The sequence below is a fragment of the Oncorhynchus nerka genome, linkage group LG1, assembly GCF_034236695.1.
Source record: "Oncorhynchus nerka isolate Pitt River linkage group LG1, Oner_Uvic_2.0, whole genome shotgun sequence".
Taxonomy (NCBI): Eukaryota; Metazoa; Chordata; class Actinopteri; order Salmoniformes; family Salmonidae; genus Oncorhynchus; species Oncorhynchus nerka.
In genome coordinates this window covers 27,654,926-27,799,104 of record NC_088396.1, presented here as the reverse complement: position 1 = coordinate 27,799,104, position 144,179 = coordinate 27,654,926, and the positions used below count along the sequence as shown (strand labels likewise).

At 43.0% G+C, this 144,179-nt stretch overlaps 2 protein-coding genes across 3 annotated transcripts; one reads left to right on the top strand and one right to left on the bottom strand.

Moving 5' to 3' along the window:
* The first annotated feature begins 61,657 nt into the window (after positions 1-61,657).
* Positions 61,658-109,959, top strand: LOC115128535 (rho GTPase-activating protein 20-like). The gene is given in 14 exon segments (XM_029658452.2): positions 61,658-62,042; positions 74,613-74,698; positions 91,320-91,490; positions 92,141-92,290; positions 93,791-93,832; positions 93,987-94,071; positions 94,158-94,302; positions 96,132-96,320; positions 99,019-99,374; positions 100,060-100,169; positions 100,682-100,865; positions 105,422-105,536; positions 106,700-107,389; positions 107,392-109,959. Coding segments are annotated over 14 exon segments (3,465 nt in total). The 5' UTR covers positions 61,658-61,865; the 3' UTR covers positions 108,357-109,959.
* Positions 109,960-114,084: 4,125 nt separating this feature from the next.
* Positions 114,085-142,495, bottom strand: LOC115131063 (adrenodoxin-like). Of its 2 annotated transcripts, XM_065017720.1 has the most exons (5): positions 142,200-142,495; positions 124,789-124,913; positions 119,871-120,000; positions 118,761-118,874; positions 114,085-114,546 (listed from the first exon to the last, which is right to left on the bottom strand). In XM_065017720.1, exons 1-5 carry the CDS (start codon positions 142,364-142,366, stop codon positions 114,309-114,311), a joined length of 774 nt encoding a protein of 257 aa, XP_064873792.1. In that variant the 5' UTR covers positions 142,367-142,495; the 3' UTR covers positions 114,085-114,308. The 2 variants fall into 2 exon arrangements, with proteins under 2 accessions (XP_064873792.1, XP_029518537.1); XM_029662677.2 differs by lacking the exon at positions 114,085-114,546 and having other exon boundaries at positions 117,458-118,874.
* Between the last annotated feature and the right edge of the window lie 1,684 nt (positions 142,496-144,179).

Here is a 144,179-nt window from a genome sequence, read left to right as displayed (position 1 = left end):
GATTTGGTTTGCAAAAAGCCATCAATGTAAGTGCATTTCCCACCAAAAGATGTCACCCCATTTGTAATATTTAAAAAAATAACTAAATCCAATGATATGGTGACTTTTTTTTTTTTTTCACGTTAGTTGACAAATCAACCAAATATAAATCAAAACTATACATTGAACTGATGTCTGTGCCCAGTGGGTCTGGGCCTCTTCACATGGCTCTGGGAAGATGTTCCCTTCAGGCACAGATGTAGGATCAACATATCTTCTCCCAATCATAATCTCAACCAGGGGGTCAGCTTCATCCTCGTGTCACATGGCTTTATAGATCCTCATGGCATGGTTTGTCTGTCTTGACTCTTGTTCAAGCTCATGGCTTATGAGCTTTGTGTGTATCATCACATGGACTCAGTGTTGTCAGAGTGTGAGACAGAGCTGCTGTGTGGTCCACTCCTGGGATATTATAGTGTGAATGGTTAGACTTTACTGTACACTGTGTCTGCCGTTATATGAAGAGAGCTCTAGTGTCTGTACGCTTTTGAGCAATTATGCAACCGACACAACAAATGTATCTCTAGGAAGAAAGTCACACACAGATGTGTCCGCAATGCACATGAGGATCACGCACATACACACACTATCAGAATTCTAGCTTGTCATCCTTGTCATTTGAAAAGCCATTGGGCCCTCCACTTTTCCTTAGATAGACTGCTTTTCTATTGTTTATGGATCTATGTATTCACTGAATCTGTCACTGAGAGTAGATCGACAGAGCAATGACATAGCTTCCATCTCTGCCACACATTACACACCTAAATTACAGGCGATGAGACGACACCTGCCAATCTCACACACACAATAAGTGCTGAAAACACCTGAGCTCTGTGCTGTAAAAACACTTGAAGATGTGACTTAGGTGATGAAACAAACACAATACACACACATGTTGGCCAGCTGGACAAAGTGCCAATCATACACTCACAGCCGTAAAACATATTTACACATGGAAATCCTGATGAGTCTTTTTTGACCATCCTTGAAGTATGTCAAATTCAAGGAAGGCATTGCCATTGGTTCCATGAATTTATCCATCATCGTAGTCAATCTGATTGGACGTTTGAAGATGGATCCCCGGCCTACTCTATCTATAGTCATGTCTGATTTAGGATAGAGAGGAGTCTTATCTACAGGAAAAAGGTTCCATGCCCTCTAATGAATAGCTTCCTGAGATATGGAGGAAGTCTCTTCAGCTCTAGTTAGGGAGAATGTTTGGCTCGAGCTCACAACTCTTACACCCGATCTTGAGCTTCAAAGGTATGCTATTGTATATAAAACCAACCATAATTCGGTGTTTTGTGGAAAAGGATATTAAAGATACTTTTTACTACGACAAATTGAGGTTCTGTTTGATGAAAAGCTCAATTTAAGACTGTAGTGGGTGTGTTCTCATATGTCAATCATTCTCTGTGTTCTTTTTATTCTGCCAAGGGCCTGTGCTGTTCTGACTAAGCTAGCTGCATGGCGAGCACAAGGTTTGGGTGCTTGAAAGCCTTGTTTGCTTGTTGATTTCTAAGGAATGACATCAATATTTGGTAGAGATGTATCTCATCTAGGTCATGGGTTCAACCAAGTGATAATTTGACTGGCGGCCCACACCCTTACAACCACCCTTTTGCCCATTGTTACCCCCTCAACCTGCTGGGGTACCCATGCCCTCTGCAGGCACTCCCTCTAGTCTCTCCCTCCCTCCCTTTTCCACCCTTCTTCACTGTTTTCTCCAGGCTTGCCCTCTCTGTCCCTATCTTGCCTCCTGTCTCTCTCTTCACTCTCTCCGATTGCTCTTCCCCAGTCACATTTCATATGGTCCCTTAAACGACCCTTTGACTGCCTAGCATTAGCATAACCACTAACCTCGCTAACAGTCCCATGGCCGTCCCCTCATGTTAAATCACTGAGAGTTAGCTCCTATCTCCCAGCTCTAGGCGCCACACTACTTCCTAATGAGAGAAGACACTGCTCTGGGTGACGCAAGGCTGCATTAGCACTCAACCAAACAGGGAGATGTGCACAGGCGTGCTCATACACACACACACTCAGACGCACTGACGCTGTTCTCTGTGTACTGTCTGATGAAGAGCTTGTCAAATCACGAGTTCTCTTGAGGGGTGGTTATGATGAAGATACCGCTAAATGTGGCTATTAGGCCACTTTTTGTCTCTTGTAATGTACTGGACTATATTAGCCAGATGTAAGCATAGACCAATCAGCCTAAACCCCTATATTTACACAATATAGGACTGTGTCTCTCCATCCAACTGGATTTTGGGTAATTTATACTGAACAAAAATACTTCAGTATTTCACATTACTGGGAATACAGATACCTTAAAAATATTCCAAAAACCAGTCAGTATCTGGTGTGACCACCATTCGCCTCATGCAGCACGACTCATCTCCTTCGCATAGAGTTGATCAGGCAGGTGATTGTGGCCTACGGAATGTTGTCCCACTCTTCAATGGCTGTGCGAAGTTGCTGGATATTGGCGGGAACTGTAACACGCTGTCGTACATGTCGATCCAGAGCATCCCAAATGTGCTCAATAAGTGACATGACTGGTGAGTATGCAGGCCACGGAAGAAGTGGGACATTTTCAGCTTCCAGGAATTGTGTACGGATCCTTGCGACATGGGCCCTTTTCTGCTAAAACATAAGGTGATGTCGGCAGATGAATGGCACAACGATGGGTTTCAGGATTTCATCACGGTGTCTCTGTGCATTCAAATTAAATGCAATAAAATGCAATTGTGTTTGTTGTCCGTAGCTTATGCCTGCCCATACCATAACCTCACTGCCACCATGGGGCACTCTGTTCACAACGTTGACATCAGCAAACCGGTCGCCCACACAACGCCATAAACGTGGTCTGCGGTTGTGAAGCCGGTTGGACGTACTGACAAATTCTCTAAAACAACATTGGATGTGGCTTATGGTAGAGAAATGAACATTCAAGTCTTTGGCAACAGCTCTTTTGGACATTCCTGCAGTCAGCATGCCAATTGCCCGCTCTCTCAACTTGAGACATCTGTGGCATTGTGTTGTGACAACTGCACATTTTAGTGGCCTTTTATTGTCCCCAGCACAAGGTGCACCTGTGTAATAATCATGCTGTTTAATCAGGTTATTGATATGCCACACCTGTCAGGTGGATGGATTCTCTTGGCAAAGGAGAAATGCTCACTAACAGGGATGTAAACAAATTTGTGCACAAAATTTGAGAGAACTAAGTATTTTGTGCGTATGGAACATTTCTGGGATCTTTTATTTCAGCTCATGAAACATGGGACTGACACTTTACATGTTGTGTTTATATTTCTGTTCAGTGTACATGTGGAACTAATCTCCCCACTCCAATGACCTCGTCCGTTGGAACCCACCACCATCTTGTAAAACAATCAGTTACCATGGATATATCGTGTTGAGCAGGATTTAATTAGCAGTGACTGGTTACAGCAGTGAAGGGCCAGGGAGAGTTCCAGTGAGATAGGACTGAAATTACATCATGCTCAAAAAATGATTTTATTGGTGTCGTGCAGCAGCTCAATCTGTGACAGCCATTAAGGCTTTTCTGTAATGGTTTACATGCTGTTGAAGAGTGTGCACGATATTTAGGATGAGAAAAATAAAGGTTGTCATTGACGTTTGGGTCTAGGCACAACATGACTGTGAACTGGGTTTTCTGGCTGTTTTAAGATATTGCACAAGAGTCAATAGAATAGTCAACTCAGAGTGAGAGATGAGAGGAATTAATATGCTTGCGTTCTATAGGCTCTTTCCTGTTAAACACGATGTCACACAAGTGGATCAGATTAGTATATTTAAAACGGTGGTGGAAAAAACACTTGCCCTATTTGCAGGAGAAGCTGAAAAAGTTGTATCAAATCCTACTTGCTGTTTCAGCTCTTAAGCTGGAGTCAGACTAAATATTTGAGCGTTGTGCATTTTTGTATCTTTTCTTTGTTTTACAGTGCGGAGTGTGGGCCACATGGGAATCCAGCCATACCGCCTGTGCCTGGCCCCAGCACTGCCTGGCTCTCCTCTCTGTGAATATAAGTCAATGGGGCTGGAGATTGCGCATGTTTTCAGACCAACCATAATATAAAAACATTGCCCCATTCACTTGATTCCTGTACGACCACATTCCAATGCTCAGAATTTCTTAATGCCCTCATTTCAACTTCAAGATTGGAGTTAAACCATCTATTAATTCAGATAGCATTTCCATACATATGTGGAATGTGCTTTCAACAAAAGAGGAAGTGGCAACGTGACTTATCGCCCATTGACTTAAATCCTCCATTGTTCTCATGGGCTTTGTCTAGAAGTATGTGTACAGTACTGTATGCTTCAGCAATGCAGAAATCAAGACCAGTTAACTTTTGAGGATATTGACACACAGAGGTGTTAGCTGTAGCTTTTGGTCTTTTGTTAAGAATGTACCGTGCCAGAAGAATAGCCCTGATGTTGATAGCTGGAGATTACGACATACCTGATCAACACAATAGGTATTCTAATCTCCCTAGTGGGTGTTTAATGATTAACTTTGGTTCTAAATGAAAATAAATGGATGTTTTTGAGTCTTAGGAGTGAGAGTTAGAAGTATGTGTACAGTAATGGGGACTTGGATGAGTTAGAAGTTAGATAAGATCTTGTTAAGGTGAATTGATGGAGAAACCATAACAGGATGTAGATTTTAACCAAGGGGAAGAATTTGACATGGCTATCTCTGTGACGCTAAAATTCCTGGTTCAGGCCCCATGTTAGGGCCTGATTAGTAGACCAGGACAGATTGTTTCCAAGCCTCAGTGCCAATGCCTAGACAGATGATTATTAACCAGGATAACTGGTGCTGGATACATGACCAGAACCAGGACCTCATCCAAAACTGCAACCTTCCTTAGAACTGAACAGTCCCCGTCATTGTCAGGACAATAGCCATTAACTAACAACGATTGACTAAGACAATAGTCTTTAACTAGAACAGACAATGCTATTGGGGGCTTGTCTTCCTGTGCTCCTCACATGGTACCATTTCCATAATCATGTTTTTAATCATTCTCTGGAAATTCAGTCTGCATGTGCTGAAGAAAAGAACCCCCCCAAAACACTGTTGACCTAGCTTGACTGGATCCAGAGTTTTATATGATGATCATTTTAACATCAAGGCTCCTCAGAATAGCATTTAAAATATTTAGAGGAATGGCAACACATTGCACACATGTAATTACAATTATTATTAAATGGGGATTGTGCCACGGGCACATAGTGATGATGCATACCTGTCTCTTTCATACTCCGGATATAGGGTGTTCATTTTTGTACTCAGTTTAGTAAGGAATTAGGTTATTTGTGTAACAGAAAGCAGGTATCCCTTTAGAGACTCCTCGTGTGTGCAGTAAACAGACCTGGCTACGGAGCAGAGCTGATCTGATGCTACAACAACCAGGGTCTTTAGTAGGTTCTCATGCACCCCCCATGCACGCACGCACACACACACACACCACTGGCCAATAGCGTGGCTGAGCACAGGTGCAGGACATCCATGCATTGGCGCCACGTTTCGCTTCCTGACTCAAACCTTCCCTCAGCAGCAGGTGCTGCACCACTACTCATCCAAATAATGCCCCCCCTCATCTTCTCTCCAGGCTCTAATTGATTACAGAATGAGTCTTGTATGTGTTTAGATGAGCTCACTGGAGAATGTCTGTAATGTTTCCAGAATGTTCTATCATCCTCCCCCTCAGCGCAGAACTCTGCCAATGCAGCATCGATGCTCCTAGCTTCCACAGACCAACATGGAGGACACATACGGTAGGCCTAGTCTCTGATAACAGGACTCGATTGATTAGTTTGGATTTTGCTTGCTTTTTTTGACCACACTCATTTTTAAATTAAGCAAAGTTACAGTATGGTTATGGTTCCAAGCATGTCTCCCAATATAGCATAGATTTTTTTTTAGGACCAAAGTAATCTTATCTTGTTGTTTACTAAACAAGAATATTCTGTACGGGTCTGTCTACATTTGTGATACCAAAACACGTAAGCCTGCGGCTGAAGTATGTTTACACTATGGTCAAGCTTTGGAACTGTGGAGTGAAGGACTAACGTGTGAAAATAGGTGTGATGAGAGAGGGATGAAATGTCAGGTTGACAGGTGGGAGTTGTGTGAAATGTGAATAAAGTGGAAATGAAAGAAGAGCGAGCACATAGGACAACACATGGGTTGGAAAGCAGCGTCGGTGATGTGTATATGAGGAAGAGTGGACGTGTGTTAATGAACACTGACAGCCTGTGAAAGTGCCTTAATGAAGACTTCACATATGGAGCCTCCTCAGCCCTGCCATAACGTATGTGTGCCTTATAGGATTACTGGGCTCAGCTGCTTAAAGAGAGCCATCTTTCATTACATTACACACTGATATACAGTGAGGGAAAAACTATTTGATCCCCTGCTGATTTTGTATGTTTGCCCACTGACAAAGAAATGATCAGTCTATAATTGTAATGGTAGGTTTATTTGAACAGTGAGAGACAGACAACAAAATCCAGAAAAACGCATGTCAAAAATGTTATAAATTTATTTGCATTTTAATGAGGGAAATAAGTATTTGACCCCTCTGCAAAACATGACTTAGTAATTGTTGGCAATCAGAGGTCAGACGTTTCTTGTAGTTGGCCACCAGGTTTGCACACATCTCAGGAGGGATTTTGTCCCACTCCTCTTTGCAGATCTTCTCCAAGTCATTAAGGTTTCGAGGCTAACGTTTGGAAACTCAAACCTTCAGCTCCCTCCACATATTTTCTATGGGATTAAGGTCTGGAGACTGGCTAGGCCACTCCAGGACAAAAAAATGTGCTTCCTCTTGAGCCACTCCTTTGTTGCCTTGGCCGTGTGTTTTGGGTCATTGTCATGCTGGAATACCCATCCACGACCCATTTTCAATGCCCTGGCTGAGGGAAGGAGGTTCTCACCCAAGATTTGACGGTACATGGCCCTGTCCATCGTCCCTTTGATGCGGTGAAGTTGTCCTGTCCCCTTAGCAGAAAAACACCCCCAAAGCATAATGTTTCCACCTCCATGTTTGACGGTAGGGATGGTGTTCTTGGGGTCATAGGCAGCATTCCTCCTCCTAACACGGCGAGGTGAGTTGATGCCAAAGAGCTCCATTCTCCATTCTGACCACAACACTTTCACCCAGTTGTCCTCTGAATCATTCAGATGTTCATTGGCAAACTTCAGACGGGCATATATATGTGCTTTCTTGATCAGGGGGACCTAGCTGGCGCTGCAGGATTTCAGTCCTTCACGGCGTAGTGTGTTACCAAATGTTTTCTTGGCGACTATGGTCCCAGCTGTCTTGAGATCATTGACAAGATCCTCCCGTGTAGTTCTGGGCTGATTCCTCACCGTTCTCATGATCATTGCAACTCCACGAGGTGAGATCTTGCATGGAGCCCCAGGCTGAGGGAGATTGACAGTTATTTTGTGTTTCTTCCATTTGCGAATAATCACACAAACTGTTGTCACCTTTTCACCAAGCTGCTTGGCGATGGTCTAGTAGCCCATTCCAGCATTGTGTAGGACTATAATCTTGTCCCTGACATCCTTGGAGAGCTCTCTGGCCTTGGCCATGGTGGAGAGTTTGGAATCTGATTGATTGCTTCTGTGGACAGGTGTCTTTTATACAGGTAACAAGCTAAGATTAGGAGCACTCCCTTTAGAAGTGTGCTCCTAATCTCAGCTCGTTACCTGTATAAAAGACACCTGGGAGCCAGAAATCTTTCTGATTTGAGAGGGGGTCAAATACTTATTTCCCTCATTAAAATGCAAATCAATTTATAACATTTTTGACATGTTTTTCTGGATTTTGTTGTTGTTATTCTGTCTCACTGTTCAAATAAACCTACCATTACAATTATAGACTGATAATTTCTTTGTCAGTGGGCAAACGTACAAAATCAGCAGGGGATCAAATACTTTTTTCCCTCACTGTATATATACACACACACACACACACAGGTCTATTTCAGGTTTAACACAGAGTGACATGCTGTAAACCTGACACACTGATGAATGTAAACTGAGTGTACAAAACATTAGGAACACGTGCTCTTCCTCTTCATTAGACTGACCAGGTGAATCCAAGTGAAAGCTATGATCCCTTATTGATGTCAACTATTAAATCCACTTCAATCAGTGTAGATGAAGTGGAGGACAATTGAGACATGGATTGTGTATGTGTGCCATTCAGATGGTGAATACGCAAGACAAGATTTCAGTGCCTTTGAAAGGGGTATGGTAGTAGGTGCCAGAAGCACCGGTTTCAGTGAGCCAAGAACTGCAACGCTGCTGGGTTTTTCATGCTCAAGTTTCCCATGTGTATCAAGAATGGTCCACCACCCAAAGGATACCCAGCCAACTTGACACAACTCTGGGAAGCATTGGAGTCAACATGGGCTAGCATCCCTGTGGAATACTTTCGACACCTTGTAGAGTCCATGCCCCGACAAATTCAGTCTATTCTCAGGGAAAAAGGGGGTGCAACTCAATATAAGGAAGGTGCTCCTAATGTTTTGTGCACTCTGTGTATAGCCCTGTGCACATAAGTTCTAGATGAACTTCAAACAGCTGTATTAGGGGAGATATGTACTGTATGAGAAGAATTAGGACTGTGAAATTGGTGCAGGTTGAATCTGAATGGACAGCGCAAGAGAGGGACAGAGAGAGAGAGATGGGATATACCATGGAAGTGCTTAGGGATACTTACAGAAATATTTAATATAATTCTTTGCTTAAGCCCTTAGATGGGTATCAGACCATTGAACAGTGATGGAAAAAGTACTCAATTGTTATACTTGAGCAAAAGTAAAGATACTTTTATACTTGAGTTATTTTTTATTAAAAAGGTATTTGGTTTTAAATATACTTAAGTATCGAAAGTAAAAGTATAAATCATTGCAAATTCCTTATATTAAGACAGCACAATTGTCTTGTTTTTTAAAATGTATTTACGGATAGCCAGGGGCACACTCCAACACTCAGATATAATTAACAAACAAAGCATTTGTGTTTAGTGAGTCCGTCAGATCAGAGACAGTAGGGATGACTAAGGATGTTCTCTTGATAAGTGCGTGAATTGGACCATTTTCCTGTCCTGCTAAGCATTTAAAATGTAAAGAGTACTTTTGGTTGTCAGGGAAAATGTATGGAGTAAAAAGTACATTAGTTTCTTTAGGAATGTAGTGAAGTAAATGTTGTCAAAAATATAAATAGTAAAGTAAAGTACAGATACTGAAAAAAACTACTTAAGTAGTACTTTAAAGTAATTTTTACTTAAAAGTACTTTACACCACTGCCATTGAATGACAGTTAGTGATGGGGTGAGAGGAGGCAGGGGAGACTGTTTGTTGTGGGAAGTAGAGGGGTGACCACACACACATTCTTTTTCTGTTTGACCTGGTTCAACCTTGTCTACATGACTCCAGGAATTCAGTGTTCTTCTCTTGCAGTCTTAGCTACTGTAGGTGGGCGTTTATTTTTTACCCCACACATTCAACTCAATGGGTTATCAATGTGCCAAGGAGCACATAGATGAGTCTGTAAATAGAACCAACCAGTCTCTGTTTAATTGTAAATAAAGAGAATAGCCCAACCCTGATGTTAATGGTTCATTCATAATGACAGCCATTTCCTTAATTGTTAAAAGACGTGACCAGTGCTGTCATTTTGTACACAGGTTGTGTGTGTGTGCATGCATGCATGCTGTGTGCGATGTGTTGTGTGTGTTTACTGGCTGATATGTTATGAAATTGTTGGCCTCCGCCCTTCAGTAAAGTAGTGTCCAGGGATCTTATTGGTAAACAGTAACTTGATGAAGACTTTGGAATCTAATTTAAATGAAGGAATATCATGTCATATAACATATTGCTTGATTTTAAAAAGAGCTGTAGAATCTGCTTAATATAAAATCACTATACCAGTCAACACTGGTTAATTAAGTGCCTAGGCCCGTTGGCAAATTTCTTGAAAGTGTGTTAAACATGACGTGATGGTAACATTGTTTAGTTGTGAGATTTTGTTTGCGTGACTCAGGTCCCTTCCTTCAGAGCGCCAACAAGTGTTGATGAAGTTGGTGGCTTTTTTTGGATTAAAGCAAGTGTGAAACATTACTGACCCAAATACGTAGTTGCCTTATCCGCCATCTGGAAGTGACAAACAAAACTCAGAACTCAAAGCACCTCTCTTCACTGACGGAGAACTTGTAGACGAGAGAATGTGTCCCTCTATGTTACAATGCCTTCAGAAACTATTCATATCCATTGACTTATTCCACATTTGATTGTTACAGCCTGAATTCAAAATGGATTCAATTGTTTGTTTTCTTCACCCATCTACACACAATACCCCATAATGACAAAGTGAAAATGTTTTTTTAGAAATGTTTGCTCATTTATTGAAAAATGAAATATATCAATATTTAATTTACATAAGTATTCACACCCCTTTGCTATGACACTCCAAATTGAGCTCCGGTGCATTCAATTTCATTTGATCATCCTTGACATGTTTCTACAACTTGATTGGAGTCCACCTGTGGCCAATTCAATTGTTTGGACATTTAGAAAGAAACACACCTGTCTATATAAGGTCCTACAGTTGACAGTGCTTGTCAGAGCAAAAACTATATCATGAAGTCCAACGAACTGTCCTTAGATCAGATCAAATAAAATGTTATTTGTCACATACACAAGGTTAGCAGATGTTAATGCGAGTGTAGCTAAATGCTTGTGCTTCTAGTTCTGAGAAAGAATTGTGATGAGGCATATACCTGAGGAAGGGTGTTGAAAGTGTTGAAAGTTTCCAAGAAGGACCTTGGTCAGGAAAGTTACCAAGAACCCAATGACCACTCTGACAGGAGTTCCTTGGTTGAGATGGGAGAACCCGCCAGAAGGACAACAGTCTCTTCATCACTTCACCAATCTGGGCTTTATGGGAGAGTGACCAAACGGAAGCCACTCCTGAAAAAGAGGTACATGACAGCACACCTGAAGTTTACAAAAAGGCAGATGGAAGACTGAGAGCATAAGGCAAAAGATTCTGTGGTCTGATGAGACAAAAATGTAACTCTTTGGCCCGAATGCAAAGTGCTATGTCTGGAGAAAGTCAGCCACAGCACATCACCCATCTAACACAACGTCTACTGTGAAGAATGGGTGGTGGCCGCATCATGCTATGGGGAGGCTTTTCAGCGGCAGGAACTGGGAGATTGGTAAGGGTAGAGGGAGCAATGAATGGAGACATACACTGGCAAATCCCTGATGAGAATCTGCTTCAGGACAATGACCCCAAGCATACAGCCAAACCAATGTTGAGATGGCTTCAGAATAAGAATGTGAAAGCCCCTGAGTGGCACAGCCAAAGCCCAGACTTGAATCCCATTGAAAATCTGTGGAAAGACTTGAAGATTGTTGTTCACCGCTGTTCCCTATTTTACTTAAGTTTGAGAACCTGAGCTCAATTTGGAGTGTCATAGCAAAGGGGTGTGAATACTAATGTAAATGCTATTTCTGTATTTAATTTTCAATAAATTTCTCAAATTTCTAAAAACATGTTTTCACTTTGTCAGTGTGTGTGTGTGTGTGTGTGTGTGTATAGACCTACGTGTCATAGATGTTTATAATGTACGTGCATATCTGATGACAGCTTCAGCCAGATCACGTTCATCTGTTTTTGTTTCCCTACTTTAAGAAATTTGCTGTTTGATAAGTGTTTGTTGTTTTCCAATTGCGAAGACTAGAACGAGGACAAGCATTTAACTAGTCACCATACGTTGGCTCTGTTTGTGGTGTCTATGGTTGTTTTCAAATAAAGTGTTAGAAAAATGGTTGATCGGTCAAAATGGGAAGTCTGAGGAACACTACAGTGTAAGACCGGACTCCACCGTCTCTCCACAATGCTCTCTGGCAGCCTCTGTAGACCAAGTATGCACCCTGTTTGCCGACCTTCAGGCCCACGTAACGGTTACATTATGGAAGAAACAAATCAGTCCTCTTTTAAAGTAAACTCCTATCCTCTTGTTTTCCCAGGATTCAAGACAAAAATCTCCTCTGTTATGAAAGGATGTCAGTTCATGTGGTATATACTGTAATGTAATCCAGTAGTTTCTAACCTAATCCTTTTTTTTATGACCTAATCTTGTGATTGCAATTGAGGTTTGGGAAAACAATCAACCTGGCTCCGGGTAGGAGATTACTAGAATACTTTAACTTAGAAACCCTGGGTCTCTCAACTTCTGACGTAGGTTATGCAAGTACAATCTGCTGTTAGATTATTCATATCTAGATAGTCTTACAGTACTTCATGAGGCACACGTTCCCTCTTGGGTGATTGTCACTCAGCAACAAACAACGTTTCTCAAGAATTCAAACCACAGAACTCCACTTTACCACTTCTTTAACACATTTCCACAATGTTCCTCTGACATTCATGCTTGACCGGAGGTTACTTTCATGTAGCGGCAGCAGCCAGGATCCCTGAGGGGATATTGTGGAGAGGAGACCGGTGGAGGTTAGCTCTATGTTACGCTTAAGCACCGCTAACTCCTAGCCGAGGGCTAGTTTCAGCCACAGAGTCGAGGCATTTAGAATGGATTTAGTTGAGGAAGGAAACGGCCCAGCTGATCTCCTTTCTGCCTCTCGCTCTGATGACCTGTACTGGTTGTGTAATGGGTGGATATACAGCTGATTGTATTTCCCACATATTTAGCTATGAGGGGTTTGGACGGGGAGGCTTTATGTAACTGCATAGAGAGAGGGCATAGGAGGATACACTGTCCCTTAATGGACCTTTGTTGCAGGCTACTGAAACTGGGAGAAAATTGGCAAGATCCCAATACACATACACTAACATGCACTAATACGCATGCACGTCACAAACACACACACACACACACATTTGTTTTACTATCCTTATGGGGGCTAAACAATTGATTCCCATTAAAAATCCTATTTTCCCTAATCCCTAGCCCAAATTATAATTGTAACCCTAACCCCTAATCCTAAAATAGCCTTTTTCCTTGTGGGGCCCGGCGAAATGTCAGAAAGTTCTATCCTTGTGGGGACTTCAGGTCCCCACAAGGATAGTAAAACCAAAAACACACACACAAACAAACCTATGCATATACATTGTGGCGGTGCCACAATTTGAGTTTGAGAGTTGAGAGGGCACACAGTAGGGGAGTCAGTCGCCATATGTTTTTAAACTCAGGCTGGGGGATGGTGGGGAAAGCGCCCTCTGTTCATCCCTTAGTGCCACTTCCTGCTGACCCACCATATAGTAGATACACAAATACTGCTGTAGGGAGGAATGCTGTTTATGTCATAGAGCTTCTGCAATATTTACTTACACAGGAGGACATATACAGCATCTGAAACAAGTACCAGTTAATTAAGGGAAGGCCATGGCTCTTGTAATGTAACTGCTTTGCGGCAGGGTAGCCTAGTGGTTAGAGCGTTGGACTAGCAGCCGAAAGGTTGCAAGTTCAAATCCCCGAGCTGACAAGGTACAAATCTTGAAGCAGTGAATAACACTTTCTTTAGCTAAACATGAGCAGTCATCATCATGACCATGTAAGCATGTGCCATCAGCATTATGTTGGCGCCATACAGCCACCCCCTAGATTGGACTCCGCTCGGTCATCAATTCTGCTGTGGCTTACCACCTTTGAATTATATGGTTGTTTGTCAGAGTATGTCATCCCCTTCCATTGCTTTCATATGGACTCAGAGGTTTGACTTACACTCTGTGTTTCTTTTAGTATTCACCTATGTATTTGTCCGTCGGTGGTGTCTTCACAACCCATTCTGTAAAACAATAACATCAGATGGCTAAGGCCATTACCCCATGAGGAGAAAGCATCTGTGTGTGTGTGTGTGTGTGATGTTGTTGAATGTGACTTGGATGTTACATAACAAAATGTCTTCCTTCATGCATAGGCAATGTTTTGCTTGAAACCACAGTTACGATTGTGTTTGGTCCCACCGTCACTTATCCTAATTACTGCAGTCATTTCTAACTTGCATCTCTGTGCTTTCTCCTCCTGCCTTCCTCTTAGCCAATCAGTGGGCTGTTTTTAGCTACCCTCTCAGCCAATCAACAAGCTGTTTTTGGAGTGGCCACATGTTGGGGTTTCCTGGAGGAGTTTGGGATTGTGGTTAACTTGATTGGTGCCTTCTGGATATATGTGACTATATATACCCTGCAACACACCCAAAATAAAGCCACATCAGAAATGCAGAGAAGAGAGCATACCACTGACACTTCCGAAACCCATCATACACAGAGGGAATTGCTTTATAAAAAGAACTTTGTGCCTCCTGATTTATACATATGTGTGTGGTAGTTTTATATATAATGTATAGCAACAGTAGCATGCTTGCTATAACCGAGAGCTCATATGCTGATGGAGACTTGGTATTTAACAAACTATCCAGGGACCCATCTAAATGAATTTGGTACACATTCAACCATTTATACTGAGGAGAGTGTGGGGTTAGCAGATGAGAGAAGGGGGGGGGCTATACATAACCATGGATATGTAGACTCTGTCTAGAGACATCATCATCAGCCACCATAAACAACAACATGGGGCTGAGTCTCTCCCTCTCCTGTACTGCCCCATCTTCCCTCCCTCCCCCTGGGTGAATTAGATCTGCTCTATTTCACCATGATACACACAGGTCTCCAGACCTCACTACCCTCCTCTCCTGCTCAGGGCTTCCCCATCTGGGGTCTACTATGCTGAGGGTAAGGGGACTGGATTCAGCCTGGGCTAGGTCTGGCTGGTCTGGGCTTTGCTGGACAAAAAGCTTTATAGTAGTTGAGGACTTTCCACCAGGACATCCCAATGATCCTACTACACTTCTTCTAATGGCATCTTCAAGGACCTCCTACAGAGTGACCTACAGAAATCAACTCAGCTACATGTTCAATGTAGTGCAAATATTTTCAAGGTTATTATGTGGATGCACTTCAGAGCGAGCATTACAGACAGGGATATTTTTGGAGTTTGGTAAAACAAGGTCCTGGTGCCACACATAGCTTAGTGGTGGGTTCGCTGCTAGTCCCAAAGGAATTCCTGGGCATTGCCCAACATCTGCCTGTTTCCAGATTTGTGGAGCTGTGGTTTTGATTGCCTGTGTGTTGGGTTTGGCTACTAGCGGGATAGGGTGAAGAAATCCTGCCTGATCTGCTCTCTGAGTCTGAGGCTCTCCTCGTGTGTGTGTGTGTGTGTGCGTGCATCCACAGACGTGGTTGAGAGGCCAACAGGTGTGGAGAAGGTTCCGTTCTTACCTTCATAAAGCTCATTTGGGAGCATTAAAACAGGAGCACGCAATTGTTACTCTTCAAAAGGGATAACAGCAATACCCTGAACATGGATGAAGTTGATGCTGTGAGGCAGATGGGTGGTGATAGAGCTGTAATGCTAGCTAGCTCTCACCACACTGACAGACAGCAAAATGAGAGAACACTGCTACCGAGGTGATGCTTTTATGACCATATATGGCAAAAGCCTCTGCTGCCTCGTCTAATAAAACAGATAGTGTTTGGATGAGCCGTTGCTTTTGGATCATCACACACATACACACACACTTTTGCAAAAGACAGATGTCCAAGGGTGCTATAGGGAATTTTGAATGTGTATCATTATTAATACATTATAATGAAGAAACCCAATGATGTGAGAACAGCCGTAAAATACAAATACCTCAAACTATAGTACATCACTGAAGAGCCATTTTCTATTAACCAGCATCCACAGCCTTTGTATCTATCAGTTTCAGACCACAGTGGGTACCTAGTTTACTACTGATATCCACAGTGTCTCTAGTCAAAACACAACTTTTCTATGTTCTGGGTAGTAGTCTGAATAACAGATTTATGACAGTAATTCAAGATGTTGCATGTTCCTTCGTAAGTGAGGAGTTCTATAGGCCTATGCCTTTTGAGAATAATTTACTGTGGATTAAGTATTTATTTGACCATGAGCATGCGAGTACCCCCTTTTCCACATCGAAATCATCAAAGAAACTGCTGGAATACATGCAGGTAAATCACATTATTCTTGAGTCTCGAGAGCAGCATGTAAATCTGTCATACAGAACAGACAGTGTTGAAGTAGGACATTACAGAATCATTATAATATATTTTCAGTTATGGCCTACATTTTTACCGTACATCAAGGTACCGTAAATGCGATGTATGGGAGGTTAGTGTGTTGAGGTATGTGCTGGCTGTTTAATCATCCTAAACATACACTATTGAGTTGCACCCCCTTTTGCCCTCAGAACAGCCTCAATGCGTTGGGGCATGGACTCTACAAGGTATCGAATGCTTTCCACAGTTGTGTCAAGTTGGCTGGATGTCCTTTGGGTGGTGGACTATTCTTGATAGACACGGAAAACTGTTGAGCATGGAAAAACCCAGCAGAGTTGCAGTTCTTGACACACTCAAACCGGTGTGCCTGGCACCTACTACCATACCCCGTTCAAAGGCACTTACATCTTTTGTCTTGTCCATTTACCCTCTGAATGGGTCACATACATAATCCATGCCTCAATTGTCTCAAGGCTTAAAAATCTGTCTCCTCCCCTTCATCTACACCAGGGATTCCCAAACTTTTTTGGCCCACAACCCCAACCATGTGAAAATCATTTTAATTGGGACTATGGCAGTCAATTGCAAAACATTCTTATATAAAAAAATTATGTACCCCCCTTTTCTCCCCAATTTCTCCCAATTTCTCCCCCTCATCGCTGCAACTCCCCAACGGGCTCGGCAGAGGCGAAGGTTGAGTCATGCGTCCTCCGAAACATGACCCGCCAAGCTGTGCTTAAGACTCACTTGCTTAACCTGGAATCCAGCTGCACCAATGTGTCGGAGGAAACACTGTTCAACTGACGACTGAAGTTAGCCTGCAGGCGCCCGGCCCGCCATAAGGAGTCGTTAGTGTGCAATGAGCCAAGTAAAGCCCCCCCGGCCAAACCCTCCCCTAACCCGGACTACGTTGGGCTAATTGTGAGCAGCCCATTGGGACTTCCAGTCACGGCCATTTGTGACACAGCCTGGGATCGAAACCCGGGCTGTAGTGCCTTAGACCACGGCGCCACTCAGGAGGCCATTTGAAAAACATTCTAACTGTATTTCTGATTGTATTCTCAATTCATCATCATATATTTTTAATGTGGGCCTATGACAATAAATTGCTAATTAGTCTGACATAACTTCGGGGGTGTGGTCGGCAGTGCGCACTGCAACTCTCCTGTCACATCCAACCTGGATAGATATTTGTTTTTGATGCAGTCGAGAACACGGAACCAGATTACCATGAGTTGTAATGCTCGGAGGGAGACGGCACAGTATTCCCTTTTGAATAAGGAACCAAAACTCCTCCATAGTGACCCATAAATGCGTTGTCTGCAGCATTCAGTCACATGACAGCTCAATCAGCTGTTCCATTTGACTTACTACTCATCTGTAGATTTAATTTTTGTACTTCCCCTGGATGCTTGCGTTCAGTTCGTGTCCCAAATGTGTCTGTTACATAGGCAAGGAGACACGTTTTATTTTCATTACACAGAAAGTCAACAAAGCCTGTTTTTTACATCCATTGCGAACGCGGAAAACATCTTTCCAACACTCCCCCTCGATAACCACCAAGCTTCGGTATTAAATAGAACAATGTCATGATCTGATCCCATATCTCCACATAGTTTTGCGAACAGGCGTGTGCAATGTAGTTTACAATCAAAGTTACCTAGTGCATATCTCTGAGTTCTGTGCTCAGCTCTTCTGCCGCCCGTTGCTCTCGGTGTATCTATTATAGCTCAGTCGGTGTATCATACAATGTGTTCACATGGCAGAGGGAGACACATTCATAACTAGAGTGCAGAGGCCTGCCCGCCGTCCGGTGATAGATGGAGCACCATCTGTGCAAAAGCCCACCATCCGATCCCATGGAATGTGTTTTTCGTCACTAAACAGTAGCCACGCAGCACACTGAACATCCCCTGTGCCGTGTCATGCTCGGGAATCGTGAGACAATATGTCCTCATGAATTGCATCCCCCGACATGTAGCCAACAAATGTCAATGCGTGGCATCTCAGCTCTCACAGCTAACGTACTTTTGGAGAGCATAAGCTGGGGAGTTTGAGTTGTTCAGTCAGTTTCCTCTTTATTGCTAGCTATAGCATAAATTCTTCGTTTCACAGTGTGATCTGAAGGTATTGATGTGAGTTTCTGCTGGCGCAGAAGAACATTGTTTTGACCATATCAATTGCGACTGGTAATATCAAAGTCTCTGCAATAATGTGTGGTTTCATAGTGTAACGGGCTCAGCCATTCACCTTGGGAATGATTCAAGTGCAACGGTCAAGGCCTTTTCCCATGATCGAAGAGCGCTCTCTGGTTGAATTTTAACTTTTAAATTTGAATAATTTTCATTTCGATTTTTAAGGTTAACCACATAATAATGATTTATAGTGTTATAATATTTATATTATAATATAAATATTTTTTTAAATATATATTTTTTTACCAGGATTTTGGAAATTCTACATCAGAGAGTGAAAGTATTTTTTGGCGGTAAACCATTACTCAACTTTGACACTGTGCAAACAAACCTGTTACCTCTATTTTCAAATAACACAAAATGTTCAATGTGATGAATTTGCTGCTACACGAACGATTCAAACAAATGTCTGGATTTTTAGTACAGTCATCTGAAAACTGTAAACACGTTTATTTCCATTCATGGCAAGTTTACTTCAGCCAGCCTGACAGAGTGCTGCTGTATAGGGGGGAATGGCTGGCAGTGATGTTTTGAAATAGGCCACAGCACAAGAAACGGTATTTCCAGAGTATTTCCCTGAACCAGAGAATCAGAGTGAGGGGCCATGCGAGGTGCTGGCAGGAAGAGGAGGATTGCAGTTGACAGAGAAGGATTGCTGGGCTGGCCCTCCAAGCAGAAATGAGTCATCATCAGCCTCATGCCTGGCTGGTTGGGCTTATGTGCCTCTGTCATAGAGAAACCTCTACACATACTGTACACAAATCAAATTTATTTATATAGCCCTTCGTACATCAGCTGATATCTCAAAGTGCTGTACAGAAACCCAGCCTAAAACCCCAAACAGCAAGCAATGCAGGTGTAGAAGCACGGTGGCTAGGAAAAACTCCCTAGAAAGGCCAAAACCTAGGAAGAAACCTAGAGAGGAACCAGGCTATGTGGGGTGGCCAGTCCTCTTCTGGCTGTGCCGGGTGGAGATTATAACAGAACATGGCCAAGATGTTCAAATGTTCATAAATGACCAGCATGGTTGAATAATAATAAGGCAGAACAGTTGAAACTGGAGCAGCAACACGGTCAGGTGGACTGGGGACAGCAAGGAGTCATCATGTCAGGTAGTCCTGGGGCATGGTCCTAGGGCTCAGGTCCTCCGAGAGAGAGAAAGAAAGAGAGAATTAGAGAGAGCATATGTGGGGTGGCCAGTCCTCTTCTGGCTGTGCCGGGTGGAGATTAAAACAGAACATGGCCAAGATGTTCAAATGTTCATAAATGACCAGCATGGTCGAATAATAACAAGGCAGAACAGTTGAAACTGGAGCAGCAGCATAGCCAGGTGGACTGGGGACAGCAAGGAGTCATCATGTCAGGTAGTCCTGGGGCATGGTCCTAGGGCTCAGGTCCTCCGAGAGAGAGAAAGAAAGAGAGAAGGAGAGAATTAGAGAACAGAACACCAAGATGTTCAGATTCACACAGGACACAAGGCAGAACAGGACAGGAGAAGTGGACTGGGGACAGCAGATATAACAAACTGACCCTAGCCCCCCGAACACATAAACTACTGCAGCATAAATACTGGAGGCTGAGATATAGGTGTAAATACAGGCTGAGACAGGATGTGGCCCCATCCGAGGACACCCCCGGACAGGGCCAAACAGGAAGGATATAACCCCACCCACTTTGCCAAAGCACAGCCCCCACACCACTAGAGGGATATCTTCAACCACCAACTTACCATCCTGAGACGAGGCTGAGTATAGCCCACAAAGATCTCCGCCATGGCACAACCCAAGGGGGGGCGCCAACCCAGACAGGATGACCACATCAGTGAATCAACCCACTCAGGTGACGCACCCCTTCCAGGGACGGCATGAGAGAGCCCCAGTAAGCCAGTGACTCAGCCCCTGTAGTAGGGTTAGAGGCAGAGAATCCCAGTGGAAAGAGGGGAACCGGCCAGGCAGAGACAGCAAGGGCGGTTCGTTGCTCCAGAGCCTTTCCGTTCACCTTCCCACTCCTGGGCCAGACTACACTCAATCATATGACCCACTGAAGAGATGAGTCTTCAGTAAGGACTTAAAGGTTGAGACCGAGTTTGCGTCTCTGACATGGGTAGGCAGACCGTTCCATAAAAATGGAGCTCTATAGGAGAAAGCCCTGCCTCCAGCTGTTTGCTTAGAAATTCTAGGGACAATTAGGAGGCCTGCATCTTGTGACCGTAGCGTACGTGTAGGTATGTACAGCAGGACCAAATCAGAGAGATAGGTAGGAGCAAGCCCATATAATGCTTTGTAGGTTAGCAGTAAAACCTTGAAATCAACCCTTGCTTTGACAGGAAGCCAGTGTAGAGAGGCTAGCACTGGAGTAATATGATCAATTTTTTTGGTACTAGTCAGGATTCTAGCAGCCGTATTTAGCACTAACTGAAGTTTATTTAGTGCTTTATACCTACTTCCGGGTTGGAGCGAGAAGTCGCATCCGCACTTCGGTCTGCAGGTAGTATAACTTTTCATTACATTTCATTATAGTACAACGGTTTGATTTGTCTAATCTTAGCAATTTCTTCTTAGCTAGCTACATAGCCGTCTTTGTATCAAAGATAATTGCGTAATTATCGTATTTCGTCGTCCTAACGTAGTCTACACTGCTATCTGCCCAGCAGCTAGCCAGCTAGCTAACGTCCACCGGCTACCGAATAGCAGCACTGTAGGAACTATTACCCTCAACTGAACGACTTGATTAGTGTAGTGTTAGCTAGCTACATAGTTGTCTTTGCTGTCTTCGTATCCAAGATAATTGTGTAGTTTAGAGTGTGTAGTTTTAGAGTGATTATCTTAATTTACCGAGGTTAGCTAGCCAGCTATTTGTCGTCCTTAACGCAGGAGACACTGCTAGCTAGCCAACAGCTAGCCAACGTCTACCGAATAGAACTCAACAACCCGGTCGCATTCCGCCTCGCTCCACAGGTAGTATCACATTTTCATTTAATTTCATTACAGTACAACGGTTTGATTTGTTGATCGTAGCTAGCTACATAGCTAGCTACATAGCCGTCACTGTATCAAAGATAATTGTGTAGTCTAGAGCGATTTTCTAGGTTAGCTAGCCAGCTATTGTCGTTCTTTTAACGCAACGTAACGTAATCAACACTGCTAGCTAGCCAGCTAGCCCCCGAATCAACAACGCAGCCACTGCCAGCTAGCCTACAAAGTCAACAACGCAGCCACTGCCAGCTAGCCTACTTCAGCAGTACTGCATAATTTTAATCATTTTAGTCAATAAGATTCTTGCTACGTAAGCTCAACTTTCTGAACATTCGAGACGTGTAGTCCACTTGTCATTCCAATCTCCTTTGCATTAGCGTAGCCTCTTCTGTAGCCTGTCAACTATGTGTCTGTCTATCCCTGTTCTCTCCTCTCTGCACAGACCATACAAACGCTCCACACCCGCGTGGGCCGCGCCACCCTAATCTGGTGGTCCCAGCGCGCACGACCCACGTGGAGTTCCAAGTCTCCGGTAGCCTCTGGAACTGCCGATCTGCGGCCAACAAGGCAGAGTTCATCTCAGCCTATGCCTCCCTCCAGTCCCTCGACTTCTTGGCACTGACGGAAACATGGATCACCACAGATAACACTGCTACTCCGACTGCTCTCTCTTCGTCCGCCCACGTGTTCTCGCACACCCCGAGAGCTTCTGGTCAGCGGGGTGGTGGCACCGGGATCCTCATCTCTCCCAAGTGGTCATTCTCTCTTTCTCCCCTTACCCATCTGTCTATCGCCTCCTTTGAATTCCATGCTGTCACAGTTACCAGCCCTTTCAAGCTTAACATCCTTATCATTTATCGCCCTCCAGGTTCCCTCGGAGAGTTCATCAATGAGCTTGATGCCTTGATAAGCTCCTTTCCTGAGGACGGCTCACCTCTCACAGTTCTAGGCGACTTTAACCTCCCCACGTCTACCCTTGACTCATTCCTCTCTGCCTCCTTCTTTCCACTCCTCTCCTCTTTGACCTCACCCTCTCACCTTCCCCCTACTCACAAGGCAGGCAATACGCTCGACCTCATCTTTACTAGATGCTGTTCTTCCACTAACCTCATTGCAACTCCCATCCAAGTCTCCGACCACTACCTTGTATCCTTTTCCCTCTCGCTCTCATCCAACACTTCCCACACTGCCCCTACTCGGATGGTATCGCGCCGTCCCAACCTTCGCTCTCTCTCCCCCGCTACTCTCTCCTCTTCCATCCTATCATCTCTTCCTCTGCTCAAACCTTCTCCAACCTATCTCCTGATTCTGCCTCCTCAACCCTCCTCTCCTCCCTTTCTGCATCCTTTGACTCTCTATGTCCCCTATCCTCCAGGCCGGCTCGGTCCTCCCCTCCCGCTCCGTGGCTCGACGACTCATTGCGAGCTCACAGAACAGGGCTCCGGGCAGCCGAGCGGAAATGGAGGAAAACTCGCCTCCCTGCGGACCTGGCATCCTTTCACTCCCTCCTCTCTACATTTTCCTCTTCTGTCTCTGCTGCTAAAGCCACTTTCTACCACTCTAAATTCCAAGCATCTGCCTCTAACCCTAGGAAGCTCTTTGCCACCTTCTCCTCCCTCCTGAATCCTCCTTCCCCCCCTCCCTCTCTGCAGATGACTTCGTCAACCATTTTGAAAAGAAGGTCGACGACATCCGATCCTCGTTTGCTAAGTCAAACGACACCGCTGGTTCTGCTCACACTGCCCTACCCTGTGCTCTGACCTCTTTCTCCCTCTCTCTCCAGATGAAATCTCGCGTCTTGTGACGGCCGGCCGCCCAACAACCTTCCCGCTTGACCCTATCCCCTCCTCTCTTCTCCAGACCATTTCCGGAGACCTTCTCCCTTACCTCACCTCGCTCATCAACTCATCCCTGACCGCTGGCTACGTCCCTTCTGTCTTCAAGAGAGCGAGAGTTGCACCCCTTCTGAAAAAACCTACACTCGATCCCTCCGATGTCAACAACTACAGACCAGTATCCCTTCTTTCTTTTCTCTCCAAAACTCTTGAACGTGCCGTCCTTGGCCAGCTCTCCCGCTATCTCTCTCAGAATGACCTTCTTGATCCAAATCAGTCAGGTTTCAAGACTAGTCATTCAACTGAGACTGCTCTTCTCTGTATCACGGAGGCGCTCCGCACTGCTAAAGCTAACTCTCTCTCCTCTGCTCGTCCTTCTAGACCTATCGGCTGCCTTCGATACTGTGAACCATCAGATCCTCCTCTCCACCCTCTCCGAGTTGGGCATCTCCGGCGCGGCCCACGCTTGGATTGCGTCCTACCTGACAGGTCGCTCCTACCAGGTGGCGTGGCAAGAATCTGTCTCCTCACCACGTGCTCACCACTGGTGTCCCCCAGGGCTCTGTTCTAGGCCCTCTCCTATTCTCGCTATACACCAAGTCACTTGGCTCTGTCATAACCTCACATGGTCTCTCCTATCATTGCTATGCAGACGACACACAATTAATCTTCTCCTTTCCCCTTCTGATGACCAGGTGGCGAATCGCATCTCTGCATGTCTGGCAGACATATCAGTGTGGATGACGGATCACCACCTCAAGCTGAACCTCGGCAAGACGGAGCTGCTCTTCCTCCCGGGGAAGGACTGCCCGTTCCATGATCTCGCCATCACGGTTGACAACTCCACTGTGTCCTCCTCCCAGAGCGCTAAGAACCTTGGCGTGATCCTGGACAACACCCTGTCGTTCTCAACTAACATCAAGGCGGTGGCCCTTTCCTGTAGGTTCATGCTCTACAACATCCGCAGAGTACGACCCTGCCTCACACAGGAAGCAGCGCAGGTCCTAATCCAGGCACTTGTCATCTCCCGTCTGGATTACTGCAACTCGCTGTTGGCTGGGCTCCCTGCTTGTGCCATTAAACCCCTACAACTCATCCAGAACGCCGCAGCCCGTCTGGTGTTCAACCTTCCCAAGTTCTCTCACGTCACCCCGCTCCTCCGCTCTCTCCACTGGCTTCCAGTTGAAGCTCGCATCCGCTACAAGACCATGGTGCTTGGATACGGAGCTGTGAGGGGAACGTCACCTCAGTACCTCCAGGCTCTGATCAGGCCCTACACCCAAACAAGGGCACTGCGTTCATCCACCTCTGGCCTGCTCGCCTCCCTACCACTGAGGAAGTACAGTTTCCGCTCAGCCCAGTCAAAACTGTTTGCTGCTCTGGCCCCCCAATGGTGGAACAAACTCCCTCACGACGCCAGGACAGCGGAGTCAATCACCACCTTCCGGAGACACCTGAAACCCCACCTCTTTAAGGAATACCTAGGATAGGATAAAGTAATCCTTCTCACCCCCCCTTAAAAGATTTAGATGCACTATTGTAAAGTGGCTGTTCCACTGGATGTCATAAGGTGAATGCACCAATTTGTAAGTCGCTCTGGATAAGAGCGTCTGCTAAATGACTTAAATGTAAATGTAAATCCGGGTAGCCGGAAAGTTGAGCATTGCAGTAGTCTAACCTAGAAGTGACAAAAGCATGGATTAATTTTTCTGTATAATTTTTGGACAGAAAGTTTCTGATTTTTGCAATATTACGTAGACTGAAAAAAGCTGTCCTCGAAATGGTCTTGATATGTTCTTCAAAAGAGAGATCAGGGTCCAGAGTAACGCCGAGGTCCTTCACAGTTTTATTTGAGACGACAGTCCAACCATTAAGATTAATTGTCAGATTCAACAGAAGATCTCTTTGTTTCTTGGGACCTAGAACAAGCATTTCTGTTTTGTCCGAGTTTAAAAGTACACACGCGCAATATTCCTCAAAGGGACTGGACCCGTCCTCTTTTCCTTATTTATGTTCTCTCTCCTCTCTCTCCTCTCTCTCTCTCATATATGACTTTGCTTCAACTATTTCAGGTCAATTGGGATCAAATTATTTCCCCAGTATCAGCAATATTGGGGTGAAAAACATATTCTGAACCATTTCTTCTGACATTTACTAGATGTTGTGAGGACAAACCATGTGTCTCTTGTCCACACTAAAGTATACTACTACCCAACTATCAGTTTGTTTCTGCAAAATATAAAACTAGCAATGTTATGTATCAGTATGTGTATGTTTAGGTAATTTCACCTTTGACATTTGGTCATTTAAAACATCACAATCACTCTGGGTTAGCCAGCTGATTTGATATTCTCCCCTACTGATTATTGATGGCTGCCCGCCTGGCTTTAGCATGCTAGGCTATTGTCTCCATTGCAGATGAATAGCCCTGAATAGTGTTTCGAGCCAGCCAAGTTAGCAGATGATGCCAATTCTCCCATTAGCACTGAAGCCAGAGAGCCTCTCTCACAAAAGGGGTTAATTTGCGGCATCATGGTGGCTGTTATAGATAGATTAGATTAACGAGACCCTGCATCATATGTCAGCCATGGAGAGGATTGAACCCAACAGAAATGCATCTACAGCCCCAGAATTAGGTCAGCAACACGCAAGCAGCATGCAGCTTAGGGAGAATATAAACGGATAATAAAATCATGATGGGGATAACTTTAGCATGCATAAAACCCAATATGGGTCAATGGAAACTGAGTCAGAGCAGGAGCATGGAGTCAGCTTCCAAAGGCCATGCGTGATTGGAGTTATTGGCTTATTGGCTACTGGCGAGATCAGACGCTAGGGTTTATAGTCTCTCTAAGATTCTTGGTAGTACATTTACATGCTGGATCGTGGAAAACTAAATGTGTTCTAATTTGTCATTTTATGTGATAGATTAGTGGTGTTCCTAACAATAATTTAACACAAATTACTGCTTGGGGACATCATGTATGTATGTTCTTAATAGATGCGTGAGAGGGAGTGCTGACAACAGAAGCAGATAACTAGATTATATGAATCAGTGTGATTACTGCCAGTGCCAGCCTGCTGCGTGCCCTGTACCAAACAATAGGCACAACAGTCAGTAGTCACGATTGCCTTTGTTTTTGTGCAGAACACCCCTCAAGATTACTCAGAAGACTAATGAGTGGGTAGATTATACACACTTTCTTTCTCGCTCTCTTCTCTCCTCACCTGCTCTTTTTCAAGGTTCCCTCAGGTCACTTGCCTGGTTAAAGAACGATTGAAGGATTGTTATGTTTCGTTCTTTTTTGTAGGTCACTAGCTTTACCAAAGCTGTGTCCGTACCCTTTCTATAGACTACAGCACTAAATCATAAGGTATTGTCAACCTATCTCTGCAGAGTATACAGACAACTGTTCAGTGTACTTGTTCTTTAATCAATTCTAAAGAGACATAGCACCACTGGCCTGTAGCTACATAAACATTTCATAACCCCACTACAGTTCTATAGCATAGCCAACTGATTGATGACATACCTTACTGGATGACTGCACCCCTGACTCCCTCCTCCTCTTCTCCCCACCCAATCACAACTCAGGAATGTTAACCTGGAGCGTTGTAGATGACGAATACCCAAGAGGTCAGGACACCTGTCATAGGGAATAGACGGCCCCATTGTTCCAACTGACCAATGGAAAGCCAGGGATATAAACTGGTGGAGTGTGTATGTATGGATGAAGTGTACATACATGAAGGCTTTTTGGTCACTGCATATATACTTTCAATGCCTAGCAACAGTGGTCCTCTTCTTCCTAAATTTGACTCTTTCTTGGCCCTTTGTTGAGTGTAATTTCGGTATATTGCCCTCACCCCCCCGCCCTCTCTAACATAATGAAGCTGTAGGTACTAAACACATTTTCTTAAGAGCAGGTAATGACTATTATGTTGTAAAAAAATAGGGGTCTCTGTGAAGAGGCCATAAGGAGATACACAGGTCAGACTGTTTGCTGAGGCACGTCAGAAGTGTGTGTGTGTGTGTGTGTGTGTGTGTGTGTGTGTGTGTGTGGGGAGACAATAATTTGGAATATTTGTCTAATTTTGACGTCCATATCAATATATTGTTGCATAGGGCGACAGACACAATAACATACCAGACACAATAACATGCCAGACACAATAACATACCAGACACAATAACATACCAAACACATACTGTTGAAGTCGGACGTTTACATACACCTTGGCCAAATACGTTTAAACTCGGTTTTTTGACAATTCCTGACATTTAATCCTAGTAAAATTTAAGGTCAGTTAGGATCAGCACTTTATTTTAAGAATGTGAAATGTCAGAATAGTAGTAGAGAGAATTATTTATTTCAGCTTTGATTTCTTTCATCACATTTCCAGTGGGTCAGAAGTTAACATGCACTCAATTAGTATTTGGTAGCACTGCCTTTAAATTGTTGAACTTGGGTCAAAAGTTTCAGGTAGCCTTCCACAAGCTTCCCACAATAAGTTGGGTGAATTTTGGCCCATTCTTCCTGACAGAGCTGGTGTAACCGAGTCAGGTTTGTATGCCTCCATGCTCTCACACGCTTTTTCAGTTCTGCCCACAAATTGTCTATAGGATTGAGGTCAGGGATTTATGATAGCCACTCCAATACCTTGACTTTGTTGTCCTTAAGCCATTTTGCCACAACTTTGGAAGTATGCTTGGGGTCATTGTCCATTTGGAAGACCCATTTGCGACCAAGCTTTAACTTCCTGACTGATGTCTTGAGATGTTGCTTCAATTTATTCACGTAATTTTCCTGCCTCATGAAGACATCTATTTTGTGAATTGCACCAGTCCCTCCTGCAGCAAAGCACCCCCACAACATGATGCTGCCACTCCCGTGCTTCACGGTTGGGAGGGTGTTCTTCGGCTTGCAAGCCTCCCCCTTTTTCCTATAAACATAATGATGGTCATTATGGCCAAACGGTTCTATTTTTGTATCATCAGACCAGAGGACATTTCTCCAAAATTACGATCTTTGTCCCCATGTGCAGTTGCAAACCGTAGTTTGGCTTTTTTATGGCGGTTTTGGAGCAGTGACTTTTTCCTTGCTGAGTTGCCTTCAGGTTATGTTTTACTGTGGATATAGATACTTTTGTATCTGTTTCCTCCAGCATCTTCAAACGGTCCTTTGCTGTTGTTCTGGGATTGATTTGTACTTTTCGCACCAAAGTACGTTCATCTCTAAGAGACAGAACGACAGAATCTCCTTCCTGAGTGGTATGACGGCTGCGTGGTCCCATGGTGTTTATACTTGCGTACTATTGTTTGTACAGATGAACGTGGTACTTTCAGGTGTTTGGAAATTGCTCTCAAGGATGAACCAGACTTGTGGAGGTCTACCATTTTTTTTCTGAGACCTTGGCTGATTTCTTTTAATTTTCCCATGACGTCAAGCAGAGAGGCACTGAGTTTGAAGGTAGGCCTTGAAATACATCCACAGGTACACCTCCAAATGACTCAAATTATGTCAATTAGCCTATCAGAAGCTTCTAAGCCATGACACAATTTTCTGGAATTTTCCAAGCTGTTTAAAGGCACAGTCAATTTAGTGTATGTTCTGACCCACTTGAAATGTGATGCTGTGAATTATAAGTGAAATAATCTGTCTGTAAACAATTGTTGGAAAAATGACTTGTCATGCACAAAGTAGATGTCCTAACCGACTTGCCAAAACTATAGTTTGTTAACAAGACATTTGTGGAGTGGTTGAAAAACGAGTTTTAATGACTCCAACCTAAGTGTATGTAAACTTCCTACTTCAACTGGAAGCCCATACCAACCTGTGTGTAACCCAGTAATGCACAAACACACAGCAGTGATAATATCTTGATCCCCCTGTGACTGAGTGATGAGTCCTGTCCTTTTGTCTGTCGTGTCCAGGCAGTGACTCACCTCACCTTTTTGTCTTTTATGTGACTCTACCTGTCTCCTGCCCTCTTCCAGTTCCTAGGCTGGGCATAATAACAACCAGACACCCATGAGCAGAGACTTACAGGCTAATGGTACTTACATGTAAACCACATGTCTTTATAAACTTTCCCTCAGCAGATTAACTCTGGCATGTCAAGAACATAGGTTATGTTATATTTACTGCCTGGATAGCAGACAAAAAAGTCATTGCTGGTTCCATATCAAAAGATTTATGATTTTTCCTTTCATTTCGCGGGGCCATAAAACTTCAGTGATGGATAAACACTTTTAGGAAGGAGACAGAGGGAGAGTGAAGAGTTCATCCTACAGATGGACATAAACAAGTTAGAGAGATGGATAGGGTGAGAGGTAGACGAAGGGAGATGGAGAGGGTGAGAGGGGAGAGTGGCAGACATAGGGAGTGAGAGGAGAGCTTTATAGCTTCAGACAGTTATGGAAGAAAGCCAACACAGCCCCCTTAAACCCTGAGCTTATAGAGTGAAAGATGATATTCAATAAATGTTTGTCCCCGAGAACAAGTCATTGGCAATAATTACAAGTTACAATGACGTACATACACAGATGCAATTACAATGACGTACATACACAGATGCACAAAGACTGACAGACATAGGGGAGGAAGTTTGAGTTTCTGAGTGAGAGATGAAGCAAGAAACAATAGATGTTAGCCTGGCTAGCAGCTTAGCTTGCTATTATGCATGCTGTGATAAAACAATTTCCCAAGTTAGGATTAATGAAGTAATACTCCACTCTCCTCTCTATTAGCAAGCTGCTAGTTCATATCCATAGGTTTCAACAGCAGCCAGAGACTCATTAACCCCTTGTAGCCCTGCCTGCTCCTCTCATTATGTGCTAATCAGGTTGGCTAGCCTAGTGCTATTCAAACAATCACCGTGTTGCCTGAGGACACGCTCTGTCTAACGGTCTAGCTCTCCTGCGGGAAAATAATTTGAATAGTTTTAAGTAAAAACACAGTGTTGTGGTGGGGTGACTGTGGGCCCTGGTTGGCCCAGACAAACAGATATCTAATTGGTTGTATTCTTACCTTCTCCCTTTAAACTCATTGTTAGCATGACTTGTCAGCTGACTGCTAGGGATTAATAAAGCTTCAGTGGGCCATGATCCCATTAGCAAAGAAGACCAGAGCAAAGGTTGTTGTTTTAAAATGTGGTGTGAAGGGCTGCTGGTGCTGCTACATTATGAGGCTGTTTAGATTGAGTTTTGTGTGCATGTGTGTGTAAGGATATTTTCTTTAACATAATTCCATGCATTTGGTGAAACTCTGTCCTAACTTAAGGTAGAGAAAATCCCCATCATGATAAATGACTACATAAACTACATAAATGTACTACATAAACAAATACATTGCCTCTTAGCGTGCTGATAGGAGTTCAATTCTTACATATACACACTCATTGCTTTCATAAACTATTGAAATTGGAGAACATAAACGTATGCATGTTGTGATAAGTTTTCTAACACTAATGGTACTTAATCAACAAAGTATACATAGAACTAAGTAGTCTCACGTTTCATCAAAATATGTCCGTCTTTCCCAGAGAGACCTTTTCTCTTGCAACATCTCTCTCAGAGAAGAGGTTAACTCATGCAAAGACTGACTGGTTAAGGCCAAGTGTTCGGTTATTTTTGACTAGTGTACTTTCAGTGATTTTAAATGTATGTATTGAGAAACTTTATGAACTGTGAATAATATTCAGATACTCAGGTGGTCTTGGCAAACTTTCCCTCCATGTTCATTGTGTAGTGTTCTCAGGGGGACCTTGGCTCTAGGGTTAGAAACCTTGGCTTCATTACCATATAATTACATAGTCATGTCAGTGTGTATGTTTGCATCATGACAACACACTAACAAAGGCCTGCTATCATAAATAGCTCTCATGTGTGACAGAATTACAGTATATCTCGAGCCAGCCTCTTTCTGTCAGCATATCTGACACTCAAGCTTGCATAAAGTGTGGCATGCAGCTCTTTCCCTCAGCCGAAACCTTCTGACATGTTGACCACACCAAAATAAATGTACACATATGTACATGTTATTCAATCATTGACACCCACACTGCTCACGCGCGTCAATGAGCGTCTGCGTAGCCAGGCGCTAAAATATAACTTAGTTCTATTTGTGACGCTTGACACGCTGTATGTCACGCCTCTCCCTCTTCCTCATTGTTTTTTAGGAGCGTATATCCACGTGGGTGATTGAAAGATGAACTGAGGTCCACACTCCAGTCCAGTTGGTGGTGGTAATGTACCTTAAAGTTGGTTGCCGACCGCCATATAAAGTCCAAGAAGAAGAAGAAGAAGAAGCCTGAAGGAGGAGAGATTCCTAGAAACTAACTTGGTTTACCCTTTTATCTGTGGATTAATTGTCGGAGTAGAGGACCTTGTGCATTTCAGGTAAAATAACGACCTAATGTTTATATCCCAGGACAAATTAGATAGCAACAGCAAGCTAGCTAGCTAAATTACCATACATGTTTAATGCTTTTCGACCTGTCCCCAAATTAATATAGTTGGTTAAGAGTTTGTTTTAATATTTCAACCTGCGTGTCCTGATCGCGTCTGGTGTGGGTGGACAAAATCAACATGCGCACGATGGTGCACGTGCGGTCTAGTCAGCATGTTAGCCATAAAATCCAAATGAGGCTGAACCCTGACACACATTTCCTAACTCCTGCCTAGGTCTGCAACAATTATCGTGTAACAGTGTAACTGACAATTATGGACATTGGGCCTCAGGACTACCTGACATGATGACTCCTTGCTGTCCCCAGTCCACCTGGCCGTGCTGCTGCTCCAGTTTCAACTGTTCTGCCTTATTATTATTCAACCATGCTGGTCATTTATGAACATTTGAACATCTTGGCCATGTTCTGTTATAATCTCCACCCGGCACAGCCAGAAGAGGACTGGCCACCCCTCATAGCCTGGTTCCTCTCTAGGTTTCTTCCTAGGTTTTGGCCTTTCTAGGGAGTTTTTCCTAGCCACCGTGCTTCTACACCTGCATTGCTTGCTGTTTGGGGTTTTAGGCTGGGTTTCTGTACAGCACTTTGAGATATCAGCTGATGTACGAAGGGCTATATAAATACATTTGATTTGATTTTGATTTGATTTGGACAATAACCATATGTTAATTTTAGGGTGCAGAGCAAAGGAGAGAGAGAAGAAGGGGTAAGGATGGAGGTATGGAGGGAGAGAGGGGGAAGAAAGACAGGGTAAGCAGGGAGAGATAAGGGAGAGCACATTTTTGACTGCGCTCTACAGGGATGGTTTCCTATATCTTTCTCAGTGTGTTTTGGTTTCCACACCAAACCTCCTTAACCATGGCTGCCAGTCTGACATTTTGTTGGTGGTAGGCAGGAAGGGGTGGAATCCCCTAATCCTCTCTGCTGACAGACAGGTTTACAGACACAGGATGTGTTTTATTACCCGTTTTTTTGTGCCAACAGACTGGCTGTCCGACCTGGCGCATGTTCAGTAAGACATTGCAACGTTCTGTATTGTATAGTACATGTATGTAAACACACACACACATACAGTACCTGGAGACAGACGCATACACACAAACGCACTGAGTATATAAACCATTAAGAACACCTGCCCTTTCCACTACATAGACTGACCAGGTGAATCCAGGTGAAAGCTATGATTCCTTATTGATTTCACTTGTTAAATCTACTTCAATGTAGATGAAGGGGAGGAGAAAGGTTAAAGAAGGATTTTTAAGACTTGAGACATTGTCTATGTGTGTGTATATTCAGAGGGTGAATGGGCAAGACAAAATATTTAAGGTGCCTTCGAACGGGGTATGGTAGTAGGTGCCAGGTGCACCAGTTTGTGTCAAGAATTGCAATGCTGCTGGGTTTTTTCACGCTCAACAGTTTTCTGTGTGTTTCAAGAATGGTCCACCACCCAAAGGACATCCAGCTAACTTGACACAACTGTGGGAAGCATTGGAGTCAACATGGGCCAGCATCCCTGCGGAACACTTTCGACACCTTGTAGAGTCCATGCTCCGGCGAATTGAGGCTGTTCTGAGGGTTAAAGGGGGTGGTGCAACTCAATATGAGGAAGCTGTTCCTAATGTATGGTATACTCTGTACAGTACACACACTACCTGACAGACAGATACAAAGCGCATACTCTCAGCCCAACAAGTGTGACTTGCATGAGAGTGGGCAGTGCCAAACCAGAAGACAAGCACTGCTTGTCTTTACTATCATGAGTTTTGTGGTTCTTGGGACAAAACAATTACATTTATTTTATAGACAGTTTGAATGGGCATTGAATCAGTGCTTGGTGTGAAGGAGCCCATGGACAGGGAGCAGCCCTGAGTGACACTGACAGACTCAGTCTACACTGTTTGTTATTCTGACCTCCGCCTTTAGCCGTCAGTCTGTCTAGGTTGCCGCAGCACTGAACTGTCTGACTGCAGTGTTTAGTCTGGACATCACAAAGAGGCTTAAGTGATCCACTGTCTCCACTCCCTCTCCTCTCTCTGTCCTCTCTCATCTACAAGCATAAATGGGAGGAGAGGTTGAGATAAGGCAATAGAGGACACAGAGAGGGGAGAAGAGCGATTGAAGAGCTGACTGGCTATAGAGGAGTTCAATGAGAATTCACACAGAGGTGGAGAAGAGTAACGTGGAATTTGGAGATAGTGAGTAATATGTTAAGTGACAGCATTCAAAACAGATATCTGCAATGACAAAGCTTGTCTATTTGTGTGTGTATGCTGTGTATGCTGTGCGTGTGTAGGTTGCAAAGCAGTGACACACACTGCCCCCCCCCCCCCCTCACATGCACAATCATCACCCCACAACTCTGCTGACCACATTGGGGAGGGTGACAGGGCAACGAAGGGCGGGGGCGGCGAAGGGAGGGGGTGTTGGAGATTAGTGATGATTTGCTCCCTGCTTCCCTCCTTTTTAAAATCTGTATGGAGGATGCCCCAAACCCCACCCCCTACCCCCTGAGCCCCTCCCCCTCCCCCTGGCCTGTGTGTGTGAGCAGATCTTCCACCTGACAGAATGCTGAGCTGAGAGGGATGGACAGAGCTAGCCTGTACAGAGGAGCACAATGCCTGACTCACCCATCCACACTGGGGCTACTCTGGATGGGACAACATGCATGGAGCAGCCAGGAGAAAGCTAGGCCAGCCAAAGAGCGGAGAAGTGATTCGATTAGCCAGGCTTTCTCCATCTACAAATGAAAGACTGAGTAATACCGCTCAGCTTCAGATATCCTCTCACTACCTGTTTGCTACCAGGACCTGAGGCAGCACACACCCAGACACTTGTTGATGTGAATGTGTAGGTAGGGCACGTCTGAGACCGAGAGGGAAGGAGAGAGGTGAGAAAGAGAAAAAGAAGAGAGATACATAAGTCAAGTTAGACAAACTTGCTGTATCTCAACTACACACAGAAACTCAGACATACACCCAGTGAGGCGATGCCACTGGGACAGAAAAGGTTTGACATGGAGCTATTACTGGGAGACGGCAATCCTGAAGATCCTAAGAGGGACAGGTCTAGGAGCTGTGTAGAGTTCTACCAGGTTAAAGTGAGTCAAAAACCAGACTACGTTACCTTACCTTACCTTACCTTACCTTACCTAATTGTTATTTTCTACCCTCTGGACAAACTTGTTCATGCTTCGTAATGGGGTATAATTCAACAATGGTGGCAGGGGCCTTGGAAATGTGGGCTCAGGCATGTGTTTTTAGATGACGCGTGCCGTGAATAAGAAACCTGTTGATCCAGTCTGGCTCACTAGCTGTGGAATTTGTAGTGTTTCTTTTGGGTTAACATAGTTATCATGTGAAGTACTTTGTTCATTTCAGATAGATGGCTTTGGCTATCTTCTACCTCTAGACATGATATCCATAACATCATGTCAGCCTCAATTAATATTTGGCATATACAGTATCTTTGCCATACACTGTAATATGTGGTTTAGTGTTCCCTGTGACAATCTGTGACCTTGCGATGTACACTCAGTGGCCAGTTTATTAGGAACACCACCATGTTCACAAATGGTTTGCTACTACAGATACTGAGTCACGTGGCCATGGCTTGTTATATAGAGCAGGCAGACAGGCATTAAGGCATTCAGTTACTGTTCGATTGAACGCTAGAATGGACAAAAGGAGTGACCTACGTGACTTTGAGCGTGATATGATCGTCGGTGTCAGGCGCGCCTGTTCCAATATCTCAGAAATGGCCGGCCTCCTGGGCTTTTCATGCACGACAGTGTCTGACGTTTACTGAGAATGGTGTAACAACTAATTGATTAGAGAGGTCGAAAGAGACTGGCAAGAATCGTGCCAGCTAACAGGCAGGACACAAACAGGCAAATAACGGTGCAGTACAACAGTGGTGTGCAGAACGGCATAACGGAACGCACAACTCTTCGGTCCTTGTCACGGATGGTCTATTGCAGCAGACGACCACACCGGGTTCCGGTCCTATTAGCTAAAAACAAGAGGAAGTTGCTCCAGGGGCATGCCATCACCAACATAGGAAAATTGAGTGGAAATACTTTGCCTGGTCTGACGAATCCTGGTTCCAGTTGCATGAGCTAGTGGCAGAGTCAGGATTTGGCGTAAACAACATCCTGCCTAGTGTCAATGGTACAGGCTGGTGGTGGTGTTGTAATGGTGTGGGGAATGTTTTCCTGGCACATGTTAGGTCCCTTGATGGGGTAGCAGGTAGCCTAGTGGTTAGAGCGATGGGCCAGTAACCGAAGGTTGCTGGATTGAATCCCTGAGCTGACAAGGTAAAAATCTGTCATTCTGCCCCTGAGCCAGGCTGTTAATCCACTGTTCCCTGGGCACCGAAGACGTGGATGTCGATTTAAGGAAGCCCCCCAAACCTCTCTGATTCAGAGGGGTTGGGTTAAATGCGGAAGACACATTTCAGTTGAAGGCATTCAGTTGTACAACAGACTAGGTATCCCCCTTTGATACCAATTGAGCAACCCTTGAATACCACTACACCTTGTAGAATCAATTCCAAGAAGAATTCAGGCTGTTCTGGAGGCAAAGAGGTGTCCGACATGATACTAGATGGGTGTACCTAATAAACTGTCCGCTGAGTGTATATGTACAGTATGTGACCGATTTGGTGCCGGTGCAGACATTTACCCAGAGCCCCATGACTATGGCAGTCTCTCTGATGGTAGTTCACAGGGTTACAGTAAAGCGTCAGCCGCCTTCAATTGAGCTTGGTAGCAGACGGTTAGGTGTGTGTGTGTGTGTGTGTGTGTGAGAGAGAGAGTAGAACCAGGGGGAATGCTGGTAATGAAACACCAGAGACCTATAATGTCAAAATCATGCTGGAGACTTTTTGGTTTGGAATTGATTAGCTATATATTGACACCATGTGAGTACTAACAGTATAACACTGATCAGGAGTGTTGGGGGGCATAAAACAGGAACGTGCTATAGGTCTTCCATACGTTTTACATTCCAGTAAACATTTACTATAAAGTAAATGTAAGTGTGGATTGCATGTGTTAATGCATGTGCATTGTCTCTCTATCTTACACACACACACACACACACACACACACACACACACACACACACACACACACAGCCTAATGTGTGTAGATAAACAAACACTCACACACACAACAAGTAGAGTGCATGGGGGGGGGTCCAATTGTTGCCTAACACTAATACTGTAACAAATATTTTCCCATGTATGGTCATTTTGTATCTCACTGTGGATTTACATTATATCTCACTAGACATATTTTATTATCTCTCTTCAACATCAGATTTGCTACTTTTTGCTGTTAATAAGGATCCACCCCTTTTTTTAAAATGTTCACCTAAAATGACTTATCCAAATCTAACTGCCTGTAGCTCAGGACCTGAAGCAAGGATATGCATGTTCTTGATACCAATTGAAAGGAAACGCTTTGAAGCTTGTAGGAATGTGAAATTAATTTAATAGAATATAACACATTAGATCTGGTAAAAGATAATACAAAAAACGTTTAAAATATTTTTTCTGTACCATCATCTTTCAAATGTAAGAGAAAGGCCATAATGTATTATTCCAGCCCAGGTGCAATTTAGATTTTGTCCACTAGATGACAAAAGTGTATGTGCAAAATGTTATACTGATCCAATGAACCATTGTATTTCTGTTCAAATTGTTGTATCAAGACTGCCCAAATTTGCCCCTTATTTTTTAAGGAACACAGTCCGGCTTTAAATGTGCTCTTGAAAGTTGAAATAGTAGAATGCACAAGGTGCAATTTCTAAATTGGGTAGTGCATTATCAGTTCCTCTTGTCATGTTAGTCATTGCATACCTTAGAGAGCTATGTATAAATTGTCAGAAATGTCCAAATCAAGTAGCCCATGTCAGCAAACTTTTTTTTATTTAGGTTTTTTAGCCCATAGATATTGTTGTCACTCAAATGAATCACATGAATACACATTAGACATTGAAAAATGTATAGAATTGCAAGAAAATGTGCTTTAAAACTGAAAAATGTTCTTTGCACCCATGACAAAGTGTTTAGAATTGCAGAAAATAAGCTTTAAACCTGCAAAATTCTCTCCACCAACAAAAGGGGTGTGAAAGGTTTGTGTGGCGCGTGCATGCAGGGGGGGAGCAGGATGTTCCCTAATGCCGGAAGGGGGGCCCCGAGTGGAAAAAATCTGGGAACCCCTGTTTTAAGGGAATTATGCGAGAACACTCATTCCATTCACCTAGACGATTTTAGTCAGGCGCCAGCCGAAACAGGGCATGCAGAAGCCTTTACACTGTACCACTCAGAGGGGGGTATGTGGTTTAGATGTCTCAATGACCCTGTGTTTTCAGTTTAAGGAGGAGGTGAACGATGAAGGTATGGGAACAATGGAGGTATGGAGGTATGATGAAATGGACTCTGACAACTTTTGGACAACAACTTTGAGGACTCTGAGGATGGAGAGCAGAGAGAGGGGCAAGAAGCTGGAGTGGGAGAGAATGGGGGGGTGTGGAGAGGACCTCCCTCTGCTGTTCAACTGCCCTCACAGATGTCCTGAAGACAACACGAGTCAACGTGACTACCTGTTGTGACACAGGCCACTGGAGAAATGGAGAAATACTATCCAGTCCAGTGATGGGCAACTTTAATTGGGGTGGGGGCCACAAAAATTTGAACTTATCATGAGGGGCCGCAGTTGCTTGCGGGTCTGAGTACCCACATCCACCCCCCATCTCACATTTTTGTGGCCGCCCTCTTGACAGCGGAGATGAGAATAAATTAGAGTACATTTTGTGCAGTTCTACAAATTTTGCCGTTTTAAAGCAAGTTTGCTGCAATTCTACACATTTTGCCATGGGACGGAGAGAAGATTCTGCAATTTTATAACACATTTCATGCAATTCTACAAATTGTCATGGGGTGGAGAGGAAAATTAGATGTTTTACAGCTAATGCCCTGCAATTCTACACATTTTGCCATAGGATGGAGCGAAATGTTTACATTTTTAATATGATATCTGAGTGAGACTGACTATCAAAATCAATGGTGGCCCCTCGGCTGGTAATTCGATCATGATAAGTTTAGATAGTTTAGTGGCCAGCTAACTTAGCAATCTAAAAATGTTTTGCTGACATGGGCTAATTGACTATCAGTGACTGACATAACAACAGAAAAACTGATGATGCACAACCAAATTTTGAAATTGCACCTGGTGAATTCTACTATTCTAACTCGCAACACTAAGTTGAGACCCAGAGTTGGGGTCTCAATTTACTGTTACGAGCTGCCAGATGCTCATCCCTGATCTAGTCAATTTTAGATCTTTCATTCTTTCTTTGCAACATGATCTAGGGGTCAGATTGAACAATTAGACACTAAAGAATGAGGAAGAGGGGTATGATGTTTTCTAACTGTGGTTTGGTTTCAATAACTCACACAGTTGTCTTCTATATCTGTTGCTCTGGAAATATTACTCTGGGGCCGATGTCGGTGGGATTGTTTCCACATCGTAGTTGGAATGTTGTGAGCCAAGCTGCTTCAAGATGGCCAAATACATTAGCTGGTTTAGTTGGGCTCTCTGGGTTGCTCCACCTCCCAAGCCATCCATGAAGCAATTAGGTCATTAGGTTGGTTGGGCCACGGTGGCTTCTGCAACTGGGACTCCTGGCTGGGGAATACGGTAGTAAAAATAATACTAATTCTGTTTTAAGCATTAAACCTCCCGCTGTGTGAAACTTCCCTTGCCAGCCTAGCAGTTCATTCAGTGTCAAATTCTTAAAAATAGAACATAACTGACTTTCATGTGCACTTTTGCAGAATTCAGAGAGAGAGCAGAGAATAAAGTTTTCCTTCAAGCACTGGAGCATCTGGTTCATCCAGTTATACTGTTCCATTCTGGGATGTGGCAGATGATGGAGGACAGACAGGACAGCGGGAAGGCAAAAATAGAGACATTTTTATTGAACACAGCAACATTTTGTGGGAGAGAGGGAAATCTTGTTTCAGAGTCTGAAGCCAACCAAAGAGAAGAGAACAACATTAGGTGGTTTATAATTCCTTCAACGGTTCAATGATTAATTAATTAGAACCATATTGCTGACAGTTTTATGTTTACATGGACAGTTGCTTGCTGAGATGCTATATGACTAATTACTTTGCTGTAATTAATATTTGCTTTCAAAGCATGTAAAAGCAAGTTGCTTTGTATCGGGGTGCTTTGTGTCATGATGTCAATTCAATCTCTGAAAGCTAACATAACACAGTGTCTCGATTTGACAAATAATCCCTGTACTGTGCCATGGTTTAAATATTTGTTGGTTTTCCCTTTTCTTCTTAGTCATCTGATTGACACTGCAGATAAATCCTATGGTCAGTTCTTCTGCTGACAGGCAGATTTAAAATGTACAGATATTGTGACAATTGTGCTAGTACGAACTCGTGCTAGTACGAGCAACTGACCCAGTCCACAGAGGAACCTAAATAGTCATCCAGCAGGTGATCCCAATAAGCCCAATCAGGGTCACCTGGATACTAGAAGGAACCCAAGGGTGCTCTCCAGTGGCAACCTCAAGTAGTACACTCAATGGTGATCCCGACGTTCCACCAGGGGTAGCTGAACGTTGACGGAAGTCCCGAATGAGTCCGGAGTCCAAAATGTCCTGGGCCAGAACCCAGGAACCTTCCTCAGGCCTGTAACCCTCCCAGTCCATGAGATACTGAGTGCCTTGCCAGAATTATAGACTGGAGAGGATGCATCACACCGTGTAGGCTGGCTGTCATGCGAGGCGGAGGTGGAGGCCGAGTGGCCAGAACCAGAGGACTGAACACCACAGGCTTGAGTCTGGAGATGTGGTAGGTGGGATGAACCCTCATAGACCAGGGAAGACTAAGGCGATAGGCGACTGGATTGATGCGCCGTAGAACCTCGAATGGACCAACGTACCTGGGAGCCAACTTCCTAGATTCCACACGTAGAGGGAGATTCCTAGTAGACAACCAGACCATCTGGCCTGGACTCAGGAGGGGACTCGGACGGCGATGACGGTTGCCCTGTCGTTGAACCCGAGCTGAGGAGCGCTGACCGAGCCCTCTTCCAGGTCCGGCGGACGGAACCGTCACTTCAATCTCTTGATCTGGGAACAGGGGGGGCTGGTAACCGTACAACACCTGGAATGGTGACAGGCCAGTGGAGGAACACTGGAGAGTGTTGTGTGCATACTCCACCCATGGAAGATGCTGAATGGCGAGGTTGGTGAACACACAGCACCGTAAGGTTGTCTCCAGATCCTGGTTCACCTGCTCAGTTTGAACATTGGACTGAGGGTGATAACCTGAGGACAGACTGGCTGATGACCCCAGAAGAGTACAGAATTCCCCCAAAAATCTGGAGGCAAACTGGGGGGCCCCGGTCGGAGACTATGTCCAGAGGAAGTCTGTGACGGTGGAAAACATGCTGAATACTAGCTGAGCTAGAGCGGAAAGTCTGCTGCCTCCCAATTGTATCGGCTCCTCTAAAGGATATGAAGGAGAACCATAGCCGAATTGAGAACCCTGCCGGGGTACAGGACAAGCAGGCCCAGCATACAGCAGTGGAACAATTGAAGAATCGACTCCCTCAGCGGGGCCGGAAACACTGGAACCAACTAGGAACCCCTCCGTCCTCATGACCACGTTACCGAAGCCGATTGTAAATCTGGATGGCCAATACGATAAGCTCCTCCAGAGTGTCAGGGTTGTCCTGGGAAGACAGTTCGTCCTTGAGAACCTCACTGAGTCCATTCAGAAAGACTGAGTGAAGTGCCTCTATATTCCAACCTCTCTCAGCGGCGAGCATCCAAAAGTCAATCAGCTCTGGCTGCCCTGCCGAATCGCAATGAGTCTTTGAGCAGCGTTCCTGCCACTGACGGGGTGATCAAAAACCCTCATCTCCTGGGTGAAGCTTTGCCAATTGAAACAAATGTCTGATTGCTGCTCCCAGATAGCCGTGGCCCATGCCAGAGCCCGTCCGGAGAGCAAGGAGATGACATATGCCACTCTGGAACGCTCAGTGGGAAACGTTGATGCCTGCAGCTCGAAGACCAATGAACATTGGAACAGGAACCCAGGATACCTCCCAGGATGCCCTTCATAGTGCTCCGGTGGGGAGGAAGATGATGAGCTGGTAGGAAGTGGAGGGTTAGAAACCGCCACAGGTGCAGCAGCAGCAGTTGCTCCCGTCTGTCCCGTCTGCAGAGTGTACACAAGAGTTCCTAAATATCCCGACAATTTCTTCAGCCACGCCTCATGGTGACCAATCACTGTTCCATGGTGAGTGAGAGCCGACCGTAAGAGGTGGAGCTCGGAGTGTCCCTCGGACGACGGAGAAATCTCTGCTGGGTCCATTTTGTGGCCCAGGTCTACTGTGACAATGGTGCTAGTACGAACTTGGACCCACGTGCAGAGAAACACAGCAGGCAGAGGTAAGGGTAAATCGAGAATATTTACTTAAGGTCTTCATAGCAAAACAACAACGCAATGGCACATGAGAACACTGAACAAAACATGAGACCTGAGCAACTGACAAAGTCCACAGAGGAACCTAAATAGTCATCCAGCAGGTGATCCTAATAAGCCCAATCAGGGTCACCTGGATACTAAAAGTAACCCCAGGGTGCCCTCCAGTGGCAACCTCAGGTAGTACACGCAAGGGAGAACCTGACCTGTGACAGATATATCATGTGTCATCAGGGCAGGTCAGGGCTTCGTGTCTTTCTCTGGAGAGAAGTGGCAGAAAGCAAACCCTCGTCTCACATCCATCACACACAAGAAAGAGAGAATGACATTTATTTGCTTTATACCTCCTCTCTCATCTCCCTTTTTCTTCTGTCTTTTCATTTCTTCAATGTTATGAGAGGTAGGTGGTGTAAATAACTTAATGGAAAAAGTCTTACCAGACTTGATACATATTAATCAAACAGGGTTTATTAAAAATAGAAGCTTTCAAAAAAATACAATTTTTTTTAAATTATAATACAATATGCAAAAAAAATAGATGTAGATTTATTAATAACTGCTGTTGATGCCGAAACCGCTTTTTATCGTCTTGAATGGCCTTTTCTATTCAAAATGTTGGAAGCCTTCAACTTTTCAGCTGAAATAATAGATTTCATAAAAATATTATATAAATATCCTAAAGCAAAAATACACAAATAATGTTATCTGATGAATTTGCTTTAGAAAGGGACACAAGACAGGGATGTCCTAGTTTCAGAATACTCTAAAATTGCAGGATATTAAATGTACATGGAAAAAATGTCAATAATGGCAACAACAAAATATAATAACTCATGATCTACAGCTATTCTTTAAGTGGACCACACACATATTAAATACTTAGAATGCTTAATAAGTGACAACAAACAACATGCAGAAAGATAACTTTATCCCATTACACAACAACATAAAAGCAGATCTAATTAAAAGGAACAATCTTCCCAATCTTCCATGTGTAACTCTGTGTTGTCTGTTCACACTGCTATGCTTTATCTTCGCCAGGTCGCAGTTGTAAATGAGAACTTGTTCTCAACTAGCCTACCTGGTTAAATAAAGGTGAAATAAAAAAATAAAATAAACAAATCTTACAAGTAGACTGGACCTAAGCACAGGCTAGATTTCTAAAAAGATGTTTTCACTTTGTCATTATGGGTTATTGTGTGTAGATGGGAGCTTTTGATTTATTCTATAAGTCGAGGAGAATGAATACTGTGTCTCTTGTATGTGTCTCTTGTCTCCTATATGTGACATGGATTTCTGTCATTACTTTTATCTGATAGGCTTCACAGTGCTTAAATTCCTATCTACCGGCTGTATTTTCACTTTATCATCACTACATGATAACAGAGAGCACATAGTCTTTCCACAAGTCTGTCTCATCTGTTGAGGAGAGAGGCAGAGATAGACTGAGGGGAGAGAGGGAAAGAAGCCCTGCTTCTCTTTTGAAAGAGAATATGGAGAGAAACATAGGGGGCCTCCCCCTGATTATTAGAGCTATTTTAGCATGTGAAGGTTAGTTATGTGGCTCCATTATTTCTCCTCAGGACCAGTTTTCCTGCTATGGCAACAAAAGATTTCATTAAATGTGGATGTTTAGCGTGCGTGTTTTTGGCACGAGTCCCACTAATAAATATAACTGTCCATTAGTCTCTCTTGTGACCATCTTCAAAGAGTCCCACTGTTAGATTTCACCAGCCCACACATAGAGGCAGAAAGAGGTTGGACTCACTCTGTGGAGTTGAACTAATACTACCTGACTCAAACGTGACATACAGTACCAGTCAAAAGTTTGGACACAGCTACTCATTCAAGGGTTTTTCTATTTTCTACATTGTAGAATAATAATGAAGACATCAAAACTATGAAATAACACATGGAATCATGTAGTAACCAAAAAAGTGTTAAACAAATCTGAATATATTTTATATTTGAGATTCTTCAAAGTAGCCACCCTTTGCCTTGATGATAGCGTTGCACACTCTTGGCATTCTCACAACCAGCTTAATGAGGTAGTCACCTGGAATGCATTTCAATTAACAGGTGTGCCTTGTTAAAAGTTAATATCTTTCCTTCTTAATGCGTTTGAGCCAATCAGCTGTGTTGTGACAAGGTATGGGTGGTATACAGAAGATAGCCCTATTTGGTAAAAGACCGAGTCCATATTATGGCAAGGACAGCTCAAATAAGCAAAGAGAAATTACATTCCATCATTACCTTAAGACATGAAGTTCAGTCAATCAGGAAAATTTCAAGAACAGAAAGAACAGTTTCTTCAAGTGCAGTCGCAAAAACCATCAAGCTCTATAATGATACTAGCTCTCATGAGGACCGCCACAGGAAAGGAAGACCCAAAGTTACCTCTGCTGGAGAGGATAATTTCATTCGAGTTACCAGCCTCAGAAATTGCAGCCCAAATAAATGCTTCACAGAGTTCAAGTAACCGACGCATCTCAATATCAATTAATCAGAGGAGACTACGTGAATCAGGCCTTCGTGGTTGAATTGCTCCAAAGAACCACTACTGAAGGACACCAATAATAAGAAGAGACTTGCTTGGGCCAAGAAACACGAGTAATGGACATTAGACCAGTGGAAATCTGTAATTTGGACTGATGAGTCCAAATTTGAGGTTTTTGGTTCCAACCGCCGTGCCTTTGTGAGACGCAGAGTAGGTGAACGGATAATCTCTCTTAACCAAATTAACCCAACCTCAACCCAATTGAGATGTTTTGGGATCAGTTGGACCGCAGAGTGAAGGAAAAGCACTCCAGATGAAGCTGGTTGAGAGAATGCTAAGAGTGTGCAAAGCTGTCATCAAGGCAAAGGAAGGGTACTTTGAAGAATCTAAATTCTAAACTATATTTTGATTTGTTTAACACTTTTTTTTGGTTACTACATGATTCCATATGTGTAATTTCATAGTTTTGATGTCTTTACTATTATTCTACAATGTAGAAAATAGTAAAAAATAAAGAAAAACCCTTGAATGAGTAGGTGTGTCCAAACTTTTGACTGGTACTGTATATAAGAGACCCACTCATGCCCATCAGAACCCAAATAGATCTGTGTAGGCTTTTAGGTGCTACAGTCTCTTCTGTTCACACCCCCATAAAATTAATCTGCAGCACCAAAGGCAACACACTCACACATTCTAAACGCAAAGAAAGACACATCTTCTATTCACATTCCAAGGTGCTCTGAGTGAATCCATCTCAAATTCCCACTCTATCTTTTCTTAACTGATAAACAAGGGATATCACCACCACCTAAGTCTTCCCGGAATCTGTAGCAGGTTGCTCTTTGAAAGCAGAAGCTCCTTTTCTGAAACCAAACCTTTTGATCCATCCATCAAGAGCATTACTAATCTTTGACCCTACTGACAGACAAATTGACAAACGCAACACAGTCAATGTACAATCAAATAAAGAATAATTAATTATAAAAATAAATACAAACTTAAATAACGTCTGGCAAACTTCAGTAATGTTTTTTTTTCTTCTCTCTCGTGGACACACTATGTAAACATACTATATACATGTCATGATACAACTGGATGTGTGAGCTAATGAGTAGCATTAGTTCCGGTGCTTTGGACAAATCATGATTTCGCAGGTGTGTTAGCATCTTTCGAATATTGGAAGGGGAGGGGACATTTGGCCCATAGTCTTGCCCACAACTTGCAAAAAGAGGGGATGGAGCTCTTTGTTCCAGTTCCGATCCTCATTCTCACTCTTCTCATAAAACCTTTCTGGCGTTCCACTAGCGACCCACCTCAACAACATCCGGTGAAATTGCAAAGCGTGAAATTCAAATGACAGAAATAGTCATATTTAATATTCATGAAAATACAACTGTCATACATCAGAAAAAAGCTTCACTTCTTGTTAATCCAGCCGCTGTGTCAGATTTCAAAGCGGCTTTACGGCGAAAGCACACCATGCGATTATCTGAGGACAGCGCCCCACACACAAAAGCATTAAAAACATTTTTCAACCAGGCAGGTTAACAATTGTTCAACCAGTCAGAAATAACAATAAAATAAATGCCTTACCTCTGAAGATCTTCTTCTGTTGGCACTCCAAAAGGTCCCAGCTACATCACAAATGGTCCTTTTGTTCGATAAAGTCCTTCTTTATATCTCCCAAAACTCAGTTTAGCTGGTGCGCTTCATTCAATAATCCATCGGTTTCCCTCCTTCAAAATGCATACAAGATGAATCCCAAACGTTACCAATAAACTTCAAAATCAAACAACGTTTATAATCAAACCTCAGGTACCCTAATATGTAAATAAACAATCAAATTTAAGACGGAGAATTATTATTGTCTTTACCGGAGATAAAAACAAAGAACGCGCTCTCATCCACGCGCATGAAAACACTACAGCCAAAATGGGAGCCACTTAGAAAAACTACAAATTCTAGCTAATTTTTCCAAAAACAAGCCTGACACTCTTTCTAAAGACTGTTGACATCTAGTGGAAGCCCTAGGAACTGCAATCTGGGAGGTTTTCCCTTCATATTAAACATGACAGCCATTGGAAACAGTGGTGGGCTGAATTATGTTTTTTTCCCAGATGGTTTGACCGCGGGTTTTTGCCTGCCATATGAGTTCTGTTATACTCACAGACATTATTTTAACAGTTTTAGAAACTTATACCGATTATATGCATATCCTAGCTTCTGGGCCTGAGTAACAGGCAGTTTACTTTGGGCACGCTTTTCATCCAGACGTCAAAATACTGCCCCCTAGCCAAAAGAGGTTATTAACATGTATGAACCCAGAACTTAATCGAGCATCTGACCAATTACACAAGACTTTAGTTCTGGGTTAACAGAGATTAGGGATTTTCTAACCTAAAGTAGCAGTCTTGACGAGAAGATAAAAAAACAGTTGGGAGGTTCTCTTCTGCACTCTTCAACCAATTCAGTAAATGTGGAGGAGGAGTTAAGATGGAGTGTCGCCTTGTTAATGCCCAAAAGCGGAAGTCAAGTCACAGGCCCCTGAACTGGAACATCCGGTTGTTCGGGACATGGCAGAGGCTAGGGTTTTTCTAAATCTAAACACTGTTGAAGTGTGAATCACACACGTTATTGTTTCGACTGCCACCATGGAGCGTGCAACCACATTACTTGAGAAAGAAAACCATGAGTCATTTTCAGGGAAATGATGATGATGATGGTGAAGCGGTGGAGGAGGTTTAGCAATGTCATTACTGTACAAACCTCTTAGATGTCTAGATTGCACTCTCAGCAGATTTTCTGAGAAATGTGCTCCACACACACACACACACACACACACACTGATGGAGTTTATTGTGTCTAACCTCTCATTCATCCCTCCTAGCTCTTCCTGAAAAGCCTCACATAATCCAGTCACATTGGCCGTGTTCCGAAACCTGTCTTTCCTACTGTTTACTAAAACTGCATTCAGTATACTAATCATACTACACACTATTTAGAACATACTGTTTAGTGTAAATGTATGTACTAAGCAACAAATATCAGCATACTAGACTCACCCATACGGAGAATGCGTCCTCTAATGCGCAATTCCGTTGTTTCCCGCCATTCATTCATTTTGGTACAGCGTCCCCATCTCATTATCATGTGGATCTGAAAAGACGACCCTCTTCCTCAATAGTGTGCAGCGAATTCAACTACATGAAAAGATGAAAAGATTATGACGTCCTGACATTTAAAGCATACAACATTTGAGAAATTTCACATACTATAAAACATTCTGTTTTTGCATAAGCCACAAAAGCATACTCATTTTCTATATTTCACATACCAAAAAACATTCTGTTTATGCATACCCAAAATGCTAACTATTTAGAACTCATGTAAGGGTATTCGGACATGGCCACTCTTCTTCCGCCACACAATCATGTCTGTTTCAAACACTCATGTGGCCTACATCCCTTTTTTAAACCGCTGTCTAGTGGCAGCCGCTGATTGGTTGGTTGGAGTTGACAACAAAGCAGCATGACAGAAATATTTTGGCAAGTTTTCGAACTTGTTATTTATAGTTTCTTTATATAAAGTGATCTGTTCATTTGAACAACTGCATAAATACATCTATTTCACTTTTGCATATCAAAAACCGAATGCTCAGTGCTGCACATGCTGCCACTGTTTTGAACAGATTAGATTATACTATTTAGAACGAGCAGCCAGCTCACGTCACAAACGAATGAGTGCCAAAGGGAGAGCTCAATAAGCATGCAGGTACAATAAGTGAAAACACATTATCTAACTGGGGATAGCTAGCTAACATAATGTCACAAATCATGATGCGCTAGCCAAGTAACTTTCCTACTGAAACTATTTCCGAGTTAGTCAGATATTAGTTCAGAAAGACTTGAAATTGGCATGGGAGCTACCTAGCTAGCAAGCTATCAAAGGTACACTAAGTTTGGGGTCACTTAGAAATGTCCTTGTTTTTGAAAGAAAGCACATTTTTGGTTCATTAAAATAACATCAAATTTATCAGAAATACAGTGTAGACATTGTTAATGTTGTAAATGACTTGTAGCTGGAAATGTCCGATTAAAAAAAAATGGAATATCTACATAGGCGTACAGAGGCCTATTATCAGCAACCATCACTCCTGTGTTCCAATGACACGTTGTGTTAGCTAATCCAAGTTTATCATTTTAGAAGGATAATTGATCATTAGAAAACCCTTTTGCAATTATGTTAGCACAGCTGAAAACGGTTGTCCCGATTAAAGAAGCAATAAAATTGATCTTCTTTAGACTAGTTGAGTGTCTGGAGCATTAGCATTTGTGGGTTTGATTACAGGCTCAAAATGGCCAGAAACAAAGACTTTCTTCTGAAACTTGTCAGTCTATTCATGGTCTGAGAAATAAAGGCTGTTCCATGCGAGAAATTGCCAAGAAACTGAAGATCTCATACAACACTGTGTACTACTCCCTTCACAGAACAGTGCAAACTGGCTCTAACCAGAATAGAAAGAGGAGTGGGAGGCCCCAGTGCACAACTGAGCAAGAGGACAAGTATATTAGTGTTTAGTTTGAGAAACAGATGCCTCACAAGTCCTCAACTGGCAGCTTCATTAAATAGTACCTGCAAAACACCAGTCTCAATGTCAACAGTGAGGAGGTGACTCCGGGATGCTGGCCTTCTAGGCGGAGTTGCAAAGAAAAAGCCATATCTCAGACTGGTCAATAAAAATAAAAGATTAAGATAGACAAAAGAACACAGACACCGGACAGAGGAAGATTGGAAAAAAGTGTTATGGACAGACCAATCTAAGTTTGAGGTGTTCGGATCACAAAGAAGAACATTCGTGTGAAGGAGAAAACATTAAAATATGCTTGAGGAGTGATTGACGTCATCTGTCAAGCATGGTGGAGGCAATGTGATGGGTTGTGGGTGCTTTGCTGGTGGTAAAGTGGGAGATGTGTACAGGGTTAAAGGAATCTTGAAGAAAGAAGGCTATCACTCCATTTTGCAACGCCATGCCATACCCCGTGGATGGCTCTTAATTGGAGCCAGTTTCCTCCTACCACAGGACAATGACCCAAAGCACAGCTCCAAACTATACATGAACTATTTAGGGAAGAATCAGTCAGCTGCTATTCTGTCTATTATGGCGTGTCCAGCACAGTCACCGAATTTCAACCCTATTGAGCTGTTGTGGAAGCAGCTGTGCCCATCAAACCAATCCAACTTGTGGGAGGTGCTTCAGGGAGCATGGGGAGAAATCTCTTCAGATTACCTCAACAAATTGACAACTAGAATGTTGCAAGTGGAGGATTCTTTGACGAAAGCAAAATTTGAAGGACACAATTATTATTTATAACCTTGTCAACGTCTTGGCAATATTTACTATTCATTTTGCAACTTATTTCATGTATGTTTTCATGGAAAACAAAGATATTTCTAAGTGACCCCAAACTTTTAAACTGTAGTGTAGATAACTGGTTAATTTCATCCAAAAATAGACCAACCTAGTTCTCAATGTTTAAAAAAATGACTGTACCTGGCTAATTCGTTTGACCATGTTTTATGCTGTTTTAGTCCACACAACACATTTGTGTGTGTGTGTGTGTGTGTGTGTGTGTGTGTGTGTGTGTGTGTGTGTGTGTGTGTGTGTGTGTGTGTGTGTGTGTGTGTGTGTGTGTGTGTGTGATTACATTGGAGAGGGTTGGTTCTGGGATGTAAGATGGAAAAACTTCAACACTGTAATTCTGCTTTTATTTCTGTCCCTACACAGTAAATGGGCAAAGTAAGCAGTGCACTCTCATTAAAACACACACACACACCATGCCTTTTAATACCATCAAAACCACGCCTTCCCGCTCCTCTTGCTGGTTAACAAGCCCACAACGGAACAGAATGCCGTAAAATTACAACTCTTCAGAACCGCTCCCTCACCATTGAACGTGATTCTTTCTGCTCCTGTCCTGTACACAGTGCCACAGCTTAGATATATTGTATCCACTTAAATATACTGTATCCATATTATGTGAAGTTATTTTTCCAGACCAGCACTAACACAACTGATTTAAAATTATCAACTATTCATGGTTCATCCTTCAGTTAGAAGAAGGTGTGTTAGTTGTCCAACCCTGGCGTACATTTACCAAAGAGTATGGATACGTTTAGCCAACCACTCAGCCTGACCACCTCACCAAACCTTCCACTGTCTGTCCTCTGAGTGAAGTCAGGGGTGACCTTTGTCTAATGATCCTGACCCCTGCTGGAATGCAGGGCTTGACCCTTCACCCCTGAGAGGATGATAAGAGGTCCCTGGCGCTGATGGCAGCTCACACACACATAGTGCTCAAACGTTAGTGCTGACGTACAAAGCCATCACCAGTGATAAGCCAGCCTGCCATAGATAAACACACTCCTATACTATCCTCTCTCTTCTAAATGGTCAAGATTAGCCTGACTTTGTTGGCTACTTGTCTTGACCGTCCTAACAGAGAGCAAGTGCGGTCATGCATACCTGGCTGGATGAAAACCTCTGTGGTCACTCTACTGTCAGTGACATGCCAGGACAGATAGGGCTACGGCTTTTGGTGTTTGGTGTAGCAATAGCAATATAGAGGACATTTCCTGAACTTTCCCCTCCCCCCAGACCCCATTTAATTTCTACCTTGCTTCCCAAAACTAATGATTGCATTGCCTCATTAATTGGTCAATTCCACTCTGTGGCTCAGAGGCTGCTCCCTTAAAGTAAACATAGGACCTCCGGGCTTACATTTAGTCAAATAAATCATCACACCCACAACAGGTCCTGGGTTATCCCCTGTTCCGTTTATCCGTCTCCTCTAACACCAGGTTGACCCCTCTGTGAAACCAAAACAGTCGGCCATTCCACCCCTAGGGGATGACATAAACCGAATCACCGCATCGTCATAGAGCCTGTCCTCTCTGGTCTGTGCAGTGTACACACGCACACGGATGCTCTCTACCAATGAGCACAGTCAGTAATTAGAATAGCCAGCTCTCTAGGTAGTGTAGTTTATCAGATTAGCTGGGGGAGGGGCAGAGTGTGCGTGTCCACAGGAGAGCAGATGTGATAGGCAGACAGGCTAAGACTGTCTGACTCTCCCTGTCCCTGTGTTTCTGACTGACTGTCCCTCTGTGTCTCTGTCTATGACTGTCGGCCAGACTGCCTGTGTCCCTCTGTCTCTCTCTGTAATTATGCCTGTCTGTCTCCTGCATTTGGAAAGTATTCAGACCCCTTGACTTTTTCCACATGTTACAGCATTTTCCACATGTTACAGCATTATTCTAAAATGGATTAATAAAACAAAATGTTTCATCGATCTACACATAATACCCAATAATGACAAAGCAAAAACAGGTTGTTAGAAATAAAAAACTGAAATATCACATTTGCATAAATATTCAGATCCTTTACTCAGTACTTTGTTGAAGCACCTTTGGCAGCGATTACAACCTCGAGTCTTCTTGGGTATGATGCTACAAGCTTGGCACACCTGTATTTGGGGAGTTTCTCTCATTTTTCTCTGCAGGTCATCTCAAGCTCTGCCAGGTTGGATGGGGCGCATCGCTGCACAACTATTTTCAGGTGTCTCCAGAGATGTTCTATCGGTTTCAAGTCCGGGCTCTGGCTGGGCCACTCAAGGACATTCAGAGACTTGTCCCGAAGCCACTCCTGCATTGTTTTGGCTGTGTTCTTAGGGTCCTTGTCCTGTTGGGAGGTGAACCTTCGCACCCACTCTGAGGTCCTGAGCACTCTGGAGCAGGTTGTCATCATTGAACTCTTGGCCTGAATGCCAAGCATCATGTCTGGAGGAAACCTACGGGGAAGCATGGTGGTGGCAGCACAGAGTACTTTGCTCTGTTCATCTTTCCCTCGATCCTAACTAGTCTCCCAGTCCCTGCTGTTGAAAAACATCCTCACAGCATGATGCTGCCACTACTAATGCTGCAGACATGTTTTGGTACCCATCCCCAGATCTGTGCCTCGACACAATCCTGTCTCAGAGCTCTACGAACAATTCCTTTGACCTCCTGTCTTGGTTTTTGCTCTGACATTATATAGACAGGTGTGTGCCTTTCCAAATCATGTCTAATCAATTGAATTTGCCACAGGTGGACTCCAATCAAGTTGTAGAAACATTTCAAGGATGATCAATGGAAACAGGATGTATCTGAGCTCAATTTTGAGTCTCATAGCAAAGGGTCTGAATACTTATGTAAAAAGGGTATTTCAGTTTTTATTTTTTCTTAAAATGCAAAAATAAAAATACAACTGTTTTCACTTAGTCATTATGGGGTATTGTGTGTAGATTGATGAAAAAATAAAATATTTAATCAATTTTAGAATAAGGCCATAATGTAACAAAATGTGGAAAAAGTCATGGGATCTGAATATTTCCCCAATGCACTGTATCTGTCTGTAAGAGGCTAACCCATGGTAAACCTATAGACCCTTTCTCCCAGATTATTGTTTTTGACCAACAGACTCATAAACCCACAGTCTCTGTCTTGTTCTGTTTGTCTCTGTGTGTATCTCTGCCTCCTCTATGGTCACTTCAACCACAAGCCCTGTCTTTCCCTCAGTCTCCATTCTCCTTCTCAGTCTGTATCTACATCTCTCTCTTCCAAATCTCCCATGACTAACTCTTATCCTGGCTTCTCGGCCACAATGTTTAAAGAAGCATTAAGAGGCCGAGAGAGAAATAGAGACTGCGGCAGGGTGATGTTGACATTTCTGCCTTTCATTTTCTTCCCGGTGTTTGTCACTGGGGATTCAGACTAGGAATGATTGAGGGGAAAATGTCCCTATTTTTGGGACTGACATGGGGATTCAGAGCTTTCCAAAGTGGAGAGTTCCCATTCCCAAAGCGGATGCTGTCTGTCAGATCCCAGCGTCTGCTCTCTGCCCAAACCCTAAAAAACAACCTCTGAACCTTTCATCTTCTCCTGTATGTCAGCCAGACCAACCTTTCCTCTCCTTTCTCCCCTCTCTGAGAAGTGTATATGTCATCAGGTTTAGTGTCAACATTCTGATCCAATTCTGTAACATCAACCTACTTGATAGTAAGGGTGTGGATGTCGAGGGAAGTATTTGATAAGATAAAATTACATATTTTTATGTGGCAGGTATTTAAGAAACATGCTGTCTTCTTTTAATCATTGCTTATAAACGATAAGATGAGAAGATCGTATGCCAGCAGTTGGTTTATATAGAAAGAATGTCAGGCTTGGAAAAAATACCAGGTCAATAGTAATTTTCCCTTACTGAAATAGATAATTGTTCAACTCCATACCTTCCCCAGGTTTGGTTTCCAAACACTCACCAGACCTTGTCGGAGAATGGTCTTTGTCGCTCTTCAAAGCAAATGTCAGATGACATTCAAGAACCACATATTGATTCTTGTTTCTAGGGAGAATCCCTGATGCAATTAAACTCCCTTTCCCCTTGAACTGACAATGACCGAGGGAGGCACAGACCATGAGGTGTATATCATATTGTTGCTGTGCCAACTAGGGAACTAGACTAGACACTATGATAAATAGTCAGCCGCAACACTTGCAGATGTGGTATCTTCAAAAAAGGCTTCATTTTGGAACAATATCAAGGCCTAATAGTCATAGGCTATTCTGTGACTCAAGTGACTAGTCTATACCAGCGCCATAGGCCTACTTCTTCATTAGTCTTTCAAAACAACTGTCACGACTCATGAGTGAAGTGAGAATATGGGGAAACACATTGCCTATGCCACACCAAAACATGGTCCGCCACTGGCAACTCAAACCACATTTCTAACACACCCAAACTTGTGTAGTTTTGGTTTATCCACTGAGACATGCTTTTCATGGGAACAAACAAAAACGAAGTCAAATCAAATTTGTCACATACACATGGTTAGCAGATGTTAATGCGAGTGTAGCGAAATGCTTGTGCTTCTAGTTCCGACAATGCAGTAATAACCAACGAGTAATCTAACTAACAATTCCAAAACTACTACCGTATACACACAAGTGTAAAGGGATAAAGAATATGTACATAAAGATATATGAATGAGTGATGGTACAGAGCGGCATAGGCAAGATGCAGTAGATGGTATCGAGTACAGTATATACATATGAGATGAGTGTGTAAACAAAGTGGCATAGTTTAAGGTGGCTAGTGATACATGTATTACATAAAGATGCAGTAGATGATATAGAGTACAGTATATACGTATACATATGAGATGAATAATGTAGGGTATGTAAACATTATATTAAGTAGCATTGTTTAAAGTGGCTAGTGATATATTTGACGTCAATTCCCATTATTAAAGTGGCTGGAGTTGAGTCAGTGTGTTGGCAGCAGCCACTCAATGTTAGTGGTGGCTGTTTAACAGTCTGATGGCCTTGAGATAGAAGCTGTTTTTCAGTCTCTCGGTCCCAGCTTTGATGCACCTGTACTGACCTCGCCTTCTGGATGATAGCGGGGTGAACAGCCAGTGGCTCGGGTGGTTGTTGTCCTTGATTATCTTTATAGCCTTCCTGTGACATCGGGTGGTGTAGGTGTCCTGGAGGGCAGGTAGTTTGCCCCCGGTGATGCGTTGTGCAGACCTCACTACCCTCTGGAGAGCCTTACGGTTGTGGGCGGAGCAGTTGCCGTACCAGGCCTTGATACAGCCCGACAGAATGCTCTCGATTGTGCATCTGTATAAGTTTGTGAGTGCTTTTGGTGACAAGCCACATTTCTTCAGCCTCCTGAGGTTGAAGAGGCGCTGCTGCGCCTTCTTCACGATGCTGTCTGTGTGGGTGGACCAATTCAGTTTGTCTGGGATGTGTACGCCGAGGAACTTAAAACTTACTACCCTCTCCACTACTGTCCCATCGATGTGGATAGGGGGGTGTTCCCTCTGCTGTTTCCTGAAGTCCACAATCATCTCCTTAGTTTTGTCGAAGTTGAGTGTGAGGTTATTTTCCTGACACCACACTCCGAGGGCCCTCACCTCCTCCCTGTAGGCCGCCTCGTCGTTGTTGGTAATCAAGCCTACCACTGTTGTGTCGTCCGCAAACTTGATGATTGAGTTGGAGGCGTGCGTGGCCACGCAGTCGTGGGTGAACAGGGAGTACAGGAGAGGGCTCAGAACGCACCCTTGTGGGGCCCCAGTGTTGAGGATCAGCGGGGTGGAGATGTTGTTACCTACCCACACCACCTGGGGGCGGCCCGTCAGGAAGTCCAGTACCCAGTTGCACAGGGCAGGGTCGAGACCCAGGGTCTCGAGCTTGATGACGAGTTTGGAGGGTACTATGGTGTTAAATGCTGAGCTGTAGTCGATGAACAGCATTCTCATATAGGTATTCCTCTTGTCCAGATGGGTTAGGGCAGTGTGCAGTGTGGTTGAGATTGCATCGTCTGTGGACCTATTTGGGCGGTAAGCAAATTGGAGTGGGTCTAGGGTGTCAGGTAGGGTGGAGGTGATATGGTCCAGGACTAGTCTCTCAAAGCACTTCATGATGACGGAAGTAGTCGTTTAGCTCAGTTACCTTAGCTTTCTTGGGAACAGGAACAATGGTGGCCCTCTTGAAGCATGTGGGAACAGCAGACTGGGATAAGGATTGATTGAATATGTCCGTAAACACACCAGCCAGGTGGTCTGCGCATGCTCTGAGGGCGCGGCTGGGGATGCCATCTGGGCCTGCAGCCCTGCGAGGGTTAACACGTTTAAATGTTTTACTCACCTCGGCTGCAGTGAAGAAGAGTCTGCATGTTTTGGTTGCGGGCCGTGTCAGTGGCACTGTATTGTCCTCAAAGCGAGCAAAAAAGTTATTTAGCCTGCCTGGGAGCAAGACATCCTGGTCCGTGACTGGGCTGGTTTTCTTTTTGTAATCCGTGATTGACTGTAGACCCTGCCACATGCCTCTTGTGTCTGAGCCGTTGAATTGCGATTCTACTTTGTCTCTATACTGACGCTTAGCTTGTTTGATTGCCTTGCGGAGGGAATAGCTACACTGTTTGTATTCGGTCATGTTTCCGGTCACCTTGCCCTGATTAAAAGCAGTGGTTCGCGCTTTCAGTTTCACGCGAATGCTGCCATCAATCCACGGTTTCTGGTTTGGGAATGTTTTAATCGTTGCTATGGGAACGACATCTTCAACGCACGTTCTAGTGAACTCGCTCACCGAATCAGCGTATTCGTCAATGTTGTTGTTTGACGCAATACGAAACATATCCCAGTCCACGTGATGGAAGCAGTCTTGGAGCGTGGAATCAGATTGGTCGGACCAGCGTTGAACAGACCTCAGCGCGGGAGCTTCTTGTTTTAGCTTCTGTCTGTAGGCAGGGAGCAACAAAATGGAGTCGTGGTCAGCTTTTCCGAAAGGAGGGCGGGGGAGGGCCTTATATGCGTCGCGGAAGTTAGAATAGCAATGATCCAAGGTTTTACCAGCTCTGGTTGCGCAATCGATATACTGATACAATTTAGGGAGTCTTGTTTTCAGATTAGCCTTGTTAAAATCCCCAGCTACAATGAATGCAGCCTCAGGATATGTGGATTCCAGTTTGCAAAGAGTCAAATAAAGTTTGTTCAGAGCCATCGATGTGTCTGCTTGGGGGGGAATATATACGGCTGTGATTATAATCGAAGAGAATTCCCTTGGTAGATAATGCGGTCGACATTTGATTGTGAGGAATTCTAAATCAGGTGAACAGAAGGACTTGAGTTCCTGTATGTTGTTGTGACCACACCACGTCTCGTTAACCATAAAGCATACGCCCCCGCCCCCCTTCTTACCAGAAAGATGTATGTTTCTGTCGGCGCGATGCACTGAGAAACCAGCTGGCTGCACAGACTCCGATAGCGTCTCTCCAGTGAGCCATGTTTCCGTGAAGCAAAAAACGTTGGTCTCTGATGTCCCTCTGGAATGATACCCTTGCTCGGATTTCATCAACCTTGTTGTCAAGCGACTGGACATTGGCGAGAAGTATGCTAGGGAGTGGTGCGCGATGTGCCCATCTCCGGAGTCTGACCTGAAGACCGCTTGGTTTCCCTCTTTTACGAATTCGTTGTTTTGGGTCGCCGGCTGGGATCCATTCCGTTGTCCTGGGTGAAAGGCAGAACACAGGATCTGCTTCGAAAGTCATATTCTTGGTCGTACTGATGGTGATTTGACACTGCTCTTATATTCAGTAGTTCTTCTCGACTGTATGTAATGAAACCTAAGATGACCTGGGGTACCAATGTAAGAAATAACATGTAAAAAAACTAAAAACTGCATAGTTTCCTAGGAACGCGAAGCGAGGTGGCCATCTCTGTCGGAGCCGGAAGTTAAGTGGCCACTCTTGTGACAAAAAATATATAATTTACTTAACAAATGAATGTGGCATTTTTGTGAATCTGTCTTTCAAGTTGGGTTCCAGGGAAAGTCCATCTGCTCACCTGACATCCACATGTGCGCCATTGCAGACCACCAGACTGATGATCAAAGGGACTGAGTGAACGCTATCTCTGGTCTGACAGTGCATTTACACATAACAAGGTGGGAGCGATGAAACAACAGAGTGCCATTAATTTTCAATAGAGGGAGGTGAAGTGATCGGGTGGACCATTGGGCGACGCAAGCATGGACGAAGGAGCGGTTCATGGCTAGAAGGGCTCCAGCTTTGGTCAAATTAACGTCAGATTTGACTTTTAATAGCAGGTTAGGAGAACTTTCACAGCAGGTTAGGAGAATAAACATAGCAGGTTAGGAGAATTAGGACCTGGTAAACTCTGAGTGGTTGTTTTTGGACCTGTACAGGGTCCGGTGAGTTTAGGGGGGCACCTCCACACCAAAAAAACAAATACAACAGAAAATAGAAAGTGACATATCATTTGAAAGCTACAGGCTTTGTCTTTTTGGAAATTGAACTCAAATCTTATTTCTGGCAATGTCATTGAAATCCCTGATTGCTAAGGTCCTTTTAAGATGTCAGCCTTGAAAATCGGTTTGGCACAGTGACTCACTACCCAAACCAGACGCAACTGGTTTCAAGTGGCCAAGAGATGTCATGTGATCTCTTACTGCCATCTAGTGGACAAACTGGTAATCAGACAGAGGATATATTTACATCAATGGATACATAGAGACTTCAGCTATCTCCTCATATGTGACTCACCACCTGGATTCGGTCTTATATAGCAAAATTTGAAATTGTGTTTTTTACATTGGATAAAAGTAAAGACTCAGAGCTACAAAATGGTATATCATACAATGCATTTTTGAGGAACAATGGGAAAGTAATTCTGCTTTGAAAGTTGACAAACTTGTAAACTCACTTTTGAGAAAATGGCCTTTGAATGTTTTGGTATAAAGTGAAGAGCTCTACTTTGTCTATACCCATTCAGCATCGTTCACACCCTCTTAAGCTTTAGCCCTACCCATCTTGTTTTCCTCTTGGAGCTTTCATAGCACAAACTTGACACTGGCTGATGATTTGTTTACCTATGGATAACATGAAAACAGCCTAACCAGCTCTGCTGGCAACAATTTCATTACGCTTTTTTACGCTTACTGACACCGGCCATATTCAACAGGTGTTGTACACTTTAGCTTAAGAAATGTAGCTACCTAGCTAAGTAAACAATGAACCTCGCTATGTAAACATGTAAGATCACACACGTCACGTAACGTTGGCTAACGAGCCAGCCAGCTAACATTAGCTAGTTAAACTACAATGAACATAGTGCCAAATCATTTCGTTACTACCCTGCATGAAAATGCTGGGACCTAACCAACCAGGTTCAATGTTAGCTAACTAATATTTGGCTCTAACTAGCAAAGCAAACAGCTCTGGGATACGAATACTATTGTCAGCTAGGGAGCCAGCCAGCTAATGTTAGCTAGCTAACAGCACACTTTAGCTTAAGACATGTAGCTAGCTAGCTAGGTAAACAATGAACCTATCTTGGTAGACAAGCGTGTAAGATCACTCGTCACGTAATGTTAGCTAATGAGCCAGCCAGCTAATGTTAGCTAGTTAAACAACAATGAACATAGTGACAAATAATGTAGTTACTACACTGCATGAATATGCTGGGAGCTAACCAACCAAGTTCAATGTTAGCTAGCTAACATTAGGCTCTAACTATCAAAGCAAGCAGCTCTGGGATACAAATAATAACGTCAATTAGGGAGCCAGCCAGCTAACGTTAGCTAGCTTGCTAACAGTACACTTTAGTTTGAAATTAAACCACTTTCTGTCAAAATTATAAACGTGTAATATCTGTAAATGTAGCTAGCTAACGCTGCACTATCTTACTTGTATACATCATCATGCATGATGGACGCGTCTCCCTGTCATGGATGCTATGCTACGGTTGCCCTTAGTTATTTAGCAATTGTATTCGTATTTACAGATAGCATACACGTTTGTTATTAAGACACATGAAAGTTCACATGTTCTAGAAGGCATTTCTGTTAAAAATGCAATTTGAAAAACATTTAAAACTTTCAAATGACTCCTGTGAAGTTGTGACTTGCGACATACGCCTAGTTTCCTGAAATGGGTCATGTGTATATGCTTCCTATAAGACAAAAAATTAAGGTATGGTATGTGGGAATTTGGAATTTGCGTATGTTTATAGTGCGACCATTAGGTTAAACTTTTTTTAAATTACTTTTAGGAACAGTAATTGGTAACATATAATATTTAGTCTCAAATCTAGACTTTCAAATCTCTTATTCCTTAGCATGGGGATAATTGGGGGGACCCCACCCCCAAAAAAAAAAAAACGACAATTTTTGGGGGGTCTGCAGTATCTCGGGCTCTATAGTAGTCACATTGTTTCTGACACCTTTATCAGTACGAACAGTATTAAGCATGTGTTTGTAGGATTTATATTTTTTTAACCAAAATGTACTTTGAGGGTAGTATACAATATTATGTGTTGTTTAGAAAATGCCACAAGAGGGGGTCAGATTTTAACAAGTTAGGTTGTTAACTAATTTCAAAAGTTATGTTCCAACACTCCCTTCTTGTGCTAATATCAGTCATTTTAAGGTCTTGGTTGAAATAGTTTGTATTTTTTTCTAAGACATTGTCAGTTGGATAGGCTCTCTGCAAGGTTTTGTATGTCTTACCTATCATATGATTATCCTTTTCTGACTTTAAAAAGCCATTCATTTCCAATGGAAGAGAAGCGAAGCGGGCGGGGGACCATTGGGTGTTGCGAGCATGGGCAACAGAAGGGAACAGGGTGGGACCAAAGTTGTGGAAAACGGAACTTTATGCAAATACCCTGTGTCATCGCGGCACGCATGACCAATCAAAGCTCACTATAGCCCCTACTGGATTGGCTGTTGATCCCTAGCACCACCTAACATGCTTGCTAGCACCCATATGAGGGCGAGGGAGAATACAAGTTCCAGTTAAAACGTACTGTAAAAATCAGCCACATGCCAACGTTTTGACGTTTTGGTTAAAGATAAATAGTGGCAGTCCTCACTAGTGTGTCATATCTCATACATTGTATTAAATGGCACAGTAAGTTTAGTATTGTTTTACAGGTTTGACTTAATTGAGCAGTTATAAATTAATGTATCAACTTATTGTAGGCCTGTGACTATATTTGACCTTTTCCACACAGTTTTTCATAGTATTATGAGACATGTATACAGGTTGTTTGAAGGCAAACAGACCAACTCTATTGGGTGTGCATACAGAGAGTGGGGTGGACTGTGTCATGTATATACAGTAGAAAATTCATACTTCGTAAATTATTTTGCATTAGTCATGTTATTCTTGGCATGCAGAGCGCATTCCTTCACCTGGTCTGCAAACGGTTTGCATGTGATTTATGAGCTAGAACAGTTACCTCTCTATTAGAGCAAATGTTCATGTTTAGGTACCCAGCGGCGCTAGGACCGCCCTCAGTTCAGACTGTAGAGGCAAACCTACGCATGGGTTTGAGTCGAAACGAATACACTGCTTCAGACCGAAAGACTCCTTGTGGATCTCGTTGACAGCGACTAGAAATTATAATTTGCCAGTGCGTTCTTTGAGATTTCAGTGATGAACTCAGTCCAGGTTTATTTAACGCGTCTTGTCTCGTTTTTATCCGTTATATTGCCGTGAATTATGAATTTCTCACCGGGTTACCTCTTTATTCGTTTGGTCCTGTCGCTGGATAACTTTGGATGCAATGGGAATATGAATACGTGCGCTGTGGTCTGAAGCAGCAGCAGACTCCGAGTCGATCTACTGTAGTAGCCTTGATGGAAACCATGTCGCCACAGCAGGGAACTATCGGACAGAATAGGTCTGGCTCTTTGACAGGGGACAGCAAGCTCTGCGCGCTGCCAGACAGCAAAAAGGTAATGTGGATTCTGGAATGTATGGCATGGATGGTACTGAATTACTGATCTTCTTTTGGGTTTGTCACTTGCTCAATTCTATATGATCTAATTCCTGGTAGCATGCCATGCTGTTTGCTGTAGTAGGTTCAATGGGATTTGACATGATCATTAAACTTCCAGCCTAATCTGGGTTGTGTGCATTATTCACATATGCTATTGAGAGTTACTGGTCATGTTTTGTGTCACTTGGTTTCATGGATGGATTCCTGCGCTTTAACTTTAAATAGTATTTATTTGTTTATTTTTGGTTTATTTCATAATTTCAGACACCTGCTCCATAAATATAACATCGTTTATAATGCGACATAAGAAAATGATAAGACCCATTTTGTAGCCTAATGCAGGCTAATTTGAAATGGATTAGTTATTCAATTTGTGTAAATTACTCATACGTAAAATGACGCATGCCACCCAATGCAAATTTCATCAAACAATTAGATAATCAATAGGGCAAAATAAAAAATAAAGACAGCATATTCTGAAAGATGTTTAACATTCCATTTCATCTATATTTACATTCCTCTGAGTCAGTCTCCTCAAAGTTTGATGAGCTAAAGATTGGTTACAGTTTACAGACATATACAGTAGACCTATTCGACTTAAACATTTTAAAATATGGAAGGAAATTAACAATGCGTCGCTGTAGTCAAAAATCTGCTCTAGATCACAAATCAATTGGGATTGATAGTCACCAGACAGACAAGAGTGGCGCTGTGTTTGAGGGGCTCTGCACTCACTGGGAGTCAATAGTTTGACTGTCTGGCCTTTCGCCCCGCTCAGCATAATCCCATTTAGTTTTAGTTGAGTTAATGTTAATTCACAGAATTCATGGTATAAATATGATTGCTTTAGACTTGCAAATAGCTTCAGTTTCAGTGCAAATATCACAATGTTTCCTTCAATTTAGCTACTCTTCACCATTAGAAGTATCTTTATTGCCCTACAAACCTAACATAACATGTATTTGTAGTATACAGTGCTTTCAGAAAGCATTCATACCCCTTGATTTAGTCCACATTTTGTTGTTAGCCAGAATTCAAAATGGATTAATTATTTTTTTTCTCACCCATCTACACATACTACCTCACAATGAAAAAGTGAAAACATGTTTTTAGAAATGATTGCACATTTATTGAGAATGAAATACAGAAATATCTAATTTACATAAATATTTACACCCCTGAGTCAATACTTTGTAGAAGCACCTTTGGCAGCGATTACAGATGTGAGTCTTTCTGGGTAAATCTCTGAAAGCTTTCCATACCTGGATTTTGCATCATTTGCCCATCATTTTCAGGTCCTGCCATCGGTTTTCAGGTAGATTTCAATCAAAACTGTAACTCGGCCGCTCAGGAACATTCACTGTCTACTTGGTAAGCAATTCCAGTGTACAGTAGATTTCGCCTTGTGTTTTAGGTAATTGTCCTCCTGAAAGGTAAATTAATTTCCCAGTGTCTGATGGAATGCAGAGTGAACCAGGTTTTCCTCTAGGATTTTGCTTGTGCTTACTGTAGCTCCATTACGTTTCTTTCTTATCCTGAAAATCTCCCCAGTACTTAACGATTATAAGCATACCCATAACATGATGCAGCCACCACTATACTTGAAAATATGGAGAGTGGTACTCAGTAATGTGTTGTATTGGATTTGCCACAAAAAATACAACTTTGTATTCAGGACTAAAAGTGAATTGCTTTACCACATTTTTGGCAGTATTACTTTAATGACTTGTTGCAAACAGGATGCATGTCTTGGAATATTTTTTATTCTGTACAGTATTGTAGAGTAACTACAATGTTGTTGATCCATCCTCCGTTTTCTCCTATCACAGCCACTAAACTCTGTAATCGTTTTAAAGACACCATTGTCCTCATGGTGAAATCACTGAGTGGTTTCCTTCCTCTCTGGAAACTGAGTTATGGTTGCCTGTATCTTTGTAGTGACTCGATGTATTGATACACCATCCAAAACCTAATGAATAACTTCACCATGCTCAAAGGGATATTCAATGTATTTTTTTAAATATTTTTTTTACCCATCTAACAATAGGTGCCCTTCTTTGCGAGGCATTGGAAAACCTCCCTGGTCGTTGTGGTTGACTCTGTGTTTGAAATTCACTGCTCGACTGAGGGACCTTACAGATAATTGTATGTGTGGGGTACAGAGATGAGGTAGTCATTCACATTTTTACTCCTTAACTTATTTAGACTTGCCATAACAAAGGGGTTGAATATTTATTCACTCAGCTTGTCATGTTTTAAGAATTTGTAAACATTTTAAAAACATCATTACATTTTGACATTATGGGCTATTGTGTGTAGGCCAGTGACCAAAAAAATCTACATTTAATCCATTTTAAATTCAAGCTTTAACATCAAAATGTGGAAAAAGTAAAGGTGTGTGAATACTTTCTGAAGGCACTGTAGTATGCAATTAATGTGTTGGTGATTACTGCTGATAATAATACATTCTGAGCCAACAATAATTAATCAATGAAATTAAGTTCTAGCCCCCATTCTACCTCTGTTTAGAATATGTAACTGCACTCTGAAAATATGAGGTCAGTGGAAAGCTTGGCTTTACAGTTCATTAATTGGTAGTGGCAGGGCTATTCCTGCATAAAAAAATATAATATATATACAGTACCAGTCAAAAGTTTGGGCACACCTACTCATTTTCTTTATTTTTTACTATTTTCTACATTGTAGAATAATAGTGAAGATATCAAAACTATGAAATAACACATATGGAAGCATGTGGTAACGAACAAAGTGTTAAACAAATCAAAATATATGTTATGTTATATACAGTGCCTTGCGAAAGTATTTGGCCCCCTTGAACTTTGCGACCTTTTGCCACATTTCAGGCTTCAAACATAAAGATATAAAACTGTATTTTTTTGTGAAGAATCAACAACAAGTGGACACAATCATGAAGTGGAACGACATTTATTGGATATTTCAAACTTTTTTAACAAATCAAAAACTGAAAAATTGGGCGTGCAAAATTATTCAGCCCCCTTAAGTTAATACTTTGTAGCACCCACCTTTTGCTGCGATTACAGCTGTAAGTCGCTTGGGGTATGTCTCTATCAGTTTTGCACATCGAGGACTGAAATTTTTTCCCATTCCTCCTTGCAAAACAGCTCGAGCTCAGTGAGGTTGGATGGAGAGCATTTGTGAACAGCAGTTTTCAGTTCTTTCCACAGATTCTCGATTGGATTCAGGTCTGGACTTTGACTTGGCCATTCTAACACCTGGATATGTTTATTTTTGAACCATTCCATTGTAGATTTTGCTTTATGTTTTGGATCATTGTCTTGTTGGAAGACAAATCTCCGTCCCAGTCTCAGGTCTTTTGCAGACTCCATCAGGTTTTCTTCCAGAATGGTCCTGTATTTGGCTCCATCCATCTTCCCATCAATTTGAACCATCTTCCCTGTCCCTGCTGAAGAAAAGCAGGCCCAAACCATGATGCTGCCACCACCATGTTTGACAGTGGGGATGAGGTGTTCAGGGTAATGAGCTGTGTTGCTTTTACGCCAAACATAATGTTTTGCATTGTTGCCAAAAAGTTCAATTTTGGTTTCATCTGACCAGAGCACCTTCTTCCACATGTTTGGTGTGTCTCCCAGGTGGCTTGTGGCAAACTTAAACGACACTTTTTATGGATATCTTTAAGAAATGGCTTTCTTCTTGCCACTCTTCCATAAAGGCCAGATTTGTGCAATATACGACTGATTGTTGTCCTATGGACAGAGTCTCCCACCTCAGCTGTAGATCTCTGCAGTTCATCCAGAGTGATCATGGGCCTCTTGGCTGCATCTCTGATCAGTCTTCTCCTTGTATGAGCTGAAAGTTTAGAGGGACGGCCAGGTCTTGGTAGATTTGCAGTGGTCTGATACTCCTTCCATTTCAATATTATCGCTTGCACAGTGCTCCTTGGGATGTTTAAAGCTTGGGAAATCTTTTTGTATCCAAATCCGGCTTTAAACTTCTTCACAACAGTATCTCGGACCTGCCTGGTGTGTTCCTTGTTCTTCATGATGCTCTCTGCGCTTTTAACGGACCTCTGAGACTATCACAGTGCAGGTGCATTGATACGGAGACTTGATTACACACAGGTGGATTGTATTTATCATCATTAGTCATTTAGGTCAACATTGGATCATTCAGAGATCCTCACTGAACTTCTGGAGTGAAAGTAAAGGGTCTGAATAATTTTGCACGCCCAATTTTTCAGTTTTTGATTTGTTAAAAAAGTTTGAAATATCCAATAAATGTCGTTCCACTTCATGATTGTGTCCCACAAAGTTGATTCTTCACAAAAAAATACAGTTTTATATCTTTATGTTTGAAGCCTGAAATGTGGCAAAAGGTCGCAAAGTTCAAGGGGGCCGAATACTTTCGCAAGGCACTGTACATATATACACCCCTACCTTGTCACAACATAACTGTTTAGCTCAAACGCATTAATTTTAAGAAGGAAAGAAATTCCACAAATTAACTTTTAACAAAGCACACCTGTCAATTGAAATGCATTCTATGGGACTACCACATGAAGCAGGTTGAGAGAATGCCAAGCATGTGTAAAGCTGTCATGAAGGCAAAGGGTGGTGTCACGCCGGCCCACCTTTACCATTACGTGCTCCTGCCATCATTTCGCACACCTGCATCCCTCGTCACGCGCATCAGCGATTCATTGCACTCACCTGGACTCAATCACTTGTGTTACTTCCTCCCCTATATATGCCTCTTCCCCAGCTCTGTTCCCACTTCAGCATTAATTGTTGTTTGTCTTTGTATTACCTGGTTCTGACGCTGTTCCATGTCTGTGCTAAATGAAATGTTCAACACTTTGCTTCTCATCTCCAGTGTCGGTTCTTACAGGTGGCTACTTTGAAGAATCTCAAATATAAAATATATTTTGATTTAACACTTTTTTGGCTACTACATGATTCTATGTGTGTTATTTAATAGTTTTTATGTCTTCACTATTATCCTACAATGTAGAGAAGAGTACAAATAAAGACCCTGTATTGAGTAGGTGTGTGTATATATGTGTGTGTGTGTGTGTGTGTTTTATTTTTTGGGGGAACTCAGTCAGGGTCTAAACTTCCTGTTGAGTTAGAATAGTAGGATTCACAAGGTGCAATTTTGAAACTTAGTTGTGAATCAGCAGTTTTCCTATTGTTATATGTCAATCACTGACAGGCACTCAATTAGCCCATGTAAGTTAAGGTTTTTTAGATTGGTAAATTAGTCTAGTTAGTCTAGCCAGCTTTCCAAACTTGTAGTAATCATGTCTGAATTACATGTGCCCAGAGGCCCTAAACTCCATGTGGCCCCCCATTTGATTGTGTTAGTCAATCTCACTCGGATATATTAACATGACATAAGTCATGGCAACATTTGTAGAATTGCCAGAAATTAGCTTTAAAACGGCAACAACCAAAATCTTTAAAGTATACTCATTTGTTTACTTTTTGTTAATAAAATACTTTTCCTGCTGAGTTAATGTGAGTTAATATGTAGCAGCTAATTTTATAGCTAATAGGCTATGTCAGCGTTTCCCAAACTTGGTCCTGGGGACCCCAAGCATGGCATATTTAGTTGTTTGCCCTAGCACTACACAGCTGATTCAAATAATGAACACCAAGATTTGATGATTTAAATCAGCTGTATAGTCCCAGGGCAAAAACCACAACATGCACCCCTTGAGGTCCCCAGTACTGAGTTTGGGAAATACTGGATCAAGAAAGGTGAATGAAGATACAGCAGGACTTAAATTGTATAGAAATGCAGTAAATGAGGTTTAACTTTCGGCCCTCACTAAAACACAGACCCTGGTTACGGCCCTGGGGAGTGGTGCTCGACTGCGGCTGACCTTGTGCTGCTTCGTGTGTGTGTGTGTGTGTGTGTGTGTGTGTGTGTGTGTGTGTGTGTGTGTGTGTGTGTGTGTGTGTGTGTGTGTGTGTGTGTGTGTGTGTGTGTGTGTGTGTGTGTGTGTATGTATGTATCTGGGGGTGTTGGGAAAGGCAGAAGACACATTTCCATTCTAACAATTATATTATTCTAAACTGTTCTCTTATAACAGTTATGTTTATGAGAGAATTTCTCAGATATGGTTATGAGAGAAGTTCTCTTTTCATTGGTTGCCCTCTAAATGCATGCAACCACTGAAAAAAGGATCCTTTGGAAAGGTCCATACAGGTTGTCCTCGTGATTGAGTTCACTGGGTAAATCTATGGAGGTATATTTCTATCAAAATGTGTAATATACTGTATGAGTAGTGAGTCACCAACAAAATATGTGTTTTGAAAATACAGAATGCAACCTTTAAATAAAAATCAAAGTCTGCAAATATGCCAATTGAGTTTCACAAACATATGTCATGGTCCAAAAGCAAATAAGTCATAATTAACAAAAACAAATGACGATTAGCAAATAAATGCAAGACAAATCTTTTTGTAACACAGCACATTTTAGAAACATTTTCTTGCTTTGAAAACACAACAGGGGTAAAATATGTGACTTGCATTACATTTGTGAGTTGCTCCACATATTTGTGAGTGGCCTCACATATTTGCCAGTTGTGCAGATTTAAAATATGGCATCCAGAATAGGACATCCTAAATTCTCATAAAAATGAATATTTCAAATAATTACATAAAGGATACAAAACCGATGCATTTCTAACTTAATTTCCTCCTTTTATAGCTTATTTTCCTTGATCCCTTCCTTTCCTCCACTCCTCTGCTTTCCTAGCTTCCTTCCCTCCTATCCTTTTCTAGCTCCCTTTCCTTCTCTCCTTGATCTTTCCTATCTTCCTTTCCTAGCTGCCTTTCCTTGATCCCTTCCTTTTCTCCCATCCTTTGCTTTTCTCACTCTCTTTCCTCCTATACTTAACCAACTCTCTTTCCTTTTCTCTTACCTAGCTTCCTTTCTTCTTTTTGTTGGTCCTTCCCTAATTTCCTTTACTTTCTTCCTTTCCTAGCTTTATTTAATAATTTCCTAGTTCCCTTTCTGCCTTTCCTTTCCCAGGACCCTTTCCTCTTTTCCTTTCCTAGCTCCTATCCTCTTATCCTTTCTGAGCTTCATTTCCTAGCCCCCTTTCTTCCTTTCCTTTTCAAGCACCCTTTCATTTCCTCCTTTCCTAGATCCCCTTCCCCCATTCCTTTTCTAGCTTCCTAATCGTCTTCTAGCTCATTTTCCTTTCCGCCACTCATAGCTTCCTTTCCAACTTTCCTTTTCTAGCTCCCTTTCCTCCTTTCCATGGAAAGGTATTTAGGAAAAGAGGAAAGGGATCTAGGAAAGGAGCTGAACGGAGGCTAGGGAAGAATGGAAGCAATGAAAGCAGGAAAGGGAGCTAGGCAAGTAAGAAAGTTATCTAGAAAGGAGAAGAAAGGAAGGAAGGAAGGAAGGGAAGCATAGGATAGGAGGAAAGGAAGCTAGGACAGTAGAAGAAGAAAATAAACTAGGAAGTAAAGGGAGCAAGGAACCGAGGAAACAAAGCTAGGAAAGGAAGAAATGGATATAGGAAAGGAGGAGAGGGAAGAAAAGGGAGCAAGAAAAGGAGGAAAGAGCGCTAGGAAAGCAAAGGAGGGGAGGAAAGGAATCACGGAACTGAAGCTAGGAAAGTAGGAATGGAAGATAGAAAACGAAAGGGAGTTCGGTAAGGAGGATAGAGAGCAAGGAAAGCAAAGGAGGGGGGAAAGGAAGGGATGGGATCACTGAAAGGAAACTAGTTAAGTATGAAATTAAGATACCAAACAGATGCATTTCTAAAAGTAATTGTGATATATTCATTTTTATCTTATTTTTATGAGAACTGAGGATGTCCTAATCTGGATGCCGTATATTAATTATGCACAAACTTATCCATAAAATGCATCTCACAAATATGTAGCAACTGTCATGTGAGCTCCCTCTCTGGCTTCTAGGTCACCAGTTTGCTCGTTATGGCGCACACCTGGCACCATCGTTACACACACCTGTACGTCTTCAGACTCCATCACCTCCCTGATTACCTTCCCTATATATGTCACTCTCTTTGGTTGCTTCCCCAAGCGTTAATGTTATTGTTTCATGTCTGTGCGTTGTTCGTGGTTCTTGTTTTGTGTGTTATGTTTCGTTTAGTTATTTAAACACTCACTCCCTGAACTTGCTTCCTGACTCTCGGCACATCATTACAGAATAACACCTCACCTAAGGGAAACATCAGGGAGTGTTTTTTTTGTGTCAGGTGGAATGACGTCGGGTTCGGAAGCCGCTACAGGCTCTCACGTCTCAGCCGGATGGCCAGGCTCCCCTGCCTCAGCCGGCTTGTCGGGCTTTCATGCCTTCGCCGGATCGCCAGGCTCCCCTACTTCCACTGGCTCGTCGGGCTTTCGTGCCTTCGCCCGATCGCCAGGGTCCCCTGCTTCCACCGGATCGTCAGGTTCCTGCATCCCAACCGGGGACAGGTTCCCGCGCATCAGCAGCATTGTTTTTGATAATGATGACTCATTTGCTTTCGGATCATGACATATGTTTGTGAAACTGTATTGGCATATTTACAGCCTGTGATTTTTATTTAAAGATCCACTATGCAGAAATCACTCCACCTTTTCCTTGTTGCTAAAATTAGAATCATTCTCCTAATTTCAGTTGATGTGACAAAACAAGCAAGTATAGTGTGAAGATCATTGTACCATCTAAACTACTGTGAAATATATTTTCTCTAACCATGAACATATTTTTTTCATCTGTTTAAAGCCAGTGCACAAAACCAAAAGTATACTAAAATATAATATCCCCAAATGTTTCATACACACCTATAAGCTTATTTCTCGCAAATGTGCTTCAATTTGTTTACATCCCTGTTAGTAAGCATTTCTCCTTTGCCAAGATAATCCATCCACCTGACAAGAAGCTGATTAAACAGCAGGATCATTACACAGGTGCACCTTGTGCTGGGGACAAAAGGCCACTCTAAAATGTGCAGTTTTGTCACACAACACAATACCACCACAGATGTCTAAAGTTTTGAGGGAGCATGTAATTGGCATGCTGACTGCCGAAATGTCCACCAGAGCTGTTGCCAGAGGATTGAATGTTAATTTTTCTACCATAAGCCTCCTTCAATGTCGTTTTAGAGAATTTGGCAGAACTGGCATCCCAACAGCAGGCCACGTGTAACCACTTCAGCCCAGGACCTCCACATCCTGCTTCTTCACCTGCGGGATCGTCTGAGACCAGCCATCCGGACAGCTGATGAAACTGTGGGTTTGCACAATCAAAGAATTTCTGCACAAACTGTCAGAAACGTCTCAGGGAAGCTAATCTGTGTGCTCGTCATCCTCAACAGAGTCTTGCCTTGACTGCAGTTTAGTAGGCAAATGCTCACCTTCAATCGCCACTGGCATACTGGAGAAGTGTGCTCTTCACAGATGAATCTCGTGTTTCAACTGTTCCGGGCAAATGGCAGACAGCGTGTATAGTGTCGTGTTGGCAAGTTGTTTGCTAAAGTCAGGGTTAACAGAGTGCCCCATGGTGGCGGTGGGGTTATGGTATAGGCAGGCATAAGCTAAGGATAACAATTGCATTTGATCTGTGGCAATTAGAATGCACAGAGATACCGTGACGAGATCCTTAGGCCCATTGTTGTGGCATTCATCCGATGCCATCACCTCATGTTTCAGCATAATAATGCACAGCCGCATGTCGCAAGGATATGTACATAATTTCTAGAAGCTTAAAATGTCCCAGTTCTTCCATGGTCTGCATACTCACCAGACATGTCACCGATTGAGCATGTTTGGGATGCTCTGGATCGACATGTACGACAGCCTAATCCAGTTCCTGCAAAAATCCAGCAACTTCACACAGCCACTGACGAGGAGTGGGACAACCTTCTACAGGCCACAATTAACAGCCTGATCAACTCTATGCGAAGGAGGTGTGCCATGCTGCACAAGCTAATTTGGAGGTCACACCAGATACTGACTGGTTTTTTGACCCACATCCATAATATATATATATATATTTAAAGGTATATGTGACCAACAGATGCATATCTGTATTCCCACTCATGTGAAATCTATAGATTAGGGCCTAATGAATTTATTTAAATTGACTGATTTCCTTTATATGAACTGTAACTCAGTAAAATATTTTACATTTTTGCATGGTGCGTTTATATTTTTGTTCAGTGTAAAAGACGCAAAAGCCAAACTTATGAACGGGAAGTCTAGAAATAGTGGAAATAGAACAGATCTAGTGCTGCTTATTTTTTATTTATTTACTTTATTTAACCAGGTAGGCTAGTTGAGAACAAGTTCTCAACAAGTTCTCATTCTTAGACTAGCCTTCAATGAGAATTACAGATCTATAACACACATTTCTATGATCACTTGGTCATGTCACCCAAAAAGTGACAGATTGCAGCTTTAAAGGTTGCATTCTGTTCATAACACATATTGTGTCTGTGTCTCACTACTCACACACTGAGTATACCAAACATTAGGAACACCTTCCTAATATTGAGCTGCACCCCCATCTCCCTCAGAACAGCCTCAATTTGTCAGGGGACGGACTCTACAGGCTACTGAACACATTCCACATGGATGCTGGCCCATGTTGACTCCAACGCTTCCCACAGCTGTGTCAAGTTGGCTGGATGTCTTTTGGGTGGTGGGCCATTCTTGATACACATGGGAAACTGTTGAGTGTGAAAAACCCAGCAGCATTGCAGTTCTTGACACAAACCGGTACGCCTGGCACCTACTCCCATATCCCGCTCAAAGGCACCTAAATCTTACCCATTCACCATCTGAATGGTGTACATACGGTACACAATCCATGTTTCAATTGTCTAAAGGCTTAAAATCCTTCTTTAACCTCTCTCTTCCCATTCATCTACACTGACTTGAAGTAGATTTAGCAAATGACATCAATAATCATAGCTTTCACCTGGTCAGTCTATGTCGTGGAAAGAGTAGGTGTTCTTAATGTTTTGTCTACTCAGTGTATATGAAACATTTTGATGGAAATATATCTCCATAATCAGTCAAATCTTATTCTGCAGGACTGGTGATGGGTGAATTGAATATCAATTAATTGAATTTGGCTACTGCACTTCAATGGCATCATCTAAGACTTCTAAAACCAGTTGTAGTCAGTGGTGGGAAAAGTACCCAGTTGTCATACTTGAGTAAAAAAAAGTACCTTAATAGAAAATGACTCAATTAACAGTGAAAGTCATCCAGTAAAATACTACTCAAGTAAAAGTCTAAAAGTATTTTGTTATAAATATACTTAAGTATCAAAAGTAAATGTAATTGCTAAAATATACTTAAGTATCAAGTAAATAATTTCAAATTCCTCATATTAAGCAACCCAGATGGCACCATTTTCTTTTATTTAAATTTTAAATGTTTTATTTTATTTTTATTTTTGTATTTTTTTTACAAATAGCCAGGGGCATACTCCAACACTCAGACATAATTTACAAATAAAGCATTTGTGTTTTGTGAGTCCGTCAGATCAGAGGCAGTAGAGCTGCCAGGGATGTTCTCTTGATAAGTGTATGAATTGGACCTGTCCTGCTAAGCATTCAAAATGTAACTAGTACTTTTGAGTGTCAGGGAAAACTTATGGAGTAAAAAGTACATTATTGTCTTTAGGAATGTAGTGAAGTAAAAGTTGTCAAAAATATAAATAGTAAACTACAGATAACCCCAAAAACTACCTAAGTAGTATTTTAAAGTATTTTTACTTAAGTATTTTACACCACTGGTTGCAGTTCATCTTGTAACATCATGTCAAATGTATGTAATGTTATAACAAGGCCACCAGCCTGACCAAGCTATTTTGAGAGTGAAACCTTTTTCCATAGTCATTAGATTTGCCATATTAAATGATGTGGTGAGAAATTAAAGGGGAAAACAGGTAGGAATTTGCTGACTTAAAGGGCAAGTTGAAAAGAGGTTGTTAAGCCAACCTTATTTGATTTTTGTCTGTGACTTTTCTCACAGACATTTGTCTGTTGAATTAATGTATGCATGTTACCCAAGACACTGGCGGAGACAGTTTTACGATTCACGTTTTTTGGTAAATGTAAATGTAAAAAAAAAATAATAATAATAATTCCTGTGGTGGTCTACTAAATTCCTGACATTGAGAGAGATTATGATTTATTTAGAAACATTGACAGTGTAGAGCGATGACAAACCAAACACTACATACTTCTCTCTCTCTCTCGCTCTCTCTTTGTTTGTTCTTTTTTTCTGTTTCTGTTTCTCTCTTTCTTTCTCTTTCTTTCTTTTTCTTTCTGTCTTTCTTTCTTTCTTTTTCTTTCTGTCTTTCATTCTTTCTTTTTTCTTTTTTTCTCTTCCCTTCCTTAATACCATTTAGAGATGTGGTATATGACTATCAGGATGTGTTACAGTATGACCTCTGTAAATTTTACTACAGTAAATAACATTAGACTATATAAATAATGACCAGTTGACCCAGTATTCTCTCCCTCCCTTTTTTCTCTCCATAGAAGATGAAGACCCTGGCCCATCGACGACAGTCTGCCCCCTCCCTGGTCATCAGCAAAGCACTTACCAAATCACGAAGCATGTCCAGGTACAGTAACAGCCTATCAGATACCTCTATTCAACTAAACTGCTACCTATCACTATGTGTAGTCCCTAATAGAGGTTTTCACATGTCCAACAGACACAAAATTCTGAGAACAAACTTGGGACCCGAGTGAGTCTGGGTCCTAAATTCAGACTTTTGTCTCTGATCTGGGTTGAGCCTGATGTAATTGCCACAGTTCTCAGGTATGTGTAGGGCTGTGGCGGTCATGACATTTTCACCTAATGTATCCTCTATTATTTCTTACAACCAATAAGAACTTTAGAACATCAGAATGGCAGTTACTTACCGCAATTCCATGTTCTGCTTAGACTAATCTGCGCTGGGCTCTCTCTGTAATTCCAACACAATTTTCGGGCTACCCAAGAGGAAACACCGGTGTTACAGAGGCAAGAGAGGGGAGATCCTGGTGAGATTCTCCATTCTCCATTCACCGGGCGCACAGGATTGTGGAGTCAGGGAAATCAGGGGGTTGCCTCTTCATCTCCAACTGGTTTGCTAATTCCAGCGTAGTGCAGGTTTCGACACACTGTTCACCAGTCTTGGAATACCTGATGGTCAAATGTCGACCCTTCTACCTTCTGAGGGAGTTTTCAGCTGTTATTGTGACTGCTGTATACATTCCACCAAAGGACAATAAAAATAACAAGCTAGCGCTTAACAAACTATACAAAGCTATAAACAAGAAGGAAAACCTACACCCAGAGGCTGCCTTTCTGGTTGCCGGAGATTTTAATTCGGTGTCACTAAGGCACGTGATGCCCAACTTCCACCAGACATCTCCAATGCCATCAGGGGCATTAAAGTCCTAGACCACTGCTATTCTACCCACAAGCAAACATACAAACAAACCCCCCGCCATTTGGCAAATCTGAAGCTGAAACAGGAAGTATCTGCGATTCACTCCGCTGAGTGTCTCGGTCTTGTCTCTGTGTTATACTCGGTCTTGATTCGATCTCGGACAGTGAAGACTCATCATTTCTTGCCAAGACCAGCGGAGTAAAAAAATCATAATTATCAGCTTCCATTCAGTCAGCGCATAAAACCGCTTCACCAGGCCAAATATATACACTCATTTCTTGAAACAACAGCCTTTATATCTATTGTAGACATGTTTGCACAGTGGCGAACCTATAGGCCTTCGATGTGTGACAGGTTAGTACAGTGGTGAACCTATAGGCCTTCAGTGTGTGACAGGTTAGTACAGTGGTGAACCTATAGGCCTTCAGTGTGTGACAGGTTAGTACAGTGGTGAACCTATAGGCCTTCAATGTGTGACAGGTTAGTACAGTGGTGAACCTATAGGCTTTCAGTGTGTGACAGGTTAGTACAGTGGTGAACCTATAGGTCTTCAATGTGTGACAGGTTAGTACAGTGGTGAACCTATAGGTCTTCAATGTGTGACAGGTTGGTACAGTGGTGAACCTATAGGTCTTCAGTGTGTGACAGGTTAGTACAGTGGTGAACCTATAGGCCTTCAGTGTGTGACAGGTTGGTACAGTGGTGAACCTTTAGGTCTTCAGTGTGTGACAGGTTAGTACAGTGGTGAACCTTTAGGTCTTCAGTGTGTGACAGGTTAGTACAGTGGTGAACCTATAGGTCTTCAATGTGTGACAGGTTAGTACAGTGGTGAACCTATAGGTCTTCAGTGTGTGACAGGTTAGTACAGTGGTGAACCTATAGGTCTTCAGTGTGTGACAGGTTAGTACAGTGGTGAACCTATAGGCCTTCAGTGTGTGACAGGTTAGTACAGTGGTGAACCTTTAGGTCTTCAGTGTGTGACAGGTTAGTACAGTGGTGAACCTATAGGCCTTCAGTGTGTGACAGGTTAGTACAGTGGTGAACCTATAGGTCTTCAGTGTGTGACAGGTTAGTACAGTGGTGAACCTATAGATCTTCAGTGTGTGACAGGTTAGTACAGTGGTGAACCTATAGATCTTCAGTGTGTGACAGGTTAGTACAGTGGTGAACCTATAGGCCTTCAGTGTGTGACAGGTTAGTACAGTGGTGAACCTATAGGTCTTCAGTGTGTGACAGGTTAGTACAGTGGTGAACCTATAGGTCTTCAATGTGTGACAGGTTAGTACAGTGGTGAACCTATAGGCCTTCAGTGTGTGACAGGTTAGTACAGTGGTGAACCTATAGGTCTTCAGTGTGTGACAGGTTAGTACAGTGGTGAACCTATAGGCCTTCAATGTGTGACAGGTTAGTACAGTGGTGAACCTATAGGTCTTCAATGTGTGACAGGTTAGTACAGTGGCGAACCTATAGGCCTTCAATGTGTGACAGGTTAGTACAGTGGCGAACCTATAGGTCTTCAGTGTGTGGCAGGTTAGTACAGTGGTGAACCTATAGGCCTTCAATGTGTGACAGGTTGGTACAGTGGTGAACCTATAGGCCTTCAATGTGTGACAGGTTGGTGATTCTGAAAGGACAGCAACTGTAATACCAGCTCACTCATTTATGAGAGTACACTTTTTGTAAAACACAAAGGGCCAGTGGTGGAGTAGAGGGTATACGCAGGTACAGTATAAGCCTTATACCCACGTTTGTTTCAGCGGGCCTAACTTATACTAACTTCTTAATCTCTATTGATGTGTATCAAAGTAGTGTAGTGGAGGTATATGATCAGTTATATAGAGAAATCATGCACAAAGTAGCCTACACAACCACAAAGCACATGAAATATATTCACATGCACGCAGCCTTGTTTTAGCTGAATATCATCTGCAGGCAGCAAGAGTGTGTAGCTCTCAACTGGTTTTGGCTTGGAGCAGATCACAGAAGAATGTCATCGGTAGTCGGTAGGGTAGGAATGATGTTTCAACTTATGAGATCTATCAGTAAATGCTAACTAAGGCAACAATGGGTATGCAAACCAGGTTTTGAAAATGTTTAGTCTGAAGTGTTGATTAGTAGGCTATTTGTGATGCGCAATTGTCATCATGCGCTGCTTGCATCAGGGTGTAGACATGGATGGGCCTGGGTTGACAGAGGCCAACCCACTGGGGAGCCAGGCCCAATCAGATTGATGTGGTTTAAGAATTGTTATGGACTTAGACCATCAAATGTGTGACTATTTTCTATAAAACAAAAGTGTGATTTTGAGAGTGAAAATCTGAAAATCTATAGGAAAACTCCTATTTTTCACACAGGGTGCCTTCGCTGAGCAGGCCATTTGGGAACTTTTGTGCAAAATCTGAGGATGCCCACTTCACACACAGCATGCTGTTAAAATATAAGCAGTCCATAAACTCGAACATAATAAGCCAGTAGGTCCCAATCATAAGAATACAAAAACACAACCATTAAGCATTTCCTAATCGAAATGTACAACTATTACTTCCCATTGCAAAAGCCATCTCACATTTAGTCCAGTTTATGCTACAAACTAACTTGATAAGAGGTTTTAAAAATAGGTTATATTTGATTCAACGTTCCATGATGTACATTAAGATATTGTTGGCAGAATAGATGGATGCAGTTCAATGTATGATTAATATAATTCTCCAATACATTTCTTGGTAGTACAACAAATATTGATATCAGGTTGTAAATCACAGCTGGCCTGGTACATTGTCTACTGCCTCCATTCGGGATGCACTGTTTCAGTTTTCAATGACTCAATATTCTGGACAAAACGGACAAATGTAACTAAGGCTGGGAATGTCAATACAATCAAACTAGCATGGGCTCCCGAGTGGGGCAGTGGTCTAAGGCACTGCATCTCAGTGCTAGAGGCGTCACTACAGACACCCTGGTTTGAATCCAGGCTGTATCACAACCGGCCGTGATTGGGAGACCCATAGGGCGGTGCACCATTGGTCCCGGGTTTGGCAGGTGTATGCCGTCATTGTAAATAAGAATTTGTTCTTAGCTGACTTGCCTAGTTAAAATAAAGGTCAGATAAAAAAATTCTAACGATCACAAGTCAGTCATAACGTGGCTACTAGGATAGCATATCTAATCATATACTGTAGCAAACTAAAACCACATAATCTAATGTTAGCTAGCTGCTAGGAGGATGTCATGCAATTGGAGGAGTGGGTGAGTGACTGACTTTTTCCCCTCATCTTTTTTCGGTTGCTATACACAGCTAGAGATGCAGGTGTCATTTGATTAGATAGCAAGAACTTGAACGACTGTTATCCAGTTAGCCTATCTCTTGCATTCGCAAATTCACTCTGGCTATCTACTCCGATTTCAGAGCACTCTCATCTGAATTTACAAATGTGCAATACCCACTGAATATAACCAATGTCAGTAAACGTAGGCACAAAAAGTAATAGTTAGTCAAGAACGCTCTAGATAACATGTAAACAGCCTAACCAGCACTGCTACGATGAGTAAAATGGTCATAGGGAGGTGTTCTCTCATTTATGTCTGGAAGTAGCTAGCTAGCAAGCTAGCCAACTTTAGCCAGTTAGCTTGGGTGCTTGGTTGGGACAAGCATGCCATGGCATGCAAACTGCAGAAGGACGAGGAGGCTACAAATCCCCATCGTTTATCAGTGCAATTTTGATGGCCAACTAGAAGAAAATGTTTGACAGGGTTTATCTAATAATCCTTTGTTATATTTGAGCTCATCTTGCTCTGGCTAGCATGAGTTGTTGATGTGCATAACTGAGGGAGAGACAGCCTACCTTTTCATGGTCGTTTGATTAGTAGGACTGTAAAGTTCTCAAATGTACGAGGACTACCGTGATGTTTACATATAGAATTTTCAGAAATTCATTCAGGTGTATTTTGTGGCTTTTGGCGAATGCGTTGTAATTATCTAAAGTTGCGCTGTTGCAACTTCCTGTAAACACAGTCCAGTTCAAAGTGAATGATGGCAGGCCCTACTGCCCGAAAACACACAGTCCAGTTCAAAGTGAATGAAGGCAGGCCCGTGTGGCAAATGGCTTATTTATATAAAGGCTTACTGCAGCTCTGATTGGCTATAGCTCACCGGTCTGTGTAGACTCTAGTCCAGGACAAGACAGCTGTTTTTAGTCTGTTTTATTTACAGCAGTGTCTATTAATTGTCCAAACGCACGGCCACTTTCTCCACTCTATATTAATAAAGAATTTTCACAAATGCCTTAATATACATAATTCCCAATCATTCTATGAATTTATGAAAACCTGAAAATGACCATATCTAAGTGGTCGCTTGTCAGGAAATGTTTTAAAAAGTGTCATATTCTTCCTGGGGGTGTATATGAACAGATTTGAATATGATTTTAATGTTGCTAAAATTCTTTCAGTTCCACTTTAAATGCAGCAATGTTTCCCACACCAGTTATTTTCAAATTGATGGCTAACAACAGCAAGCGCACTGGAATAAAAACACAGTTCTACTCACCAGATGATGGTCATTTAAAACTTAACTTCTTATTGAAAGTTATTCTTGTAAAGGGAGACGCTAACAAATTAGCAACAACATCCTATTTGATAACACCTGATGCAGCCACTGCAAACTAGCCCACAACAAAAGCTAGATTAAATCAGAAGATCACTGAAAATAACTTTATCAAATATCATTATTGTTATAATCATTATTTTATAAATCTTTAGCCCTCTGAAGGCATAGAAGGTCCATCGTTCCCTACTGTGTTTGGGTTAGAAATCATTTGAGTGGCTCTATTATCCCTCAGAATGCATCTTTTCACTATTCTCAATGTCAAAAGAAACCATATGTTGTTCTAACAAAATTACAATCATGGTCTTGAATTTGACTTGCATTTTTCTGGCCTCGGTCTTGACTCGGTTTTGCCCCTCCTCCCTCCTGTCTTGTTCTGGACTCGGATTCGATTTGCTCCTGTCTTGGTCTTGAATCGGTCTCGCTTTTAATGGTCTAGAACACAACACTGGCCACATGACTGCTTTGCTAACACTGATTGGAATATGTTTCGAGACTCTGCCGATAACATTGATGAGCTAACCACCTCAGTCACTGGCTTCATTAGAAAATGCATCAGCAACGTTGTACTCACAGTGAGGGTTCGTGAGAAGGGTCTTTAATGCGGTCCACACCCTCAAGGCTGCGGGCACCGCCGGTATTCCAAGGCTTGCACAGTACAGCTGGCAAGCATATTCAGAGTAATTTTCAACCCCTCCTTATCCCAGTCTGTAATCCCCACATGTTTTAAGATGACCACAATCATTCCTGTTCCTAAGAACTATAAGGTTTCATACCACAATGACTACCGCCCTGTAGCACTCACTTCTGTAATCACAAAGTGCTTTGAGAGGCTGGTTATGGCACACATTAACTCCACCATCCAAGCCACCCTAGACCCACTCCAATTTGCATACCGCCCCATCAGATCCATAGACGATGCAGTCTCAATTGCTCTCCACACTACCCTCACTCACCTAGATAAGAGAAATACCTATGTGAGAATGCTGTTCGTTGACTACAGCAAAGCGTTCAACACCATTGTCCTCTTCAAGCTCATCACCAAGCTTAGGATTCCTCCCTCTTAGAACACCTCCCTCTGCAACTGGATCCTGGACTTCCTGATGGGCCGACCCCAGGTGGTGAGGGTAGGCAACATCACCTCTGGCACGCTGACCCTTAACACAGGGGCCCCACATAAGCTTAGTGTAAGCTTAGTCCTCTTCTGTACTCCCTGTTCACCCATTACTGTGTGGCCACACATGACTCCAACACCATTATCAAGTTTTCTGACGACACCACGGTGGTAGGCCAGATCACCAGACATGTCAGCTCTGCTTTTAGCTCCTAAGAAACTTTGCAGTATTTCATTTTTTTGTGTGTTATTTCTTACATTATTAGCCCAGTTGTTTGTGTTATTACATACAGACGGAAATAAGTTTTGGATATCAGAGCGGCGGTAACTCACCAGCAATACGACCAGGAATATGACTTTCCCAAATTGGATCCTTTGTTCGTACCCCTCAGGGCAATTGAACTTATCCCAGAGGCTGCTCTAAGACGCTGCCGACGGAGAAGAGTTTTTCGGACTGGACTTCTATTACACCATCCACCGCTTCCGATTATATTACTCGTTAATGTTCAGTCTCTGGACAATAAAGTAGACAAGCTCAGGGCAAGGATCTCCTTCCAGAGAGACATCACAACAATATTATAACCGCCATCGATAAGAGACATTACTGTGCAGCTGTATTCATCGACCTGGCCAAGGCTTTTGACTCTGTCAATCACCACATTCTTATTGGCAGACTCGACAGCCTTGGTTTCTCAAATGATTGCCTCGCCTGGTTTACCAACTACTTCTCAGATAGAGTTCAGTGTGTCAAATCGGAGGGCCTGTTGTTCGGACCTCTGGCAGTCTCTATGGGGGTGCCACAGGGTTCAATTGTCGGGCCGACTCTCTTCTCTATATACATCAATGATGTCACTCTTGCTGCTGGTGATTCTCTGATCCACCTCTACGCAGACGACACCATTCTGTATACTTCTGGCCCCTCTTTGGACACTGTGTTAACATACCTCCAGATGAGCTTCAATGCTATACAACTCTCCTTCCGTGGCCTCCAACTACTCTTAAATGCAAGTCAAACTAAATGCATGCTCTTCAACCGATCACTGCCCGCATCCGCTCGCCCGACTAGCATCAATTCTCTGGACGGTTTTGACTTAGAATATGTGGACAACTACAAATACCTAGGTGTCTGATTAGACTGTAAACTCTCCTTCCAGACTCACATTAAGCATCTCCAATCCAAATTTAAATCTAGAATTGGCTTCCTATTTCACAACAAAGCCTCCTTCACTCATGCTGACAAACATACCCTCGCAAAACTGACTATCCTACTCATCCTTGACTTCGGCGATGTCATTTACAAAATAGCCTGGATGGAGTCTAATTGGATGCAGTCTATCACAGTGTAACCTTTAGTTTTGTCACTAAAGCCCCATATATACTACCCACCACTGCGACCTGTATGCTCTTGTTGGCTGGCCGTCACCATACCCACTGGCTCCAGGTCATCTATAAGTCTTTGCTAGGTAAAGCCCTTATCTCAGCTCACTGGTCACGATAGCAACTCCCACCTGTAGCATGCGCAGGTATATTTCAGTGGTCATCCCCAAAGCCAACACCTCCTTTGGCCGCCTTTCCTTCCAGTTCTCTGCTGTCAATGACTGGAACGAATTGCAAATGTCACTGAAGCTGGAGACATATCTCCCTCACTAACTATAAGCATCAGCTATCAGAGCAGCTTACCAATCACTGCACCTGTACACAGCCCATCTGTAAATAGCCCACAAAACTACCTCATCCCCATATTGTTATTTTTTTGCTCTTTTGCACTCCAGAATTTCTACTTGCACATCATCATCTGGACATCTATTACTCCAGTGTTAATGCTAAATTGTAATTATTTCGCCACTATGGCCTATTTATTGCCTTACCTCCCTAATCTTACTACATTTTGCACACACTGTATATTGATTTTTCTATTGTGTTATTGACTGTACTTTTATCCCATGTGTAACTCTGTGTTGTTGTTTTTGTCACACTGCTTTGCTTTATCTTGGCCAGGTCGCAGTCGTAAATGAGAACTTGTTCTCAACTGGCCTACCTGGTTAATTAAAGGTGAAATAAAAAATAAATACATAAATAAAATAAAAAAATATGGTACTGGAACTGACCCTGTATAATATGGTATGCTTCCTTACCTTATCATGTTCTACTTATTTTTTATTTCTTGTGTGTTTTTGTCCTACCTTGTTATTTTTAGTATTACATTGTCATTGATTACTGCATTGTTGGGTTTAGAGCTTGCAAGAAAGGCATTTCACTGTACTTATGTATGTGACATTAGAACTTGAAAATGTAATCTCTTACACACCAAACTAACATTATTGCAGAGTTAGAGAGACTAGAGTAGAGAAACCTTGTCCTGTCCTGGTGTTATTGGACATATTTATGTGTTTTCTAGTGCTAACTGTTTACTCAGTTTGTGTAGGCTGAGCTCGAGCATGTTGTGTGAAACTGGACCACATAGGAGTGTTGAGCTGAACGCTGTTGACGCTTTAATGGTTCATTGCTCTCGTGGCTGGAGGTATTGTGTGTATGAGTGTAGAGAGAAAGTGTGTATGTGTGTGTGTGTGTGTGTGAGAGAGAGAGCAAGAGAATTGTTGACACTTAGTGAGAGTGTCTGTGGTGGAGACATTCTCAGGAGCGAAGGAGACTGGGTTAATGCTCTAAGCCTTGACCTCTAACTCCTCGTCAGGAGGTGCAGAGAACGACGGGGGTCACCAGGGTCAAGGGGGTTCTCCAGGGAAGGGCTTGTCCAGAGAGCGTGGCATGGTGCTAGAGGTGGCATGGTGCTATCATGTGATTCACAGTGGGGAGAAGTTAAAGGTCAGGGAAGCGAGGCGTGTTGAATGAGATGAAGACATCTCTACCTCTCTCTCTCTCTCTCTTCAACTCACTAATCTATGCATTCCCTCTCTCTTTCTTTGTCTGTCTCTCTCTCTGTCTGTCTCTCTTTCTCTCGATCTATCTCTTTCTCTATTTTTCTCTGTCTCTCTCTCCAAATGATTTACTTTTCTTCAGGGAAACACACTACTCTGCTATAAATTCTTTGCTGGCCCAGGTGATTCCTGCCTGCTTTTATCATCAAGCCTAGAGTTTCTGTGTGGTGACTCTGTCCTTTCGCTCAGGCACTTACGTCACCCCTCCCCCTTTCACCTCATCTAGAAGTCGCCTCACTCTGCTCCAGCTTTACCACTCCAGGGCTACAGTCAGTCCCTACTGAGGCACAGCACAATATGGCCTGCAGCAGTGAAATGGATATGGGAGGAGGGGAATATTAGAAACTTAACGTAGTTTTAGCAATAATGACCCTGTTTTTAATGTTCACCGTGTCACCATGCAGGAGACATTTCCTGATATGGAGAGTTTTATAAGACAGTGCTTCATTTCTCTTATTATTCCCAATAACATGGAGTCCTTTACTACCTTCTACAGCTGGAGTTATATGCAATCTATACATATTCACTATGGTCATTGTCCACACTAGAACTTATGCATGTATAGTACATGCCTCCATTTGTCCTTCCATATTCTACCCTCCTCATTCTCAACAACCATGGCACCCTCCAGATCTCCTTCTACCATATGTATGAGAGACAAGGTCTGTTGCCCTTGCTTTCCATTAAAACCATGAAGTGAGTTTTGGAAAGATCACACTGATGTTATTTTTATAAGACCCCAACTACGGGGTCCACTCTATGAGTCACTGGATACACTAGATGACTCATATTAGATAAGGAAAGATTGTGAACCGAAGAGAGGTGTGTGTGTGTGTGTGTGGTGTGTGTGTGTGTGTGTGTGTGTGTGTGTGTGTGTGTGTGTGTGCGTGCGTGCGTGCGTGCGTGCGTGCGTGCGTGCGTGAGAAGTGAGTGTAGTCCCCTCGGTCAGATAGTGTGGATTATAAATCCATGTCAGTAGTGATGTCTTCATTCAATACGTAACCATGGAGAATTGGCAGCAATGTATTGGTGCCTTGTGCACTTCGACTTAGGTCTTTCACCATGAGTTGACAGGACGGCTAACACACACACTGCGCTGTCAATCACACCACTTCGCAGAGTGTCACTGGTGTTGGTCTGGACAGTGTTTGACTGGAGGAGAAGTCAAGCTATTGCTAATACTTGTTGCTGAGACACGCAACACACACATCATCAGGTCCAAACACACTGTTTGATTTTATCACCCAGTCAAAGTTCAAACATTACATAAGTCAATGAGATTTGTGTAAAGTTCCCCCTTCCTGTCTCTTGACAAGGGGTTGCAATTAATTTGCTTTTCCCTTAGATTGTTGTCATAAACTACAAATCATTTTGTGCCCCTAAGATAAGTCAAGCACTACTTGGGGTTTGACAGGTGCAGACAAATTGATAATAAATTAAAAGATATTGGTCGCTGGGCCTCAATAACAAATTAGTTGAAATATGCAGGAGAGCTGTTGGCCATTTATTGTTGGAGTGGAGATGACAGGCAGACAGCAGTACACACACACACACACACAAACACACATATGTTAACTAGAGCAAAGCAAAAGGACAGTGTTATATATGGATGTATAATGTCTGCCTAGGGGATGCAGTGCACGAGCATCATTCTAGAGCTTTTCGCTGAGCTACAGAAAATCTTCGTCCCATCAAAACACAAGGGGAGTTAAGATGTTGTTAGAACAGGGGTGTGGGTGTGTCATCTGAGGGACATGTCCTCTTGGTCTGGTTACAACACACATCTGGACCAGGGTGACTTCATCTCCTGGCAGCAGCCTCCAGTAACCTTGACACACCCCACCTCCGTGTGTGTGTTCGTGTGTGTGTGAGAAAGAGAGAGACTACAGAAAGCCAGTGTGACCATAATCAGGATAAGTAGTAATGGAGGTGAATAGGGATATTTACATATCGTGATATTATTTTGGACAATATTATATAGATACTTTTACTCCAAGTGTCGATTTGTAGTTGTTGATTTTGCTAGATAGCGCTAGCTTGAGATAGTTGGCTGTACCTGCGCCAAAACGCCAGTACTTTTTATCCTATAGCTTGTTCTCCATCTTCTTTTTAAATAGTGAGCCAACATGACTGAGCCCCCCAAAAGTATCATGCTCCCTCTTGTCTCTCTGCAGCAGTCATATAGTGAGCAATATGTATGGAACATCAAATCACAATATAATCGCAGGATCGAATCTCAATACATACAGAATCATGTCAATCGTGAGAATCTATTGATAATATCGTATTGTGAGGTCCCTGGCAATTACCAGAGGGTGGTGCCACCCATTAGGCATTCTGTTTGGCTAGTAGGCCTGATATAGTGATGGAGGGCTCATCAATATTCACCATTCTCTCCCTAAAGGCATGCTGGGACATTAGTATGCTGTGTTGTGCTGTTGTCTCCCAGGGTTGGGTTTAGAGGCCTTATCCCACAGCAGCCCCCCGAGAATAAACAACAAGCATTGTCTATGAAAAGTCAACATCTCGCTCCACAGGACTGTTCCCTAACAAAGATGGCCATGTATATGTGGTGTGTAGATGCAAACGGCCTCTATGCCCAATTTATCAACATCACATGACACAATGGGATTGTCAGTCAGTCATCCATCAGCTTCAATGGACCAGGAGCTCAGCTGCCAATCAACCATTCAGGGGGAGGGGGGCTGAATATGGAAGTCTGGTATCTTTTATAGAGGGAGAGAGCCAGGGAGAGATATTACAGGAAGGTGTTCTGTGTGTGGGGGGGTTCTATGACATAGGCATTTCCCAGATATATTAAGAAAAGCATGTAGAGAAGAAAGTGTTGAGGTCTTCTATATGGTCCTATGCTTATATATTATCCCAGCCCCCGTCCCCGCAGGGCGGCCTTTTGGTAGGCCGTCATTGTAAATAAGAATTTGTTCTTAACTGACTTGCCCAGTTAAATAAAGGTTAAATAAATAAAAATCTAATTATAATATCGCGTTGAAGCTCATCTTTTGTCTGTTATGGTGTTAATTACGATTATATTCCAGAATTTGTAGGGGGGTACGAGGATATGAACCTCCCCAATTTTCCCTCCTACAAATTCCAACCTGGTTTTGAATCATGGTTTCTGCCTTTAAAAGTCATCCAGGAGCAATGAATCAATAGCAAACTGAAGACCTTAGTCTGTGATTGAATTGGTTTTCTAGTTCCCTCGTTCTTTTTGGAATAAAAAGAGTTGTAAAAAGACCAAGGTACTTCAGAGTCAGTCAGTCTTCTGTTAGTTAATTACTTACAGTACATAACTGAGTAATTACATGAGTCGATGGGAAAGGTATGTGTTTTTGACTGACTATGGAATATGCATGTGGAGGGATATTCCATGGCAAGCTTTTGGTGCTTCCAAGTGTTGGGAGGGAACTGTTTGAATGGAATTCTCTGGGGTTGGGGGTCAAGATGATGGGTGTGTGTGTGTGTGTGTGTGTGTAGGGTCATTATCTCTTGAATGTGAGCTGAGAATCGGATCTCACAGCCTGATGTAAACAGGAAAGGACAGAGCCCTGCAACGATTTCCTTTGTTCCCCGTAAAAATGCCAACTTGTTCCATCTGCTGTACTTGCCCATGGCAGATACATCTTTCTCTAGAACCTGATACAGTGGTTATATCTGTGTGTTTCTCTGTGTTTTTCATGATCGGATGACTGTCATTGTTCTCTTCCCGCTCTTGGACAAGTTGTCCCTTCCAAAGTTAACACACGCATCTTCTTGATATTCTAATAACAATAATATCCAGGAAAAGTTATTCTCTTGTTCAAGTGGATATACACTACATGACCAAAAGTATGTGGACAGCTGCTCATCGAACATCTCATTCTTAAATCATGGGCATTAGTATGGAGTTAGTCCCCCCCTTTGCTGCTATAACAGCCTCCGCTCTTCTGAGAAGGCTTTCCACTAGATGTTGGAACATTGCTGCAGGGACTTGCTTCCATTCAGCCACAAGAACACTAGTAAGGTCGGGCAATGATGTTGGGCGATTAGGCCTGGCTCACAGTCTGCGTTCCAATTCATCCCAAAGGTGTTCGATGGGATTGAGGTCAGGGCTCTGTGCAGGCCAGTCAAGTTCTTCCACACTGTTCTCGACAAACCATTTCTGAATGGACCTCGCTTTGTGCATGGGGGCATCCAACTGTTGCCACGAAGTTGAAAGCACAGAATCGCCTAGAATGTCATTGTATGCTGTACCGTTAAGATTTCCCTTTACTGGAACTAAGCGGTTCTAGCCTGAACCATGAAAAACAGCCCTAGGCCATTATTTCTCCTGTTTGTTTATGAAGATTGCATGGCTGTGTGCTTGAGCAACGGGTGTGGCTGAAATAACCGAATCAACTCATTTGAAGGGGTGTCCACATACGTTTGTATATATAGTGTATTTTCTAATAGTGTGTTTGATAAACCCTATCTACTGATCTGTGGCTAACTCACACATACATGTATATACACAACATGGCCAAAAGTATGTAGACACCCCTTCAAGTGAGTGGATTTGGCTATTTCAGCCACACCCGTTGCTAACAGGTGTATAAAATCGAGCACACAGCCATGCAATCTCCATAGACAAGCATGGGCAGTAGAATGGCCCGTACTGAAGAACTCAGTGACTTTCAACGTGGCACCGTCATAGGATGCCACCTTTCCAACAAGTTCCTCCAAATTCTGTTCTTCCAAATTCTGCCTGGCTAGAGCTGCCCCGGTCAACCGTAAGTGCTGTTATTGGGACGTGGAAACATCTAGGCGCAACAACTGCTCAGCCGCGAAGTGGTTGAGAACGGGACCGCCGAGTGCTGAAGCAGGTAAAAATCATCTTTCCTCGTTTGCAATACTCACTACCAAATTCCAAACTGCCTCTGGAAGCAACGTCAGCACAATAACCGTTTGTTGGGAGCTTCATGAAATGGGTTTCCATGGCCCGAGCAGCCGCACACAAGCCTAAGATTACCAAGCGTCGGCTGGAGTGGTGTAAAGCTTGTCGCCATTGGACTCTGGAACAGTGGAAACACATTTTCTGGAGTGATGAATCACGCGTCACCATCTGGTAGTCCGGAAGACGAATCTGGGTATGGCGGATGCCAGAACGCTACCTGCCCCAATGCATAGTGGTAACTGTCAAGTTTGGTGGAGGAGGAATAATGGTCTGGGGCTATTTTTCGTGGTTCGAGCTGTTTTTTTTTTTTTTAGATCGGTGTTTAAGAACTTGACTGGCCTGCACAGAGTCCTGACCTCAACCCCATCGAACACCTTTGGGATAAAATGGAACACCGACTTCAAGGAAGGCCTAATCGCCCAACATCAGTGCCCAACCTCACTAATGATCTTGTGGCTGAATGGTAGCAAGTCTCCGCAGCAATCTTCCAACATCTATTGGAAAGCCTTCCGAGAGGTTGTCATACCAGTGGAGGTTGTCATACCAGCAAAGGTGGAACAAACTACATATTAATACCATGATTTTGGAATGAGATATTCAACGAGCAGAAAATGTAGTGTACCTTAACAGTAGTCCTGTGTTTAGCCATGCAAAATGTGTTGTGTTTAATAAAGACTGAAGGAGATGATTGACTCCCTCCTCTTTGTCAGCATTACATTTACATTGTAGGTATTTATCAGACAATCTTATCAAGAGCAAATTACATAGTGAATGGATACATTTTCATAATTTACTGGTCCCCTGTGGGAATCGAACCCACAACCCTGACGTTGCAAGCACCATGCTCTACCAACTGAGCAAATCAGCCACACACGCATGTACACACAAACGGGTGCGCACACACCCATCATCACCCATTAGGGGCGGCAGGTAGCCTAGTGGTTAGAGCATTGGACAAGCAACCGAAAGGTTGCAAGATTGAATCCCCGAGCTGACAAGGTAAGAATCTGTCATTCTGCCCCTGAACAATGCAGCACTGTTCCTAGGCTGTCATTGAAAATAAAAATGTGTTCTTAACTGACTTGCCTAGTTAAATAAAGGTAAAAAAAAAAAAAAGAATCTTAGTCCCCAACCCAAGATAATTCCCTTCAAACAGTTCCCTCCCAACACTGGGAAGCACCAAAAGCTTGCTATGGAATATCCCTCCACATGCATGGTCATTCAAAAACACAGATACTGTACCTTTCCCATTGACTTGTGTAATTAATCAGTTACGTACTGTAAGGAATTAACTAATGGAAGACTGACTGTCTGAAGTGCCTTGGTCTTTGTCTTTTACATTATTTTACAAATTACATTATCCCAGCCACACGAGGATAACACCATCTGTCTAATGTCACAGCTCAGATCGCCACTCTATACATACACCAGGGCTGTAAGGCTATGTAAGCCCTAGCTGAGGAAGTGGATAACTTTGTTACAATGATACTAGGAGGTCATTGGGAATGCCTACAGGGAGCACTGGGTTCATTCATTCCCAAAGATTGGAAAGCAGCTGTGGTCATCCCCCTCTTCAAAGGGGGGAACACTCTTGACCCAAACTGCTACAGACCTATATCTATCCTACCCTGCCTTTCTGAGGTCTTCGAAAGCCAAGTCAACAAACAGATTACCGACCATTTCGAATCCCACCATACCTTCTCCGCTATGCAATCTGGTTTCAGAGCTGGTCATGGGTGCACCTCAGCCACGCTCAAGGTCCTAAACGATATCTTAACCGCCATCGATAAGAAACAATACTGTGCAGCCGTATTCATTGACCTGGCCAAGGCTTTCAATTCTGTCAATCACCACATCCTCATCGGCAGACTCGATAGCCTTGGTTTCTCAAATGATTGCCTCGCCTGGTTCACCAACTACTTCTCTGATTTTATTTTTTATTTTTTTATTTCACCTTTAGTCCCAATTGTAAATGAGAACTTGTTCTCAACTTGCCTACCTGGTTAAATAAAGGTGAAAGAAAAAAATTAAGAAAATAAATAAATGACACAACCAAAGGGATCCACACTTCCTCTCCCTCTGACCCCAAACAGTAATCATCCTGACCCATTGGCCCATTGGGAGCTAACCTGAAATGATCCCTCTACTGTATGTTGAACTGGTTGTTCTAACCCCATGTGATGTGTTTACCTGGTTATTCTAACATGTATGTGTGTTGACAGGGAGAACTGCCTGTCTCCGGTCAGCCCAGAGACGTGTCCCCTGGTGCAGGCGTTCCTCTCCCCAGGCAGGGTGTTCCTGGCCCACGCCCACACCCAGCTGAAGACTGGCCTGCAGACGCAGGAGAGACACCTCTTCCTCTTCACTGACACACTCCTCATCGCCAAGGCCAAGTGAGTCTGTGTGTGTCTGTGAGAGGGGGGGGAGCAAAAGAGCAGAAGGCAACTGCTAAAAACTGCATTCCATCCCTCTCTTCCCTACTCAAGTCTAAAAACCCTGTCTCCCGGGACTGTGAGCCCTATACTTCCCTCCCTCATTCCTCCCTCCCTCCCCTCCTATCGTTTCTATCCGGCCTATAATTACCTCTCAGCCAATTAAATCCATCTGAGGCCGTGCCCAGATCAGAGACCACTCATCAGGGCCAGAGGGGCTCCCCACCCAGAACACAACCTTCAGGCAATGCTCCAGATATTTTCAGGGTGTTGATGCAACATTGCTGTGATGTTGTGGCAGCAAAACAGGGCCTCTCTCTCCAACCAACTGTATATTCAACATCATGTGCCTCTGGGTGGAGCTGACCCATACATAGTGGAGACAGCTATAATTGGCTTTATTACATTCTGGGTTAAAAAGAGTATGATAGGAAAGTGTGTGTGTATCGGGGGTGTTCACAGACATAGACACGTGTACATACAGCAGGTTTGCTGTTGGAATGTTGAGAATTCCACCATGGATATTAATAAATGTATGCGCTCAGAAACGTGATTCTGCGCATGTATGCTTGTGTGTTAAACTGTGTGTGACCCTCTCTTGTTTGCTGCAGGTCATCCACACACTTTAAACTGAAGGCTCAGGTGCGATTGTGTGAGATGTGGACAGCAGGCTGTATGGAGGAGGTGTGTGAGGGCAGCACCAGTCTAGACAGGAGCTTTGTCATGGGCTGGCCTACCTTCAACTGTGTCGCCACATTCAGGTATGCACACACACACACACACACACACACACACACACACACACACACACACACACACACACACACACACACACACGCTTACTGTATGTAGTGAGAATGTCCCTTTAATAAATCCTCATTTAGTATGTACACAAAATTTCCTGGGCAAGAACATGAATATTCATGCTATCTGCCGGCATGAGCAGTTAGCACTGACTGAACAACTTGGGAAATGCAGCGTCAGCTTGATCACCAAATTAATTGGAAAATAAATGAAAGCCTCACCAGCTAGTGCCCAACCTATTTTAGTTTCACTGTCCGATCATTCAAAAAACAAGCCCACAAATTGTTATTTTTACCTTTCCACAAACGGTCTGGTATGTGTTGCTTGATGGTATGCTTGATATGAGCAAGTTAACCAAAATGTATCAAAGAATAGGTAATGCGTCCACAATTAGTTACTGCCTGGCCAGTGATATAGCTAACTACATTTCAGTAATTAGCTATCCTCCTAAATGCGGTGGTCAGTGTGTAAACTAAAAATGAGTTGAAATTATTTGTCTGAATACGAACTAGTCGCCAGATATTGTTGCCCATGATGTAATCATGTCTAACCAGTTGGCTAATGTAGCTTATGTGCCCATAAGCTCCCAAGTCTAGATAGCTGTGTCTTGGCATCCACGATTAGTGAGCTAGCTAGCTAGTTTGGCTACCGCATGGCCAGTGTGAGCTAGCATGCTAGCTAGCCAGTAAGCTAGCTACATTTCAGTCAATAGCTATCCTTCTAAATGTGCTGGTCACTGGATGAGTTGAACATATTTGTCTGAAAACAAGCTAGTAGCCAGTTGTTGTTGCCCATGGTGGAATAATATCTAACCCACTGGCTCCTGAATCCTATGTCCCCATGAGGTCTCGAGTCTAGCTAACTTTAGGTAGCCCAGGCCGCACATTAGCACTTTGCTATCTGAGCTGTTTTATAAGAAAACGGCTGATAGCAAGCCCTCCTCTGCGACAATGTTATTGGGGCGTTAGAATTTCAGATTCATATGTCATTTTTATGTTAATTGTCATTCAATGTCGTGGTTACTACTGGTTTCAGACCCGAGTTGAAAGAAATTGTTTGCCATGTTTTGGTGAGGGGTCAGAGTGACGTCACGCACCCAAGAATCCTCAACCAATCACCCGACGGATATGAATGACTTTGCCTCCGGGTACCGTACGAAAGGAAATTTAGTGTACAGTACAGGACTGTCTCAGAAAAAGAACAACCACTAGAACAGTAAATTATCATCCCAACACCGCACCACAACCAGAGTCATATTCCTAGTAAAAAAAAAAACTACTCTGACCACAGAGAGCTAGTTGTTATAAAATATCACAAACACACTATATGCCTTGATACCAGGAATTCATAGAAAAAATACAGTTTTACAGGGACACGTTATGTAAGAGAAAATGAGAAAAATAATATTGGTTGTCCGACTTAATTTTCTATCTCTCTCTCTGTCTGTCTGTCTGCAGTTCTGTGGAGCACAAGGAGAAGTGGCTTTTTCTCATCAAAAGGTAACCAGAAATGACAGATGACGATATTGTTCATAACTTCCTCTGATACTAATAGTCTATGGCTTGACTTCAGTGGCTTGAATAATGTGTTTAGTCTTGCTTGTGTTAAAGAAGGTATTGTTTTTTACGCTAACTTCCTCCTTCGTTCCTCTAGTCGAATAAACGAAGAGAAAGAGAAGGATGACCCCAAGACCATTCCTCTGAAGATATTTGCAAAGGACATTGGGAATTGTGCTTATGTAAGTACTGTTTATGTATGGGTGCAGGTGTGTGTGTGTGTTCCGTCATGTGTGTGCATTTTTCTAATGTTTTTGTCTTCCCCCAGGCTAAGACTCTAGCTGTAAGTAATTCAGACAGCACCACTGATGTCATCCAAATGGCACTACAGCAGTTTGGCATTTCGGGCTGTGTGAAAGACCACCAGTTGTGGGTGAGCTCCATTAAAGATGACTCCCCCTACCCGCTCATTGGTGAGTTCAACTCCTTTACCCCACAACCCATTACACTCACATTAAACCCAGCCATATCTCTCTTGTTTAGTTTACGGTACAAGTTGACCCTAGTCAGTGGTCAAGGGAAACTTTTACAATACGTACTCAGTACCTACTCAACCTACACTACCGTTCAAAAGTGGGGTCACTTAGAAATGTCCTTGTTTTTGAAAGAAGTGATCATAAATACAGTGTAGACATTGTTAATGTTGTAAATGACTATTGTAGCTGGAAACTGCAGATTTTTTAATGGAATATCTACATAGGCGTACAGAGGCCCATTATCAGCAACCATCACTTCTGTGTTCCAATGACACGTTGTGTTAGCCAATACAAGTTTATCATTTTAAAAGGCTAATTGATCATTAGAAAAACCTTTTTCAGTTATGTTAGCACAGCTGAAAACTGTTGTCCTGATTAAAGAAGCAATAACACTGGCTTTCTTTAGGCTAGTTGAGTATCTGGAGCATCAGCATTTGTGGATTCGATTACTGGCTCAAAATGGCCAGAAACAAAGAACTTTCTTCTGAAACTCGTCAGTCTATTCTTGTTCTGAGAAATGAAGGCTGTTCCATGTGAGAAATTGGCAAGAAACTGAAGATCTCGTACAACGCTGTGTACTACTCCCTTCACAGACCAGCGCAAAATGACTCTAACCAGAATAGAAAGTGGAGTAGGAGGCCCCGGTGCGCAGATGAGCAAGAGGACAAGTACATTAGAGTGTCTAGTTTGAGAAACAGAGGCCTCACAAGTCCTCAACTGGCAGATTCATTAAATAGTACCTGCAAAACACCAATGCCATCCTGTCTTTCATGTTGAAGAAAAGGTCTATCACTCTGTCATACAGTACATGCCTTTATTTTTTGTTGTCGTAGTCTACCTGGCAAAAATGCTTGCTCGCTAGTCTAGCTTCTATTCATGGGCAACGTTCGTTAGTTAACATTAGCCTTCTATATCTAGCTACATATTGAACTTCCATCCTCTCAGGCCAGGGCACAACAATGTATGAATTAATGGTTGGATCAGAATCGGCGTTATAATCATTGGCCATTACGGAGAATTAAGTAAAACCACAAGTCCAAATCCCTATCTCTAATTTAGGAAAGGGACAGTTTTGGCCAGGTGGCTAACTAGCCACCGGAGGACAACAACACAACGAGATGCAACAATTCACATTTTTTGTCACTGACGTATTCTCTCAATGGGATTTGATAAGAGTAAAAATCCAAGCTGGCTTTCCTTGACACTTTTTTTGGTGCGCCAGGACCATTCACTGCTGAGCTTGCTCAGTTTAGCTCAACGTTTATTGGCAAAAAAAAATAAAAATAGTCAAGGCAGGCCAGATGCTCGTAAGCTTCCCTTGCCTTCAATGCTATGATAGGTAGCAACAATGTCATACTTGTTTGGACCAGACAGCATCAGATAGATGGCCTACACGTAGAGAGACAGAAGGATGCTGTTTCGCTCGCTCTGATGCTTTCTCCTGTGTGAGATACATTCAGCCTCTTGCAAATAGAAGGACAATTATGAAACGAAATAACGAAATATAAAACATTATTTCTATTTTTTTCTGGAAGCCTGGCCTCCCTTGGCATCCATGAATACATGCCATTGTACCTTCTCCAACCTTTTACTCTGGAGTCAAAAGTTGCTCTGTTTTGTTTTTTTACGCAAAGAGGTATTTTCCTCCAGTTATTGACATAACGATGAGGTAGATAAGAGACTAGCTGGGCGTACTGTAAACCTGGCCTGGTCACACCTCCAGTGGGACTCATGAACCCTGACCTCTAACATCTTGACCCTCTCAGGGCACGAGTTTCCTTTCAGTATCAAGATGAGTCACATTCGGGATGGAGGAGGTGGTGGAGGGAAGGATGCAGTTCCTTCTCCAGAGGGCCAGGGGGCGATGCTGCTGGACCAGTGTCTCCCTCCAGACACCCAGTGCCAGTTCATCCTCAAGTCCAGCCGGGTGGGTCCCAAACAGGCTCTGCTCTTAGGTAAGTGCCCCTTTACACACTGTGACCGACTCAACAGAAAGAAAGGGTTGCGTTTCCTTCAAAAAAATGTGTCTCCTCCCCCTTTGCCCTTGTTTACTTCTTATCTCCTTTTTTTGTTGTTGCCTCAAATGTCTTTTATTCCATACTTTCAGAGAGAGTGAGAGAAAGAGTGAACATAGAGAGTGAACATAGAGAGTGTGTGTGAGAGTGTTTTCCACGAGGATCGTTGAAGAGGCTCCACTGAATCAACCACAAGCCTTCCTTTAGATTCCTCTCTGTCGCTGTCAAGTTCTTACATAAGCCTCCATTTCAAATCAATACCCTCCCCTACCCACTACATCAGCCTAATTCATTCAAGTGCTTTTTGAGGTTGGTTCCATTTCGGGTTTGATTATAAATAAAATGATGATGTGGATTGAATGCTGTAATAACACAGAATAAAAAAATGCATGAAAGTCCCATGATGGTAGTGACTGCCCATTCTTCACTTTTATTTAAGAAAATATTTCAGCTGTTTCCATATGTTTTATTTTGATGACTTTAGTATTTCATTTCAGGTCATCTCATCTCTATAGAGCTGCTGTCTGACAAAATCACTATTTTAGTAGTTCTTAAAGCATACTTTTATGACTGCTGAATACGAACTATCCATCACTTAGATCATGTATTTTCAGGTAGAGGTACCTGGCGAAGCAACGGCTCTCTATCCCTCTCCATCACACATTCTTCTGTCTCTTCTCCATCTCCATGTCTGCCCCACACTAACATAACATAGCAGGCATAAACGAAACACACAGAACAGACAAGTAGGCGCGCAATAGATTATGGTCATTGTATTTAATTACCACGTTTTCAGCGCCAAACTATGTAGAATATTGGCCTGTTGGAAACTACAATTCCCTACTACATCGCACAGTGCGGGCTTGATCTGATTTATCTGTGCAATGTGTGCATTGAGCTCACAGAAGAAACACAAACCAAATGGAATTCAAATAATTGAACCGACTTTGGACAATTAGTTGTTTAATATATATATTTTTTAATGATATTTGGTTAATTGCTTAGCACTAGTTTTACAAGTGTGCACGTGTGTGTGTATGTTAATAGTCCAACTAGACTGAGTGTGTCACTGATAGATTTGGGGGTCAATTCTGTCATAACACCATTGTTGTTTACTGATACATCTAAAAACCAGGGGTTTTTATTGGCTAGGAGAGAAATATGGCATCTGTTTAGCAACAACCCAACATGGATCCATTCAACTCCATAAAAGGATCAAAACATTGCTCACGCAACCAGCCTTCTATCTCTCTCTCTCTCTCTCTCTCTCTCTCTCTCTCTCTCTCCTACTCTCTCTCTCTCTCTCTCTCTCTCTCTCTCTCTCTTGCTCTCTCTCTCTCTCTCTCTCTCTCTCTCTCTCTCTTCTCTCTCTCTCTCTCTCTCTCTCTTGCTCTCTCTCTCTTTCTCTCTCTCTATTTCTCTCTCTCTCTCTCTCCCTCCCTCGTTCCCTTTCTCTCTTCAAAATATCCCCCCTCCAAGATTTCTCACACTGGCGTATAATGATGCAATGTGTGTTTTACAACTTTATCAACTTGGGCCAGTTAAATAATGTTGGAGCGGCTCTGTAACAATGTTGTTTTGGATTTGGCTTCCAAAATGTAATTGAGTGTAAAGCTACAGTGGATTGTTAATATTCTGTTTTGATCGGACAGGGCCCTGAGCAGCTAGGGGTGTTGTGCCACTAACGTGGAAGGGCTTTTTATTGCCCCCCCCCACCCACACAAATACAGCATAAGCTGTGCTTCACACACATTGAATGTTTTTTTTACAGAAAGGCCAAGTAGACAGACACACAGTGACACACGGGTACAAACAGATACACACACACACACACACACAAGCAACGTAAGAACAGACATCATGTCTGCATCGTAAGTCAAACAAACACACAGACAAAGGGTTCTTAGTCTTTCACACACACACACACACACACACACACACACACACACACACACACACACACACACACACACACACACACACACACACACACACACACACACACACACACACAGTACATAACATATGAACACTCACAGACCCACAGCTTCTTAACATGAACTACCCAGTCTCAGAAACATGGTTTTACAAAACACACACACACTCTCTCTCTCCAGACAGACATCCGCACCCTTCAGACCCCTCTCTAGCCATGTCTCTTTCTGAATCAATGCCTCTTTCTTTCTTTCTCTCTCTCCCTCTCTCTCTCTTTCTCTCTCTCTCTCCCCCCCTCTCTCTCTCTCTCCCCTCTCTCTCTCCCCCCCCTCTCTCTCCCCTCTCTCCCCCTCTCTCTCCCCTCTCTCTCTCCCCCTCTCTCTCCTCTCTCTCTCTCTCTCTCTCTCCCTCTCTCTCCTCTCTCCCTCTCTCTCTCTCTCTCTCTCTCTCTCCCCTCTCTCTCCTCTCCTCTCTCCTCTCTCCCCCCCGTCTCTCTCCCCCCCTCTCTCCCTCTCTCCCCTCTCTCCCCCCTCTCTCTCTCTCTCTTGCTCTGTCTTTTCCCCTTCCTCTGCTCTCTCAAAACAACTTCCACTCTCCAACTCTTTCCCCCTCTCTTCCTCTCGTTGTGTTTTATTGAGCAGTAGGCCGTACTTAATGTTGAAATAATGTCTTAAATGTTGGAATACCCCCTCTCTCTCTGCAGAGCCAGGCCAGAAATCCTTTAAGAGGAAGAGGCCGTTGATTAACTGGGCCTTCTGGAGGGGTTCCAGTAGCCAGCTGGACAGTGTCCCCCTGTCCCCCACCTGCCTGTCCCCTACCCTGGGATGCCTGTTCGGACGGTCTCTCAGTTCCATCTGCCCTCCTGACCACACCCTGCCCAAACCTGTCATGGACATGCTGGTGTTTCTATACCAGGAGGGTCCATACACCAGGGGTATATTCCGTCGCTCTGCAGGAGCCAAAGCCTGCAGAGAGCTGAGAGACAGACTGGACAATGGGACAGAGGACACACACACACTCACACATGAGTCTGTGTTTGTCACTGCTGCAGTCTTCAAGGTAGGACAGTACACACACACACACACACACACAGACACACACACACACACACACACACACACACACACACACACACACACACACACACACACACACACGCACACACCAGGGTCTGTGTGGATTAATCAGAGTCCAGTTCTAGCCAGGCTTGTCAGATCAGATATTTTGAGACATCAGAGAGAGGAGGTTTGAAAGATCGGTTTCATCCTGCTTCAACGATACACATCAAAATAATTCACTGCACAGCGCTAACACAGCTGCACCCTCACATACACATATTTACCACAGTATCTAGTGTGTGTGTGTTCGAAATCCCCATAGAAAGTCTTAGACAGACAGAAAGAAATGAAGTGATTGGAGCGAAGAGAAAGCTCAGGAAGAAAAACACTCAATTCAATGCACATGTTGGGAGGTTGGTGCCAATGGCTTTACTGTAAACCTGTAGCTGTATTAGATCAGGTAGAACTGAACACACAGAGAGAGAGAGAACACATGCTGCTGTTCAGTTAGCTATATTACTATACCCACTCCAACCAACAAACCAATAACAAGTGAGCTGAGTGAGCTTTCTATTTTACATGCCATGTTTTCAGGATCCATATTAACTCCACTGAAGAGAAGCATATGTGGTGATGGTGAAGGGTGTTCTAACATATAATGTGTCCCTGTGATTGTGACCCGACAGGACTTCCTGCGGAACATTCCGGGCAGTCTGCTGTGTGTGAATCTGTATGAGCAGTGGGTTGCAGTGATGGCGCAAGAGGAGGAAGAGCAGAGGATGCAAGCCATCCACAGGTACTGGCATTCTCTGTAACGCACCTTTACAAACACATACACACAGCGAAAACAAAGCTGCTGTGTAGGGGTGGCACAGGGAGAGAGAAGGAAAGAAAATGGGCGGGAAAAGCTGTTTTGATCCAGAGGCATGAAAATAAAGTCCTTCTCAGGCCAATAGGAAAAAAAGAACATTCAAAAAAACAATGAAAATCTGAAGAATTCTTTTCCAGAAGACTCTTAGACAAACAATAACCTGACACAGCTCATCTGATGTCTTCTCTGGAAAGAAACTGTCCACAGGAATGTGACAAACTCTATAATCTGCTGGATTCTCAGAGGATGTAGCAATGTATTTGCGTGTGTAGAATATGAAAATGTATGCGCGTACTACTGTAAATGGCTTAAATGTAAATGTTTGTGAGAGGGGGGATGTGTCTGACACATCCAAAGTCTTACTAGATGTTGTTGATGTTGTGTATTCATCACTGATTATTTTGTCTGTTCTCACCACCCCCACCACCCCACCCCAGGTTGGTCCATCTTCTGCCCAGTGAGAACCTGTTGCTACTCAGACATGTGGTTGCCATGCTCCACTGTATCCAAGACAACGCAGGCGACAACCAGATGAATGCCTTCAACCTGTCAGTGTGCATCGCTCCCAGCATGCTGTGGACCCTGTCCCCCTGTAGCCCAGAGGGGGAGGCAACCAAGAAGGTGAGACTGGACCCTAAAAACATTTTTTTTTAGGTTTCCCTCTCTGTTAAGTTACTTTTTATATTTCTTCATTTTATTTTAATGTCTTCTTTCGAACACATAATTGTACCATACTTTCAAAGTGTATGTGTATTACTACATAATACTTTTGCTTATATCACACACACACACACACACACACACACACACACACACAAACACACACACACACACACACACACACACACACACACACACACACAGAGAGCTCCCTCAAATATTTTCCGGCACTGAGCAAATTTCAGATCTGCTGAGCGAAAACTGAGGTTGTACCCCCTTAAGTTACAGTTTTAACAGTGGCCATGTAGGCTACTGTGGCTATTTGATCACAATCTAGGCCTACCAGAGTGACCTACTATCAAAAACAATGGAGAAAATGCATCCCCTAACATTTTAACATGGAAATAGCTGTTCTGTCATTCAGCCTGCAGTAGCAGACAATGTGTGGTGTTCAACGTAGGCCTACATTTCATGAGACTTTTGAAAATAAATATGCAGGGCTTGTCATTAACCTTTTTACCCTTCAGACAAGGAGGTGACTGAAAATGCTGTTGTGTTGTTTGATGCAAGAAACCACTTTACAAAAAAAAATATCATACCATTATTACAGAGAATCAGACAAATGATTCTACCCTCTGCCTTTTGGCTACTTAGCTCTCAAAAGACAACATTGCACCTTTAAGACAAAAAAAAAGCTCTTTACCTGACTCCCTTTTCAATGTCTAGAAATGTACATGTTTTGTGCTCTTGTAGGAAACAATCACTCCCTAATTGCTGACTACAAATGATCTATAACTGGGCTAATAACTGACTAACTAGCGAAGGATATGAACAAAATGTGCACACATGGCTACATGCAGCCTTTGTTTTGATCTCAAAACAAGCACATTACAGTACTCATGACTGCTCATGCTGTAAACACAGTCCAGTTCAAAGTAAATGGCACAGATCCATATATGGTAATGATCTATTTCCATATTGGCATACTGCAGCTCTGATTGGTTGTGCCGCACCGGTCTGTATATATTAGGGGCTGAGTAGTGTGTGTCAATGCAATCGTATCCTACTCAGATGCATTCTGTTTACAACAAACTCTCTTGCATAGTTAATTTTGTTTTGTTTGAAAGTGACTAATATTACATTGATTCTATCACAGTAAAGGGAAATGTTGATAGTGTTAACAGGGAAAACTCTAGAACAGTGTTCCGCAACCTTTTCGGAGTCAAGATCACTTTGAGTCAAAAGGCAAGCCAAGATCTACCGCACAGATTCTTTCTTTTACATGACTTAAAAAACGTAAGTCTATGTAACATTAACCAATTAAAAACAGTTCTGTAGCAATGAGGTTTGTGCAGTAAGCTATAGGCCCAGTGCATTACCACTGCATATTGGCTTTGCTTGAATGCAGCATACATCTAAATAATTCAATTTTTATTTTACTGGGCTGATGGTGCCTGCATCTGATGGTCAGTCTCAGTGGAGGGAGAGAGCAGCAGACTGAAGGTCCGACTCTCAATGTCCCTCCACTCTCCCTTTCCGCCGCTGACACTGACCAAAAAAGGACCGTCTTCCAGAGTCTCACAGCATTATTTCTGCCTCATGCACAAATTCATGTTGTTACTCGTATGAGAAAAGTGAAATATTCCTCGATATTAAAAAGACCCAAGCCGCTAACAACGCAAGCCTAGAAATACACTTTCCCACTCATTCATTACTGCTGCAGTGCTTGTTGTAGTGCTGAGTGAAAATAGGAAGAACGCAAATTTCATGGCTCATAAGTGTTGAATACAGTGTTGACAGTGCTGAGTAAGGAATTAAACATGAATTCACTCATAAAAACAGCATCTGCTGTATTCGTTGACAGTCTCTCTCTAGTCATGGTTTTACATTTTTTTCTTTCTTTTTCTCACCAATTTCATGGTATCCAATTGTTAGTAGTTACTGTCTTGTCTCATCGCTACAACTCCCGCACGGACTCGGGAGAGGCGAAGGTCGAGAGCCATGCACCCTCCGAAACACAACCCAACCAAGCTGCACTGCTTCTTAACACAACTCATATCCAACCCGGAAGCCAGCTGCACCAATGTGTCAGAGGAAACACCGTACACCTAGCGATCTGGTCAGTCTGCACTGCACCCGGCCCGCCACAGGAGTCGCTAGTGAGATGAGACAAGGGGCTACCGGGGCTTCCGGGGCTACTGCGCGTCCGCACACAAGTGCAATTTAGAGGGAACGTTGCATACACACACACACACACACACACACACACACACACACACACACACACACACACACACACACACACACACACACACACACACACACACACATACATACATACATACATACATACATACATACATACATACATACATACATACATACATACATACATACATACATACATACATACATACTGTATGTCTGGCGGGCTGAGGCTAGGCACCAGGACAGGGTGTAAAGGAAAGATATACTGTTGCCACATAGCTGTCTGACTAAGCAGGATGTCCAATGGAAGAACAAACAGCAGTGAGTAGAGTGTGTCAACCTCCTGCTACAGTAGGAGCCGCATGCTGGGCTATACTATATACGTTTCCTCTTTAAACCTGGACTGACGTACTCCTTTTACATTTCTCTAGTCACAGGTTTTCAATCTCTGTACTGACACACACACACACACACACACACACACACACACGCACGCACACACTTGAGATCACGGTGATACATAACAAATGTGAAATTCGTAACCTGACAAAAAAGCTTGACATTTTATGATAACTTACTCACAAGGAGACTGTAAATATCTGAATTGACACACCAGTTCACAGTCATAACCCTACCACAAGACTACAAGACTGTAGCCAACCATGCTAGCCCTGAAATGATTGAGTTCACCACCAGTGGCCCCAGATGTATTGTAAGTTAATAATAAGCAAGAATAAGTCACAATGTCTTTAATAGTCTCTAATTTTATGGTCGATTTGGACACATTATTGTTGAAACACAATCAATCTGGGTGTTTCCAGATCTTTCTCTCTCCTTGTCAAATGTGTATTTGTTTCTGGTGAGGCTAGGGCCTGTTGAGGTTCACTGGGAAAAAATCCAAAGCATTTCCTACAGATTCCTGAGGGCGAGTGTGTTTTCACAAACCCGCTATGCTAAAACACTCCTTTCTGTCTTCACACACGCGTGCAAACACACACACACACACACCAGACACACACACACACACACACACACACACACACACACACACACACACACACACACACACACACACACACACACACACACACACACACACACACACACACACACACACACACACACACACACACACACACACTTTTTTTCTGTTTGTTTGTATGTGTGGCCCCAGCACCTCTGAAGGGGAAAAATGTGATATTTCAACATTCCCCTGATTGGTTGCGGTCTCACAAGGAGCCAAGTCAAACTGGGCTGGCGTGGGTCTGGTCTCTAACGGCACTGGGCAGTCTGGAACACTGCTCTCCTTCCGCTTGACACGCAAACCCTTATTTTCCTCCACTTCCGCTCCCTTTTCCACCACAGTTCTAATTTAGATGTTTGTGGCTCCTACAGACATGTTAGTCTCTGAGTGGCTTGAGTAAATATTGTGTGCTGTGTTTGTCAGAAAAGGTGGCTGAGATACACATACTAACTTTGCTTTTGAACGATTGAGAAAAGCTGAATGAGTGAGTTTCTAGATGTTTCCTCAGTGGGTTAAATAGGCAGCCCCTCTGATGGACAGAACCAGGCCAAATACAGGGAGAGACGCAAGGAAGGAGGGAGCGAGAGAAGCCTTTTTCCCTAGCTGGAGTTCCGTTGTGTTGGACTAGCTTGTGAAGTTCGTAGCCAAGCTCTAGCAGTCCATTCACTCCCATAGCCCTCTGAACACAGGCGTGTAACACAGACTGACAGACATATGGTGAAAACCATGACACACACATCTGGCCCAACAACACACAGATGTTGGCCCCATGTTTGTCTCCTTCATATTTCCATAACCTCATTCTGTCTGTAGACTCTCCATAAGGGAAGCTAACAAAAACAACACATTTATAATCACTGTTTTTTAAACAGTCAGCTTTGCCCTAGGGAAACATTCAAATCCCAGACTGGAACTGACTGTTTGGGAGCATGACTGACATTTTGTGTTTCAGATTTGGAGGTTTATACTGTGTAACTTGGGTTTTAATTCATGTTTCCTATGTTTGTAAACATCTGGGAATAGACAAGATTCTTTCTCAGATTTTGTTTTCTGAAGTCTCCTTAAATTGTGATTCTCATCTTAGAAAAAGGAGTTCAGACGATTTACATTATGTCAATTTTGATCAGCTATATGTGGCCAGTAAGAAAGTTGGCAAGACTTTACATCTCTTATACCAGGGAAACTACCTGTGAAATAACCTTTAACTTGCAGTCGGAGCCTTAATCTAGGACCAGTCATTGACTTGTGTGACTGAGGTGTAACCAGGTCTATGATCTGTTCCTAGGTCTGTGAGCTTGTTCGGTTCCTGATTGAGAACTGCAGGAAGGTCTTGGGAGATGACGTCCCCTCTCTGTTTAGTGGATTCCCTCAGAAGAGCAATAGCAGCGACCATGGATCAGGTAAACAAAGTCAATATATTCACTGAAGAAATAACAACATCTAATTGCAAATTATATTGTACAGTGCTCTAAACAAATGCTGTTCGTTTTGGTTGGAGAAAACATCATAAGATAAAGTTGGACAGGGACAGAGGGAGAGGGAGGAAGAGAGGTCCCAAACCAAGCAGAACTGAAATGACACAGAGGTGGTTTAATTTGCCATGGATCTTCACAAGGGTTTAGAAAGTTCATGAGTGTGTGTGTTTATGGCAAGACAGTGGTTCTGTGTATTGTAGACATTATCATCATTATAGAGTAGATTAACCCTGACTAGCTTGTGTGTGCGTGTGCGTGTGCGCGCGCGTTGAGTGTTCTCTCAGACCTCTCCGTAAGTCATTGTCTCTGTGAGGTCTGCTGATTGGGGTCACTATGTTGACCTCATTCATTAAAGTGATTAGTACACTCTCAGACACTCATTAACACACCAGTCAATTTCCTCTTCTCCCCTAAACCAGGGGTAGGCAACTAGATTCAGCTGCAAATTGACCACAGCTAAGCCCAAAAAGAGATCACACAATCATTTATCTAAATTGACCACAACTAAGCCCAAAAAGAGATCACACGATCATTTATCTAAATTGACCACAACTAAGCCCAAAAAGAGATCACACGATAATGTATTTTTTTCTATTTGTGGGAATACTTGGAAACATATTTCCTAAATTAAACCCATTTTCAGCTAAATTCTTGGAGATTTTAAACTATTTTCTATTACCAAAAACTCACCCCAGGTTGAAATTGGTGAAAGCCCTCAATGACACCCATGCTATAACAGCCTTTTGGACACTAGAGGCCTCAATCATTCTTTATGACCTAAACCAACCTCTATGAATGGCAGCTGTATGCTTGGGACTATGACAGCACTTTGCGCTTGTTTTCAAACCCTGTGTCTATCTAATGAAATGGAGGTTTGTTCAAACTCTCTCCTTCTCCATTTCCCTCCACCCCAGCTTTATTGGCATGATAGTCAGTCAGTGCAACATTTCCAACACTTCCAAAGCGGAAGTGGGAACATATGAAATCCATAACAATCAAAATGGACCGCATGTCATAACAATAATTTTAGCATATTAACTCTCTAACTTCCCCCGCTTCTCTCTTTTCCTCTCTCCTTCCCTCCGTAGACGTGTCCTCTTTCCAGATGAATGACTCATCCTATGACAGTCTGGAGAATGAGTTAAACGAGGACCCAGAGTCGCCCTTCCAGGAGTCCCACCCTCTGAGAGACAAGGCCAAGCCTGACAGCTGCAGCAGAGACTCTGTCATCACCCTGAGTGACTGTGAACCCGACCCTGACCCTGAGGCTGAGGCTGACCTCCTACATATTCCCCCACTTGCCAGACCCAGAAAGTTCACCCCCGCCCTACGGCAACCACGCCCACGCCAGTGCTATGTCCAATCACAGGGCCCTAGGAGGTTACGACGCAGCTCAGAGCCTGCCATCGGACACACCCCCGGAGCTCTGTTCATCCAATCGGATAAGCACCATTTGGCGTCTCGTAAAGGGAGCTATGACGCGGCGATGGAGGGAGAGGAAGAGGAGGAGGAGGATGAAGTGTTTCAGGGGCTTAGGGCTCTGCAGCTGAAAGACAAAGTGATCGCAGGTGGAGAAAGAGGAGGGGTTGGAACTCTCGGGCAGAGGAAACTGAAACACACCCCACCCTCTACTTTACGACTGGACGCCAGCTGCTCTAGCCTGTCCTCCCCAGCAACCTCCCCCACAGGCTCCTCCCTTAGCTCCTTAGACTCCGCCTTCTCCCAATATTCCACAGACTATGTCACCAGTGCCGGCTTCCTGTTGGCTGAGTCTTCCCCCGCTCCCCCCTTTCACCCCGCTCCCCCAAGTGCTCACCCCCGAAGAGAGATACAGTGGACTGGAGTGAAAGCCAGCCCCCTCATTCCTCCCGGACACCCTCTACCCACCACGGATTGCATCCCAACACCTGGCTCAAGAGGAACCTCCGACTGTCACTACGGCAACCCGACAATGGACACCTGGAGGAGGAAGTGGGGAAGGGGAAAGGGGTTAGCCTCCCAAAAGCCTCAGAGGGTAAAGGTGTAGAGGTGACCACCAAGAGGAGGTCCAGCAGCCCTCCATCATACCAGCAGGCTATCCTACAGCTGCAGAAGAGTAGGTCTCCCTTCTACAGAGGCACAGAGAAACCCCTTACTGTCAGAGAGCTACAGTTGCTGCACGACCAGGCTTGCAATGCCACCCACAGACCCCCCACAGGACGTGACGTCACCCAGCGGCCCACTGGAACAGGAAGTGAGGTCATCCAGCCTCCCCAGGATGTGTTCTATGGACAGAGTGGCTCAACACTAACCCTCCAGAGGCAGAAGTCTCACTCCCTCACCCTGGCCATGGAGGCTGGCCGCAAGGTCCTCACCCTGCCTCGCAGAGCCTCTGAGCCCTCCATGGTGACAGATGCAGCCTCCATCCTCACCCTGGAAAGGCCCTTGGTCAAGTCCCAGACCCACGGGGTCAAAGGTCAGCAGCTCCCTGAGAGCGGACTTAGAGTGTCTGACATTGAGCCACAGCGCAACGGAGCAGGCCCAAACTCAGAGCCACGCTTCTGCCTCTCTCCCTCCGCCACGCGGGCAGTAAGGGACTACTTTTCCTCACAGGAGCGGGCGGATTCAGGCGCGTGCCTGCAGAGGAGTCAGGAGGTCGCTCTGGCCCTTGTCCAGGGGAAGAGGGAGTGGCAAAGCAGGAAGTGTAGCGACCCTTGCGTGGACGACTTTGACCAAATGTTCTTTGCAGAGGAGTCTTACGTTTAAAATGACTTTTTAGAGACTCTGGGCTTGTTTTATATGGCTAATCAATGTTTGTAGCATAACATTTTTATGTTGTCATATATGTACAGTTATTTTCCCTTGGTTATGGTAGATGCAGTTGTTTGGTTGTGCTGGAGCTTTTCTTCCATATCTCTGGTAATCAACAACAGGTATAGGTCTATATTTATGTTCATATGCTTTGATATAGTGTCGTGCGAGCTGTAAGAAATCAAATGTGTATTTTTGTACATGATGCCAATACTGCTGCTGTCCTATAGAGTATATTTGCTACAGAATGCACCATTTGTATTTTATGTACGCACATGTTACTGCCAAATAAAGGAAACACTTGATGAAATGAGAGATGCAAAGTATATTGAAAGCAGGTGCTTTCACACAGGTGTGGTCCCTGGGTTAATTAAGCAATTAACATCCCATCATGCTTAGGGTGATGTATATAAATGCCCAGTTGCCCATTATTTTGGCTACCATGGCTATAAGAAGAGATCTCAGTGACTTTGAAAGAGGGGTCTCAAAGGAGCTTAGTGTGTCTCAGTCACCAGATCTCAACCCAGTTGAACACTTGTGGGAGATTCTGAAGCGGTGGCCATCAACAAAACACCAAATGATGGAATATCTCATGGAAAAATGGTGTCACATCCCTCCAATATAGTTCCAGACACTTGTAGAATCTATGCCAAGGTGCAATGAAACTGTTCTGGTAGCTTGTGGTGCCCCAACACCCTATTAAGACACTTTATGCTGGTATTTTGGCAGTTACCTGTATATCTGATGTCTAATGCTTATGAAAATGAATGATCAGGATTTGTGACAAAACAAGCAACTATATCGTAGAGAATCAATGTACCACCACTGTGAAATATATTTTCCTTGGCCAAAAATATTGTATTTTCAGCTGTTTGAAGCTAGTGTACAAAACCGAAAGATGCAAAAACAAAACTTAAGAACGGGAGGCATAGAAATAGCGCACATAGAACAGATCTACAGCTTCTTAGACTTGATTTCAATGAGAATGACAGATCTATAACACACATTTCTATGATCACTTGGTCATGTCACCCAAAAAGTGACAGATTGCAGCTTTAAAGGTTGCATTCTGTTCATAACACATATTGTGTCTGTGTCTCACTACTCACATACACTGAGTATACCAAACATTAGGAACACCTTCCTAATATTGAGCTGCACCCCCATCTCCCTCAGAACAGCCTCAATTTGTCAGGGCATGGACTATACAGGCTACTGAACGCATTCCACAGGGATGCTGGCCCATGTTGACTCCAACGCTTCCCACAGCTGTGTCAAGTTGGCTGGATGTCCCTTGGGTGGTGGGCCATTCTTGATACACATGGGAAACTGTTGAGTGTGGGAAACCCAGCAGCATTGTAGTTCTTGACAAGTTACATATTGCAGCTTTAACTATATAACTAACTATTTAGCAGTCTTATGGCTTGGGGGTAGAAGCTGTTCAAGGTCCTGTTGGTTCCAGACTTGGTGCATCAGAATCGCATGCGGTGCGGTAGCACAAAGAACAGTCTGACTTGGGTGGCTGGAGTTTTTGTAAATAAAAAAAAAGGCAAACATTCGGAATTTCTGGTTCTCTATTATTTTGTGCCTTCTTTGGTGACGTTCTGGAAGACGACCCTGCAGAACTGATAAAGTAGAACACTGTATCATACTAAAAGCACAGTACTGTATTAGTGTTAAAATGTAAACTCTTTACACCTGTTTAGCATTAATCATCAAACTCACAGTGCGATGTAAACATCACATTTCCCATGAATAACTCCTCTGTAATGGTCTCTGGTGTCAGAGTGATGTAGGTCTGGGTCTAAGAGGATAGACCGACAGGTCTGGTAGAGACAGAGTCCACACACACATGCACACTGAGGTGCTGCTTCTCAGAGGACAGACAGGTCTGTTAGAGTTAGTCAGCCAGACACGGGAGACAGAGTCCAAACACAGCTAATTATGTAATGGAAGCAGAGCCATGAACCCCACGGGTTTGGCCCACCTTCCTGGACCTGTCTCAAAGGGTGTGTGTGAGAGAGACGACACATGTGCACATGTTGTGTAGGGCTGGATGCTGATTGTTAACATAAATATTCAGATTTTTTATATTATTGTTATGGTGATTGAGACTTATAAACACCACAAGCTGTGACATCATAAAACGTGCCGCCTTCACGTCTGTGGTAGAATTTTGATAAAGGTTTTTCTCTACAATTATAGAAGGACAAAATAAAAAGGCTTTTGTAACATGATCAGCAGTTGCTGTGAATAGGAAATGTCAAATCTAACAGCTACGTTGACTCTCAGGATTATACCAATTTCTGTGTTTGCAGGTCCTGCTCTCTCACACACACACTTTGTCACCAGTGGTGTCCCCTCTTTGATGACCCTACTTTAGCATGCCTCCACCAGTATTAAGTGTTAAGTCTCTAATCTAAAAGGTACTATATGCTGGCCCACATGACCACGGTTGACCCATGTTAACACCAGAGAGAAAGAGGCGAAGAGAGAGGGGTCCACGAAAATAAGACCATAAAGTGAGGAATATTTGTATGGAGGTCAGTGAGATCGTCCAATTTGGTCAGCAAAAAATGTAATTGATCATTTGATGCTTATTTGATCGAATAGGTTTCGTAATGTTTAGGTTGTTAATGGACTAATGTAAAAGTGGATGCACGTGGCATTTTGGCAACTTTGGAAAAAAACAACTTCATATCAGAGTTGTGCCTGTTATTCACATGCGTATCTGCCCACTCATTGGCTAGAATGTTCCCACCAGATCGCGGGACCATCTTGTCAATATAATAGATAATCTTTGACACAAGCTGTGTATTTCTCAGGTCAGGAGTCAGGTAAAGCCTACTAGATGGATTTTGAAGTCAACTGATTCTGCCTGCTTCTAGTACCTCTGCAGAGGTGCTAAACTAGGTGGGGAAGTAGTACAAGCAGGAATGGTTGGTTTAGTAATCAGGAGCTTGATGGAGTTATTAGTAGTTATAACTAGGGGGGTTAAGAAAAACTCATGGCCCCTGTTATCTAGAACATACCCAATTAGAATTCACTGCTAGTACAAGAGCATTTCCTTTAGATACGCAAACTCTAAAGTTTGACCCTTGAAGCTATGTTGTTGATGCGTTGGGAGTCTGTTAAGTTAAACCGGCCTCAGAAGTCACATTTTGGAGAGGGGAGGCTCTAACAATCTGCAATAAATGTGAGTGATCTACTGTCCCTGACACTGTGAGCCCTTGGAGAGGACAGAATGTGCCAGAGTCATGACAGGGCTTCTGACAAGGTCCCTGTGCAGCTTTATGTTACCACCTGGGCCTAAACCCTGGTCTCTTGCACGTCATAAGACTGTGTTGGCCAGCTGGGCTAAAGCCTACATTAGCTTGGGGACTGGAGAGCTAACGAAAGTTGTCAGGTCTCTGGCAATGTTTCTCATCACGCAAGAGTGGCTACCCCATCCACACAGACACACTTATTAACAAGATCCTCTGATTGGCACCATTGTTGAATTCCAAGGTAATATAATGAGCCGTTGAACTTTCCACCCTGTAACGATACACTGAGGCACTGAGCATCTGTGCGGTTGTATTTTGACAGCAACTCTCGCCTATCTACACTCTTTCCACTCTGGGTTTGTGGATTCTTATGGGGAACGTTGCTCGTAGCGCAGGTGCAGCCAACACGCCCGGTTCCTCTCGGTTTTCCTTGGAGACAGTGAATTTGCTTTTTGTTTTGATTGGGTCCAGTTAAGAGGATGGTGGTGGGGGTTCGGAGCTGCTCAGTGAGGTGTATTGGCTGGCTCATGGCCCTCTCTGATGAAGTCACAGTTGATACTATCTGGCTCTCTTACAAATCCCAGTCAAAACAGCCATTAACAGTATTCTCCCCTCATTTTGCACTCTTGACCCACGCGGAATAACATGTTACCTCCCTGCACAGAAATCCGGATAAATCTCCCAGCTGTTGTTTGTCTGACACACATACTGGTGTTGTTACACTGTTACAATGAGAAGCAGGCATGAGTCACCCACTACTTAATGTGCTGTGGGACCCAGCATGTGATGTTAATTTAGGGAAGAGATAATATGACAATATGTGTCATATATCATTCTAAATATGTATATACTATATATATAATATATACTAATGATATTTATTATTGCAGTCATTGAGTATAAACTGGACTAGTTATCACTTTTACAATCATACTTTTGTTAAAAAAAGGAGAGAACTAATATTTCTCATAGTTTTCAGAACAAGTTAAATGCAATAGAAGCGATTCTTACAGGTTGGTCACTTTAGGTCTTAAAACAAAAATGTAAGGCAATACCATATTATTAAGAGATAAACTTGTCATTTTCTGAAGGGGTTTTGAGATCTTTGTGTCCCAAATACCGCAAAATTACAGGCCTTGGAAAAATCGGGACACCAAATCCCCAGGAGTTGAACCTGAGGTGGACACAAGACTTCGCGAGTCAGAGATGGTTATGGGCAGATGAGAGCAGAAGACACCTGTCAGAAAGAGAGAAGAGGGGGAGGGAAGACAGGACTAGCCACATAGTCTCAGAAGAGCAGCCAAGCAGTGATGGAAATCTGGGTTGATCCAACGTTTCTGGAACGCTCAGTGACACGGATGTCTCTGTACTCAGTGACACGGATGTCTCTGTACTCAGTGACATGGATGTCTCTGTACTCAGTGACACGGATGTCTCTGTACTCAGTGACAAGGATGTCTCTGTACTCAGTGACACGGATGTCTCTGTACTCAGCGGGGTACATTCTTGGCACCTGGCCTCTGCTGTGTTCTGAACAGGTCCCCGGAAACCCTGTCTGATCTTGCTGTGTTCTGAACAGGTCCCCGGAAACCCTGTCTGATCTTGCTGTGTTCTGAACATGTCCTGGAAACTTCAAAGACTTGTGTGCTCACATACCCCTGGACGCTGTCCGTCTGTTCGCACACACACCTTTATAACACCGCATTCATGGTTAGCCGTTCCAAGAGCACAAGACAACCCTAACTTTTGACACAGTCTCCTCCCTCTTCCTGTGTTTACCTGTGTGTGATTTACAACTCAGAATGGACGGTTCTTCCAATTACCTACTAAACCTTTTATGACCTGCACTTTCACGCATGCACACACTTATGTAACTTCAAGACCATAACAAAGACCTAACCAGTTTCCAGAGAACCCTGTGACCACTAGATGCAGACAATGGGTCTTGCGAGGGAGAGATGGAACAGAGGGGTGTGTGTGTGTCAGATATGTGATGGAGGTGAGTGTGTCCAGACTCCACAGGAGTGGGTGGCTATTATTATGTTGACCTTTGAACCCTAACTCAGGGGGAACTCTTCAGTTACAAAAGGTTCTGTGTTTACTGTACATTTGTGTCAAGGCATCCACTTACAGGTGTAGGATCTTCATTTGATCATTTGTAGTGTATTCAAGGTTTAAAAAGCTTCTAAAGTTTGTAATTTCCACTTTACAAGTTTTTTTAGACTTGATCTGCCCTAACAAAAAATGTATCAACCTCTACAAAAATGTAAATTAATTAACATTTCCTGTTGCTGCAGGATTATTTTCCTGCAGGGAGAAACTGGTCAAATTAAGATCCTAAATCTGTAGCTACAGTACAATATAATGATAACAGTGCCGCACAGCCTCCAATAATCCTTTACTTCTGACAGAGAGGAATCTGCACTCCAACCTTTGGTACAGTTCAGGATGGAAAGGCATCTACAGAATAACAGTGTTGTTGTGACTAACCAGAGTCATTTGTTACAATGTACAGACCAGTCCACATGGTAAAGGATTATTCTGTTCCAGGAATGGCAAAGAGATGTCTTTATTAAGGTACCTCCAAGACCTTGACTCATGTCTTTCCCTGCTCAGCACCTGTGACGATGTGCGCTGAGAGTCAGGAAGCAAGTTCAGGGAGTGAGTGTTGTAATAAAATAAATGGAACATAATACAAACCAAGAACCTTGAAAAACACAGACATGAAACAGAAACAATGACGCCTGGGGGAGGCCCAAAGGGAGTGACATATATAGGGCAGGTAATCAAGGAAGTGATGGAGTCCAGGTGAGTCTGACGACGCGCAGGTACACGTAACGATGGTGACAGGTGTGCGCCATAAGGAGCAGCCTGGTGACCTAGAGGCCGGAGAGGGAGCATAAGTGACAGTACCAAATCAATTTTTATATATATATATATATATATATATATATATATATATATATATACACACACACTTGAGTCTGAAGTTTACATACACTTAGGTTGCAGTCATTAAAACTCGTTTTTCAACCACTCCACAAATTTCTTGTTAAAAAAAACTATAGTTTTGGCAAGTCAGTTAGGACATCTACTTTGTGCATGACACAATTAATTGTTTACAGACAGAATATTTCACTGTATCACAATTCCAGTGGGTCAGAAGTTTACATACACTAAGTTGACTGTGCCTTTAAAGCTTGGAAAATTCCAGAAAATTATGTCACAGCTTTAGAAGCTTCTGATAGGCTAATTGACATAATTTGAGCCAATTGGAGGTGTACCTGTGGATGTATTTCAAGGCATACCTTCAAACTCAGTGCCTCTTTGCTTGGCATCATGGGAAAATCAAAAGAAATCAGCAAAGACCTCAGAAAAAATATTGTAGACCTCCACAAGTCTGGTTCATCCTTGGGAGCAATTTCCAAACGCCTGAAGGTACCACGTCCATCTGTACAAACAATAGTACGCAAGAATAAACACCATGTGACCACGCAGCCCTCATACCACTCAGGAAGGAGACGCGTTCGGTCTCCTAGAGATGAATGTACTTTGGTGCGAAAAGTGCAAATCAATCCCAGAACAACAGCAAAAGGACCTCGTGAAGATGCTAGAGGAAACGGGTATAAAAGTATCTATATCCACAGTAAAACGAGTCCTATATCGACATAACCTGAAAGGCCGCTCAGCAAGGAACAAGCCAATGCTCCAAACTGCCATAAAAAAGCCAGACTACGGTTTGCAACTGCACATGGGGACAAAGATCGTACTTTTTGGAGAAATGTCCTCTGGTCTGATGAAACAAAAATAGAACTGTTTGGCCATAATGACCATTGTTATGTTTGGAGGGAAAAGGGGGATGCTTGCAAGCCGAAGAACACCATCCCAAACGTGAAGCACGGGGGTGGCAGCATCATGTTGTGGGGGTGCTTTGCTGCAGGAGGGACTGGTGCAATTCACAAAATAGATGGCATCATGAGAGAGGAAAATGTGGATATATTGAAGCAACATCTCAAGACATCAGTCAGGGAAGTTAAAGCTTGGTCGCAAATGGGTCTTCCAAATGGACAATGACACCAAGCATACTTCCAAATTTGTGGCAAAATGGCTTAAGGACAACAAAGTCAAGGTATTGGAGTGGCCATTACAAAGCCCTGACTTCAATCCTATAGAATATTTGTGGGCAGAACTGAAAAAGCGTGTGTGATCAAGGAGGCCTACAAACCTGACTCAATTACTGTCAGGAGGAATGGGCCAAAATTCACCCAACTTATTGTGGGAAGCTTGTGGAAGGCTACCTAAAACATTTGACCCACGTTAAACAATTTAAAAGGCAATGCTACCAAATACTAACCAGTGCTCAAGTACATTGGCTAACCTGGCTATCTGCATTGTGTCCCACCACCCGCCAACCCCTCTTTACGCAACTGCTACTCTCTGTTCATCATATATGCAGTCACTTTAACCATATCTACATGTACATACTACCTCAATCAGCCTGACTAACCAGTGTCTGTATGTAACCTCGCTACTGTATATTTCCTGTCTTTTTATTTCTTTACTTACCCATTGTTGGGGCGGCAGGGTAGCCTAGTGGTTAGAGCGTTGGACTAGTAACCGAAAGGTTGCAAGTTCGAATTCCCCGAGCTGACAAGGTACAAATCTGTCGTTCTGCCCCTGAACAGGCAGTTAACCCACTGTTCCTAGGCCGTCATTGAAAATAAGAATTTGTTCTTAACTGACTTGCCTAGTAAAATAAAAAATAAATTGTTCACCTAATACCTTTTTGCACTATTGGTTAGAGGCTGTAAGTAAGCATTTTACTGTAAGGCAATACCTTAATATTAACACCTGTTGTATTCGGCGCACATGACAAACTTTGATTTGTATGTAAACGTCTGACCCACTGATGAAATAAATAAATCATTCTCTCCTATTCTGACATTTCACATTCTTAAAATAAAGTGGTGATCCTAACTGACCTAAGACAGGGAATTTTTACTAGGATTAAATGTCACGAATTGTGAAAAACTGAGTTGAAATGCATTTGGCTAAGGTGTATCTAAACTTCCGACTTCAACTGTAAATCAATCTTCCCTATTCCATTCTGACTCAGGTATGAATATGTTTAACCTATATTTCCTTCCACTTGTACCTACCCATGAACCCTCATCTCACCCCTCCCCTGACATTACTACCTCTTTATTAGCCTCTCTCCACGTTTCCATTTGTCAACCCTGTCCTCATACATCTCCTTCTACCCTAGTCACCTAACCCCTTTGTCCATACCTTTGCAGTGTTCCCCTTTCTCACCCCTTTACTCCGGTCTCTCCTCTCCCTCCCTCTGTCTCTCAGTGACGGTTGATTGATGTGTTTGTCAGCAGCTCTCTCTCAGAACAAAGATGTCATCACTGAGAGACACCTCAGATGAGTGACTGTGTCGAAGCCACTTCTTATTCACTGCTCCCACTAATAACCCCTCTGAGTCTGACAACACATTCCACACAATCCATCTTTGAGTTATGTCTCAATTAGAACTAGGGGAAAGCGGAGGCAACATAAACACACATTTCTCAGGGGGGAAAGGAGGAGTCTGACAAAATGAGAAGAGTGCAACAGTGTAGAGATGCTGAACACAGAGGAAGAACGCTCAGAATGTTAGAGATGATAAATGTGAAATGTTTTGTAAAGTTAGTATTATAGCTTAGGCCTACCTGAACGTGGGTGACATGGTGGAATGACAAGGTAAAATGACGGTAAGAAATAATATACAGAGTGGATGCATTGATATTAATAATTAAGAAAACTATTTTATTTCAGCATTTCAACAATACAATTTTTTTATCTATAAACAAAACTTGACGTTCACTTACTAGCTATTTACTGTAGGTTACTAGCTATTTACTGTAGGTTACTAGCGGAACACAGGAGTGATGTTTGCTGATAATGGACCTCTGTACGCCTATGTAGATATTCCATTTTTTTTAAATCTGGAAATGGCTTTCCAGCAACAATAGTCATTTACAACATTAACAATGTCTACACTGTATTTCTGATCAGTTTGATGTTATTTTAATGGATACATTTAAAAATAAATATATATATATATTTAAACAAGGACATTTCTAAGTGACCCCAAACTTTTGAATGATAGTGTGTGTGTGTGTGTATATATATATATATATATATATATATATTTTTAAACCAAATATTCTGTATACCCACCCCTACCTTGTCACAACCCAATGATTGGCTCAAATGCTAAGAAGGAAAGAAATGTACTTTTAACAAGGCACACCTGTTAATTGAAATGCATTCCAAGTGACTACCTCATGAAGCTGGTTGAGAATGCCAAGAGTGTGCAAAGCTGTCATCAAGGCAAAGGGTGGCTACTTTGAAGAATGTCAAATATATTTGGATATATTTAACACTTTTTTGGTTACTACATGATTCCATATGTGTTATTTCATAGTTTTTATGTATTCATTATTATTCTACAATGTAGAAAATAGTAAAAATAAAGAAACACCCTTGAATGAGTAGGTGTGTCCAAACTTTTGACTGGTACTGTATATCACTTGCACTTCTAGAGGCCTTAAAGGCTTCTAAACTGGCAGTGAATGCAGGGTAAAACAGACCAAAGAACATGGCAAATACTAAACCATTAAAGGTTTAAGACTTGCTGCCACTCCAATCTGTCCCCTACTGTATGCACATTCAATTGTTGAGGCACTACTACCACTGTATCAGTTAAATTGGTACCTCACTCTCACTAACCGGTGGAACAAATGCAACGTTGCAGCCTCTTTCTTACAAGGCACACCTCATAATATGTTAATGAAAACAACAATACCATGAACCCACTACAGAGAAGGGTACAGTATTCTGTGGGGTGGAATTACAGAACCATTGGAAATATAGCACTTTTTAACAGGAATGTACTGTTAAACCAAGTTTCTTAGGAATTGTATAGTATCAATTAACCAGTTACACCTAAAACCACCCAGATTGCATTTCAATTTAGGGCAATTAATCATTAATATAGTACTTTACTGTTAGTTTTGTATAATACTGTAAAAACAAGATGCTTTACAGTGTAGTAGGTTCAGCATCATCAGACCGCCGCATGTCGTTCACCCGGTCTGGCACACGGACCGTTATGCCCTCCAGATCTCTGGATAGGCAGACCTGACAACCCAGACGAGACCTGCAGGACCGCAGACAGCAGGTACAGGGACAAGGTCATTAGACACACTTTATTAACAGGGAACCATGTTGTCAAATCTATTCCCTTCCCACTAGCACCTGGTTTGGCTCTTTTGTGGTTAAGGCCCAGGCTGGTCTCATGCACTTTGTGACAAAATCATTTATAAAATAAAAATCTACAAACATCTAATTTGATGCTACAGACAGTTAAAGCAAACACCAAGTCTTAAAAATCTGTGGTGGAGGGGTTAATAATAAAAAAATATCACACTAGCATAATAAGCGCACATACACTATGTTCACATTCACATGTGAATAGACCTTACGTAACATGTTATGTTATCATTCCAAATGTGTGAGTTACTGTGTAAACTGTTTGTCTTAAACTGGGATGGGAGCCATGTGGGAGAAGCACATCCTCATTAGTAGAGAAACCCACAGTCAGTATCTGGTATTGATGTGTTCCAGAGAATCATGTTAGATATGTGAAAGGTCAGCCAGGGGAAAACTCTGGTCTTGACCAGGTTAAATGTTATAGACAGACAAGAGTCTCAAATACAAGGTGGCTGAGAGCATCACGTTGCTGAGACAGAGCACATGTGAGGGAGAAAACACACATTTGATATGCATTATAATCATACTGATTTGATTTGTCACCTGAGGGGAATTAGTACCCTTTTCATACCTAACTAATTATATTCTAATGTGAAGTGAAAAGAAACAATTATCTTTAATCTGCTCATCTCACCCGGCAACTGAACCTCTTGATCTCTATTGGCTGGAAGCCTGCCTGAAATAAGGTGATTTATCAGCAGGTTAAGCTGTGGGCCAGGCTCAACATGTTCATGGGTGTTCTATGTGTGGGAGAGAGTACATACTATGTGATGTGTATGCATCAGCAAGCATGTCACTCATTTGTCTGTGAGGCCTTTAATAGGCCAGAATCATCTTCCCGCCAATGTGTGTTTTGGAATGTGTGTGTATGTGTGTGACTCACGTATCAGTGAGGCCAAAGGCCAGGTCCAGCATATCATTCTCCTCATCAGTGATGGGCCCCAGCTGGTTGTACACCTTCTGATCCAGGATCACATGACAGGTGGAACAGGCCAGGGTCCCCTCACACGCACCTGGGGAACACACATTTAAAATCAAACTGTTAAGGGATGATGTATATCAGGATCTATCAGTAGAAAACAGCCCAGTCCTAGAGGGGAAGGACTTCACTGACTTTCTGTTCATATGATAGAAACCACAGGATGTACACATCGTATTACCTTTAACCTGCAGAGAGAGAGAGAGAGAGATGTAAGGCCTAGCACATAAAGGGGTATCATTCCAGCTGAGGATGTCAGGGGGTGTAGTTGGAGATTTAAAAAAAAATGGGATATGTAAGGATGAAGTTCTGAAGGCACTGGATTAATGTCTACTCTAATGCATGGAACAGTTTATACTGTGAGGAGAGAGGAAGAGGTGAGAGGTTGTGAGAAAGCTTTACATCAGCCCAACCCAGGGACCTGCCCAGAAACACTACCAAAATCAGTTCAGCCTATCAAAAGCACATTCCATTCAGGGGACTGACTTCCTTCTGCAAGAGGCGGGTTCACGTGTTGGTAGAGCATGTCGCTTGTAACGCGAGGGTAGTGGGTTCGAGTCCTGGGGTAACCCATACATAAAATGAGGGGGCGCAAACAACGCAAAACAAAATTTGCACAGGTAATAGCCAAATCACATAGATGCCATTAGCTAAATGCTAACGAGCTAAAACTAACCAACTAATTGCAAAGACAGGCAAATCCAGCTGAAGTTATACAAGCACAGCTAGTAGCTACCCAATGTCATTCTCCGTGAGTGTGGATACTTACAAGCGAAAGTGAACGAGACAAATTGTGTAAATGAACAAAGTTGTGATTCATGGTTTTCTGAAGGAAGAGCAGCATGTGTACAGAAAGCAGATGGGAGAAGAACGGAGGAGGGGGAAAAAAACAGTAGTAGAAAGCACAGGGGAAAAAATGTCAGCTGTACAGAACTCATCCAGAACTCTGACTTCTGGCAGAAATATATATATATTTATTTAACTAGGCAAGTCAGTTAATAACAAATTCTTATTTACAATGACGGCCTACCACGGCCAAACCCTCCCCTAACCCGGACGACGTTGGGCCAATTGTGTGCCGACCTTTGGGACTCCCGATCACGGCCAGTTGTGATACAGATCAAATCAGGGGCTGTAGTGACACCTTAGACCACTGCGCCACTCAGTAACTTCCTCACCTCATGTGCGTTGCACAATAAAGACTCACCAATAGATAGATATAGAACGCTATGGACTCACCAGCTCCTGCTTTCTCCTATTATGCTATTTACAAACAAACACGTCAAATCAAATGTATTTGTCACATACACATGGTTAGCAGATGTTTAATGAGAGTGTAGCGAAATGCTTGTGCTTCTAGTTCCGACAATGCAGTAGTAACCAACAAGTAATCTAACCTAACAATTCCAAAACTACTACCTTATACACACAAGTGTAAAGGGATAAAGAATATGTACATAACGATATATGAATGAGTGATGGTACAGAACGGCATAGGCAAGATGCAGTAGATGGTATCGAGTACAGTATATACATATGAGATGAGTAATGTAGGGTATGTAAACAAAGTGGCATAGTTTAAAGTGGCTAGTGATACATGTATTACATACAGATGCAGTAGATGACTGAGTACAGTATATACATATGCATATGAGATGAGTAATGTAGGGTATGTAAACATATTAGGTAGCATTGTATAAAGTGGCTAGTGATATATTTTACATCAATTTCCATCAATTCCCATTATTAAAGTGGCTGGAGTTGAGTCAGTGTGTTGGCAGCAGCCACTCAATGTTAGTGGTGGCTGTTTAACAGTCTGATGGCCTTGAGATAGAAGCTTTTTTCAGTCTCTCGGTCCCTGCTTTGATGCACCTGTACTGACCTCGCCTTCTGGATGATAGCGGGGTGAACAGGCAGTGGCTCGGGTGGTTGTTGACCTTGATGATCTTTATGGCCTTCCTGTGACATCGGGTGGTGTAGGTGTCCTGGAGGGCAGGTAGTTTGCCCCCGGTGATGCGTTGTGCAGACCTCACTACCCTCTGGAGAGCCTTACGGTTGTGGGCGGAGCAGTTGCCGTACCAGGCGGTGATGCAGCCCGACAGGATGCTCTCGATTGTACATCTGTAGATGTTTGTGAGTGCTTTTGGTGACAAGCCAAATTTCTTCAGCCTCCTGAGGTTGAAGAGGCGCTGCTGCGCCTTCTTCACGACACGGTCTGTGTGGGTGGACCAATTCAGTTTGTCCGTGATGTGTACGCCGAGGAACTTAAAATACCCTCTCCACTACTGTCCCATCGATGTGGATAGGGGGGTGCGGATACGTGACTGGCTCAACAGGGAACTACGGTAAGGTGAAATGAAGAACGCAATCTGCTTCATCTCCTAACATATTGCACAAGTTGACTGCTGGTATTTACTTAAAATATAGCTACAAATCTGAACATTACATTTGAAAAAATTCAAATAAATAGTTTTGGCGGTATTGAAAAACCATCCCATGGCTTTCCCCCCCCCCCCCAATACCCCGGGTATACCACCCAAGACTAGAAATAGACCTCCAGTGGCCTTCGTTTACTGCTCTCTCTAGACAGGAGGATGAGGAGTCCTGACATCTGCAGGGGAGGACAGAACCCCAGACAGGTTTTCCCCCTCTTTCTACCATGGCGTTCTTTCAGGGATCCAGATTGTATCATGTCAATGCCTAAATAGGACAGATGCGCAGGAGAAATGAGCTGGACAGAGAGACAGAGGGAAAGATAGAAAGCCTTGCAAACATCAAAGGTGATGTTGCTGACGCATATTGTGCTCACCGCCTCTTTCCCTCTTTCCCTCCCTCCCTCCCTCCCTCGGTTCTCTCACTCTGTCTGGATAGAATGCTTGATGCTGGGGCTCATCCATATAAAGCCATGGAAACATTTAGTAGAAGTGCCAGAGGTAACTGGGCAGCATGTTGAAGTGCCACTCTTGGTGAGAGAGTGACAGTCTAACTACACGCCCTAATATGGAAATAATGCAATGTCATCCTCTGGCTTCATCAGCTTCTTGTAGGATTCTTCTTCTTGTATATTGGATCTTATCAAATAAACACATCATCAGAAATATGGACCCACATTGGCAATTGTCAGGATGCAAACAGTATCCATAAGCCTGCAGTCTACTTCACCATGGCACACCTAGGACTGGCACAATTACCGTATAACAGTGTAACTGACGGTTGTGGATGACGACCGTCATAACAGTTTATTTTTTGTTCATCAAACTGACTGAAGATGGGTTGGCTGGGCATTTGTGTGGTTGAGTCCATTTCGGTGGCAACATGGACTCTTAACAACGTGATGAAACTTTGTTGCACCTTGCTGAAACAAGGAAGGTGTTATAGCAAACAAGTCTTCAGTTGCCTATGCAACAGCACACATCGAAATAGAATGAATAGAACAGGCTTGGAACCACTAACCCTGGCAATTTGACTGGTAAACTCATGGGTGCACTCGCAATGGCTGCCTGGTATTGTGATGCAATCATTTCCATGGTAATGTGTACTGAACAAAAATATAAAACGCAACAATTTCAAAGTTTTACTGAGTTAGAGTTTATATAAGAAAATCAGTCAATTTAAATAAATTCAATAGGCCCTAATCTATGGATTTCACATGACTGGGATTGTAGATATGCATCTGTTGGTCACAGATACCTTAAAAAAAAGGTAGACGTTTTGCCTCATGCAGTGCGACATCTCCTTCGCATAGTTTATCAGGCTGTTGATTGTGGCCTGTGGAATGTTGTCCCACTCCTCTTCAATGGCTGTCTGAAGTTGCTGGATATTGGCGGGAACTGGAACGCGCTGTCTTACACGTCGATCCAGAGCATCACAACATGCTCAATGGGTAAAATGTCTGAGTATGCTGGCCATGGAAGAACTGGGACATTTTCAGCTTCCAGGAAATGTGTACAGATCCTTGCAACATGGGGCCATGCATTATCATGCGGAAACATGAGGTGATGAATGGCAAGACAAGATCTCGTCACGGTATCTCTCTGTGCATTCAAACTACAATCGATAAAATGCAATTGTGTTTGTTCTCCGTATCTTATGCCTGCCGATACCATATCTCCACCGCCACCATGAGGCACTCTGTTCACAACATTGACATCAGCAAACCTCTCACCCACACGACGCCATACACGTGGTCTGCGGTTGAGGCCGTTTGGATGTACTGCCAAATTCTCTAAAACCATGTTGGAGGCGGCTTATGTTAGAGAAATGAACATTAATTCTCTGGCAACAGCTCAAGTGGACATTTCTGCAGTAAGCATGCCAATTACACACTCCCTCAAAACTCAAGACATCTGTGTCATTGTGCTGTGTGACAAAACTGTGGCCTTTTATTGTCCCCAGCACAAAGTAATGATAATTCTGTTTAATCAGCTTTTTGATATGCCACACCTGTCAGTTGGATGGATTATCTTGGCAAAGGAGAAATACTAATAGGGATAAACAAATTTGTGCACAAAATTTGAGAGAAATAAGCATTTTGTGCATATGGAACATTTCGGGGATCTTTATGTCAGTTCATGAAACATGGGACCAAAACCTTACATGTTGCATTCATATTTTTGTTCAGTGTAGAATGTTCATTCAAATTATGCAGATTTGGCTCATGCAATGGAATATTTAGTAATGTCAGAATCAATTAATCACAGCACATAATGGGTACACTTCCTACATTGGGTACTACATAATGGGTACACTTCCTACATTGCTCCGCCAGTCCACCCATTATCCTATCATTGACTTATCACAGCCCTAGGTACACCACACTTACCAAAACCTTCAATATCTAGGTTTTGTTCGACCACCAGGTCTAGAAGACTGTCGCCCTTGGCACTCGAAGTGGTGATCTTCCGCCCATCGCGGTTGATGAAATAGACAGTCACCTTCTCCTCTGACCTAGAGTAGGATAGAGAAAGTGAATGGAGACAGAATGAGAGAGAACCAGGGTTCTTTTCAGGTGAGCCACGAATAACATAATACAAAAAAACATTTTGGCTTGCCTTTGAACCCAACTTAAAATGAGTTTGCATGACGTATGTTAGCGTTGCCAGGATATTTCGTTACCTTTGATGTCTCAAAAGGTAACAAAGTATACAGGTAATGCACTGGACCCCGACAGTCACTCAAAGTATAGACTACCAATCGCTGTCAAAGATGCTGAAATTTTAACATTTAAGCGGCTGCATGCCTATGATAGGCTTTCTGTGGTGCCAGGGCAATGGATAAATGTTTATTGGTAGGCCTATTTGGTCGTCATTTCCTCATGTTAAGCCTAACAGTTCACAAAGCTATACACTGTGTCGCAATGCTGCCATTTTTAGACTGTTGGCTGGCGGCAATAATGTAATGACTTTTTCAGTAAATCAAGTTGGAAATTCAAACATTTCAGATTGCAAAAATAAATGTTCGATGCAACAGCATACTAATCAGCTACCAATAGATTTTTTTGAATATACAACTGTCCTTTATAGGCTACCTGAACCTGCATGACATGAGCCGTCCTCTCACTCTCTCCCAGTTTGGATAGAAAGTTGTTGTGCGTAAATGGCAAATAATACAGTCAGTCCACCCTCGAAACACTAGTTTACCGTATTTAGCTGCCATTTACAAACTTTTTATAAAAATTACACATCAAATAGCCTAACAATGAGGAAAAGAGTAGTCGGCTTGAGGATAAATTCAGCCACTATTTATTGTTGAACTTACAGCCTACACAAATGGCCTGCAATATTTAAGGTAAATTTAATTAAATTAAATCCAATTTGAGAGACTCCCCTGGTCTCCTGAAGTCCTCATTTTTTGTGTGTAAATGTTTTCAGCATGGCCTGAATGTCCAGGTTGCTGGACCGACTGTTTTCTATACCGAGTATTGCCAACCCAGACAGTCTTTCCAGTGACATTGTGTATTACACTCAGTGGCCTGTTTATTGGGCATTAGGCTCACAGAAATGGTTCGCTCCTACAGACAGTCACGTGGCCATGGCTTGCTATATAAAGCAGGCAAACAGGCATCCAGTTACTGTTCGATTGAACATTAGAATGGGCAAAACGAGTGACTTTGAGGAGGGGGGGGGGGGGGGGGTCCGACGCAGTACTAGATGGGTGTACCTAATAAACTGCACACAATTTTAAAACTTAGTCTTGAAAGATGCACGCACTCCGTAGCCGATGTGAGGATGAGCTTTAAACAGGTCAACATTCACAAGGCCGCAGACAGATTACCAGGACGTGTACTACGAGCATGCGCTGACCAACTGGCAAGTGCCTTCACTGACATTTTCAACCAGTCTCTTACGGAGTCTGTAATACCAACATGTTTCAAGCAGACCACCATAGTCCCTGTGCCCAAGAACACCAAGGTAACCTGCCAAAATGACTACCACCCGTAGCACTCAAGTCTGTAGCCATGAAGTGCTTTGAAAGGCTGGTCATGGCTCACAACACCATTATCCCATAAACCCTAGACCCACTCCAATTTGCATACCGCCCCAACAGATCCACAGATGACGCAATCTCGATTGCACTCCACACTGCCTTTCCCACCTGGACAAAAGGAACACCTACGTGAAAATGCTATTCATTGACTACAGCTCAGCCTTCTACACGATAGTGCCCTCAAAGCTCATCGCTAAGCTAAGGACCATGGGACTAAACAGGTAACAACCCATCTGCCATGCTGATCCTCAACACAGGGGCCCCTCAGGGGCGAGTGCTAAGTCCCCTCCTGTACTCCCTGTTCACCTATGACTGCATGGCCAAGCACGACTCCAACACCATCATTAAGTTTGCAGACGACAACAGTGGTAGACCTGATCACAGACAATGATGAGACAGCATATAGGGAGGTCAGAGACCTGACAGTGTGGTGCCAGGAAAACAACCTCTCCCTCAACATGATCAAAACAAAAGGAGATGATCGTGGACTACAGGAAAAGTAGGTCCAAGCACGCCCACATTCTCATCGATGGGGCTGTAGTGGAGCAGGTTGAGAGCTTGTCCACGTCACCAACGAACTATCATGATCCAAACACACGAAGACTGTCGTGAAGAGGGCACGTCAACGCCTATTCCTCCTCGGGAGATTGAAAAGATGTGGCATGGGTCCTCAAAAAGTTCTACAGCTGCACCATCGCAACTGCTTGGCCTCCAACCACAAGGCACTGCGTACGCCACAGTACATCACTGGGGCCAAGCTTCCTGCCATCCAGGACCTCTCTACAGTACCAGACAGTGTCAGAAGAAGGCCCTAAAAAGCCTTCCAGCCACCCTAGTCATATACTGTTCACTCTGCTACCACACGGCAAGCGGTACCGGAGCGCAGTCTAGGTCCAAAAGGCTTCTTAACAGCTTCTACCCCCAAGCCATATGTCTCCTGAACAGCTAATCAAATGGCTACACAGACTATTTGCATTGACTCCCCCCCACCATTTTTATGCTGCTGCTACTCTGTTAATTATCACCTTACCTCTATATATTACCTCAATTACCTTGACTAATTTGCAGAGGCACAATTACCTTGTGGCCCAGCAAATTGACTCTGAACTGGTACCCCCTGTATATAGCCTCGTTATTTTATTGTTGCTCTTTAATTATATAAAAAAATTATTGTATTTATTTTTTACATCAGTTTATTGTAGTAAATACATTCTTAACACTTATTTTTCTTAATCTACATTGTTGGTTAATGGCTTGTAATGTAAGCATTTCAGTGTAAAGTCTACACCTGTTGTATTCAACGCATGTGACAAATACAATTTGATTTGATGCATGCCAATATACACCGAGTGTACAAACATTAAGAACACATTCCTAATATTGATTTGCATCCACCCTTTTTGCCCTCAGAACAGCCTCAATTCGTCAGGGCATGTACTCTACGAGGTGTCAAATGCATTCCACAGAGATGCTGGCCCATGTTAACCCCAATGCTTCTGACAGTTGTGTCAAGTTGGCTGGATGTCCTTTGGGTGGTGGACCATTCTTGATACACACAGAAAGCTAATCAGGATGAAAAACCCTGCAGTGTTTTTGACACAAACAGGTGCACCTGGCACCTACTCCATTCCCCGTTCAAAAGGTACTTAAATATTTTGTCTTGCCCATTCACCCTCTGAATTCTACAAATACACAATCCATGTCTCAATAGTCTCAAGGCTTAAAAATCATTTTTTTAACCGGACTCCTCCCCTTCATCTACACTGATTGAAGTGGATTTAACAAGTGACATCAATAAGGGATCATAGCTTTCACCTGGTCAGTCTGTCATGGAAAGAGCTGGTGTTCATAATATTTTGTACACATAGTGTATACCAGAGATAAGGGACTGTTGATATTGCAACCACAGAACTCAAACGCCGGTTCACCAGTATGAACAAAATCCCTTTTTTCAAGAACTGTTATCCGCTAAAGATGATCATCTGTTTGAATCTGCCAATTTATTGGCTGTCCAGTATCGACTACCTGTCCCCAGAGCTTCCTATACAGTTCATCTCTTTTCGTAACGTGTTGAGGCCGGCCATTAAGGAGAATGAGAGGCTCAATTAAAGACGTTGCGGAATTTGTATTTGAAGCACCCTTCTGCCAGGTATCCCTGATGTTGCTACAACAAGCTGTTTTTACCATCCCTGTAACTGTCACTTCTGCGGAGAGATCGTTTTCTAAACTAAAACCTTGAACTCATAAAGACCTACCTAAGAAGCATTAGGGTATCGGTCTGATATGGGCTTTTGAACACCTGAGTAAACTCCACTCACTGCACGGGCGCAATCATAGCCTTGACCAAGGCATTTGTTCACCGATATCCCTTTAAACATCAGTAGGGCCTCCCGAGTGGCACAGTGGTCTAAAAAAGGCACTGCATTGCAGCACTAGCTGTGCCACTAGAGATTCTGGGTTCGAATCCAGGTTCTGTCACAGTCGGCTGCGACCAGGAGACCCATGGGGCACGGCGCACATTATTAATCCAAGATGGCGTAGCAGTCGGAAGTGTGTGTTGTCTTGTCTCATGTAAATATAGTTTTTTCGTATATATTTAAATCTACCTTCCATCTACGTACTAAATATACTCTCCTGCAACCAGCCTCACCCAATGTGGTAAGAATCTGCTATTTTAATACTTTAGAACCGGAACCCCCATCAGGAGCTAGCCAGCTAACTAGCTACTAGTCAGTTAGCCACTGCTAGCGGTCTTCACCGTTAACTCTGACAACAGCAAGCCTCAGCTCGGTCAATACCTGCCTGTCTGCACAGAGCGATATCAACCCAGAGCATATCGGACTGCTTTTTCTCTACCACATCTCCGGATTCCTACTGCAAGCTCTGAACTTTTACACCGGCTCATCGCAGCTAGCTAGATGCAATCCGCGTGGATACTCCTGGCTAACATCACTGTCCCGAAGCAAGCACCAGTTAGCCTTGAGCTAGCCCCATCTCCCGGCTAGCCAAAGAGGTCCAACAGCCAATTCTTGGGCTACAATACCTCTTTTGCCAATTGGCCTGGCCTACTTACTGCCGACACGGAGCCCTGCCGATTCATCAAGACTGGTCTGCTGACGTAATCTTCCGAGGTGATTTCAATCAGTCTCTTCCGTTGCGACATCACCAGAGGCCCATCTGCTAGCCCCGGCCCGCTAGCTCGCCTAGCATAGTAGAAACTACTGAAATCGTCTCCCTGAATAATCTATTGCTCCTCATTGGACCCTATGATCACCCGGCTACACATGCCTCTCCCTAATGTCAATATGCCTTTTCTATTGCAGTTTTGGTTAGTGATGGTCTTATTTCACTGTAGAGCCACCAGCCCTGCCCAATATGCCCTAGTTAGCCCCTTTATTCCACCCCCCACACATGCGGTGACCTCACCTGGCTTAACTGGTGCCTCTAGAGACAAAACCGCTCTCATCGTCACGCAATGCCTAGGTTTACCTCCACTGTACTCACATCCTAACATACCCTTGTCTGCACATTATGCCTTGAATTTATTCTGCCACGCCCAGAAATCTGCTCCTTTTACTCTCTGTTCAGAATGCCCAAGTCCACAAATTCTTATAGCCTTTAGCCGTACCCTTACCCCACTCCTCCTCTGGTGATGTAGAGGTTAACCCAGGCCCTGCAGCCCCCAGCACCAATCCCATTCCCCAGGCGCTCTCATTTGTTGACTTCTGTAACCATAAAAGCCTTGGTTTCATGCATGTAAACATTAGAAGCCTCCTCCCTAAGTTTGATTTATTCACTGCTTTAGCACACTCCGCCAACCCGGATGTCCTAGCCATGTCTGAATCCTGACTTAGGAAGGCCACCAAAAATCCTGAAATTTCCATCCCCACATTTTCCGACAAGATAGAACAGCCAAAGGTGGCGGAGTTGCAATCTACTGCAGAGATAGCCTGCAAAGTTGTGTCTTACTTACTATCCAGGTCTGTGCCCAAACATTTCGAGCTTCTACTTTTAAAAATCCACCTTTCCAGAAACAAGTCTCTCACCATTGTCGCTTGTTATAGACCCCCTTCAGCCCCCAGCTGTGCCCTGGACACCATATGTGAATTGATCCCCCCCCCCATCCATCTTCAGAGTTCGTACTGTTAGGTGACCTAAACTGGGACATGTTTAACACCGCGGCCGTCCTACAATCTAAACTAGATGTCCTCAATCTCACACAAATTATCAAGGAACCTCCCAGGTACAACCCTAAATCCGTACCCATGGGCGTAACCATTTTTCTACGGCTGGCCATGCTTTCCACCTGGCTACCCCTACCCCGGCCTTAGATATCATCCTGACCAACTTACCCACTAAATACGCCTCTGCTGTCTTCAACCAGGATCTCAGCGATCACTACCTCATTGCATGGGTCCGCGGTCAAACGACCACCCCTCATCACTGTCAAACGCAGGCCTTTCTAATCGACCTGGCCCGGGTATCCTGGAAGGATATTGACCTCATCCCGTCAGTAGAGGATGCCTGGTTGCACTTTAAAAGTGCTTTCCTCACCATCTTAAATAAGCATGCCCCATTCAAAACATGTAGAACTAAGAGCAGATATAACCTTGGTTCACCCCAGGCTTGACTGCCCTTGATCAGCACAAAAACATCCTGTGGCGTTCAGCATTAGCATCGAATAGCATCGATATGCAACTTTTCAGGGAAGTCAGGAACCAATACACTCAGTCAGTTAGGAAAGCTAAGTCTAGCTTTTTCAAACAGAAATTTGCATCCTGTAGCACTAAATCCATAACGTTTTGGGAAACTGTAAAGTCCATGGAGAATAAGAACACCTCCTCCCAGATGCCCACTGCACTGAGGACAGGAATCTACGATAATCGATCATTTCAATAAGCATTTTTCTATGGCTGGCCATGCTTTCCACCTGGCTACCCTTACCAGAATCTCAGCACTCCTTGCAGCAACATGCCCAAGCCCCACCACCGATTCTCCCTCACCCAAATCCAGACAGCTGATGTTCTGAAAGAGCTGCAAAATCTGGATCCCTACAAATCACCTGGGCTAGACAATCTGGACCTTCTCTTTCTAAAATCATCTGCCGAAATTGTTGAAAACCCTATTACTAGCCTATTTAACCTCTTTCGTATCATCTGAGATCCCTAAAGATTAGAAAGCTGCCGCGGTCATTCCCCTCTTCAAAGGGGGAGACACTCTAGATCCAAACTGTTATAGACCTATATCCATCCTGCCCTGCCTTTCTAAAATCTTCAAAAGCCAAGTTAACAAACAGATCACCGACCATTTTGAATCCCACCGTACCTTCTCCACTGTGCAATCTGGTTTCCGAGCTGGTCATGAGTGCACCTCATCCACTCTCAAGGTCCTAAACGACATCATAACTGCCTTCGATAAAAGACAGTACTGTGCAGCCGTCTTCATAGACCTGGCCAAGGCTTTTGACTCTGTCAATCACTGCATTCTTATCGGCAGACTCAATAGCCTTGGTTTCTCAAATGACTGCCTCGCCTGGTTCACCAACTACTTCTCAGATAGAGTTCAGTGTGTCAAATCGGAGGGCCTGTTGTCCGGATCTCTGGCAGTCTATGGGGGTGCCACAGGGTTCAATTCTCGGGCCGACTCTTTTCTCTGTATATATCAATGATGTCACTCTTGCTGCTGGTGATTCTCTGATCCACCTCTATGCAGACCACACCATTCTGTATACATCTGGCCCCTGTTTGGACACTGTTAACAAACCTCCAAACGAGCTTCAATGCCATACAACACTCCTTCCGTGGCCTCCAACTGCTTTTAAATGCTAGTAAAACTAAATGCATGCTCTTCAACCGATCGCTGCCCGCACCGCCCACCCGACTAGCATCACTACTCTGGACAGTTCTGACTTAGAATATGGGGACAACTACCTTGGTGTCTGGTTAGACTGTAAACTCTCCTTCCAGACTCACATTAAGCATCTCCAATCCAAAATTAAATTGGCTTCCTATTTCTCAACAAAGCCTCCATCACTCATGCTGTCAAACATACTAGAGGTCGACCGATTATGATTTTTCAACGCCGATACCGATTATTGGAGGATCAAAAAAGCCGATACCGATAAATAAATAAAAAATAAAATATATTTTTTTAAATCGGCTGATTTATATTTTATTTGTAATAATGACAATTACAACAATACTGAATTAACACTTATTTTAATTTAATGTAAACATCAATAAAAATCAATTTAGACTCAAATAAAAAATGAAACATGTTCAAGTTGGTTTAAATAATGCAAAAACAAAGTGTTGGAGAAGAAAGTAAAAGTGCAATATGTGCCATGTAAGAAAGCTAACGTTTAAGTTCCTTGCTCAGAACATGAGAGCACATGAAAGCTGGTGGTTCCTTTTCACATGAATCTTCAATATTCCCAGGTAAGAAGTTTTAGGTTGTAGTTATTATAAGAATTATAGGACTATTTCTCTCTATACGATTTGTATTTGATATACCTTTGACTATTGGATGTTCTTATTAGGCACTTTAGTATTGCCAGTGTAACAGTATAGCTTCCGTCCCTCTCCTTGCTCCTACCTGGGCTTCCCCAACTTGGGGAAGCTCATGGGAGACGGTGTGGCCACATTACCATAACACTGTTTATATAATAGCCTCAGATATGAGGTTTACATCTAATTGTTGTATAAGGTGAATGAATGAGTATGATACTGTTGGTATAATTGTGTAATAGGATTTTGGACTGTTTAATGAAGAAAATTACAATTCCCTTTTGATTTGGACTAAATCAGAAGACCGCCCCTGAGCCCAGTTAGGGTCAGGCCTCCTGGGACAGCCCTTTTCGGCACTTCCGAATAAAAACCCCACTCGGGTTTTCGATCAGCAGACAGAGCTTACCTCAATTACGAGATGGCTAAAGGTTGCAGACCATGTTTTTCTCCATTAGGAGGACAAATGTTGTAGACCATTGCTGAATCTTTTAACCATACCACGTGGTTAAACTCGTAGACTATCGATACAGACAGAATAAGAACAAGTCTTTGATATTAATTACTAGTCTGCAGCTAGGAATTCAGTATCATTGAACGCGAAGAACGACAACCGCCGAAACATCCATTCTATATGGGGTGGCAGGGTAGCCTAGTGGTTAGTGTTGAACTAGTAACCGGAAGGTTGCATGTTCAAATCCCCCGAGCTGACAAGGTACAAATCTGTCATTCTGCCCCTGAACAGGCAGTTAACCCACTGTTCCTAGGCAGTCATTGAAAATAAGAATTTGTTCTTAACTGACTTGCCTAGTTAAATAAAAGGTAAATAACGAAACAAATTAATGTCACACTGAACTATCCACTATAACCACGACAGAGAGAGAGGGAGAGAGACGGACAATTCTACAAAAGAAACAAACTTTTCACCAAGACGACACACTGAGCGTAAATATATATATTGATTGCAATTTTTCCCGAATGAGTGAGTGTTCATGTGCAAAGGATTAGCATTTCAATTGTCATAATTATCACTTTGTAGTGACTTCTTAGTTGACCCTCACTTCCCCTTTTGTCTAACAAGCCGCAATGCCGGTTTAGCCCACTAGGGCACATTCTCCTATCATTTCATGTAACCACATTTACCTTGTTTGTTTGTTTATGCATTTCTGTGAATTACTTAGTAATAAATAAATGATTTAAGACAATTGATGTATGGATGACTCATAGTGAAGACTGGGTTCGTGCAGATAACCAACAATTTACAGCGTTTGGAATGAGACTAACGTGAGGTAAAGTAAATAATTCATTAATTCGAAGACTAATTGGTCAGATAAAGTACCTGAAAGTTATTTTAGGAAATTATAACTTTGTAATCTGAATATTTTTCCTTGGTGCCCCGACTTCCTGGTAATTACGGTTACATGATTAATCAGTCTAATCGCGTAATAACTAATTACAGAGAATCTTTGATAACGACTATCAGTCTTCAGTTAATGATAGTAAAGACACGACACATTTGCACAACCTTTCATGTAATGTCATAATTACGTAAAATTCTGGCAAATTAGTTCGCAATGAGCCAGGCGGCCCAAACTGTTGCATATACCCTGACTCTGCTGGATGTAATCTATCACAGTGCCACCCGTATACTACCCACCACTGCGACCTGTATGCTCTCGTTGGCTGGCCCTCACCACATATTCGTCGCCAAACCCACTGGCTCCAAGTCATCTATAAGTCTTTGCTAGGTAATGCCCCACCTTATCTCAGCTCACTGGTCACCATAGCAACACCCACCCGTAGCACGCGCTCCAGCATGTATATTTCACTGGTCATCCCCAAAGCCAACACATCCTTTGGCCGCCATTCCTTCCAGTTCTCTGCTGCCAATGACTGGAACGAATTGCAAAGATCACTGAAGCTGGAGACTTATATCTCCCTCACTAACTTTAAGCATCAGCTGTCAGAGCAGTTTACCAATCACTGTACCTGGCTGTGTACAATCTGTAAATTGCACACCCAATTACCTCTCCCCATATTGTTATTTATCTTCTTGCTATTTTGCACCCCAGTATCTCTACTTGCACATCCTCATCTGCACATCTATTGCTCCAGTATTAATGCTAAATTGTAATTATTTCACCTATATGGCCTATTTATTGTCTTACCTCCCTACTCTTCTACATTTGCACACACTGTACATAGATTTTTATATTGTGTTATTGACTGTAGGGTTTGTTTATGTGTTACTCTGTTGTTTTTATCAAACTGCTTGGCTTTATCTTGGCCAGGTCGCAGTTGTAAATGGGAACTGCCCTACCTGGTTAAATAAAGATGATATAAAACTTAAAAAACAATTGTGCCGGCGTCGTCCGGGTTAGGGGAGGGTTTGGTCGGCAGGGATGTTCTTGTCCCATCGTGCACTAGCGACTCCTGTGGTGGGCCGGGCGCAGTGCACGCTGACACGGTCGCCAGGTGTACGGTGTTTCCTCCGACACATTGGTGCGGCTGGATTCCGGGTTAAATGGGCATTGTGTCAAGAAGCAGTGCGGCTTGGTTGGGTTGTGTTTAGGAGGACAAACGGCTCTCGACCTTCGTCTCTCCCGAGTCCGTACGGGAGTTGCAGCGATGAGACAATTGGATATCACGAAACTGTGGAGAAAAAAAGGGTAGATAATATAAAATAAAACATTCAATCAGTAGAAAAAAATACAAATCAGGGCCTGAGTCACTTTTTCAGTCAAATTTCTGAAGCCCAAGAAACAAACAAACACTTAGATTCCTAGTACATATGGAAATGTACTATTACTTTTTGGAGGGTTACTGTAAAAAAAAAAGAGACATTGATGACAGGCGCATGGGCCCTCCAGGGCTCGTGGGCAACCCCACCTTTCGGAGGCTGCGAAGGTGTTCGGTATACCAGATAGGTTATGCTACCCATACACACAATAATCACTTATTTTTCAATTACTTTCTTTACTACAAAAACAAAGTTTCACTGCTATGTAGGCTTTTAGTGGATGGTGGTCCAACCATGGTGCTGCTATAGTTCTGTCTAGTCACAGTATCCCTTCATCTTATACTGTAGGAACTTTAACACTCTACTTCATCATCTGAGGAAAGCAACAGTCTGTTTAGCATCCAACACTGTTGTAGTTTGGTAACCAGAGCACAGCATCCAAACAACAGACTTTTACAAGGTTTTTTCTGTGTGCTGTAATGTGTGGGCTAGAAGCTCTGGTTTATAGATTTAGACAATAAGAACACACTTTCTCCGTTACTACTCTCACATGATGAATCACTGTCATAGGGTTTAACAGCGGTAAAACCAAGAGTTTAATAATTGTCATATCAGTCTATGGTACTCCCCCATAAAGGAAACAAACAGTCTTCATTGTAACCAGGCGACTTGATTAGGTCTTAAGATCAAAGTGTCAATGCTGCTGTCACTAACAATAAGGGCCAGCTCTAGCCTTTTAGGGGCCCCAACATAAGAATTGTTTGGTTGGCTCCCCTCTTGACGCTGTAGAGAATTTTTTGTTTTAAAGTTAATTTCCTGCAATTCTACACATTTCTCCAGCCTGTCCTGTACAGAGATTGCACTCGGTTTCCAAACATTCACAGTGGTGTGTATTTATAGTTTCCAAGGGAAGCCAGGCTTCCACCCCAAAAACTCTAAAATAAAATAAAAGATATTTCGTCTCTCTGTGTTTCGTAAATGTCCTTCAATTCACAAGGTGCTGAATGTATCTCACCAGAAAACACATCCGAGCGAACGAAACCCAGAGAAGGCGAGTGGGAAAGCTGCTGTTACCGTCGAATACTACTCGCCAATGTGCAATCATTGGACAATAAATTAGACGTGGTACGATCACGAATATCCTACCAACGGGACATCAAAAACTGTAATATCCTATGGTTCACGGAACATACGTCGGCAAGATAGACATTGCACCGGCAAGATAGAACAGCACACTCCGGTAAGACGAGGGGGGGTGGTCTGTGCATATTTGTAAACAACAGCTGGTGCATGAAATCTAAGGAACTACTGGACTGTTTTGCTATCACAGACTGGAACATGTTCCGGGATTCTTCCGATGGCATTGTGGAGGACACCACATCAGTCACTGGCTTTATCAATAAGTGCATCGAGGACGTCGTCCCCACAGTGACTGTACGTACATACCACAACCAGAAGCCATGGATTACAGGCAACATTCACACTGAGCTAAAGGGTAGAGCTGCCGTTTTCAAGGTGCGGAACTCTAACTCGGAAGCTTACAAGAAATCCTGCTATGCCCTGCGACGAACCATCAAACAGGCAAAGCGTCAATACCGAGCTAAGATTGAATCATACTACACCGTCTCCGACGCTCATCTTATGTGGCAGTGCTTGCAAACTATTACAAACTAAAGGGAAGCACAGCGGCGAGCTGCCCAGTGACACAAGCCTACCAGACGAGCTAAAACAATTCTATGCTCGCTTCGGGGAAAGCAACACAACATGCATGAAAGCATCAGCTGTTCCGGATGACTGTGTGATCATGCTCTTCGTAGCCGACGTGAGGAAGACCTTTAAACAGGTCAATATACACAAGGCTGTGGGGCCAGAAGGATTACCAGGACGTGTGCCCCGGGCACGTGCTGACCAACTGGCAGGTGTCTTCACTGATATTTTCAACATGTCCCTGATTGAGTCTGTAATAACAACATGTTTCAAGCAGACCACCATAGTCCCTGTGCCCAAGAACACAAAGGCAACCTGCCTAAATGATTACAGACCAGTAGCACTCACGTTCGTAGCCAGTTCTTTGGAAGGTTGGTAATGGCTCACATCAACACCACTATCCCAGAAACCCTAGACCCACTCTAGTTTGCATACCGCCCAAACAGATTATTGAATCTCCTTGTGTTGTTGTCCTCTGGTGGCTTTCCTAAATTAGTCATGGATGGAGATAGGGATTTGGACTTGTAGTTTTCCTTAATTCTCCATACTGGCCAATGATTATAACCGCGATTCTGATCCAACCATAAATCCATACATTGTGCCCTTGCCCTGAGAGGATGGAAGTAGCTTGATGTAGTATGCTAATGTTAACTAGCTGGCCTGGCGTATCGTTGCCCATAAAAGGAAGTTAGGCTAGCAAGCAAGAATTTTAGCCAGGTAGCCTAGGACAACAAAAACTAAAAGTGTGTACTGTATGACAAAATCAAAGACCATTTAGGCAACATGAAAGAGGAAGATGCCATTGGCGTTTCTATACAAGTAGGGTGAGTCGGAAACATTACCTTGCTTTAGCATGCTGTAGGTCATTTACCTGTTTGTTACATGCAATATGTTTTGTGGACTTCCCCAGACAGATTTTGCTCTCTGGTTTTGTAATGAAACAAAAGGTGTGGTTGAATTCATTCTGCCACTGTGTCTTCTTATTGTCTCGGCCTTAGGCATATACTATATATCACAATGCTAAAGCATATGCACTAGCAGGTTATAGAGTAAACAATGCAATTTCCACAACACATAGGTTGTAATATGGATTTTTTCCTGGATTGGCATACCCTGAGATTTTACCCACACCCACTGAACATGCATGGCTTGAGAGATGTGGTCACCGGTCGAGTGTGTATAGCTAGCTACCTAGTTTAACTCCTCCATCACATCGTTATTGTCATTGCGTTTTGGTACACCAGAAGTACATTCATTTCCATTAGAATGCTGTGTTTGCCTTGCAACATTGCGTTGCAGAGGCAGTTGATTTATCCAAGACGGCTTGACAGAAATAGTAGAAGGTGAATGTTGAACTTTTGTTGCATACATATCCAAATTATGCGGCGTACCATTTTTCACAATGATGCTGTCGGTGTGATCAAGGCATAAATATCAACAGTACCACCACAGCAGCACAACATTTGATTAACACTTGATTTTTTTATAGTTCAATTATACTAAATTCTTGCAACCAACATAATGTTATATATATGGGGGATACAACCATCCCAGCTCTGCAGATTTTGTACGAATAATCATTAGATAATCGTTTTTGGTACTGTCCATATGTAGCTTGTTTTTGGTCGCAGGTCCAGGAATGGTTGAAGAATTGCAACATTTATCTGGAGCCAACTCTGCAGATAGCACTACTGGGTGATTTGAAAAGTCATAGTCAATTGATCAATAATATAGTAATTATTTTAGCATTTACAATCTGTAGAAACTATGAGAATAGAAAGATTCAGAACTTTAATGAAATATGGCAAATCGAAATTTAAAAAATGGATGGTGTTAAGAGATAGATGGGAGGGGTTGAGTAGAGCTGAAGGGTGGGATTAATAACAAGATAACTAATGTAAAATATACCGTGTCTGTAGAACGTGTATAGCTTCAGAACTTTTGGAAAAACAGCACAGTTAAAAATATGACAAAATAAAATTCAAACTGGATGGTGTTCAGAGATAGATGGGAGGGGTTGATGGTAGCTGAAGGATGGGATTAAAAACAAAAAAATATATAACTATAACCCTTTGCCTTTGACAGTTTTGCACACAATTGGCATTCTCTCAACCAGCTTCACCTGGAATGCTTTTCCAACAGTCTTGAAGGAGTTCCCAAACATGCTGAGCACTTGTTGGCTGCTTTTTCTTCACTCTGCAGTCCAACTCATCCCAAACCATCTCAATTGGGTTGAGGTTGGGTGATTGTGGAGGCCAGGTCATCTGATGCAGCACTCCATCCCTCTCCTTTGTGGTAAAATATCCCTTACACAGCCTGGAGGTGTGTTGGGTCATTGTCCTGTTGACAATGATAGTCCCATTAAGTGCAAACAAGATAGGATGGCGTATCGCTGCAGAATGATGTCATAGCCATGCTAGTTAAGTGTGCCTTGAATTCTAAATAAATCACAGACAGTGTCACCAGCAAAGCACCCCCACACCATCACACCTCCTCCTCCATGCTTCATGGTGGGAACCACACATGCAGAGATCATCCGTTCACCTACTCTGCGTCTCACAAAGACATGGTAGTTGGAACTAGAAATGTCAAATTTGGACTCATCAGACCAAAGGACAGATTTCCACCAGTCTAATGTTCATTGCTCATGTTTCTTGGCCCAAGCCAAGTCTCTTCTTATTATTGGTGTCCTTCAGTAGTGGTTTCTTTGCAGAAATTCGACCATGAAGGCTTGATTCACAGTCTCCTCTGAACAGTTGATGTTGAGATGTGTTTGTTACTTGAACTCTGTGAAGCATTTATTTGGGCTGCAATTTCTGAGGCTGGTAATTCAGGTAATGAACTTATCCTCTGAAGCAGAGGTAACTCTGGGTCTTCCTTTCCTGTGGCAGTCCTCATGAGAGCCAGTTTCATCATAGTGCTTTCTGGTTTTAGCCTACATCATCGTCAATATTCGGTCTGGTTGGCTGATGGGCGCAGCAGAGAGGCAGAAAGAGTGAGGTCAATCAGTAAAAGAAATCTAGCTAGCTAACTAGCAGAATTACATCAATCATCAACAATTAGCTGATCATCCCCCCTCTTTTCCCAATGTCAATGATGTCTTTAGGAGGTACTGGAACTAGTAGCCTTCTTCAAATTTGTGATGAGTTGTTTCAAAAAAATACAAATCAAATTTTTGCTAGAGGCATTTGGTATTTTATGAATTTGGAGATATGAATTATGAAAGCTTTTTTTCCATTTTGAATACCTGCCCCCCGAATGGTCTGTGCACGGCCCTGCATAGGCTACAACTAGAAATGTGAAATACATCAAATGCAATACTAAACCAAGTGAGTTCAACCACAAGGGAAAGACGTCTCTCCCACAGTACACAGTGGTTTATGGTGATGTGTTGCTGTCCTCTAGTGTCTATAAGTGAGAAGACAATTTTGGTATGGAGTCTCGATCCCATCTCCCAGAATTGTGCACTTGATCACTCTCTCTACTAGAGTTTAAAGCATGGCACTTTCAGTTCGTTCCTTAGGACTTTCTCTATCTAGAGAAAGTCCTAAGGAACCTAGAGAAAGTCCTAAGGAACGAATTGAAAGTGCCACGCAAGGCCCTTTGCCCTATTAGCGAGATAAGGACTGTTGAACCCAATAGTAATTAAATCACTACCCCCTCCAGATGTAGTTTGTGGCTGTGTTCAAGGCCATGTCATTACACAACTACCGAGATTGTTTTAATATCACAGCCAGATCCTATGAAATTATTCAAATGATATGGTCCTAGCCCTAAATTGTATATGCGCACACGCACATAATACAATTATAGACATTACATTTTCCTACCTGAGTGGCTGTGCACACGGCTGTTTTTGCAACGTTTTTGATATTGCAAGGCCTAAAAACTTGTGAGATTGTATAGCACTGCAAGTGACACGTGCACAAAGGGAGAGAACAAAAACGGTTGCGCCGTGATTGGATAAAGCTTAACCCTGGGGACGAATTGCCTGAGGACACAAGATGAATTATTCCGCTGCTGTATGTTCGAAAAAATAAACGTCTACTCTTCGAGCATAACGATAGTGTTTTCGCGAAAAATGGTACGCAGTGTCATCTGGATATGTGTGCAACAAAAGTTCAACATTCACCTTCTACTAGTATTTCTGTCACGACTTCAACACATACAGTTTGACGCATACGTTCGATAAATCCAACGTATACATCACACAGAACGCACTTCAACTACCTCGGCAAGGCAAATGCAGCGTTCCATTGGAAATGAATGTACTTCTGGTGTCCCAAAAAGCTAAATACTGTCAGTATGATCGAGGCGTGTGCGTAGCGTTTGGCCGAAGCAAGGAGTTGTAATAACCAGGCAAGGGGACAGGCGTCACTTAGATTTTTTTTTGTTTGTTTTAAATCAGGGAGCCAATAATACAACAGTAGGGCAGGCTACCCAAGGTGTGCAGTCGGCAGATGTTTCCTAAAGAAAGATTACAAATTGCTAACATTTTGCAATTTGTACTCTTTCTGTAGGAAAGAACTGATGACTGCACAAGTGTGCCACATATATACGCAGCAGGACTTCCACGCATCCTGCCTTTATAACGTTCCGTGCTGAACAAATATTGCTGCCCTTAATCGGATACTCTCATTCATAAAATATGATCAAAGTTATGTTGACGTTGAATAGCCTAATTGAAATGTATCAGGTGCATTCAGTCGACATGCAAACATTGTTTCATCTGTCTTTCTATGGCATGGCTAGTGTTGAATGCTAAATAGTACAATTTTAGACGTCACATTTTCCTACCTGAGTGGCTGTGCACAGGTGCCCAGTAGCACCTTATTACCGCCAAAGACCTGGGGCAGGTATGGTGATATTAAAATCCTAGATGCTGCGTGAAACGGAACGCCACATTTCGTTCGATATCGTAACAAACGACTAAAAAACTGTATTGATGCAGACGCAACCGACATGTTGCCCCAACGTCGATGTAAAATAGCCAAAGTTATAGCAATTGATGCAAGTTCAGCAGTGTATCAATGTACCCAGGCGAGAGCGAAATGTAAGCGCTACAAAACATTTACCCCACTTGCAACCCTTAAGTGGATGTCTCCCTCCCTCCCTCACCCCCTCGGAATTGCTCAATAGGGCATAAGGGGACCCAGGGTTTATGTGTGTGTGGAGCATGGATTGTGCCAGATAGGTTACGCGATTCATTAAAAACACTAGGCTCCTTAGTTCATGGTTATTTAAATAAAATAAAAATAAAAGGTCTAAGTCTAAAATGTAATCCATAAGAAACAAACCTGTAGACGAATTAATGTTTACAATGTAATTACCATTTTGCATGTTATTTCTTAACCTGTTTATTTCTATTGTTTAGGCCTAATCAATGTATTTGTAAATGTGTATAATGTTGTGCATTACTACATAAACAGATGGTATCCAACAAACCTCACCTGCCTACTGCCCTCTGTCACACCTTGAGAACTCTACTTATGGAACCATATGGGGCTTTATGCCTGTCTTTGTGGAGCAGTTTCCTGTCCAGGGTTGGTTAGGTTACTTTCTAAATGTAACACCAATAATACATTTTTGGTCATTGAGGAGGCTCATTTAAGGTCATTAACCAAAAAATAATTTACTAAAGTGATATGATTAATAATTTTGTTCACAATATATTTTCCCTTCATTCAATGGAGTAACACCAATGAATCTTTGTATTTAGACATACCAAATGATCAATGGAATCCCTTAAATTCTGACATACTTAAAATGGTCTAAGGATTGGGTAGGTTACTTTCTAAATGTAATCTGGTACTGTTACTAGATACCGGTCCAAAAGTTGAATCAATAACGCAACCCAAACTCAGTTACGCAATCTGATTACTTTCAGACTCGCTCAGGTTTAACAAACCTAAACGCATGCCTTTTTCAATGCTGAATTGAATGTCAAAAGCTGTTAACAGAAAGATGTCTATGTATTTTTTTCCCTGCAAACATCCTTTCTGAATGTAAAAGTAGTCCAAGATAATCATCTACTTTTTCAAAAGAATCTGTAATCTGATTACAATATTTTAGCTGGTAACATAAGGTGATTAGTTTGTTTCTTTTGTAATCAGATTACATGCATCTGATTGCATGTAGGCCTAATCAGTTACTCCCCAATCCTGTTCCTGTCTCCACTTCAGTAATAGGATCATAGATCTTGGCTTGTTCCCCCACACTGGCCTCAGCCCCATGGTCTCATAATACTCATAACCAGCTACCACCCATATAATCGACTTACTGTAGGCCTACATCAATGAATCCCATCACAAAGCACTTACTTGACTTTACTTAATCATAGACTTGCTAAACTCACTCATGCAACCTTGATTTCAGTTTAAATAACAATGAATCCTCAGGTCAATTTATACAGTAAGACTGCGCATTAGCGTTATACTTTGGATAGAATTTGCCCATAGGCACAGATCTAGAATCAGTTTACCCTCATCTAATCCCACATTTAACTATCAGGTGGAAATGGCTAAACTGACCAGAGGTCAGTGTCTAGGGGTAGCTTTCTACCTACTGAGGTAAATCAGAAGACTGAGTGAGTGGATGGGGGGAGGAGAGGACGGATTAATCAAAGATCAGGGACAGATTAGAGAGGGATTGTACTCCCCTTTGCCACACCCCATGTCCCAATACTATAAAAAGACTAGACAATTACCAGGGACTGCAGCTGAGATGTCTAAAAATTACAGATACACCTCATGTCTTTGTCATTATACTTAGACTAGA

Excerpts from the sequence above, each read along its gene's own strand:
- LOC115131063 (XM_065017720.1), bottom strand. The coding sequence starts at position 142,366 with ATGTCGGTTGCGTCTGCATCAATACAGTTTTTTAGTCGTTTGTTACGA. Across the intron at positions 118,875-119,870 it reads GCCTTTGGCCTCACTGATAC|GTCTCGTCTGGGTTGTCAGG; the intron begins GTGAGTCACACA and ends GCGGTCCTGCAG. Across the intron at positions 114,547-118,760 it reads GATGCTGAACCTACTACACT|GTCACCAGGCTGCTCCTTAT; the intron begins GTAAAGCATCTT and ends TCCGGCCTCTAG.